This window comes from Callorhinchus milii, unplaced genomic scaffold, assembly GCF_018977255.1.
Source record: "Callorhinchus milii isolate IMCB2004 unplaced genomic scaffold, IMCB_Cmil_1.0 Scaffold17, whole genome shotgun sequence".
In the NCBI taxonomy this organism is placed as follows: domain Eukaryota; kingdom Metazoa; phylum Chordata; class Chondrichthyes; order Chimaeriformes; family Callorhinchidae; genus Callorhinchus; species Callorhinchus milii.
Genome location: NW_024704758.1, coordinates 5503887 through 5648065, shown reverse-complemented (window position 1 = coordinate 5648065; position 144179 = coordinate 5503887). Strand labels below are relative to the sequence as shown.

The window sequence follows — 144179 nt, the reverse complement described above, 5'->3', positions numbered from 1 at the left end:
AAAGTGAGGACAAACAAAATGGAAACATCCCTGATAAAACTGAAACAAAACCAGAAAGTGGAACTGGAGCAAATGAGGCTGATCCTGAACAAACAGCTTTAGTATTAATAGATCTGAAAGTGAAATAATATTTTGAATGAAGCCCCACTGTCAGCATGAGCAAAGATAAAACAATATATAGATCAATTAATCCTGTTCAACCTTACAATTTAATTACTGAACTAAATTGTTAGAAATGTATATCAAGAGGTGTAGTTCACTTAATATCATCTGTCATTTGGAAATGTTATAACCAGTTGTGTTAATAATGAATTGCTATAATTTCTGCTCTTTGCATCTTGTGTTTTCGCTGATGGACTTTGCCTTTTTTTGCTGCTGTATCTTCACTAAATCTTAATGTGACAAACAATAAAGAAGATAAGCACCCGAACACCAAAGGTAACTCAACACCAGATGTAGCAAATCTATATGTGACGGGCAATGCTGATCTAGGTAATGATCAGGTAGTGGTGACCTGTACTATAGTGGTTAGTGCACCTGCCTCGCAAGCGAGAGGATCTGGGTTTGATCCACGAGCGGAGCGAAACGTTAAGCGAGTTTCCTTACTCCACACGCCTCTGTTTACCTAGCACTATGTAGGAACCTGGTTGTTAGTCAATTAGGGTTTACTTTTCTGGGGGTAATGATCCCTTAAAAATAATATTGCATGAAGTTACAGTTACCTTGAAGTTCTATAGCTTTACTGAATCCATTAATGTTGTCCCTGTTTTCCATGTTCTTTCCATGTTCTATCTATGCAACAGAAGGGATGAGGGTCACTGAAGCAACACATGCAGCAGGAGACAGTGGAGTAGAAAGAAATCCCGTCCCTCGAACTGAAGGAGAGCAAAGTGAGCAAGCTGAAGAGAAAGAGAAAGATAAAAGCAAAGATAAGGTTGAAGTTGGAAAGAATAATCAAGGTGAGTTGAGTGGATGTATCTGATCCAATTTAATCTAAAATATCAAGTATTTAATGAGAGGCATTTTTATTCAGCACCATAATTCCTATATTTGAGGCCAATTCATGTATGTAAATGGTGAAGTGTATTTGGCCTAAAATAGATCCCTGCAGAACACCACTTCCTTTGCTTGTCAGTCTGAGAGGCTGCCCTTTACTCCTATTCTTTGACTGCTGTTCTGGCTGCCTGCCATGTTGAGTTTTACATTGTTTTCAATGACCTGCTTTCCATATTGTTTCAATGCAGCAGGAAAGATGGCGAGCACTGAAGCAACAGAGGCAACAGGAGACGGTGGACCAGAAATAAATCCTGCTCCTCAAACTGAAGGAGGCACAGGTGAACAAGCTGAAGAGAAAGGTGAAGATAAACGTGAAGGTAAAGGTGATGTTGGAAAGAATAAAGAAGGTGAGTTGTAGGGAAAGATCTGAGCCAATCTAAATTACCTCTTTGAATGTGCCTATGGTCACATCCCCTCTCTCTCTGGTTCGGTATAATTCTCCACCACGGTTAAGTGCTCCAAGATACTAACCCACATAAAGACGCTAAATAAATGCAAGTTGTTGTTGTTGTAATGTAGATTCCTGATACCTTGTATGAAGTTACAGTTCTGTTGTTTTATAGAATCCACTGATGTTGTTCTTGTCGCCTTTCACTTTGACTCTTGCGCTGTTTTCAATGACCTGTATCTTCCATGTTGTTTTAATGTAACAGCAACAGAGAAGACAAACTCTGAAGCAACAGGAGACAATGGAGCAGCAGGAAACCCTGACGCTCAAACTGTAGAAGACAAATCTACAGAAAAAAGCGAGAAAACTAAAGAGAAAGATAAACATGAAGAAAATGGTAAAGTTGCACAGAAAAATGAAGGTGAATTGAATGAAAGTACCTGATCCAAAATAATCTAAAGTATCAAGGATTTATGGAGAGTCATCTTTGTTCAATGCTATAGCTCATATATTTGAGGCTAATTCATTTATATAAATGGTGAAAAGTATTTGGCTTAAAACAGAACCCTCCCGAACACCACTTGCTTCTCTTGTCAGTCTAAAAGTCTGCCCTTTACTCCTATTGATCTTCTGTTCTTGCTGCCTGTTACATTAGCTTTTCACATTTCGCCCATAAAATTTACAGTCAATTCACGATACTGTATATTCTGTGAAGCACTTTGAGGTGTCTCGAAGATCTGATAAGGCGCTATATCAAATGCAAGGATTATTATTATTCATTGTTTTCAATGACCTGTGTTTTGCATTTTCTTTCATTGCAGCAGTAGCGACACCAGACAGTCAAGGAACAGGTAGAAAAGGAGGCAATGGAGGAGGAGGAAAATCTGACACTCAAACTGATGGAAACCCTCCTTCACAAGAAAGTAAGCAAGGTGAAGAGAAAGATAATGATGAATGTGGTAGTAAAATTGAAGGTGGAAAGAATAATGATATCATTCTCCACCATTGTCAAGAGTTCCAAGACGCTATCCCACGTGAAGGCGTGAAATAAATGCAAGTTGTTGTTGTTGTAATGTAGATTTCTGAGATCTTGTATGAAGCTACAGTTCTGTACTTTTATAGAATCCACTGATGTTGTTCTTGTCGCCTTTCACAGTGTCACTTGCGCTGTATTTAATGACGTGTGCTTTCCATGTGCTTTCAATGTAACAGCAATGGACACGACAAACAGAGCAACAGGAGACAATGAAAAAGCAGGCAACGCTGACACTCAAACAGTAGGAGTCAATCATTTGGGAAATAACGGGAATCCTAATGGTAACAGGATAGATAAACAAAGAGAAAATGGTGAACAAATTGCACAGAATAATAACGGTGAGTTGAGTGGAAGTATCTATTCCAAATAATCCAAAGTATCAAGGATTTAAGCAGTGTCGTATTTGTTCAACAATAAACCTGATATATTTGTGGCCAATTCATTTATGTAAATAGGGAAGAGTATTCGGCTTAAAACAGATCCCTGCAGAACACCATTTCCTTCTCCTGTTAATCTGAAAGGCTGCCCTTTACTCATATTGATCTTCTGTACTTGCTGCCTGTTACATTAGCTTTTCACATTTCGCCCACAAACTATACAATCAATTCACGATACTGTATATTCTGTGAAGCGTTTTGAGGTGTCTCGAAGATCTGATAAGGCGCTATATCAAATGCAAGGATTATTATTTTTCATTGTTTTCAATGACCTGTGTTTTGCATTTTCTTTCATTGCAGCAGTAGCGACACCAGACAGTCAAGGAACAGGTAGAAAAGGAGGCAATGGAGGAGGAGGAAAATCTGACACTCAAACTGATGGAAAGCCTCCTTCACAAGAAAGTAAGCAAGGTGAAGAGAAAGATAATGATGAATGTGGTAGTAAAAGTGAAGGTGGAAAGAATAATGATATCATTCTCCATCATTGTCAAGCGTTCCAAGACGCTATGCCACACGAAGGCGCTAAATACATGCAAGTTTTTGTTGTTGTTGTTGTTGTTGTAATGTAGATTCCTGAGACCTTGTATGAAGCTACAGTTCTGTCGTTTTATAGAATCCACTGATGTTGTTCTTGTCGCCTTTCACTTTGGCTCTTGCGCTGTTTTCAATGACCTGTATCTTCCATGTTGTTTTAATGTAACAGCAACAGAGATGACAAACTCTGAAGCAACAGGAGCCAATGGAGAAGCAGGAAACCCTGACGCTCAAACTGTAGAAGACAAATCTTCAGAAAAAAGCGAGAAAACTAAAGAGAAAGATGAACGTGAAGAAAATGGTAAAGTTGCACAGAAAAATGAAGGTGAATTGAATGAAAGTACCTGATCCAAAATAATCTAAAGTATCAAGGATTTATGGAGAGTCATCTTTGTTCAATGCTATATCTCATATATTTGAGGCCAATTCATTTATATAAATGGTGAAAAGTATTTGGCTTAAAACAGAACCCTCCTGAACATCACTTGCTTCTCTTGTCAGTCTAAAAGGCTGCCCTTTATTCCTATTCTTTGATTTCTTGTTCTTGCTGCCTGTCACATGAGCTTTTCACATTTCGCCCACAAAGTATACAGTCAATTCACTATATAGTATATTCTATGAAGTGCTTTGAGGTGCCTCTAAGATCTGATAAGGCGCTATATTAAATGCAAGGATTATTATTCATTTTAAACAATGACCTGTGTTTTCCATTTTCTTTCATTGCAGCAGGAGAGACGGCAAACAGTGAAGGAACAGATACAACAGGAGACAATGCAGGAGGAGCTCAAACTGATGAACAGCAACGTTCACAAGAAAGTAAGCAAGCTGAAGAGAAAAATAAATTATATTAAATTAAATTATTTAAATTAAATATAATAATTAAATTATGCTATATTAAATGCAAGGATTATTATTCATTTTAAACAATGACCTGTGTTTTGCATTTTCTTTCATTGCAGCAGTAGCGACACCAGACAGTCAAGGAACAGGAACAAAAAGAGGCAATGAAGGAGGAGGAAAACCTGACACTCAAACTGATGGAAACCAATCTTCACAAGAAAGTAAGCAAGGGGAAATGAAAGACCATCATGAACATGGAGTTAAAGGTGAAATTGGAAAGAATAATGAAGATTGAGTTGGATGGAAATATCTGATCCAATATCGTCTAAAATGACCATGATTTAATGAGTCATTTCTGTTAAGCCCCAAACTGCCCATATTTGAGGGTAATTCATTGATGTAAAATATAATGCTCAAGCTGAAGAAGACTAAAGTTCAGAACAAAGTGAGCAAGCTGAAGTGCTACATTATATTGAAAAGAATAATGATAGTCAGTTGGGTGGGAAAAATCTGATCAATGTAATCCAAAATACCAAGGACTGGATTAGAGTTGTCTTTTTTTGTATAATTTTTTCTTCATGTTATAGATTACTGAGATATTCTACAGTCTTATCAGACATCTTGACACCCTCTCTTGTCCATGTTGCTTTTAGCCCATGCTCCCCTTTTTGGATCTTGACCCACATGCTAATTTACACATGCCACATTTTCGTCAATGATCAATATTAGTCTGCAACAAAGTTCTGCATTTATGAGCCAATCTGGACGACGGAGAAATTCAACATTTCTAAGATTTACATTTGGTAAATTACAAGATTCTGTCTGAGGCTGTCTGAATGGGAGTCAAATTATCTCCTGATTGGTATATCCAATCGGCCTTGGAAATTGTCTGAAGTGTTGAACCCAAAGTTACTTTTATTCTCCTAACACTATAAACACTATAAAAAGTTGTTGTTTTGATTCTATATCTGTATAGTGTCACATAGTCGAGGCTAACATTCCATTACAATGCTGGCAGCATATTGCATTGTCAGATAACACATTCAATTGAGGTCCTGTTTGTCTGTTCAGGCAGATAACAAAGATCCCATGACAGTATTTGAAAAGAGAAGGAAGTTTTGCCTGATTTCCTGGCCAACATTGCTCCAGATAAAATTAGTCATTCTCTTCAATGCTGTTTGTGGGACATAGCTGTGTACTAATTGGCGGTCATGATTGTCCACAAAATAAACCATCAATACACTTTACAGTAAATCCTGTTTTGAGACATCATCCCGACTTGAAAGGCTGTTTGTCAAAGACCACGATTACTTAATGATATTGTACAGGGCGGTGGTATTGCTCCTGTTTCTGTTTCCTTGTTATAGTTTGATTTCAGTAAAGTTTCTTTTGCACAAATTCAGAGTCAAGGAGGAATTCCACTGAAGGAAGTGATGCAGTTGACGTGCAAGTTGATGTCAGCACTGACCAAGTCAACTAGACAGAAGAAGGGAACAAATTTCTGTGAAAAACTTTCTTCTTTCTCCACAAAATAAGACCAGAAATCGATCAATGCTCTCACCCTTTCCAATTAAAAAAAACCCTTTTAATCAGGAATACTAAAAGAATACTACAAATTTAGATGTATTATATATATATAAATGCCATATAAATGCAAGCTGTTGTTGTTGTTGAGGTCCCGTTTGCCTGTTTAGGTGGACGTTAAAGATCCCATCGCACTATTGAAAAAGAGAAGGGAGCTTCTCTCTCCTGATTTTTTTAGCCAACAATCCCCCTAATAAATTTGGTCACTCACTCCATGGCTATTTGTAGGACATTGTGGGACATTGCTGTGCCAATTGTGCTGCTATGTTTGTCCATAAATACGCAGTCACAGTGCACAGCAAATACAAGGGTTTTTATTATATATATCAATTGCATATCATGCTGCTGTGTATGAAGAATGTGATCATGTATGTACAGTTTGAATTGCAGGGAATAAAAGTTAGATAACTTTTCAAATGTTATCATGTGATAATGTAATGATCTTTGTATTGGGCTGTTTAATCATTGACCAACGGTTGGAAACTTAATTTGAACTAATTTTTTTTTGGAACAATATTTGCAGAGCCTCGTTTTCCAGCAAAGCTCACTGTATAATTTCTGTCAGATGTCTTTGTGTTGCTGTCACTGTAAAAAAAACATTAAAGTCACCACGAAACTCTTTAACTCAGTTATCTCTGCTTATCATTACTGATCATGTGCTGGCTGCTAATATCAGCTCTTAATTTTGCTGCAGCAGAATGAGCCTTGTCTGGCCTAAACCTGAATAACATTTACTTTAGAAACTCACCCACCATCTCGGCATTAAATCTATATGTGATGCATCTTTAAAAATCGTGAATTTGGTAATATTGTACTCGGAGTTTTAAAGTGTAGCTGTGTAAAAGGGTGGTGAATAATTATAATCCCCTTCCCCTCGCTTGTACATCCCACGCACACAGCACACCCCTCCCACCCACAAGCACACTGATCGGGATTTTGAGCAGTGTTAGAAGCTTCAATGACAAGATATCTGAGTCAATTTCTCTCTAAAGGAGGTTGTTGCACTTTGTAAACTTCAAATTAAGGAGGCAGTTGATCCCAAATATAAAAATAATAATTAGAAAGTATTTCTTATCATGTTGTTGAGGGCTTCACAGAATATACTATAATATGATTTGATTATATTTTGTGGGCAACATGTGGTAGCCAATTGTGCACAGCAGTGTCCCAGAAACAGTTGTGGATTGAGTGAAAACATTTTATTTATTTTTCCTGGGATTCTTATCTGTGGATGTGATGCGCCAATAGACGAACAACCGGGCTCCTATTTACTACTTGGTAAACAGAGGTGTGTGGAGTAAGGAAACTTGCCTTACTTTCACCCTGGCCTGGAATTGAACTTGCGAGGCGAATACTCTAAACCAATGCACCACAAGACTGCACTATGAGGTCAAACAAGAAGAATCAACCCAGTGAAGTGTGATAAAGAACCGGATTAAAGCCAATTTTCCACTCTGCTTCATGTGGCTCTTCACTTTAGAGATTGGTTACCCATATAGTAATAGTTTTTTGCTTGGGGAGATAATATCAACCTGGTATATTTATCCCATTTATGGGATCAGCTGTACGAGTGTTTGAATTCTGTCTCGAGTAAGGATTTTATTGTGATGTTAAACTCACTTTCCATTCAAATCCCAGCTCTTGTTCTGCACAAAGTTATTCACCTCGTGATGTAAAAAAAAGGTGTGGAGCAGTGAAAGTGAAAGGGTGAATTCCAGGTACAGACGCTGATCGTCAGCACTCTGGGATAATTGTGGCAAATTGTTTTATTAAGAAAATCCTGCTTTTGTGGAGGGAAGCATGGCGATTCTAGTGTTGTGTGCTGTTGCTGTCTCGTTTATCTCAATATCAGGTAAATATCACTGACCCCCATGTCTTTCCCGTCCGCAATCCTTAGTAGGTTGAAGGAATGAGCGGAGGATCAGCACAGCTTCACTCCAGCCTCTCTTGCGTTTTCCATTCGCTATTTATAATATTTTTTAAATAGAAATCTTTTATTTTCATTAATCAATCGCTAACTTTTGCAGATGTCTAAAGTTACTGTTGCAGCTACGGAAGTCGCTATGAATTGTAAACGACTTACCCACAAAATAGTAAGAAGCCTTTAGAGCAAACTACAATATTACATTTACCAGTGTTAGCATTTATGGTTTTGTTTTCCATTCGCTAACTTATTGTTTCAAACTGTAACCTTGGTATTCACCTTTGTTTGTTCGCTAACTCTTTGCAAATATCTCTCAAGTTACCATTATAACTGGTAACTACAGACATTTGCAATGGCAAATCCGTGGTGGAATAGAAAGCACAGAGTTCATTTGTCAAGAAATTATTCCTGTTTCTTATATGTACCTTTTTGTTAGTTTATATTATAAAGTTATTCATGTACTTGTCCTTTCTGGAGCGGAAGGAGACTGTGCCTGTCCAGTAATCAAACCTGGGTGTTCTCACTTGCGAGGTGAATGCACTAACTCTAACCCTAACTACAGGATTCTATTCTCTCCCGGTTCCACTGGCTCCCCATTCCCCAGAGGATTGAGTTCAAGATCCTCGTCCTCACTTTGAAATCGCTCTAGTGTCTTGCCCCTCCTTACCTTTGTGATATTCTTAAACCCGACCAACCCACACGCCTTGTTAGTCGGTTGGCGGATCGCTTTTCCGGGGGTTATGGTTCTGGCACTCTGCCCAGCGTTAAACGTGCTATACAAATGCAAATGGTTTTGTAATCCTTTTTTAAAAAACTGGATCACTCAATTCATAACTGTTTGTGGGACACTTGGGTGCATTTCACCTACAAATTACAGTCAATTCATATTAGTAATGAATTCTCTTTATTTTGCCTTTCACTTTACAGTATATTCTGTGAAGCGCTTTGAGACATCTCAAAGACTTGATAAGGCACTATGTCAAATCCAAATGCAAGGATTATTATTATTGTTGTAGGCTCACAAGCCTGGTGCAGGAGAGAACATGAGCTGCAGAATTCTGGATGGTCTGCAGCTTGTGGAGGGAAGAGTTGGGAAGTCGAGTGAGCAGAGAGTTGCCATAGTCTAGCCTGGACGTGATACACGTATAGATGAGGCTTTCGGTCGCCCAAGGGTGGCGGTGGAGGTGAGCAATGTTGCGGAGTTAGGGAAAAGCTGAATGGGTCAGAACATGGATTTGAGGTTTAGTGAAAAAGACTCCAAAGCCTGGATAATGCAATGAATATTGGATTTACTAAGTTAGAGATGAAGATCTTAACTTTGTGTGCAGTCATCATGTCTTTCAGTTGTTCATCAGGTAAATAATGTAAAAAGAGCATTTTTTTGTTTACATTTTCCCCCTTTCTAATGCATGGCGATAAATGGATACAGGCAGGAGTTGAAGTGTTATTGCTAAATTGTTTGATTCTTAGAATTGAGGAGTATTTTGTGATGTGTAGTTTTTTTTAAGAAAAGAAAGTTGAGGTAGGATTCATAGGGGTTATTGTCAGGAACCTGAATGTAGTGTCATCCTGGTTGTTGAGTTCTATCGTGTAAGGTTATTCATGTTCTAATTGGATCTCAGCTTTCACTTCAGTTACACCCTACAGTTTCAGGGAGTGAGAGGGAGGGACATTGGGAGTGCCAGAGGTCATGGGCAGAATGGCTGAAAGGGCAGATAGGGCAGGATACATGAAGCAGGCCAGTGTTTGCTGAGCAAAGGAAGTAAATAATAATAACAATCCTTGCATTTGATATGGTGCATTATCGCGTCATTGAGAGGTCTCAAAGCACTTCACAGAATATACTGTAAAGTGAATTGACTGTGTAATTTGAGGGCGAAATCTTATCTTTTTAAATGTCTATGGCACCTTTGAAAGATGTTTAATGCCCACTAATGTTCTCTTTGAAATATTTGATTTGTATAAAGGTGCCTTGGATTTGGAGATATTTCACTCCCCAAAGAAAGTTTTGGCAAATACAGATGTTCTCCTGAAATGTAAAGCAACTAATTATGATAAATCAGACCTTGACATCAAATTTGTAGCTGTTAAGTGGAAAGTGATTTATTCAAGTGGAGTACAAAAAGACCTATACACATTCAACGGAGGGACTCATGCAATTTCAAGACCTGGAGCGAAAATCTTTGATGATGAAATATTGGAAGGAAATGCCTCGCTTTATCTACCAAACATACAGCTGGAGGAGAGAGGTGTATACTTCTGCACTGTTTATATTACCCCAGAAAAAGAAGAAGTGACCGGAGAGCTGCTTGTGATAGGTAAGTCTGTCAAAACATATCTCATGGCCTGAAATTCTACATAGAATGGTCAAACTCATTGTTTTAGGGCTGTTGACAGTGAAAAAGAAAATAATCTCATTAGTCTGGCATATGTCCGACATGGACTACTTGTTTTCGTACCATATAATTCTGTGTAACTCCAGTATCTGATGGTTTTATTGGGACTTAGAACCATAGAAATTTATGGCACAGAGCAATTGGCCCATCATGTTGTGCCTGCTCCTTCAAAAGCAATCCTTTCAGCCCCATTTACCTCTCGTTTTCCATCCCCCTGTAGTGGACTCTTTGTAGGCTATCTCTCTGGTTCCCTCTTGAAGGACAGTGTGGATTTTGCCTCAGCCACTGCACCCATCAGGGCATTCCATATCTTAACTACTCTGTGCATGAAATTATTTCTCCTAGCCTCCCCATTTGCTCATTTACAAACTAACTTAAAATTGATGCTCTCTAGTTACTGACTCACTGACCAGCGCATATAATTTCTCCCGATTGTTTACTCTATCAAACCCCTCATTATTTTAAAGATCTCTATCAGGTCACCTCTCAACCTTTTGCGTTCCAACAAAGAAAGTCACAGTTCCTTCAGTCTCATAGGTCAAACCATTCATTACAAGTATAATCCCAGTAAATCTCCTCTGCAACCCCCCCACCCAATCCCTTCTACTACCTTGACATATTTCCTAAAGTGGGGTGGCTTGTGTTTATTCATTGCCCCTTTGAGCAAAAATCAGTAAAATTCAGTTTGATGTAGTTTTGCCAACTCATTTTCATCTTGCATAACCTGTTTTTCTTCTCCACAGATCAGCCAGAGATCATCTTATCCACTGCTGGTCACAAGAATTCATCGAGGTCAATCAGATGCGATGTTATCAGATCTTATCCTGAGAAACTTGAGATCAGTTGGTTCAAGACATCACAAGGAAAAACAGAACATGTTTTAAATGATTCTTCAACTGAAACCCCTGTTAGGAACAAAGATGGGGCCTTCAGTGTTTCCAGTACATTGAATGTTGTATCGTCAGGGGATGAAGAAATCGATGACAATGTAAAATATAAATGTGTTGTGAAGTATGAAACATTTCCTGATAACTTTGCAGCAGAAATATCATTTGTAACATCAAATCACGGTAAGCTGTATTTTGAGAGCAATGCAATGTTACTCTTGTAAGTTTTGATTTACGTTACCACTGCTTGTGCTCACTTAAACCAGGGATAAATGAGAGAGTGTAAAGAAATTAAACCTGTTTATAGATTTTACATCCCTCACTAATATAAAGTACTAATATAAAGTAGTCTTCTATCCCACTCATAGCACCAAAACAGCCCACGTTTAAGATACAAATGATGTACATTTAGTCTGTGACCAAGGGCCACTCATCCAACTTAAACATTCTTTGCTGTTTTTGACATTGTTGACCACTCTATCCTCCTCATCTCAGCCACTTTGTCTGGCTCTATCCCTATCCCACATTCAATGTGGCTAAAACCTTCATAGGTGCCTTCATTACGAAATTGGATTTCTCTAATGCTCTCCTCACCAGCTTCACCCAGCTCTACAATTCACAAGCTCATCCAAAATTTGTCTATTTGCTTCTTTACCCACACGTGCTTTTCATTCCCATCCTCACCAGGATTTACTGACTTTCTGTCTCTCTATGGATCATCTTCAAGGTCCTCACTCTCAGCAACAAACCCCTCCATATCTGTGTGATGTTCTACAGCTTCACTTTCCTACCCACTCATCCATTCAGCTGCTCTTCCAGTCACCATCCACAGATCAGCCTTCAGCCACCCATCCCTCTGGAATTCCCTCCCTAAATCCCTCCACCTCTTTGTCTTTTCAAACACTCCTGTAAACCTATTCTTTGACCATGCCTACAATCACCTCTCACAGCCACTCTCCCTCAATCCCTGCTTGGTGCCAGAGACAGGGAAAGAATGTGGAAAAATAAAGGAAATACAGGACAAATAAAAGTGTTCTACATTTTGTATGTGTTTATTAATTTTGGGTTAATATTATTGTAATAAAATGATACTGACCTCAGTAGGGAAAGGATTCAGTCAGCCAGGGTTCTTGTTGCCCAGAGTGAGAGAAAAGGTGATACAGAAACAGGTTTTTGAAGGTAACTAATGACGATGAATAGTTAAAACCTCTGACTTTTTTTTATTGCCGTGGCACAAATCATCTATGTTTCATCATTTCTTGTTGCAGACCCAATTCCAGCAATAGTTGGAGGTGTAATCGGTGGTCTGCTATGTGCCATATGTGCAGCCATTGGGATTTATTGGTGGAAAAATTATAGAGTTAAAGGTAAGATATTTTTCATGAAGAAACAATGCAGATGTTATATAATCATTTAAAAATTATATATTCCTCCTAAATGGTTTTCTTTGAAATGTTTCTTTCGAGACTGAAATTGGTGAGCAAACACTTGGATCTCATATGAAATTTGAAGTGACTGTTTCGGGAAGGAGTCAGGAATGATTTCATCACTACATTTATACTTCATGTGGAGCTGAAACCATTTCATTGGTGGCTTAACTCCTATTCACCCTGCATTTGGTTATTGGGTAAAAGTTGTGGCATAATGTGTTCCTTATGTAAGAGTAAAGAGGAAGGTGAAGCTCTTGTTCGACTCCCAACTGTTCTTTAAACCCCACATCTATGTGTTGACTCGCTCAGCTTTCTCTCAGTAATATTGCCCATCTCCATCACTGCTTCTCCCTTCGGGCCTCTGAGACCGAAATCCATAAATTTATCACATCCAGGGTTGACTACTTCAACACTCTACTTGCCAGACTATCCAACTCTTCCCTACACAAGTTGAAGATTATCCAGAACTCTGAAAGGCTATCCTCATCTTCAAATGCCTTCACAGCCTTGCCCCACCCTATCGCTGAGACTTCCTCAACCATCCTGATCCATCTGTCCACTTTCCTCAGCAAGCACCCGCCTGCTTCATGTCCCCTACCCACCTTCGGCAGTCGAGCTTTCAGTCTAGCTGCCCCCACTCTCTGGAACTCCATCCCAGAGTTCCTTCAACTCGTTCCTTCCCTCCATCTTTGAACGCCTGTCTCAAGACCTTGCTCTGAATGCCCCTTTGATCATTTTCCTCCTCCTCATCCCCCTCTGCTACCACCGCCAGCTTGGGTGGCAAGACAGGACTGTCAAGCAACTTGGGATATCTCCAAAGTCCTGTGGAGTCCTGTAGCTCAGTGGATAGAGCATTCACCTTGCAAGCGAGAGACCTGGGTTCGATTCCTGGCAAGGTGAAACCTTAGGCCAGTTTCCTTACTCCAAATGCCTGATAATAATCCCTTAAGGAAAAAAAAAACAATAAAAATTTGGTCACTCATCCACGGCTGTTTGTGAGATACTGCTGTGCGCAATTGACTGCCGCTTTTCGCCCACAAAATATACAGTCAATTCACTTTACAATATATTCTGTGATGCGCTTTGAGACATCTAGAAGACATGAAAAGCACTATATCAAATGCAAGGATTATTATTAATGTGAATGGTGTCGAAAAAGGTGAAATTTACATTTACGTGCTCCTGAAATCTGGTATTTATTTTAAGTGATATTGCAATGCCAGGCAATGGAACATAGTTGACATGAACACTACTCTTTGCAATTGAAAAAAATCTAGATCCTGTAAAATTAATGCACTAATGTTCAAATATTTCTAATTAGTATTAAATGCGAAGATTACCTTGCCATTCATCCAGCACAAAGTTACTAGACATCTTTTCATGCATGATTGTTCTGTAAAAATCTTCCATCCATTGTTGTTGCCTTACTTCCATTGTTGTTCTTTCTAATGGATCAGGTGCTCAAACTGAAGAACAAACCATATTTTTGAGAAAAGGAAAGAAATCTAAGGAGATGGGTGAAGAAGAAGGTAATTACTATATTTGGATAAGTGTTAGATCAGTGGATCTACTGTTGAGACTAGGCTTTCTGTACAATATCACATCTAATAGGTTCTCAGAGACTTGAGTTTTAACCATTGCAATGGTCTTTTATTGGTGCACCTGGATGATTACAAGACCCACTGGAATAAAATATTCCCATCGTTGAGTGAACGAAAAGGCCTTTGTTTAACAAATCAGACAATAAGGAGGCAGACAAGTTGAGACTTCAGGAAAGACATTTTTTGAAAAAGTAAAAATTGCTCTCAGAATGGATTTGGTAACTGTAATTATTGCAAACTATTTAATGCAGCATGAAAAATATTATAGTGCACTCCCGATAATAAGACCCTGGCTTATATCATCACATGTCTATATCATCATGCTGTCAATATACCGGCAGTTTCCCATACAAAATGTGAATAAAGGATCCCCCCGCCACCTTTATTTCATCACTCGCTTATATAAAGTCGCATTCTCTATGTCAGTTATATCATTGGAATGAACTTACCTGCACCACCTAGCTAACCACCCTGCATACCGGGAGTGTGATGAGCGGCACAGTGCTGAGGGAAAAGGTTGCCTTCCCAAGAAACAAGCAAGACCACTGTGATTAGAAACGTTAGCCTTCTGTGAGGCTCTGCCTGATAGAAATTAAAAGCCTCCATTACCAGTGTTATAGAATTTATTCTGAAATCACTAGAAAATTTAAACATAATTCTCAGTTGGACAGTAAAACCTGTGAATTGGTAATGCATAGTAAAATGATTATTACTTTTGTTATTTTTAAAACAAATTAATTTTTTTTGCTTCACTTGTTGTTTCTTTTAATTAGAACCAACTGAACCAACTTCAACTGAATACAAACGACCTCCCACGTACCCTAAACCACCTCCCACTTACCCTATACCACCTCCCACTTATCTTAAACCATCTCATACTTACCCTAACACTAAACCAACTCCCACATACCCTATACCACCTCCCACTTACCTTAAACCATCTCATACTTACCCTAACACTAAACCAACTCCCACATACCCTATACCACCTCCCACTTACCTTAAACCATCTCATACTTACCCTAACACTAAACCAACTCCCACATACCCTATACCACCTCCCACTTACCTTAAACCATCTCATACTTACCCTAACACTGAACCACCTCCCACTTACCCTAAACCACCTCCCCCCTCCCCTAAACCACCTCCCACTGACACTAAACCACCTCCCACTGACCCTAAACCACCTCCCACTGACGCTAAACCACCTCCCACTGACCCTAAACCACCTCCCACTGATACTAAACCACCTCCCACTGACCCTAAACCATCTCTCACTGACCCTAAACCACCTCCCACTGACGCTAAACCACCTCCCACTGATGCTAAACCACCTCCCACTGACCCTAAACAACCTCCCACAGACACAGAACCATCTCCCACTGACTCTAAACCAACTCCCACTGACCCTAAACCAACTCCCGCTGACCCTGAATCACCTCCCACTGACACTAAACCACCTCCCACTTACCCTAAACCACCTCCCCCGTCCCCTAAACCACCTCCCGCTGACCCTGAATCACCTCCCACTGACCCTAAACCACCTCCCACTGACACTAAACCACCTCCCACTGACCCTAAACCACCTTCCACTGACCCTAAACCAACTCCCATTGACCCTAAATCAACTCCCACTGACCCTAAACCACCTCCCACTGACCCTAAACCACCTCCTACTTACCCTAAACCACCTCCCACTGATGCTAAACCACCTCCCACTGACCTTAAACAAACTTCCACTGAACCAACTCCCACTGACCTTAAACCATCTCCCACTGACCCTAAACCACCTCCCACAGACACTAAACCATCTGCCACTGACCCTAAACCACCTCCCACTGACCCTAAACCATCTCTCACTGACCCTAAGCCACCTCCCACTGATGCTAAACCACCTCCCACTGATGCTAAACCACCTCCCACTGACCCTAAACAACCTCCCACAGACACTGAACCATCTCCCACTGACTCTAAACCAACTCTCACTGACACAAAACCAACTCCCACTAAACGCAAACTGCCTCCCACTGATCTTAAACAAACTTCCATTGAACCATCTCGCACTGACCTTAAACCATCTCCCACTGACCCTAAACCAACTTCCACTGAATGCAAACCACCTCCAACTGACCCTAAGCCAACACCCACTGAACCATCTCCCACTGATACTAAACCAACTCCCACTGAACCCAGTTCTGTTTTCATTGAACCTGAATGTGGTTCCATTGATTCAAACTCTGTTTCCACTGCACCTAGCGCTGTTTTTATTGAATCTCTCCCTTAATCTACCAAGTCATCTACTGAATCCCTCCTTGATTGTACACCACCCCTGATTCCATGGCATCCTTTTACATTACTGCCCACCATGGCTTCATTGAATCCCACCTAATTTTATTAAACCCAATGTTGCCTTTGCACTGATGTCAACAAAAAGTTAAGATTTTCTTAAATGTGAACAAAATGATCAACGAAAGAACTGAGGAAGGAACTAAACTTTGAAGGTGAAAACAAACCTGAGCAGATTAGGTACGAAGAGGAATGATGCAGGCTGGAGACAAGTTGTTGTGTGAAGTCATTTCATAGCCTATGTAAAAAGCTGTTTTTTTTATTTTTCTGGTTACTGTTACTACCTCATTAAATCCAACAAACCACAAATCTTTTTGGTGAACTTTATTAATCTAAACCTGTGCCTAAATTAATGAATACAGTTATATTATGAGCACTATTTCCTGCGCTATTCAACTCTCACCACACACCCCCACCCATCCCAATCTGTCTCCCCTCGTCCTCTCCAACAGCAGTGAGCCTGAGCATGCCCCACTGATCCCTTGCTTCTAGTTTTGGTGTGCATGTATTGGCTGCAGCCCCTGACCCAAGCTGCACTCCTTACCAAATACCCCTCCTCTCTTTCTCACTATGATCACTCAACTCTTCTCACTTATTGCCCATCCTGCCCTCTGCAGCTCAAGTCCTCTCCACGAGTCTATCACTTCCATCCTTGCTTGGTTTCATTAGTACCCCAATTCCCAGAACTTTGACAGCCCAACCATTACCAATTGTACCCGAATGATCACAAATTTCCTGCTGCTGAATGTTGACAAAACGGAAGCCATACTCCTTGGCTCCCATCAATATCTTTTCTCCTGTGGCTCTGACTTCCTCAACCTCACCAGCCTATCAGGTTCCATCCCCAACTGTCCTTCCTATCCCACATGCGATCCCTAACTAGTACCGCTTTCCTCCACCGCAATCACATTGCCCGCTCCAAACATACCTCACAACCAATACAGCTGAGATCATTGTCCATGTTTTCATCACCTCCCATCTGAATTATTCCAATGCACTCCTCGCCTACCACTACTTTCCACTACCACTATCCATACAATCCAACTGTAATTCAGAATTCCACTGCTTGTATACTCACCTGCACTAAGCTCCGTACACCCATCACACCAGTCCTCTCCAGCCTCAACTGACTCCCTATCACAGAATGTATCGACTTCAAGATCCTCACAGTTATCTACAAATACCCTCATATCCTGGCACCTCCCAACCTCTGCCTGTTTGACTGAAAATAATTTCTGTTCCTTAACATTAAAATAATAATAATCCCCGCATTTGCTATTTTTGCATCTCAAAGCGCACAGATTTTTACTTGTGAGTGAATATTCTGTAGGCGAACAATGTGGTCAATTTTCACACAGCAATGCCCCACAAAGATTCCATGAAATTAATGACCAATTTTATCCAGAGGATTATTGCCCAAGACACTAGCAACAACTCCCTTCTCTCTTTGCATAGTAGCATGGAATCTTTAAATTGCCTGCAAAATACACAGTTGCTACACTCAACAGTAAATCATGTGAAGCAGTTTGAGACTTCTCAAGGCACTGTATTAAATACAAGGATTATTATTTAACATACAGTTAAACAGGCAGATGAAACCCAGTTTAACATCTCATCCAAAGAACACAATCATGGTCTATGCAACACTGGTCCCACACTATGCTGGCATGTCCGCTGACACCATGAACTCAAAGTCCCAATATGGAACTTGACCCTACAACCTTCTGATTCAGACACATGAATGCTACCAAATAAACCAGGTTGAGACAATTCATGGGAAGTTAAGAAACAAGGAAATATGCTGCCCATAATATTTGCATATACAAAATCAATTTTGGATGTAAAATGTAATACTGCATATATGAATTATAGTGATTAAAATCTTACTTATTGGAAGTCAATTAACTTTTCAAACATGATTGCTGCCATCATGTAACACTCTTTGTAGTGGCCTTTTTGACCATTTGATCACTGATTGGAAATCAGGCAAATTTGACTTGAAATTGATTTTGTTTAGGAAGGCAGTTTGGAGAAAGCTGCTTTCCAGCAAAGCTCGTTGTATAATTTCTGTTTGATGAGTTTATATTGCCGTGAATGTAAAATCCCTTGTAACTTTGCCTTGTCATTCCAAAACTACAATAAATATTTATTTACTTTACAACCTTAATCTGTCTGTGATGTTTTCAGGCATATTTGTATATCCTGCATATTATTGTTCCCAGAGTTTAAACTGTATCTGACTGTCCCACTGTTTTCTAACTCACTCCTCACTGGTCTCCCTAGCTCCACCATTCACAAACTGCAACTCATCCAAAACTGTGCTGTTTGCATCATCACCTGCACCAAACTCCGCACACCCACCTTCCCAGCCCTTGCCAGTCTCCACTGGCTCCCTATTTCACAGTGGATCAATTTCAAGGTTCTCATCCTCACCTACAAATCCATCCACTCTGTGAAACTCCCTTATTGCTCTGATCTCCTACCCTACTCTTCTGCCCACCTCCTCTGCTCAGCAAACTTAGGCTGGATCCACATCAGTAATCGAGCTTCCAGTTCCAATACCCGTAAACTGTGGATCTCCTTCCCCTTACCACTCCATCTCACCTCTCTTTCTCTCTTTAAATCCTGCCTAAAATCGTGCCTCTTTAAACACCTATGACTCCCATGAAAGATGTTGAAAGATGTTTAATGTCCACTTATGTTCTGTTTGAAATATCTTATTTGTATAAATATGTTTTAGATTTTGAGAAATTTCCCTCCCCAAAGAAAGTTTTGGCAAATACAGATGTTCTCCTGAAATGCAAAGTGACCAGTTACAATAAATCAGAACTTGACATCACTTTTATAGCTGTTAAGTGGAACTTTCGGCAAACAGGAGTAAAGAAATTCTTGTACACATTTCAATGAAGGGAATCATACAGTTACAAGACCTGGAGTGAAAATTTTTGATCATTAATTATTGGAAGGAAATGCCTCCCTTTATCAGTCAAATATATAGCTGGAAGAGAGAGGACTATACACCTGGACTGTTTATATTACCCTAGAAAAAGAAGAGAAGAGCACAGAGCTACATGTTACATAGGTAAGGCTGTCAAATACGATCCCATGTCCTGAAAATAAGACCTAAATTTAGCCTGTAATTCTGTAAATAATAATAATAATCCTTGCATTTGATATAGCGCTTTTCACGTCTTCTAGACGTCCCAAAGCGCTTAACAGAATATACTGTAAAGTGAATTGACTGTATATTTGTGGGAGAACGCGGCAGCCAATTGCGCACAACAGTGTCCCACAAACAGTCGTAGATTGAAAATGACCAATTTATTATTGTTTTTGGTTTTGGAGGGATTATTATTAGGCTCTGTGTGGAGTAAGGAAACTTGCCCAAGGTTTCGCCCTGACCTGCCTGGAATTGAACTCAGGTCTCTCACTTGCAAAGCGAGTGCTCTAACCACTGAGCTACAGGACTCCACAGTTTGTGGGTTCAAGCCCCACATAGCTGATGCTTTAGTGCAGTGCTGGGGTGTGATGTATTGTCTGAGATACTGTCTTTTTCACAAGATCACAAAATTAATTCGAATGAAAAAAGCCCTTTCAGCTCATCTGATCTCATATTTCCAGAATACCCACTCTCGTGTCTTCCCATTACAGGGTAAAATCCCAAACTTTTTTTCAAAATGAGTCCAATGGTCTCACCCACTCTTCCTGGAAACTTGTTGCAGTTATTAACTAATCTCTGGATAAAGAAATTCTTCCTGGTGTCTGTTCTGGACATGGGTTTAGAGTTGTAAAGGGCAATTTCAGGACAGGCACGAGGAAGATTTTCTTCAGCAGCAAGAACAATGCAATATAGACACTATATCAAATGCACAAAACTATTATTGCAATTGTGGCACAGGCCTGTCTACAAAATATACAGTCACTACACTCTACAGCAAAACCTGTGTGACATTTGAAAGATTGGGATTGTGTGACAACACGCTGTGTCAAATACAAGGATTATTTATTATGATTATTATTATTTTAAGCATTAAACTCCCTCTAGTTATTGTTCTTAAAGTGGAATCAGATACAAATGTAGGAAGCAGTTTGGTCAATATAATTTGCTTTACTGATTGCTTTGTTTCTAAAAAAAAGGAAGAAGATGCTAAATATAACACCAATGGAATGTTAATGCCTGAATTAAAGTAATGATGTTAAATATGCCTAAACATACAGAAAGACTGTAGCTCAGTGGTTAGAGCACTTGCCTCGCAAGCGAGAGATCTGGTTCAATTCCTGGCAGGGCGAAATGTTGGGCAGGTTTCCTTACTTCCACACACCTCGGTTTACCTAGCAGTAATAATAATCCTTGCATTTGATATCGCGTTTTCACGTCGGGAGGACGTCCCAAAGCGCTTCACAGAACAAACTGTGAAGTGAATTGACTGTATATTTGTGAGGGAACGCGGCAGCCAATTGCGCACAGCAATGTCCCACAAACAGTCGTAGATTGAAAATGACCAATTTATTATTGTTTTTGGTTTTGGAGGGATTATTATTAGGCATGTGGAGTAAGGAAACTTGCCCAAGGTAGCAACCCGCATGTTAGTTGATTGGCGGAACGTTTTCCGGGGTTAATAATTCTTTCAAAAAAATAATAAATTGGTCACTTCAATCCACGACTGCTTGTGGGACAGTGCTGTGGGCAATTGGCTGCTGCATTTCGCCCACAATATATACAGTCGATTCACTTTACAGTATATTCCGTGAATTCTTTGAGACGTCTCGAAGATGTGACAAAGCGTTGTATCAAATGGAAGGATTATTATGATTATTTAAATTCTGTAACTACTGTATATGTTGGATGAATTCTGTGTGCTGTACTATCGGAAACCACCGAGTGGTGCTACGTAACTCGAATCATTTGAGTCTGCTTTTGGGTGTTTGCGTAAGCTCTCATGAGAGAAAGCGAAACTTAATTCTTAAACAGAAATTTTGGTGGATTTATAAAATGGCTTCGAACAGAGATGGCTGGCGAAAATATCCCAGGGTGAAGCTTCGAGACATGGGACACGATCTGCATGCAGCGACCTTAATGTGGGCTCTGATCTCCTGCAGTCTCTTCTGCCTAGCAGGTAGTGAAGTAACTCGCCTTGTTTTAAGGCACTATGTTTTTTGTTGTTTGGGTGGTGGTGGGTGGAAGGTGGTGGTGGTGGAGAAGGTGTAGAGGCTGGAGAGAGAAATCAATATTTTCCTGTTACCATGATAAAATAATTCTCAGCAAACTGTAGATTTTTAGTGCAAAAGAAAAAATCTGGATGCTTTAGTACTGCCTCTATGCTTGTGTGAATATGTCAGGTTCTTTTAACACTAACTTGAGGCGGGATCCAACCCTTTTTTGACTTTGTCCAGTGAGTGAATTGCTCTGAGCAAAGGCTATTTTCACTAGTAGATCACACTGGGTATGGATAAAGACTCATTTGATCTATTCACCCCTGAATACGTTAAACTGAGGTGCCATTTGCGTGTTCAGGTGTATGTTAAAGTTCCACTTCCTGATAATGTGCTTCAGTCATTAGGAGTCCTGTAGCTCAGTTGTTAGAGCACTTGCTTTGCAAGTGAGAGACCTGGCTGCCGCGTTCCCCCACAAATATACAGTCAATTCACTTTACAGTGTGTTCTGCGAAGCGCTTTGGGACGTCCTCCCGACGTGAAAAGCGCTATATCAAATGCAAGGATTATTATTATTATTATTAATTACCCTCAGGGTAAGGAAATACTCTGAGGAGTCTGCCTTTTCTGACCATTAAATGTGTGTCCCCTTGTTCTGCTGTCTCCGTGCATCTGAAAAGATTGTTTTGGGCTTACTTTCTCAATTCCACTTAAAAACAATCATAACTTGCATTTATATAATGCCCTTCGTGTGTTTCGGAGCGCTTAACAATGGCACAGTTTGATGCAGATCTGGGAAGAATTGAATGTAGACAAGGTTAAAGGAAAAGGTCTTTCGGTAAGATTTGAAGATGGGCCAAGAGGGGGCAAGGTGGAGGGATCGAAGCAAGGAGTTCCAGAGCTTTAGGGCCTATGAACTAAAAGCAGAAGGTGGAGGGGACAACTGATGTGCACAAGGCTGGAAAGATAGGCAGGTGCTGGGCATGAAGTGATTTGTAGGTGAGAGCAGAGATCCTGAAATCGATTCATTCAGCAACAGGATGTCAGTGGAGTCTGGCCAGTACTGGGCTCATGGGAGTGCGGAGTTTGGTATGGGAGAGGCGGTGGAGTTTTGAATCAGTTGGATTTTGTGAATGGTGGAGCTGGGGAGACCGGCATTGTAGTCAGGAGGAGAAATCTTGTAGCAAAGTCAATCTGTTTGAACTTAGCTCAGCAATGGTCTGTACTTTTAAAATGCAACATTAGGTTACAAGTTCTTTACAATGTACAGGAGGAAACCTTGGGCAAGTTTTCTTACTCCACACGCCTAATAATAATCCCTCCAAAACAAAACAACAATAAATTGGTCATTTTCAATCCATGACTGTTTGTGGGAAACTGCTGTGCGCAATTGGCTGCTGCGTTCGGTCACAAATGTACAGTCAATTCACTTTACAGTCTATTCTGTGAAGCACTTCGAAACATTGAGACGACGTGAAAAACCCTATATCAAATGCAAGGATTATTATTATTTTATTATTAGTTGTGTTTGATGTCACATTTGTTAACAATGTTACAAATTGAGTAACAATTGTGTATGTGTCACATCAAATGTTGCAATTCCCTCCTCAAGTTTACTGTGCTTTCCTGTTGATGTAAAAAAGTGTGTTTTTAAATAATAAACCACTCAGAGCAACATTGGTAGACCAACATAAAAGGATGGAAGTTTCAATGTAACACTAAAAATTCCAACACAAACACAATTCAGATGTGCCTTAATATTGTTTGCGGTAAGAGCTACAAGCTTGAAAGGTTCAGTATCTTGAAAACGAGGGAGTGAGTCTCACCTTATAACTCTTAGAAATCAGTCAATTGCCTCATGCTGTTGAATTTGTCAATGAGTGGAGAAGGGTAGGGATGGGTGAAACTTTGTGGGCATAATTTCACAGCACATTATGTCGAAGTTATCACTAATCTGTTGGAGAACCTCAACTTTTATTTTTGCTTTGATATTTGGATTAGATATTAATGTTTCAGCCTTACTCTCTCCCCCCCCACCCCCCCTCCCACCCATCCCCATCTGGCTTGGTTGTCCACCCTGCCATTGTAAAGCGCTCTGAGATGTTATTCTAAGTGAAGGGCGCTGTATAAAGTTGTTGGAATATTCATTTTGTTTTCTGTCGTCTGCAGGTTCTTTTGACGTGACCATATTTAAAAATCCAATGGAAGTGCTATTAGACACAGCAGTTAGGCTGGAGTGCAAAATAACTAACTATGGCTCAGATACACTTAACCTTGACAATCTGGCTGTGCAGTGGTTGTTCTCTTACAAGAACATGACTAAGAAAGAAATCTACGTGTTCAATGGAGGAAAACATATTTCAAAGAAAGCAGGAGTAAGGATGTCAGACGACCTCTTAAAACTAGGAGATGCAACCCTTGAACTTTTGAGAGTACAATTTGAAGACGAGGGACAGTACACGTGTGCTATATTTATTACCCCTTCTAAAGTAGAAAAATCTGCATCAATCCTGGTGTCAGGTAAAGAGATTCAACAAACTGTACATTGGGATGTGTGTTAAGTTGTTAAGAGCATTAGAAGATAGGAACAGGATTAAATCATTCAGTCCGACCAGATTATTTCATTATTTATTAGGTCATGGCTGATCTGCAACTTTCATTTCCCTACCCTTTTATCATATCCCTTGAGTACCCTATCCATCCAATCATGGCCTTGTTCCACCCTCCCTCTGTGATCACCTTCTATAACCCTAAAGCCCCAACCATTACCTTTGCTCAGCAAACACCAGTCTGCTTCATGTCCCCCATCCTCTCCACCCCAATATCAGTGAACAAGCTTGTAAAGAGAATTTTCATTTTCCAGTAACCGCTCCAAAAGAGATGCCAACAATTTAGAGAGGCCTGGAATTCCACCCAGTCTTCGCCTGATAAACCATTGCGGGATAGAAATTCCATCTGAGACTAGATTTGCTGTTTTTTTTAGCACTTTAGAAGGTCCAGAGTTTGGCAAATTGTTGAATTCAATCTTAACATTGAAGCTGATTATTCTGCAGTTCCTGAAAGAACTGAGAGAAAATTTGAAATTTCTGCACCAATTTTTTGTCTTAAAATTTAAGATCAGGCAGAATTTAAAAAAATCTTTAATTCCAGTAATATGGAAGCTGGTTTTCCAAAGCATATACAATAACGGAGACAGGAAAATAGACAACATTTGCAGTAAGATGCGACTTTGCTTGTTTTTCAGTGTGACTGTTCTAAACCTAATGTTTTTCTTTTATGCAGTTAAACCAAGAGTCAGCTTGTCCACAAAACACTTTACTGTGGTGAGCGGTTCAGAGGGCTCTGTGAGGTGCAACATTATCAGGTTTTATCCCCAGGAATACACTATCAAGTGGGTCAAGATCTTATCGGGAAGCACTGAGACAGTTGTCAATGATATCTGCACAGGTGTTCCAGTGCCTGACAAAGATGGAACGTTCAATGTGTCCAGTGTGATACGGATTGAACCAACAATGGTTGACAATGGGGCCATCTACAAGTGTGAGGTTCGGCACAAAACATTTAGTAGCCCATGGATAACAGAGGCCAAACTCACCGTGAAAGGTAAATAGATATCAGATAGCTGCAAGAAGAGTGAAAGGCGATCTTAGGAGAAATATTTTCACACACAGAGAGCTGTTGGGATGTGGAACGGCTCTGTTAGAGGCAAGAGTTCATTGTGGGTTTCCAGAGGAAAGTAGACGGGTATATAAAAAAAAAGCCTTGAAAGGGGTGGGGGAAAAACGGGGCAGTGGGATCAAACAAAAAGCTTGCTCTGAGAGCTGGTGCAGACTCAAAGGGCTGGCCTCTCCTGATCTGTAAATTTCCATGATTCTATTTCATGAGTAAAGTAACGAAATGAACGTCTCTTGTGAATCGTGTACGAAGCTATAAAAATCAGTTTGCACTTTTAGATGCAAGGTCTTAGGTGCAAAGTCAGACTTGTGGCATTCATTTTGGCTTTTGGATTGTGATTCTCGATTTGAGTTTCGAAGAAAGAAATAATATTGGCTCTCGAATCCTGAAAGTTGTGATTGGTTTTCCAGCTCATTTGTTGGAACTTTAGATCCTTTCTGGCGGAGAAATTTGCCATGCGTTAGACACCATGTTGCTTGTGATGCTGCCTTTGCCTCGAAGACTGTACCTTGTTATTTGTTATGTTTCAGAACCAGAGAAAACATCGGGAGGAGCGATTGCTGGGGCTATAATTGGAACCTTGATCCTGAGCACGTTGGCATTTGCTGGACTGTTCTTCGTTTATACAACACGTTTTAAAAAAGGTAAAGTGTTGCTTGGTTGGAGGCTTTCAGTTTACAACGTGCTAGGAATCTGTTCAATGTGATCTTGTGTCTAATCTGCTGTTCATTCCTCCCTTTTTTTCTCATGTATGGATCGAGTTTCCTCTTAAATCCATTGTGAAATGCATAAGTACAGGAACATCAGTTTATATTTATATATCAAATTTCATGTTAGGTTGACGTGCAAAATTGTTTTAACATTTTGAGGTGCTTGAACCTAAGAGGAAGCTATGTAACGCTTGAGGGAGAAGGGGATAGAAGGGTATGGGAGGGAACATGGAGTGTGTGGAGACTTGTGTGGAGAATAAACACCAGCAAGGACTAGTTGGGCCAGAGATTCTAAGTAAAAGCACAGTTGAAAAGATAGGTATTGAGGGAAGTGGGTGAGCCGGAGTCCCAGAGCATGAGGGCAGAAGGGTTAAAGTTGTTCTAATGTGCACGTATGAAACAGTGTCTCCCATTCTATTTTCTTACTGGAATCAGCGCTTAGGTGGCAGTGCGCACACAGAGCAAACACATGCAAACACTCGAATATCTGGTTTTAACTCCTGTTTTCTTTCCTCAGTTTCTCCAAAATTCACTAAAATCAGCAAACCTGCCACTATTAGACACCAAGAAGAAGCCTTAATAAGTTGCCAAGTTATTGGTTTTAGACCGGTTAAGATTTCCATCACTTTATGGGTCAAAAGAAGCGAACAGGAAAAGAAGAAAATTTATTGTTGGAGCAATACTATGTTGAAAAATCCTGATGAGGAAGCGAATCTTCTCTCAAATGGAAAGGGCTGTTGTGATGAATCCTTTACTCCCAATTTCTCACTTACTAGTTTGAAAGATGGGAATTCCACTGTGAATTGTGTCATTAAAATGTGGCCCGACATGTACAGCGATAACGGGATGGAATTAACCTTTGAAGTGCAGCATGAAACTCTTTGGATTGCGATGGAGGAGAAGATAACTCTGGAGGTCGTTGGAGGTAACTAAATGATTTAACACTTTTCACGTGATTCCGCATGATATAATAATAATAATCCTTACATTTGTTGTTGAGATGTCTGAAAGTGCTTCACAGGATTTTACTGTGAACATCTTAATGTGAAAATGCCTTGCTGGTAATCTGGAAATTTAGCAAAAGTTACAATGATCATTCCTATCTCCGTTGGTAGCACTCTCATCAGAAGGTTGTGGGTTCAAGCCCCGTGCCGAGACTTGGAACTCATATAATCCAAGATGACTTTCCAATAAGTTGCTGGGATGTGCTGAGTTGTTCGAGGTGCCTTCCTTTGCATGAGATTAAAAATCAAGGCCATGTCTGCCTGTTCAGGTGGATATCAAAGAGTCCATAGCATTATTTGAAAAGAGAAAGGAGTTTCTCCCAGTGTCCTGGCCAACAATCACCCAAATAAAATTTGTCTATGAACAAATTGGCCGTAGCATTCACCCATAAAATACACAGTCACTGCACTTTACAGTATATTCTGTGAAGTACTTTGGGAAGTCCTACCGACATGGAAGGTGTTATACCAAATATAAGCATTATTATTGTTATTATTATACTGCTGAGCATAATTGGTTGCCTCGCTTCGCCCACAAATTCTACAGTCAATCCACTTTATAGCATATTCTGTGAAGCACTGTGAAGCATCTCAAAGACATAATGCTATATCAATTGCAAGATTCTTAGTATTATTTACATAGCACTTTGATTACATAAAAGTAAGAAATCTCAAATCGTTTTGCATTTCTTCAGGAAAAGCATTGCTACCTTTTAACTGTGGCTTATTCAGAGAAAATTCCAATCAGCAAATGGGACCTTTTCCTTTTCTGATGCATTGTTCTGCTATTTTTCTTTCCCAAAGTTCCACCGAAGATTTCGGACATTTTGCTGCCACCTCGCATCATTCACAATGAGCTGGTGTCCTTGGCCTGTTCCATCAATGGATTTAAACCAAAACCATTGAAAATCATTTGGTACCAACTCTGGGGTGCTGGCAACAAGAAAGAAATTGCTTACCTCGACAAAGACACAAAGAGGTTGCTCGAAACCAACCCCAGTCAGACGAATAAGTTTAACCATTACATCAGTGAGATGCAGTATGAGGATAAAACATATAGCGTCATCAGTGTATTGAATATTATACCAGATATTCAGGAAGACATGGGAATAAAGTATGTTTGTGAGGTGCATCATGAGGCCACTGACAAGGTTGAAAAAAGAGAAACTAAGCTGGATATTAAAGGTAGGTTTATTTTAAAAAATGCTTTATGTTTAAAGTTTACTGAAACAACTCTGAACTGCAGGAGTGAAATACTTTAATTTTGCTCTAGTTAAGAGGTTCTGGAGGCAGTGATTCTGTTAACCTTGCAAGTCAAAGGCTGAATGGGCAGGTTGATCAGAACTGTACAAGCAAGGAAGCCTAGCAGTGTTCGCAATGTCGTGCTCGGAGTTTTAGCTGGTTCTAGTAATGCGGTAGCCCCCAAGCCATGCCTCTTATAAACCTACACTTGCTAATTATACTGGAGGGTGCTGTGGATGTGTGTGTGTGTGTGGGGGGGGGGGTTGGGATGGGGTGGGGTGGTAATTGGGGGAATATTACCTAACATATCAAAGAAAAATTATGTGGCTTAAAATGAACAGACAAAAAGAAAAATTCCTATTTTAATTCCAAAATGTCTGCAATGTCCTTGTATTTAATTGCTGTGTTCATATTGTTCCGCTTTCAGGCACACCCAAACTGGAGCAGATTCAGTCAGTCCCCAAAACACCAGTGGCAGGAGAGTCTTTGAAATTAAGCTGCCGGGTCAATTTCTTTTACCCCAAAACAATCAGAGCTGAATGGTTTAAGGACAATGAGCAGAACCCATTAGAATCGGAAGATAGTGAGCCTATGTTGGGAAACAATGCGTTGTTCTATTTTACATCTAACATGACGACTGTAGCCACGAGAAAGGATGTTGACAGCAAGTATGTTTGTAAAATGTACCACGAGAGCCTAACAGAACCGGCGGAGATCCATTGGGTTCTTGACCGTTTGGGTGAGTATTAATTCTGTGCAGTCAGGATCGCTGTTGATCATCATTTTGTATATTCTATGAAATGTGCTAAATAGCAGAGTGAGGTATTCAATTTGCTATGAAATGTTATGATTTTTTTGTAACATTTCATTGGTTATTTTTCATAGACAGATATAAAATCGCAAATGTATAAATGAATCTTGCATAAAATTCCAAAGTGTTTTGCTACTTATATAAATATGAATGGGTTTCTTAGAGGATAAAGCACAAAGCCTACTTCTAACAATTCTGTCATTCAACCTTTTATACAATTATGGATCAGTTGAACCAGACGAAGGGAGGGACCATTATGTTTTGGTTACGAATTCAGAAGATAATAATTCTTACTTCTGATATAGCGCCTTATCACATCATCAGGACATGTCAAGGAGCTTCACGTGATTTACTAGGAAGTGTAGTGACTGTATTTGTAGGCAAAAGACGGCAGCCAATTTGTATACAGTAATCTCCGACAAAAATCATAAAGTGAATGACCAACTTTATATGGGGGATTATTGGTCAGGACACTGGGAAACTCTCCCTTCTCCTGGGAGCAGAGCAGGTTAAGAGGAGACTTAATGGAAGTTTTCAAAATTATGAGGGGATTCGATAGGGTGAACAAGGAGAAACTAATTCCACTGGTGGGTGGGTCGGTAACCTGAGGGCACCAATTTAAAGTAGTTGTTAAAAGAAACGGGAGGTGAGGAGAAAACTTTTCGCACAGCGAGTTGTTCAGATCTGGAATGTATTGCATGAAAGGGTTGTGGAAGCCAATTCGATAACAACTTTTAAGAGAGAAGTAGATAATTATTTGGGGAGGACAAGTTTGCAGAGCTATGGGGTGAGAGCGGGGGAGTGGGATTGAATAGCTCTTTTCAAAGAGCTGGCACAGACACAAGAGCCGAATGGTCTCCTTCTGTCCTGTATAATTCTATGATTCTATGCAGGATAATTTGTGAAGCACTTTGAGATAACTCAACGACGTGATGAGGCACTAGGATAATTATGCATTATTATTATTATTAAAATATTGAAGGTTTGGGGTGTTATTTTGTTTGAATACTACCCAGTAATGTGAACCAGTTGATTATTTTGTTTGTCAATGTGCAATTGACTAATTTTTTCTTGTTCCAAATAAAGTATCTGCGCCCAAACTGATGGAGATTGAAATTGATCCACCCTCGCCGGAGGCAGGGAAATCCGTTACTCTGTCCTGCAAGGCATATGACTTCTATCCAAAGGAAAATAAAATTTCCTGGATTCGGGGTTTCGATATAACAGGACAAAAATTCGAAAGTGAAGATACTGAACAAGATTTGAGTACCGGACTGTATTATCGCAAGTCCAAGTGGACGTTCATTCCAACAGAACTGGATCATGGCACTGAATACACAATGGAAATTCTTCATGTGGAAACCTCCAGTAAGCCACAGAGGATCAGCCGGATGTTGAACTTAAAGGGTAAATATTATTTTAGCTACAAATGTAAATTTATAGTTATAGAATTTTAACTGTGACAAATAATATTTTATCAGTGGACAGACGTGTGGTGTTTCACATGAGTTTTATCATCGATTTAGATGTGCAAACCTGCTAGCTAAGCTGCCCTACAGGAATGTATTCCTGGTATCCATGTCCAGATGTGATTATTGAGCCCGCATTCATTTTACACAGTGGTGTTTCTAAACAAAAATGATCCAATTATTTTCAGCAATTCAGCAATGTAATTTATAGCAACTTGGGTTTAATGACTATTTTCTTTCTAAGTGTGTATCATTCCGATCAGCCTGGCTCAGTTCGTAGCATCCTTGCTCAGTCAAAAGCTTGTTTGTTCAAGGCCCCATTTTGTGCACATATTTTAAAGTGATACTCCAGTGCGGTGCTGGGGGAAGCACTACATTGTCAGAGGTCCTTCAGATGCGATGTTAAACCAAGGTCCAGTCTGCCTGTCGGATAGACATTAAAGATACCGTGGCACTATGATATTTCATGGGAATTTTTCCATTGTCCTGATCAACAATCCTAAAGATAAAATGTAGTTGTTCACTTTCTGGGCTATTTGTGGGACATTGCTGTGCTCAAATGTATTGCTACATTTGTTGACAAATACACACTCACTACACAACAGTAGATCCTATGAAGTGCTTGAGCCATTTCAACAATGTGATAAGGCGCTATACCAAGTGCACAGGTTATTTTTTTATACATTTAATCTTGGCCTTGAACAAAATAGCTGAAGGCTCTCTTCATTCTGCCGTTTGATCTTTTAAAAGGAAGAAAGGTGCCTTGAAATTCCTAGTCGTAGCCTTTGAGACCAGGTTGTCTTGAAATTTAACATTACCCCGAGATGTGTAATGTTTTAAACCCAGTCTTAATTTGGAACCTTTTTTTATATAAGTGGATCTTTAAAATGACAACTAAATCAAACAATTTTCCACAATTCTGTGCCATCTTGATTTTCAAGGCAAAATGATCCCAAAGGCTAAGATGATGTGAAATTGCAGACCTAAAATTTATCAACAATATCCCATCTGTTCGATTTTTAAACAGGAATCCCATCAATTTCCGACATCATACTTGAGCCGCCAGAGCCTGTGTATGGCAAGGAACTTGTTCTCACCTGCAATGTGAGCAACTTCACAACTCAGAGCATCACAACATCATGGCTTAAGCAGAACAATAAGATCTACGAAGGGATCACTAATCAGGGTCCTGATCCAGATGAAGGTGGATGCTATCGGTTTTCTTCTAGCCTGAAACTGGTGCCAAATGCCCAGGATTACGAAAAGGAATTTTCTTTCCGTGTCGAACATATGAAATTTACCAAGCCAATCGTGAAAAATGCCTTTGTCAGTTTTCCAGGTATGGTTCTGCAGCCCAGAACATTTTTGTCTCTTATTATAGATGCATGGAATTATTTTCCTCAGATTTGTGGCACTTCAACAAATTGGAGTATACTTATATTCACAGCCATAAAAAATCACAATAAATACTGTGTTTACCTGCTTTCTTGACTAACATTTGTGCACGTTTTTCTGTTTCCTCAGCCTTTTCTCCGCAAGTGTCCAAAATTAAAGTTGATCCCGTGTCACCGCAAGTCAATCAAGCAGTATCACTGAGCATTTCGCTGAGCAACTACGTACCCAGTGGTATCACTGTGAAATGGTTCAAAAAATGGAAGCCTTACACAGGGACTGTGATCAATAGCCTTCCGCAAGTGGCTGAAAATGGTCTCTTTTCTTCCATTTCGAAGATAGACTTTCAGGCCACTTTAGATGATCAGAAATGCGAGTTCAGGTGTGAGGTCACTCACGAAGAAACAAAGGAGATTCAGGAGAAGGATTTCATTTTGTGTATCAGAGGTAAATGTCACTCTATCCCATCCCGATTCACTGCAAAACCCTCCAGATGCTTTATTGCTACCAAATTCTACCTTTGATCCCTATTCTCCCACTGTGGGGTAGGGATTCTTGCTACTCAGCTCCTGTTTAATGTGCAAGCCAAAGCCCTCATGCTTAGGGTGGTTCTAACTGAACAGCAGCAGAAAGCTTGCCAGGTAGTGTTTTCAATGGCAAGCTATCAAAAGCTGGTTTAACTACTGAAGTAACCCAAGCACACTGTGGGGTCCACAAGCCTTGGCTCTTGCCAATCTGGACCTAATGCATTCTGTCCAGATTGGGTACGCAAGATGTGTGTCTCCAAGGAAAGAATGCAAATTCCCTGCTAGACAAGGGGAGGTTTTCATTATAGGTGGCAAACATAGGTGAAACTCTGTCTGATTTGGATACACTGAAACATGAGGTAATGTGTTTCTAGATGTGTCAGTCACCTGGCTAAACTCTCGAAAATCATGGAACCATAAAAATTTGCAGCATAGAAGGTGGTCATGTGGCTCATTGTACCTGGCTGGATCTCTGACCATGCTATCTGCTTAATTCCATTCTCTTACCTTTTCTCCCACACTCTTTTACATATCCCTAAAAGCGTATGGAGATTGTGGCTAAACCGTGGCTTCCAGTAGGGAATTCCATATCTTAACACCCCTCTGGGTAACCCATTTGCTTTGCTCCTTTGGTAATTGCCTTAAACCTGCGCTATCTAGTTACCACCTCACCAACTAGTGGAAATAGCTTCTTCCTGTTCACTTCTTCAAAACCATTCATATTTTTAAAAACAACCATCGGGTCTCCTTTCAACCTTCTTTGTTCCAGGAGAAACAGCCTAAATATTTCTCAATTTTTTCCTTAGAAGTAAAAGTTCACAAAGGCATGTTTTGGAACATGCTCCACAGGCTATGGCTTCATCATGCCTCAGTTCTTCATTCATGAATGTTAGCAGGAATTACCAGATGACTCTTGTGTAAGGTATAGCACAACTGAGCAAGATCTTGAACTAATTCCATGGATCAGGAGTGAGAACTCTGCCAGATTTATTTCCCCCTCTTCCCCCTCCATCGCCCAGATGCATTGCCCCTAGTTATGCATGCCCTACTGTCCTCACAGAGAAGTTTACAATGGAAAAGATTGTGGAGGGGTTTGATAGTTCATTAAATGGGTTCATGACATGGACTTTCCATAACACAGTGAAGTGTCTGAACGCTGCCACTGTCCGTAATTTTGCGTGCTTCATAACTCATGTGCTGATATGTTGGAAATGCTGGGGTCAATTTTGCGACATTACTTAATGGGATTTCATAAGAAATCTAAAAGGGATCGTCTTCTGGTAACCCTACATTTGGTTTGCTGACTCGAGAGAGCCGCATCCGAAAATGGATTGAGTTGATTCAGCATTTCCAAGTCCGAATCTTGTGATTCCTAATTTGTTAGCTACAAAATCATGTAGAATCCACCCCACAGTTTACATTGGATGATTTAAGTTACTTTAATGTTGAAAGCTACTGCTGTTTAACTTATTGAAACTACTTGCGTGATCCCGCTGATAATATGCCCAGTCTAATATTCTTGTTTCCCATTTAAGATGGTGATGATGATGAGGTGGATGAACCTGTATCTGATGAAATGAAATCCGATGATGAAGGTAAAATACTCTTAAATTTTACCAAGTTTCTGTTTTTTGATATTTCTGTCAACTTGCACCTATTACTTTCACAAGTGAGTTCAAATGAGGAGGGCCATTTGACTCATTTGATCTCATCTTTCCAGAATACCCAATATACACAAGATTTAGCATGCTCTGAATTATCTAAATGGCCCTCATGGTAAGTAGGGTCTCCCTGGAGGTTAACTGGATCTGAGGAGACACACCGAGACATCAATGCAGGTCTGCAGTTAATCCAAGGCATTGAACATTGCTGAGCAGCTTTTATGGCTCATTAATGAGAATTGGAGGTCTAGGCAAGGACTCGACCCTGAAAGCCAAAGCTGAAAAGAGAAAGGTCATCCTAGCTGGAGACTCATGGTAGCTTCATAGATGTTCAATTAAGATGCTGAGTTACAATCATGTCTTCTCTCTCACTTTCATGGCTTCCTCTCTTCATCCAGAAGACTTTCTGGCTATTCGATTTCTGTAACATCCTGTAAACAACCATGCCACTATTGGGCACCAGGAGAAGTGTATTTGTCGGAGAGATTCCTAAGGAATTGTCTCTTCCACAAGAGCAATACTACCATTGACATAATGCACATAACCCGGGGAAACCCCAGGGAAATGTTCACTCGTGATAGACGAGAGCAATGGTAACTAGGATTTGTAAGGGACAAGGACTCCACGGCACAATGTATCAATAGAACAATGTGTTCATCTTCAAGAACGAGTTACCTAAAACATAGATATGACTGACTGCATTTAATTCTTTACCAAAGGCTTGTTTTTACTTTTTTCCCAGCAGAGGACATGGATTTTGTCTCGGACATCAGGTGTGAAACAGAAAATCCGAAAGCTGGTCAGCCTGTTACTGTGGCCTGCACTATTAAAGGGCACCCCATGGACAGCACGCACATCACTTGGTTTAAGGGTGTATACCCTTATGAAAAGGAAGATGTTGTTAAAAAGATAGCCCTTCCAGATGGAAGTTTCAAGTGTGCACTAACTTTTACAGCAGAGAAGGAGGATGATGGAATCCTATTGCAATGTGATGTGATGACTGAGATGGACCCGATTAGCAAATTCTTTCATCTGAAACTCAGTTGAAGCCTTGGAGCAAGCATGCACCTTATTTTATGAATCCGAAAGTGAAATGTCATTGTGCCTGTGTATCATGCTTGGACTCCTAATCCTTATTGTGACTTCGGAAAGAAAGCCTAATGCATTGATATAATCTAGCTTTTATATTTTCTGTCTGGCAGTTGATTTGCCTTGGTTTGGCTTGGATGTCCCTGAGGAACTGAGTTTGTTTAGCAACTTTGAAAATTGAAGTAATTCTCTCTTCGCATAAATTGGGGGTAAGACTGGTGTGGAATGATGTATAAACACCGGGACAGACTGGTTGGACCAAAGGGCCTGTTTCCGTGCTGTACATTCTTTGCAGATTTTTGCAATTTAGATTCATTCAATCTGCTTGAAATGTATGATCATTTGAAATTAGAAATTAAAGAAATTTCAAATGAAAACCTTCATTTACTGCACCAATAGCTACAGAGGGATTTGGAAAGTGCTGGGGAAATAATTATAGCAAGGAAGAAAAGTTAAGAACGAGGGCAGACTTCTTCACACAAATGAATTCAATTTGCTTTGAACACTACTGTGCAGGTTCCACGCAACAGAGGGTTTGGAAGTTGATTTTAGTGAGAAAATCAAAATCATCTCTAGTAGTAGATTAGAGGAAAAATGTTCAACACTAATTTTCCACTTGGATTTGAAGAAAGAATAAAAATATAAGAATAGTTCTGAATTAGAGTTCAGATGGAGATGCGATTAACAACAACAACAGCAAATTATATTTGAATAGAGCCTTCCATGTCAAGAGGATTAAGGGTAATGATCGACTGGAACAGGAAAGATGGTAGAGACCAGGTTGCAGTACTTATTTAATGTGATGGGGAGACAGTGTGGTGGGTGTTCTGGAAAGATGAAATTGGATGGGCCGAAGAGACTTCTTCATCCAAACCAATCTTGTGATTTTGTGATTAAAAAATTAGAAGTTGAAAGGGGCACTGGTATCAACCAGGCTTTTTGTGTGAGTCTGGCTCAGTGTATCGAATGCTTATGTTTGTTAGCTACAGCGTGGAATAACAATTCCAGGGAAAGAGTGTGCATTCCATTCCAATAATCTATCTCTGGGATTTCCATATGTAGGTGGGATGCATGGTAAACTCAGAATGATTTGGATACTCTTAAGCATCGTGATGGGTTTCCGCATTGTCTGTCTGACCCGGCTGACGAAAAAAAAAAGTAACAACAACAACAACCTGCGTTTATATAGCGCACTTTACTCAGGGTAGTGTCTCAGAGTGCTTAACAGTGGTATTGCAGTAATTAATTATAAGTCTAATTAAATTGAGCTGAATTATAGATTTTTTACCCAAGGGTGATTGTTAGAATTTACACTTTTTGCATAATTGAGCACTCGCTTTGCAAGCGAGAGACCTGAGTTCAATTCCAGGCAGGGCGAAACCTTGGGCAAGTTTCCTTACTCCACACGCCTAATAATAATCCCTCCAAAACCACAAAACAATAATAAATTGGTTATTTTCAATCCATTACTGTTTGTGGGACATTGCTGTGCGCAATTGGCTGCCGCGTTCGCCCACAAATATACAGTCAATTCACTTTACAGTGTGTTCTGTGAAGCGCTTTGGGACGTCCTCCCGACGTGAAAAGCGCTATATCAAATGCAAGGATTATTATTATTATTATTATATAATGTTAGAATCATAATAGATGTTGCGAACGGGTTAACTTTTAAGTTAAGTGTGTTGTGGGCAGCTGGACTGAAACTCATGAGTTTCCCAGGATCACGTGAGTGTCTCAAGGACAAGATGTGTACTACTGTCCTGCACGTACACGAGATAACGGACTGTCTCAAGGAAGGTGTGTTTGTGTGTGTGAGGCACGTACACCCCATGAGATGTTCACGTGAACCCAGCATGATTTTGGCCAGGTGACCTAATGTCAGCACCATGATTGGATGGACACAAGCTTAAGACACCGTGCCAGACCAAGATCGTGTGCCCAGGACAGTACCTACCGTGGATGGAAGACTGAGAGCTAGAAGGCAGATGTAGACGACCACGAGGAGGGATTACGTGGTACTATTGTTCTGTTAGTGAATCTATTGATTATGCTTACTTGCCCACGCCCATCGGGAACTTGGACGGATCCTGGAGTTTAACTACTCTGGTTGCAAAAAGTGGTTGTGTTTGATTGGAACTCGAAAAGAAGATTTTATTTTCTAACATGATGTATATTATTACTCTATAGTTGGTATAACTCTTTAAGACAAAATGTTTAGAGAAAATGTCATTATGCTGTGCCTTGAAGTCTTAAATCGGATCATCCTGATGTTAAAAAAAGGACAATGATGAAAGAAGTATTGCTACACTTTGCTCAGTCAGAATTGGTGTTCGGTCTGAGCTGGTGGGAAAAAAGACATCTTTCTTTTCCTTCGTTCTGCGACTGTTCCAGGTTCCAGCAATTCCAGCAACATCGGAAAAAAAGCCAAAGAGATGAACAGATTGTAAAGATATGAGAATACAGCTGCAACACAACTTTGTGTTTTTTTTATTCAACACCTGCTATTGTCAGCATTCAGCTTCAGAGAAAAGAGGAGTAGACGCAGAAAGTGTTGATTCTTTCAAGAATAAGTGACATCGATTTCTGTTAGGAAATAATATCTCTGAAAACAACACACAGTTTGCAACATGACATGCGACTGCCAGGATGGGTCATGGTCTTCTTTCGCCTAACAAATTCTAGCCATATCTTTTGTCTCAGGCTTCCACTGAGTGGTAATCTCTACTACTGGCCATATCTTTGAAACCAGCAGCCTGAACATTGAGAGAAACGCCCTTCTCTTTTGAATTGTGCCACAGGATCATTAACATCCATCTGAGCAGGGGGCGGTCTTTTTATCTTGAGTCTTTTCAAATACTAAATTTGCAAACTTCCAATAATTCATTTGTTGAAATTTGTTTCATTTGTATTTCCTCGGTGTATATACAGTTTTTTAAGGAAGTATTAATTCAGTCAATATTTGGCTGCGGTTTTATTAATAATTGATCACATATGTTAATGTACAAGCAACACGGTCCACCCATGGGATCTGTATGCATCTGTATTTCTCGAAGCTTCAAAAATGTTGATACATTGTGGAGTCCTGTAGCTCAGTGGTTAGAGCACTTGCTTTGCAAGCAAGACACCTGGGTTCATTTCCAGGCAGGGCGAAACCTTGGGCAAGTTTCCTTACTCCACACGCCTAATAATAATCCCTCCAAAAAACCCAAAACAATAATAAATTGGTCATTTTCAATCTACGACTGTTTGTGGGACATTGCTGTGCGCAATTGGCTGCCGCGTTCGCCCACAAATATACAGTCAATTCACTTTACAGTATATTCTGTGAAGCGCTTTGGGACGTCCTCCCGACGTGAAAAGCGCTATATCAAATGCAAGGATTATTATTATTATTATTACATCTGTTTGCTGTTTTCAGAGGAGAATAAAACAGCCATAATTCCCACTTTTCAGCCTTGCATTTGATACAACATCTTAAAGTGCTTCACCAGATTTTCCTGTAGACTGTAGTGACTGTGTATTTTATGGGCAAATACAGCAGCTAACTTGCGTATAGCAATGTCCCACAAACAGCCATGAAGTGAATGGTCTGGAGGAGTGTTGCTCAGATCACTGGAGGAAACTCCCTTTTCTTTTCACATAGTGTCAGGGATTTGAAAAGTTCAGCTGAACAGCAACAAGATTCCATTTATAGAGCACCTTTCACGTCGGGAGGGCGTCCCAAGGCGCTGTACAGTTGGGTCAGGACCTGAGCAGGGGAGAAATGGTCAGGGTGAGGGGAGGGAAGGGAGGGAGCGAGGAGGGGGTAGAGAGTCGAGAGGGGAGCCGAAGGCTCGGTCAAAGAGAAAGGTCTTGAGACCGGCCTTGAAGGAGGAAAGGGTGGAGGCGGCGAAGGCACTGGGGGTAGAGTTCCAAAGCTACAGACGTGATCTCGGTTTAACATAACATCCAAAGGACGATGCAGAACTCCCCCAGCACTTCAACGAGTGTCAACTTAGTCTGCGAGTTCAAATTCCTGGCAGAAATATCTCTATGAACTTGATCTCTGTCTGAAAGAGTATAATAATAACCATAATAATACTTGCGTTTGATATATCACCTCTCACGAGCAGAGAATGTTCCTAAGCACTTCACAGGGATGTATTGTGTGTCAGCCTAGCTCAGTGGTAGCATTGTTGCGTATGAGTTGGAAGGCTGTGGGTTCAAGCCCCATGTTGGACATGGAATCACAGTCAAAGATGACACTCCAATGCAGTGCTGGGTGAGTGGGGATGGGGTGGGGGTTACTTGTCGAAGGTGTTGTCTTTTGATAATACATTAAACCTAGGTCCCTTCTGCCTGTTCAGATGGATGTTAAAGATCCTATGGCACTATTCAAAAAGAGAAAAACGTCTCTCAGTGTCCTGGCCAACAATCCCCCAAATAAAATTGGTCACTCGCTCCATGGCAGTTTGTGGGATACTGCTGTGTGCAAACTGACTGCTGAATGTTGCCTACAAAATAAACAGGTTATACCAAATGTAAGGATTATTAAGTATTATTGGGATGTGCTCCAGACTTGCAAGGTGCTATATCAAAGCAAATGCATGGATTATTTTATTTCTCCTCACCCCACCACCCACCTCATCTGCAGACTTAGTTACTCTGTTTTCTGGCCACATTATGACATGGAATATTGGGAGAGCTATTGTCATTGACATCGGATGTTGGCTTCAGCTCATCAGTAACTTCAAATCAGTTATGACAGTGGCTGAAAGGATGCTTGCATTCTGCCTCATATGCAATGTGGGATGGAACGCAGACAACATGCTGAGGTAGGATGGAAGCCGGTGTGATTCTCTTCTTTTACAGATCGGAACTTCTCCAGTCTCCGAGGGAAACTCCGGAGGATTGTTAGCCAGGACACCAGTTCACAGGATCTTTAACAGATGGGAAACAGGCAGATGGGAACTGGGTTTAAAGTCTCACCCTTAGAAAGAATTTCCTTTTACAATGTTGAACCTGTAATTTCTTGTCCTGTTGCCTTGTTAAACATTGACTGCGCCTTTGCCTATGTACAACCACCAACAAATTGCATTTGTATAGCGCCTTTCCACATCAGATGTTTCCGAGGCCCTGGACAGTCAGGGATTTGGAACCGGGCTGGGGGTTGGAATCAGGAGGGGTGGAGGGCAGGGAGGGCAGGGAGGAGAGTGACTGAAGACGCGGTTGAAAAGGAGGTAACTTTCACACGAAGGTAACTTTGCTTATCGAGTCGGTGTGCAGCTCACTTTTCATCCAGTCCTTTAATAATAATAATAATCCTTGCATTTGATATAGCGTTTTTCACGTCTTCTAGACGTCCCAAAGCGCTTCACAGAATATACCGTCAAGTGAATTGACTGTATACTTGTGGGCGAACCCGGCAGCCAATTGCGCACAGCAGCGTCCCCACAAACAGTCGTGGTTTGAAAATGACCAATTTATTATTGTTTTTTTTTTGGAGGGATTATTATCAGGCGCGCGGAGCAAGGAAACCCGCCCAAGGTTTCGCCCTGACCTGCCCGGAATTGAGCCCAGGCGTCTCACTTGCAAAGCGAGTGCTCTAACCGCTGAGCTACAGGACTCCCAACTCCCCTTTTTCTATTCCCCAACAAAAGTGTCTGCATTCACCACTGAGTGAGTCCCTCTGAACTGAAGCGCTTCGCAGTACAGGGAGTCCTGTGTAGTGTAGTGCAGTGGGGGGTGGGGTTGGGTTCAAGGGCAAAGGCGCAGTCAATGTGAAAGTGAAAGGAACTGAGAGAGAGAGAGAGAGAGAGGAGGAGGAGGAGAGGGGGAGAAGCACATCTCCACAACCACAGCCCAGATCCCCAGACAGTCAATGGGGGGAATGAGCCCTAATCTGCTGCTGGTGCTGCTGGTGGTGACTTGGCCGCCGCTGTCAGGTACAGTGCGAGTGGAGAGGCGCTCTCGGTGCGGCGGTGAAGTCCTCTCTGCGCGTAAAACCATCGCTACGGAACTTGAACCCCTTTCTGCGGGTTCCCCCCCCACCACCCCCACCCTCACCCCCCCACCCCCACCCTCACCCCCCCACCCCCGAGCAGCGGGGCTTCTGCTCAGTCCAATTGCTCCTAAAAGTGTTGCCGTTTTCCTTATTTGCCCCTCCGCCGCTGCCCCTGAACCCGGTTGTTATCTCCACGTTTATTTAGGGGTTGGGGTTTGGACCCCAGTTGGCAGTTGGGATCAGGAGGGGTGGTGGGGGGTGGGTTTGGACCCCAGTTGGCAGTTGGGATCAGGAGGGGTGGTGGTGGTGGGGTTGGGGTTTGGACCCCAGTTGGCAGTTGGGATCAGGAGGGGTGGTGGTGGTGGGGGGTTGGGGTTTGGACCCCAGCTGGCAGTTGGGATCAGGAGGGGTGGTGGTGGTGGGGTTGGGGTTTGGACCCCAGTTGGCAGTTGGGATCAGGAGGGGTGGTGGTGGAGGGGTGGGGTTTGGACCCCAGTTGGCAGTTGGGATCAGGAGGGGTGGTGGTGGGGGGATGGGGTTTGGACCCCAGTTGGCAGTTGGGATCAGGAGTGGTGGTGGTGGTGGGGGGATGGGGTTTGGACCCCAGCTGGCAGTTGGGATCAGGAGGGGTGGTGGGGGTGGCCGAGGCGTGGTGGAAGAGGAAGGTCTTTAGACGGGACTTGAAGGAGGCACGAGAGGGGAGAGCCGGAGTGGCTATAATGGCTGTCACGTTCGCTTACAAAATATATTATTCACAATAAAATCCTATGAAACTCTTTGAGACGTCTTGACGGCGTGATAAGGCGATGTATTAACATGCAAAGATTACTAAGAAATGGATGTGTTTTTGCAGTTTATCCATTCTATGCAATCCTAAATTTTCAGACAAATTCGTACATTAAATTCGCACTACATCCAGGCTCTAGCACCCTTCTGACCACTGTGATTTACCACGCCCCCATCCCCATGACACTGGCTGCTCCCTCTGCTCAGCAAACACTGACCAGCTTCATGGTTCCCAGGCACTCCATCCTACCATTGGTGAGTGAGCTTTTAGCCACTCTGCTCTCTGGAATTCCAAGCCAGAATCCCTCCACCGAGCCCTCTCCCTCCCTCCCTCCCACACCTCCTTCAAAACTTGCCTTTTATATTTATCTCATCGACTGTGCTTTCAGATACCTTCCCTGCCGCTCCTCAGCTCCCCCCCCGCATCAGCTCAGGCTCCCAGTCATTTGTATGAAACACTTTGAGACTTGCTCCCACTCTGTAATATAAACCGCTGATGTTACAGGCAAAGACTGAGTGGCATTTCAAGCACTTTATGTTTAGACTCAGGTGAAATTTCCTCCCCTTCACTAACTCATTTGGGCACGTTTTGTGACGTGTAAAATTCATTGAAAGTCTGATTATTTTATCCTGGTTGCCCCATATAGAACAGGTTAATAAGTGGGTAATAAAACAAGACATTTTAATATCTGAAGAGTGGATTTTTCTTTCTTTATGATGTATCTAGCATTGTGTTTTTTATGATGAAATGATTTGTGGACTAACCTTAGCTGTTTTGTTAAATTACCACAGTGGAAGATGTCCTCAATGTGCTGATGGATTCAGGACCTGTGAGGGTCGCTGTAAACAAGGATACTTTACTGAAATGTCAGGTACCTGGCTATGAATCGAGAACCATTGACCTTGCAAGTGTTAGTGTTGAATGGTACTTCTCAAAGCCTCCTGATGTCACCAGGAAACTGGTATACAAATTTGTAAACAGTGCACACACACCTCATCGAAAGGGAGCAAAGATATCCGATGATAAATTGAAGAAAGGCATTGCTTCCCTGTTTCTGTTGAGTGTGGGATTCCAGGATGAAGGACAGTATGAATGTGTTGTGTTTATCACACCTGATTCTGGAAGGGGAAACGCGGAAATGTTTGTTTCAGGTAAGTGGCTTGATCAATGGGATTTTTCAAAAGGGAGAATAAATTCTGACTAGGTTTTAAAAGGAAATAATGTTTTCATGCTGTGTTATTCTAATTTTTGCGATCTTGTTATGTTATTGGTATTCTATGTTCAAACAAGACCTTGTACTTGCACAGCGCCTGTCATTTAGGAGAATGTCATGAAGCATTTAATAGGGGCAAATGGAGGTGGGGTGTGTGTGTGGGGGGGCGGGGGGGGTGGTGGGGGAGGTTCTTGACAGAAAGTAGAGTCAAAATACTCTGATTTTGAGGAGGGATCTGAAAGTAGAGAGTGAAGGTGTAATGTGAAGGAATTTTAGGAGGATGAGGGCAAGCAACAAGCTTTTTGATAGAATGTATTTTACTTGGAATTTATGTAGTTTGATCATGGTCCAATATAGGTAGATCAGGTTGGTTATAGGTTCTTACCCCTGTAGATCTGTTGCATACAGAGGATTTCTTGTGATGCCCAGAAGTTTTTTGATTTGGCCTCTTGTAAAGAAGCCACTCCAGTCCTGTATCTCATATGAGGTGTATGGGTTGTGGAGGTCCAGGCTCCATCAATGATTAGTGCCATGGTTGCATAATTCAAAAGACTCAGTAGGTACGGAGAGAAAGTTGCAGAAAAAATACACAAATTTAAGTTTTAAAAATGACGGTTTTAAATATTTAAATGTTTGACGCAGATTTCTGTTCATCTTCACAGCTGAACCAAAGGTGAGTGTAGATCAATCTAGTATCATAATCGAGAACGGCACAGAGAAGTCAATCATGTGCAACATCAACCGCTACTATCCTTTAAAAATTGATGTGAAGTGGATTCACAACAGCGGGGATGGAAAACAAGAGGTTTTAAAGTCGGTCTGCAGAAAATCCCCAGTGAAAAACGAAGATGGAACTTTCAACCTGTCCAGCCGCCTGACCCTCCGACCAGATCTTACAGACAGCGGCAAAACCTACACATGCCTTGTAAACCATAGGACACTCGTTGGTGGTTTGAGCAAGGACGTTCTCCTGACTGTCAAAGGTACCATTTTAATTTCAGAAACGTACACCAATCTCCAAAAAGTAGTTTGTGTTAGAATGCGAAGGTGGAAGTGAAAATATGTGAGTTTAGTATGGGTATTTTTGGGTCCAATGTAGTTAGTCTCAGTGTCCTTAGTCTGGGAAGGGGATAAGTCTTTCATCCATGTTTAATAACCTTCCACCTCCCAGCCGGAAATTGTGCTTCTGTTGGACGCCAAGTGAGGATAGGATTGGGCTCAACTAAGACGTGCCTCCATGCTCGATACTGACTACCAGTCATTCCTGCTCAGGAACAGTCCCCTGAGTGAGCTATCAGAGATTTTCAGGCATACAGAAAGGTTCATGCAATGGTTGCAATTCGCAGAGAGAAGGATGAAATTGGGAAGTAGATTGGGAGAGATGCAGAAAGTGATCACAGACTTTCACACTGTTCAGGAGGCATGCAACTCTGCAATTTGTAAGACCATTCTGTCTTACGATTTGAAATGGCACAGGATTGTGCAAATTTCTTCTATTCAATTTCAATCTGAAGCTGTGTTCTTTTAAGAACCATCAAAAAAACAGCTTCCAAAGGAGTTTTCTATAATTCTGCGCAACCTTAAATTTTAAGACAAGATGATCTGACAGGTGGAATTTCAGGTGTTGAATTGGAATTGGTTTCCATTTTCCAGACAAGTTATATTCGTAACCCACTGTAGAGCTAAATATGTCCTTTTGTCTTCCCCTCAGAGAAAGATATTGTTATACCAGTAGGACGAATAGTGACGAGCGTGTTCATTACTGTCTTGCTATGTGCACTAATCCTGGGAGGAGCATTTTATGCTTACCTTAGAATCAAAAAAGGTAAAACAATTCTTTACATGTCTTATAGTAGTATGTGCACTTCAATTATTTCTTTTTCAATAAAACAATTCGCATATTGACTATTTAATCTATATATCATATGTATTTTTATTCTATTATTAATAATAAGACTTGCATTTGATATAACACTTTAACATATGATTGAAACATCTCAAAGAATTTTGCAGAACTTTACTGTAATGTGTATGGTGTTTTTGATGTGGCATCCTCAGAACAAATAAATTCAAGTGTGCTTTTCAATGTTATTTTAGTTCCTCCAAAAGTTACAAATATCACCAAGCCAGCTCACTTTCTACATCATCAAGAAGCTTTCTTGGACTGTGAGATTTCTGGATACAGACCGGACGGTATTAATATTGAATGGCTACTACAAAGAAGGGAATCGAATACAGTCACAATATACAAGTGGTCTGACAAAGAGTCCACAGAGGATGTCAAGAGTTTACTTCTTTCTGACAGTGAGACCTTAGATCAGACTTTCAATATTGTATCATCTATTGAACAACATAGTGATGGGACTTCCAGTGTCACGTGTCATGTTAAATTGCTGCTTGATATTTTTAAGGATGACAAGGCTATTCTCACGCTTCACGTACGTCATGACAGCACAGAAAGCTTTTTTTCTGAAAGTGTCACTCTGAATGTGGAAGGAGGTAAGTAAAAATTACTATTATTACCAGTTATTGGTGAAACCAGTGTCTTATTTGTTGTACTCTGTTTGAGAAGTTAAAATTGATGGCTTTAATAAGACTTTTACAAAAAGGTTTTCAGTGATTTTAGGCCTCGTCATTATTTCAGCATTGTCAATCAAAGCTCTGATAACTCTGATAAGCGAGCTTAATCAACAGAATATCTGGGAAAATATTGGGAAATATGGGAAAAATCTCAGAGCCGAAAATTCCACTGAGCTTTAGCCTATAAGATTGCCCTCAGTTCATGGGTTAAGGAGGGAGAGGTCAACTAGGACCAGCAACCTCTGATTTTCTGTACCTGCAGATTGAAGTGAAGATTTTAAACCAGTGTTTAAAAAGAATTGAGTTCCAAATGTGTTTCAAAGTGTAAGTTTTTTTTTGCCACAACACGTGCAACTTTAATTTTTCTTTCTTACTCGAAGTCCCACCGATGTTGACTGACATTGTGATGCCGCCTCGTGTCATCCACCAAGAAGTCCTGGCTCTGACTTGCCCAATTAATGGATTCAAGCCAAGGCCACTGGCTATCTCCTGGTACAAAAGACATAACAACGAGGAAGTGGAAATTGTGAAGGTTGAACCAGGGAAACTGAGTGAGACGGTTGGAAATGAAATAGAGAGGCCCAAATATGTCCACAATTTGAATGAGTTGAGATATGAAGACGGTACTTACAGTATCACTAGTATTTTAAAGTTTATTCCAACCATAATTGAAGACAACAATTCACAGTACATTTGCAAAATAACACATCCAGCAACAAGTATAACAAGAACCAAAGAAGTCAGCCTAACTGTTAAAGGTACGGTGTGCATTTTCTGACCATTGTGTTTAAAATGAGATGATGATGATAATATTTGTTACATTTGATAATAAATATTTCTTATATTTGATATCGCGTCTTTAACAGCAGGAAGAGTCTCAAAATGCTTCCCAGGATTTACTGGAAGGTGACACTCCAATACAGTACTGCAGGCTGCTGCATTGTCAGAGATGCAATCCTTCAGATAAATATTCAAATGTGGTGCCACCTGCCTGTTCGGGTAGACATTTAAAGATCCTGCGGCACTAATCGAATAGAGAAGGGAGTTTCTCCTGGTGTCCAGGCCAACAATCCCCCAAAATAAAATTGATCATTCACTCCATGGCTGTTTGTGGGGCTTTGCTGTGACGAGATGAGGCACTTTATCAGATGCAAGTATTATTAATATTATTATTATTTTATTTGTCAGCTTTGCCGAACTTTGATGACATTATACTGCATCCAAAGTCCCCCATTGCGGACGAAATCTTGATCGCCACCTGCAGAGTACATTCCTTTTTTCCAAGAAATATTATAATTGTTTGGAGAAAGGATGACGAAATCTTGGCTGAAATGATCCCTGACGCAGAGGTAACCAGCGGGAAAGATAACTTGTTTTACTTTAAGAGCCGTCTGGAATTCGTTGTGGTCAGAGAAGATTTCGGAAAGCACCTGTATTGTGAAATGCGTTCTGATAGTCCTGGAGAGTGTAGAAGAGCTGAGTGTTCGCTCATTCCAATGGGTGAGTACAATGATAGCCACTTATTTACAGCTTAAATGTGAAGAGTGTCAGCCTGGGACTGCTTAAGGATTGCTCTTCAAAAGAGCCAGCATGGACATAATGGGCTGAAATGGCCATCTTCAGTGCTGTAAATTTCTACGTTCCTATTCTTCAGTCAAATAAGATAGTCAGTGGATGGTAAATCATTGTGCAATAACTTCTAAACAAATTACTTATGAGGTTTAGCACAGTTCAATGCATGCCCAATGATTCCTCGTTGCTATTTTGAATTTCTCAGCAACTTTTTTGACAGCTTATTGATGTGAGTACTAACTTTGTTGTCCTTTCTCTGTTGAAACAGTGGCATCTCCAATAATAGAATACCTAAAATCAGAGCCACCTTTCCAGAGCCAGGCAAAGAAGCAACCATCCAAATCCGAGTGCATAAGTATTTTCCAAAGGATGTTGTCTTCTTGTGGTTCAAAAATAATGAGCGAGTGGAGGAGGCTAACATCCAATCCATTGAGCCTCAGGGAAATATAGAGACTGGTCTTTACTACCGCGAGTCCACGTGGAAATTGTTTATAAATCCAGAAGACCATGGAGCTGAGATTAAGATTGAAGTTCTACATTTTCCAACATCGCACACTCCTATAAAAGCCTTCCTCACCCTGCACCTTGGAGGTACCCAATGACTACATATCATTTTGCTTCTATAATGTACTGCTCGTCAGCCATACTGCGCTTCCACCTCTTATATTTATAGCTCCCACCCCACTCTAAGTTATGGATAAGCACCAAATGGGATTGCTGTTGGTTGAGAATGTAAATGAATAGGTTTTGCAAAGAAAACACAGAGTGATACTTTAGATCATCGTAGGGACCAGGCCAAGGGGGCACAGGTTATGGGTTGTGAAGGGCAATTGTAGGGCGGACACACAAAGTGTTTCTTTATACTGAGAGAAATCAACAACTGGGTCACACTCGTTTCTAGTTTTAAGAAGGGTGGTTGAAGCGAACTAATGCATTAAGCACGGTAAGATTGAACTCAAAAGATGGATTGGAATTTTATACATGTGTATTTATATGCCCTAATTTACTCTAACAAAACTTTATGTGATGTACTAAACCTCACATTTGGCAATGTAGGTTTTTGTTGATTACTGCCCGATAACTTTAAGTGCTGTTTCCATTGATTGAATAACAGTAGGAAGACTAGGGAAAGAAGATGGAGAAATGGAGGAGCAGTGGGTCATTTGACTATCTGAGTTACTCTAGATAAACATCTGCAGCCAGAGTTTAAACTGTGGCAAGAACAGTGGAATGACACCTCTTTCCATGGAAATGAGTTCATGAAAGTCGTATTTCAACTTCGTATTGAGTGCAAGGGCATTGCATAAAACCATCCACGGATTAGGAATAATTGACGTTAAAATGGCAATTATTAACAAATTGTGTTCAAAGTGGCCCGAGATGAATGACTTTGGCTGGAACTCTGCACCACAGGGCGGGCCAACAATGAGTGTTATAAGTAGAGAATTAGAGGCTGACTGATTCTGAGTGCAGTTAGGAACAAAAAAGATTTAGAAACATATCCTGGGGATTTGCTATAATCTTTCTTGCTGCATGGTGACAAAAGGTTTGCGAGAACGGTGAGCAAGGAATTACAGTAGCATCTGGTTCTGACTGACTGCAAGCGTGAGTGGTGGGAAGTGATAACCTGGAAGATACAAGACGTTCAGTGCAGATTGATCAAGCTTGTCTGGCGAGATGGGTAATGGGAAAAGGGATTGCATATATCCTGTTGCATCTCTTTTTTCTGTTATGGGTTTGATACTGTGTGAGATAAGCATAAATATATATCTACAAATAGTTATATATTTTGTTTAAAAAAAATAGCATGGCACAGTTTAGCCAAGAATTTGGAACCAGACACAGTAGCATGAGTCTGAAATTTAAGGTTAGATTCATAAATCCACACATACATTTATTACCAAAATCATTTAACCTCTTCTTTTAAGATTTGATGGAAGTGATGTGAAAAACAATTGTCCTTTGAAAATTGCTTTTCACAGTTGGGTCAACTTAAATTGTTCAGTCAGTTCATTTTATGTTCTTTTTCCTTTTCGATTTGATACTTTTTATTTGGTTTCCACTCTCGTCTGGCTCCACTGATTCCCATCCCCCAGAGGATAGAGTTCAAAATCCTCATCCTCACCTTCAAAACCCTCCACGACTTTGCTCCTTCCTACCTCTGCGACCTGCTAACTCCATATCAACTTGTCCATTCCCTCCGCTTAGCAGGCCCCGACTCCATGTTCCCCGCCTGGCCCATCCCATCATTGGCGGTCAGGTCTTCAGCCTCTCTGCCTCCACCCTTTGGAACTCCATCCCACAGTCCACCCCTCCTGATCCCAACCCCCTACTCGGGTCCAAATACCTGACTGTCCAATGCCTTGGGACATCCTCCCCACGTGAAAGGCGCTATACAAATGTAATTTGTGGTTGTTGTACTGTCTTGCAAAATGTTACTGTGGGACAATATTTCTTCATTCATGAGTAGGTGCAATGATTACTTCTAAGGGAAAACAATTATTTCCTTGTGCTTTCTTGAAACAGGAATTCCGAAAATTTCAGACATCGAGTTTGATTCAAACGAGCCGTCCTATGGACAACCTCTGGTCATTAGGTGTTGTGTGACTAATTTTTCTCCAAAAGAAATCGTAACCACTTGGTTACAAGGTAAAACGACCATCTCCGAAGGAGTAAGAAATATAGGGCCTGAGAAGGATGAAAATGGATATTTCCAGCTGACTTCCTTCTTAACGATGACACCAACCGCTTTGGATCACAATACAACAGTTTCCTTTTTAGTCAAACATAAAGCTTTGCAAGAACCTATTCAAAGAGACATTCTCCTTCTCCTTCCAGGTAGGTTCAAACAGGGGTGACAAACAGAGGCCAGTGAACAGTTTTCCCTTGCACCTTCCCTTATTGGTGTACTTGCACCGATGGCGGAGTCTTCATCTACTATGCTCCTAACCTTTGGAGCTTCCTCCTTTTCGTTCGTCTCACCAATTCTCTATAAGTCTTTAAATTCTGCCTAAAAGCCTTCATCATTGACAGTGCATATTCACCCCTCCTTCTCCTTTGCTTGGCATTCAACCCCACCAATATGAAGTGCTACGAGACGTTATCCTATGCCGAGGCTGCTATATAAACTCATGTTGTTGTTGCATTACATATCCATATGCAGAATGCTGCTTGAACCCATGCTCTATCACAAGAAATAAGGGAGGCACGTTCGTGCTTTTTCCACAAATCGTATTGAGATCTTTATTTACTGATGTGTAAATAACGTACACAAACCACTATTTCACTTCATTTTCTTCTGAATGAAGCTGCCCAGCATCTTCACAAGGGTTAACAATATTTTTTTGTTTTTTTACAAAATTCAATTTTGTACCTTTTTTGCTTGCCTGATTTCTATTTCTATTCAAGTTTCTATTTTTCCTGTATCGAAAAATGTTGATAATTGTGTTGGGGTAAATGCACACACTTATTTCTGTTTGTCAGCCTAACTCATTTGGTAGCACTCTCTTGCCTCTGAGTCAGAAGGTTTTGGGTTCAAGTCCCACTTCATGACTTGAAGCTCATAATCTAATCTGAAATCCCAGTGCAGTACTTGGGTTGCACTATATTGTTGGTGCCGTCCTTCGGATGAAACTTTAAACCTCGATCGATTGACCTATCTAAACCTGTCTACCACCCATCAAGGTCCTTGACATTAAAGATCCTGTGGCACTATGTCACATTAAAAAAGAGAAGGGAGCTCCTTTCTGTGTCCTGGCCAACAATCCCTCAGATAAGAATGGGTAATTCATTTCATGGCTGTTTGTGAGACATTACTGTGTGCAAACTGGCTGTCACATTCACCTACAAAAATATAAAGTCAGTCACTACACTGTATAGTGCATTCTGTGAATGCTTTGCGACATCCTCATGACTTGAAATGTGCTATATTAAACACAAGGGTTATTTATTATATTTTATTGCACTCTTTCAGCTTCTGCTCCCACCGTGTCCGAAATGCAATGCAATCCAACAATTCCAGAGGTAAACAAGCAAACGACTTTCAGTGTTTCACTGAGTGACTACGCTCCTGAAGAAATTGAAGTGAAGTGGTTCAAAGGGAAAGTGCCCTACACAGGCCCAGTGACAAACACCAAGGCGCAGATTGCAGAGAATGGACTCTTTGCTTCAGTTACAAAAATCGAATTTGCCCCCGATCCTTCTGATCAGAACACTGATCTCAGATGCGAGGTTACTCATCCTGAATCCACAGCAGTGAAGGAGATAAAGTACCAAATTTCCAGTTGAGGTGAGTTTTGTTTAAGGAGTTCTGTACCTCATTGGTTAGAGCACTCACCTCGCAAGCCAGAGACTTGGGTTCGATTCCCAGCAGGGCGAAACCTTGGGCAAGTTTCCTTACTCCACATGCCTGATAATAATCCCCCAAGAAAAAAAATGATTTGGTCACTCAATCCACGACTGTTTGCGGGACACTGCTGTGCGCAATCGGCTGCTGCGTTTCGCCCACAAAATATACAGTCAATTAACTTAACAGAATATTCTGTGAAGCACTTTGAGACATCTAAGAGACGTGAAAAGTGCTATATCAAATGCAAGGATTATTATCTGTTTGAACCTGACGCTAAAGATCCTGTGACACTGTTTGGATACCAAGCAGAGGAATGATGGGGGAACTGGAAGATGACCAATGGGCTTGGTCAAAGCAATAGATTTTTCATCGACGTTTGAAGCCAGATGGAGGTGGTATGGTGGAGTGGTATATGGAGGGAGTTTGAGATAATGTGGCAATAGTGGTTGAAAGCTTGGCCGCTGATGGTGAGGTGGAGGGTGGCGGGGTAAGTGCAGCAAGCATGTAAGAAACTGGTTTAGATTTAGGTATTGCCTGCGGTTTCCAGTGGGTTTAACAGTGCATTTTGTTCTCTATAAAGGAATGATTGGAGATATAATCCAATCTGCATTTTCCATCCTGTCGCTGAAGCAAACGGAACTTAGTCCGTCGGAACAAAAGAAGACGTTTCTAAAGAGAAGAGCGAAACGTTTTTAAATACAATATACAACACTGTGAGCTGTATAGTGGTCAACTAAGATGATATTTCAATCAGAACAATGCTATTAGTCACTACAAGATTGTGCCTGAACTTTCTCAAATACCTACACAGAATGAAATTTGCTTTCGATAAAGCGGTTGTGTATTTTGCAATAGAATCATGTACATAGAGGCAAAAGGATATTATACTAGAATTTGTAATTAATATAGATAGTTGTCTACTGTTTTTATACTGTACATGCTGTTTGATATATCATGTTTGTTGCTACACAGGATAATGAGAAGAAGACTCTTGAGCCCATTTGATCTCATCCTACCACCCTACTGTCTTTCCATCACGGCATCAGGCTGTGTTTTTAAATGTCCTGGCCTCAACCACCCTTCCTAGTAACCTGTTTCACTCATTAATTACCCTCATTTAACGGTGACCAGAAAAATATACAGTGCTCTAGGTGATGTTAAAAATCTGATGGTGCTATTTGCAAAGAATAGAGAGATTCTCTCAGTATCCTGGCTGACAATCTTCCTGAATAAAATTGGTCACTCACTTCATTTCTGTTTGTGGACATAAGTGTGCACAAATAGATTGCCATATTCACCTACAAACGCTACACTTTTCAGTAAGTCATGTGAAGTGCTTTGGGATGTCCTTCTGACATGAAAGGAGCTACATCACATGCAAGAATTATTATTATAATTCCCTCCATTGATTAAAATGAACTAGACTGCAAGATACAGTGAATGCCCAACAGTTGGGATTTTTTTTTACAACTCTTATGCAGGATAGCATCTCGGAGTGCTTAACAGTGGTGGCTTGACGCTGAGCCAGGGAGAGCGGGGGGTGACAATAGGCATGGCCGAAGAGGAAGGTCTTCAGTTATGATCTGAAGACTGGGATGGAGGAGACAAAGGCGGAGGGATTAAGGCAGAGTTTCATAGTTTTCGTCGGTAGTCGGTGTGTGTCTTGGTTCTGTGAATGTATGTGTGTGTCTCTGTGGGTCTGTGTACGTTGCTGGGACTTGAGAGGCGGGAGGTGGTGAGCTCTGTAGCCCCGTGGTGTAGTTTTTTTTTGGCGGAGCTTTGGGTCTGCATTGGTGACCCTCCCTCACCCCACCCCTCCAAATGGGCCACTCAGTATTTTGGTAAAGAAATTAATAAAAATGTTTTGCAATAATCTAATGTGTTATTTACTCATGTTTATTATCAATAAAGTTAAAAAATGTAGGTTGGCAGTAAAATGTACTTCAATAGCACCAATCAATTCTCTGGAAATTTTCAAATTTCTACACAATTTCTGGCAAATATTTCCACTTTTCTATTAGCCCAGGCTATCAACCATCTTGTTCCTGCACACCCTGTGAGTCGCTCCCTTATTTTCCCCTCGTTCAAGGCATGTCTGAAAACCTTTCCCCTTTGACCGCACAGCATTGCTAAGCGTTTTGACGTTTTGCCCAAGGTGAAGGGAAATGTAAATTGTATTGTATATTCACAGCACTTCTTTGTTGTGCCTTGAACATAACGATTTTTAATACTTTGTTCAGAAACATGCCATTAGTGAAGAAATATTTGTAAATAAATAAGGTGCCAGCCAAGCTCAGTTTCTAACATTCTCGCTTCTGAATGAGAACGTTGTGGTTTCAAGCTTACGTTGGGTTTATTGGGAGATGCCATCCCTCAGATGAGACATTAAAATAAAGGTCCTGTTTATTTGTTCAGATGGATATTAAGATCCCATGGCACAATTTGAAAAAGGAGTTTCTCCTGGTGCTTTGGTCAACAATCCCCCAGTAAAATTGGGATCAGGGAGGGTGGAGAGCAGGGGGTAAGAAGGATGACTGAAGGCACAGTCAAAGAGGAGGGTCTTCAGACGGGTCTTTGAAGGAGGTAAAGGAGGGGGTGAAGCAGAGGGACTGTGGGATGGAGTTCCAGAGGGTGGGGGCAGAGTGGTTGAAGGCTCACCCACTAATGGTGGCGGGGGCAAGGGACATGAAACAAACGAGCCCACTGAGTGGAGGGAGAAGGTAGGTTGGTAGGGGGTTAGAAAGTCACAGATAGGGAAGAGCAAGGCCATGGAGGGCTTTGAAGGTGAGGACCAGGTTACTGAACTGTATCCTCTGTGTGATGGGAAGTCAGTGGAATCTGGGTGAGGATGGGGGCAATAGGGTCACGGAGCCTGGTACAGGAGAGGACATGGGCTAGAGTTCTGAATGATGTGCAGCCTATGGAAGGAGGAGTTGAGGAGGCCGACAACAGGGAGTTTACGTAATTGAGCCTGGAATATTATGAATGTGTGCACGAGGGTCTCGTGAGATGAAAAAGCAATTGAGAAAGACTTTGAAACAGGATCCCCAAATTAGAGATGAAAAGAGCAATTAAGAAAGGGCAGTGCAAAAGTAAAGTTGTCTGATCTCTCAAAACAAAGGTTTTTCTGTAAACTGAATGTAATCTCAAAGGGCAGGAGAGTCACATCTACAATTTGTTTGAAAAACAAGGCGAGGCAGACGGTAAACTAATTTCAATCAGAATTTTGAAATCAGCACAGCTAAGTCATTTACAACCTGATTATAATCAATAGTTTCACAGTACAGTACTTATTACAGGACAAAGTCCAATGTTCAGGTGTGGAGCAAAAGCAGCGAAAAGCCAAGGTGGGGCCGATCTCCTGTCCCACTTACAGAAGAAAATTTAACATGGTGGCCCAGTTGCTCACTTGCTTAAATTGTCGTTCACTCTATATTTCCAAGATATTATGCATCACAAACTGGTCACATTTTCAAACTAAAACTAGGCTGCTGATTGCCCCTCCTAACAAACTAGCACTTGGCAGTGAAGAGGATTTCGGCTTAGCCATTCTTGACAAGCTGCCAAAACCAGCAGCCACGGGGCAGGAGATGGAGCCTCGCAAGTGAACTGTGCAGAATGTCTCTCCGCTGTCCCCAGTAGGCAGAATTTTGGTATCCACCCATGGCCTCTAACTTTCTTCTCATAGAATCATAATAATAATAATAATAATAATCCTTGCATTTGATATAGCGCCTTTTCACGTCTTCGAGACGTCTCAAAGCGCTTCACAGAATATACTGTAAAGTGAATTGACTGTATATTTCTGGGCGAAATGCGGCAGCCGATTGCGCACAGCGGTGTCCCGCAAACAGTCGTGGATTGAAGCGACCAATTTTATATATCCTTTTTCTTGTGGGATTATTATCAGGCGTGTGGAGTAAGGAAACTTGCCCAAGGTTTCGCCCTCTGCCGGGAATCCAACCCTGGTCTCTCGCTTGCGAGGCGAGCGCTCCGACCACTGAGCTACAGGACTCCATAAAGCACAGAAGGAGGCCATTCGGCCCGTTCTGTCTGCCGGCTCTTTTGAAAGAGCTGTCCAAGTCAATCCCACTCCCCCGCGCTCTCCCCAGAGCCCTGCAAAATTATTCTCCCCAACACGCTCTGTGGGCGACGGCCTGAGACGTCCCGAAGACGTAATAAAGACCAATACCAAATGCCCCCTCACCCCCTCCCGCATGGTCCTCTCCCTCCCCTTTGTTGATCTCTCCCCCCTTCCCCCCCACCTGTGCCCCTCTCCTGCGCCCCTCTAACCCCCTCCTGTGCCCCCCTCCCCCTTCCTGTGCCCCCCTCCCCCTTCCTGTGCCCCCCTCCTGTGCCCCCCTCCCCCTTCCTGTGCCCCCCTCTCCCCCTTCCTGTGCCCCCCTCTCCCCCTCCTGTGCCCCCCTCTCCCTCCCTCCTGTGCCCCCCTCTCCCTCCCATGCCCCCTTCTTCCCCCCTTTCCCCCCCCTCCCGGTTTCTCTCTCTCCCTCTGTACCCCTCACCTCGCTATGCCCCTCTCCCCCCTTTGCTCCCCTCCCTCCCATGCCACCCCCCCCACCCCCCTTTGCCCCACTCCCCCCTCTTTCCCCCTTCCTGTGCCACCCTCTCCCCCCCACCATTCCCACCCTTGTTCCTGTCTCTCCCCTGTACCCCTCTCCCCCCCTCCCATGGCCCCCTCTCCACACTTCGCCCCCAAACCCCCTTTGCCCCTCTCCCCCCCCCGGCACGTGGTGATAGTGAAAGTGAAACTCAGGTCGGGGCGCGGCTGCAGCTCAGGCCGCGGAGAGAGGGAGAGGGAGAGCGCCAGAGGCCTCTCCGACCCCACACCCCCCACACCGGATCAGACCCTCACCCCAACCTCGAGGACCATGTCGGGGCAGCGCCTGGGCCTGGGCCTGGGTCTGGCCGCGCTGCTGCTGCTCCTGTCACCGCCGCCGCGAGGTACAGTCCCGGGGCCCCGGGGGGGGGGGGGGGAGGCCTCGGCTCTTCACTGTCTCATGAGGCCGTCACCCGGAGCATCGCTGGGGTCCGGGATGGGGGGCGCGGGGGGTATGTCACGTGAGAGCGGGAAGAGGTGGAGGTCTTGAACCCAAATATTCAGTAAATGTTGACCCACCACTGTCTTCCCCCCCCCCCCCACCCCCCAGGGTACAGGGTGTCTAAACCCCCCCCCACCCCCCAGGGTACAGGGTGTCTAAACCCCCCCCCACCCCCCAGGGTACAGGGTGTCTAAACCCCCCCCCACCCCCCAGGGTACAGGGTGTCTAAACCCCCCCCCACCCCCCAGGGTACAGGGTGTCTAAACCCCCCCCACCCCCCAGGGTACAGGGTGTCTAAACCCCCCCCACCCCCCAGGGTACAGGGTGTCTAAACCCCCCCCCACCCCCCAGGGTACAGGGTGTCTAAACCCCCCCCCACCCCCCAGGGTACAGGGTGTCTAAACCCCCCCCCACCCCCCAGGGTACAGGGTGTCTAAACCCCCCCCCACCCCCCAGGGTACAGGGTGTCTAAACCCCCCCCCACCCCCCAGGGTACAGGGTGTCTAAACCCCCCCCACCCCCCAGGGTACAGGGTGTCTAAACCCCCCCCACCCCCCAGGGTACAGGGTGTCTAAACCCCCCCCACCCCCCAGGGTACAGGGTGTCTATTCCCCCCTTAGGATACAGGGTGTCTATTCCCCCTTTAGGGTACAGGGTGTCTATTCCCCCCCCCCCCCAGGGTACAGGGTGTCTATTCCCCCCCCAGGGTACAGGGTGTCTAACCCCCCCCCCCCCCAGGGTACAGGGTGTCTAAGCCCCCCCCACCTCTTAGAGTACAGGGTGTCTATTCCCCCCCCCCCCCCCGCCCTACCAGGGTACAGGGTGTCTATTCCCCCCCCCCCAGGGTACAGGGTGTCTAACCCCCCCCCCTTAGGTACAGGGTGTCTATCCCCCTTCCCCCCCCCCCCTAGGGTTCAGGGTGTCTATTCCCCCCTTAGGGTACAGGGTGTCCATTTCCCCCTTAGGGTACAGGGTGTCTATTCCCCCCTTAGGGTACAGGGTGTCCATTTCCCCCCCCCACCCCAGTACAAGTGACACCTATTATAACAATAATAATCCTTGGATTTGATACAGCGCCTCGTCACGTCTTCGAGGCGCCTGAAAGCGCTTCACAGGACACACTGTAAAGGATTTTGAGGGCGAAATTTGGAGTTTCTATTTTGCTTCCAATTGTGCTCGTCTTCAAGTGACGGAATAGATCACGTTGTGACACGCGTAGTCTTTTTGGTCTGTGTTTCCGAGAGGGGCAATGGAGGAATTATTCGCTTGTTAACAGTTTAGGTGGGTCAAATGTATTTACGTTTCTTTTCCTGAATAATACTGAATTGCCTTTATTTATATCGACAGCCGCAAGGATGACATTGAGAACGAGTCCTGCTGAATGTTTGGTAAATGAAGACGTATCCCTACAGTGTGAAATTGCTGACCTGACGGGCATTACGTTGGACAAAAACCACCTTGGAGTTCTGTGGTCCTTCACTGATGATATTTTTAAGTATATTAACGGAGCCTTATTCAAATTGGGGAAAGGCGTTGAGCTGCTGGAATCTTCCATCCTAAAAGGGAACATGTCGCTGTTGTTGAAAAACGTGACGATGAAACAAATGGGAGAATATAAGTGCACAGTATTTGTGCCCCCAAATGAGCAAGCTACTGGCACTGTACGTCTTGAAGTTTTAGGTAAGCTGCTGGTGATTGATGCAAACATTACTTAAGAATCCTATAACCTTGGTTTTGATATACCACCTTTCCCATTGGGAGGATTTCTCAAAGCGCTTGTAGCTTGTAAAAAGGAATGCTAAATGTTTGTTTTGTATACAATAATAATAATCCTTGCATTTGGTGTAGCGCCTTGTCACTTTGATTCATAATTTTAACTGTAAAGTGATAGTGTATTTGTAGGTATTTATGTTACACTACAACACCTGTGTTTGTTCTGGCAGCACGGCCCTCAGTGATTGTGGTTTCAGAAGAAACGGTGGAATTCGGCCTTGGAGGAGAGATGACCTTGGATTGTCAGCTAAATGGATTTTATCCTTGCGAAGCCAGTGCTGAGTGGTTTCAGAAGATGCGACAAGGAGAAAAGAAGCAGTTAACAGATATATGCATTAGCCAAAGAGTCATTGACACTGATGGACTGTGCAATATGTCCATTCAGGTTCGACTGTTACCTGTCAAAGAAGATATTGGCAGCACTTTCGAATGTGAAGCAAAACACAAGACGTTTAAAAAGCCATTCTCCGTGGAAGCTCATGTTACTTTGAAAGGTCAGTTGCAGTGGTCTTTGTTGTTTATTAAAATGGCAAACATAACCTCTGATTCAAAACGTAGGTGGAAAGGTGACGAGGTACAAATCGGAGAGATTTTTTTAAAAAGGGTTTTGAAGATAGGGCTAAGGCGTGGACTTCTAGATGAAATTCTAAGATTGAGATTGAGATGAGGGATTTTGGGAGGGAGTTTCAGAGAACGGAAGCATAGTTTGTTCAAGCTTGGCCACTGATGGTGGGGAAGCCAGACATGCCAGAGGACTCAGTTTGTGGAGTGGGCAGGAGAGTGAGGCTGGAGGAAATTGGAGAAGTTTGAATGTGACAAAGGTGTGGAGGGATTTACCAATGTCAGGATCTTGAAGTTGATCTGATGAGGGTACAGGGAACAGTGGAGCTAGGCAAGGATGAGGGTGTTGGTTAACACACAGATCCTTGTGTGGGAGAGGATGTGCGATAAACTGTGCTACCTACTGTTCAGCAGAAACAGCCACATTAAGTTGCAAGGCCATAGACCTGCGAGGCACTTGTTTTAACACAGGTGAAAATTCTCAACCAAGATGAAGTATTGAGAAAGTATGCTTGAAATATCCTTACTGGGTAATGACACAGCCCATTTTCTCCAGAAAATTCCATGTTGTTCTGCAAAATGTACGATACTGATAGGTCTGATCTTTGTTGGTCTCCCTGATTAAGTATTAGGCACTTGTTATTCTCTGCTGTAGCATTCTGAGCAATTGAAAACCAAAGTTAATTTGAAAAGTATTTTAACAAAATGTTATTTATTTTTGTTCACAGAGGCAGAAATTCGTATTTCTCAAGGATCGGTCGTTGCAAGTATCGTCATGAGCATTATATTCACTGTTGCAGCAATAATATTTGGGATCTATGCTTACATGAAGTACTTTTATAAAGGTAATCATTTGGAAATTTTGTGTGCTACTAATAGGGAATATATCTGTGGTAAGGTGACCCTGCGCAAACTAGCAGTTTAAGGGGGTGAAAGCTCCTCTGTCCAGTAGTTATGTAGATTTTCTTATGTATCTTGTATGGAACAGACATGTTGTAGTTGCTTGATTATCTCTTTTTCCCTCCACTCTAACTTATTCATAGACACTTTTGTTTGGCCAGTTAAGTGTCGACTCCCCTTGTCATCCCATCATGTGTGTCCTGTCTGTACTAAAGAGCAATCCTTTCAGTCCCATTTATCTGCCCTTTCTCCATACCTCTCCTTTTTAGGTATGAATCTAGTTCCCTCTCTCAAGCTAATATTAAGAGGGTATCAGATGCGAATGGAGCTGCTCATAAAAATATAATAATCCTTGCATTTGATATAGCGCTTTTCACGACTTCTAGATAATAATAATAATAATCCTTGCATTTGATATAGCGCTTTTCACGTCGGGAGGACGTCCCAAAGCGCTTCACAGAACACACTGTAAAGTAAATTGACTGTATATTTGTGGGCGAACGCGGCAGCCAATTGCGCACAGCAATGTCCCACAAACAGTCGTAGCTTGAAAATGACCAATTTATTATTGTTTTTGGTTTTGGAGGGATTATTATTAGGCTCTGTGTGGAGTAAGGAAACTTGCCCAAGGTTTCGCCCTGACCTGCCTGGAATTGAACTCAGGTCTCTCGCTTGCAAAGCGAGTGCTCTAACCACTGAGCTACAGGACTCCACATGTCTCAAAGCGCTTCACAGAATATACTGTAAAGTGAATTGGTTGTATATTTGTGGGAGAAACACGGAAGCCAATTGCGCACAGCAGCGTCCCACAAACAGTCGTGGATTGAAGATGTTAGAGAAACGCAATTTGAAATGTTCTCGGCTTTGACTTATTTCGTTTTATTCTCAGTTCCACCAAAAATTTCAGGTATCAAAATACCCGCTCGTATTGTACACCGAGAATTGGCTGAATTAATGTGCCACGTCTCTGGATTCCAACCCGAAGCTATTTCTATTTTCTGGTACCTGAAGAACATGAAGGAAGGGCAGAATAAATTGATTGGGCAATATGTTAAAAGTCAAATGCAAAGTTTACCTTTTGGTGGTAAAAAGAACAAAAACCCAGACTCTGAGATCGCAATCTACGAGAATCTTCATCAGTGGGAAGTCAAAACAGCCAATGTTTATAAAAATAAAGATGGAACATTCAGTCTCTCCAGCATTCTTTGTATCTTTCCTGACATAAATGAGCACAACCAAGCCAAAATCATGTGCGAAGTGATCCATCCATCTGGCAAAGGAGTCATCAAAACCCTCTCTTTAGATGTTACTGGAAGTAAGTGAACAAATGTCAATTAATAGTAACTTCTATTACGCGTAGCTGCTGTGAAATTTTTTGCTTGGAGCACACATGTCTCCAATTTGTGCCCATTGTAATTATAGTCGCAAGTTGCTATGGCAATGCCTTCTCAAACCTCATCGTTTATGGGCGATCTAAATCTGTACCGAAGATCCATGATTTTGAATTCTTGGGTTAATGTCTTGTTGAATTCTCTCCACCATCTTTTCCCCAATTACTTTCTGGTGAATAAAACAGCACATCCATACAGTTCACTCAGATGCTGCACTCCAGCATCTGATTACACTGGTTTCTGGATCTAATCTGTTAGTCAGATACCAAATCTGTATCCTTAAATCCAGTCCAGGAGTGTTTGAGATGTGCCTGAAAATCTTTCATTTGGAAATTGCACAGCATTGTGACAAATCTTTAAATTTGGTCTTAATTTGGAAACTGCAGTTTATATATTTTAAAAAAACTTCCAAATTAAAAGTAAATTTTCTACAATTCCATGCAGCCTTAAGCCCAAATTCACACTGTAATAAACAGTAGTATCAACTATCTCTGGTTCCTTGGTTTGATTGTTTTACCAAATCCCAAGTTAGTAATTCATGATACATTGTAGAAAAATAATGTGTTCTCTATCAACAAATGATATTACTATCAAGTGACTATTTACCTTCACAGCTAATGTGGGATTCCAACCAAAGTAATGTTTTTTTTTTCTTTCCCTTTAGTTCCTCCGAAATTGGATGAAATAATTCAACCTCCTATTGTGCTTCATAACAATTCAGTCATGTTGACGTGTCCCATTAATTTTTTCAAACCAAGTCACTTGGTTATCAAGTGGTACAAAATAAAGGATGATGGGGAGAAGCGTCCCATAGTAAAATGTATTAATGGAGTTGATGAAAGCTGGTGTGCAGCAGAGTTTTCCCATAGTCTGAGTGAATTCAGTTATCCTGACCACACTCAGAGTGTTCGCAGTATGCTGCTATTCAATGCAACAATTGAAGAAACTGAAAACAGTCAGTACTTTTGTGAAGTTCAGCATATTGCCTTGCAGAACCCAGTTGAGAAATTTGTCAAACTGCAAGTTAAAGGTAATTCTTTTACATTCACCTACAAATAAGCAGTCACTACACTTTACGTAAAAGCACATTGATACGTTTCAACGGCTGATAAGATGCTTTATCAAATGCAAGGATTACTGTATGAAATATGTTGGAAGCAGTTATAAGCTGTTCATTTTCTTTTCCAGCTTTTCCAATCCTGAATACCATTGTGAGTGACCCACCAAACTCTGTAGTTGGAGAGAAACTGACTTTGTCCTGCAAAGTGCATTCATTTTATCCGAAAGAAATAGTGGTTCGTTGGTTTAAAGACAAGGATCTTATTGAAACCGATGAGGTGCTGAAGATAACTCAAGGTTCTCTTGAGAAAAACGTGTTTGAACTGACCAGTCAATATGCATTTACTGTGTCGCTCTTAGACCTGAAATGTGTGTACAAATGTGAGGTTAATCATGAGAGTCTTATGTATCCAAGAGTCGAAGAATACATTCCTGAAAACCTGGGTATGTTTGAAGTTTTTTTCTGCCAAGTAATTTTGTGAAGCACATATTCCAGAAGAATACATTTGTTTTTTGTTTCAATTATTGATACTTATTGAATTAATTTGGATGAACATATATGTTGGGATGAAGATTGAGAGTTTTCACCTATTTTGTGCTTTTCAGTTGATTTGAAACCGTAATCGTACCTTACATTTTTTCTTCCACTTTCTCTGTATTTCAGTGGCTTTCCCAAAGGTATCAGAAGTGTTGAGCGACCCTTCCATCCCTGAAATCGGAAAGGAATTGACTTTAACCTGCACGATAAAAGAGTTTTATCCAAAAGACATTCAGGTCGAGTGGTTCAGAGACAATGTGGCAATGGAAATGAATGGGAAGTACGGAACAATTACGAAAGAATCATCCAGTGAATATGGTCTGAACTGTATAGTTACCACAGTCACCCTTACTCCAACCACTGATGACCATCAAGCCAAATACACAGTAGAAATTTGCCATTCAAAATCATCAACCAAACCTTACAGGCATACTTATCAACTGTTGATTAAAGGTAACTTGAACAATATTTAATTGCAGGACATTACAAATGTCCATCAATACGTAAGGAAATGAGGTGGGAACTATGAGCAATGTAGGGGATGAGAGTAATCCCAAAAATTATGCTAGACCAATAGGTATGCTGTTACTATACCATGTTGCTTTTGAAGTGGTAACTTTAATAAACCATTTGAAGTAAAACTGGACAATCCAGGACAAATGATGGTATACAGTATATATATTAGTCTGTGCTCAGGGAAAATCGAAGTCCAATTGTCCCCAGAAAATATAACTTTTACCATTAGACTGATGCTAAGTCTTTATTAATCTTCATCGCTCTGCTTCCCTTTTTCCAAAGTTCTAAAGGCGAACAACAAAGAAGAAATTCAAAGGACAGTCTTTACCGATTTTTTTGCTATTCTGTTTGTGTTTAAAGGTAGCAAAAGAAACACAAGACTGTACTGGCACCTTTCTTTCCTCCTCGCGCCCCCCCCACCCTCAAAATAAATTGTACCTGAAGCTAGTGTTTTATGTAAGATAATGTGCCCGTGAAAAAGATGCTTAATTCTTTGTGTTCCCAGCTCTCTTTGCCATGATTTGCTGGTTTAACACAAGCTTTATTCAAATAGAAATTGTGTCTCTTGCACTGGTTAGTGCTTGTTCATGTTATCAGAAACCATGGAGAGTTAACAATTTGTGTAGACATGACATATCTAGACAGTTTAATAAAATAGATTCATCAGGACTTATTCATATTTGTACCTATTAAGAATTTTTCTAATCTTGTTACAGGTTCTCCCAGATTTTCAGAATTCGTACTGGAACCAAAGATTCTTAAGTTTGGTAAACACTTAACTGTGTCCCAAACAATGAATGGCCTTTGTCATAAAGATTTTAGTATTGAGTGGTACAAAGGGGACAATCGTGTTACTGAAGGAGTTGTGAATTCCAGTCTAACTCAGGAACTTCAAAACACTTACAGCATGATAAGTTGTTTGAAATTCCTCCTGACTGCAGACGACTTTGAAAAAGATTTAATTTTTCATTACAAAGAAAATAACAAAACAGACGTGTTCAAAAGACGTTGTCATTTGCCTCTAAAACGTGAGTATATTCTGAGCATTTAATATATTTCTGAAATCTTGCAACAAATTTTCACATTACTGACCTTTTTTGGACTTAATAGTGTTCATTGCATGGGTAGAAGGTCTTATTTAGCATGAGACTGATGCACTTTTGCATTTTATTGTTGGATTGTCAGTCTTTTCCGTTGAAGCATATTATTAATGATAAGACATTACCTCCATTTATGCAGTGCAATCTCCAGCATTGTTTTGGAATGTCAGCCTGGACTGGCTTGAACTCACTACTTCTGGCTCGGAGGCAAGTGAGTAGCACTGAGCCAGCCTGACACATAACATCTTGTTAAAGTTCAGAACAGTTTTATTCCTTCTCGTTAATTGTGTCATCATGTGGTTGCTATCGTGGATCTTACATTAAGCATTGCTTCTGTGTTTTCAGGTGTACCTCCTAAGGTGTCAGAAATCATACACAAACCTGATCGACCCAAAATTGGTGAAACATTAACATTGTCTTGCACGGTTGATGACTTTTGCCCAGGGGACATTGCCATTCTGTGGAGTAAGGGATGGACGGATTTTGCCGAAGAACAATTTGTACAGGTGCCCCGCATTGGTGAAAATGGACTTTACTCTACATTTACACAGCTAGAAGTTGAGCTGAAACCAGATGATGAACCAGAGGAATTTAGTTGTGAAATTCGACATGCAAAAACAAATGATGTTGTGGAGAAGTTTACCAGCCTGTTGGTTTAGGTATGTCCTCTTCTTACTTAGAAAATTTCCACGATACACTTGTTATATTTCTAGTGATTGGGAGACATCTGGAAACAGATGGGTGAGTGCTCCAACGGATATAAAATCTCTATAACTGGACTATTTCTTTGGTGTGTGGAGCAGAGCAAGGGCTCAAAATGTGGGAATCCATGAATGGATAAGGTGTGTTTTGAGATGATTTTTAATGAAAAATGTAAATAAATATAAAGTTCAGAAGACGTAAATGGATTTATTTTAATTTTATTACACAGACTGTTTCCATCGGTGAGTGCCACATAAGCAACACTGAGATAAAATGGAATGGCTGAAAAAAATTGGACAATCTGTGCGTGAACCTTGATAGTGATGACTTTGGCTTTTGATATGGTGTCTGATCTCGTATTGATTGCATTAAATGTATTGCACCAATGGGTATGAGGGTTAGGATTTTTAGTATATCATAGAATCATGGAATTATACAGCACAGAAGGAGGCCCTTCGGCCCATCACGTCTGTGCCGGCTTTTAAAAGACCTATCCAAATCAATCCCACTGCCCTTTCCCCATAGCCCTGCAAACTTGTCCTCCCCAAATAATTATCTGAAGTCAATATATACTTTGTGAAACAGTACTGCTTATATTATGAAAAATGTTCCAGTCATTTACCACAACTGGACGATGTACAATGAGGTTTATATAAAAGTGGAGAGGCTTTTTTCAAATAACAAAAAGACATTTCTTTCAAGAAAAATGCCTTGCAGAATAATAATAATAATAATAATCCTTGCATTTGATATAGCGCTTTTCACGTCGGGAGGACGTCCCAAAGCGCTTCACAGAACACACTGTAAAGTGAACTGACTGTATATTTGTGGGCGAACACGGCAGCCAATTGCGCACAGCAATGTCCCACAAACAGTCGTAGATTAAAAATAACCAATTTTATTATTGTTTTTGGTTTTGGAGGGATTATTATTAGACGTGTGGAGTAAGGAAACTTGCCCAAGGTTTCGCCCTCTGCCTGGAATTGAACTCAGGTCTCTCGCTTGCAAAGCGAGTGCTCTGACCACTGAGCTACAGGACTCCACAATTGAGATTATTTAGAAATGAAGTGAATGTAATGCAGCCAAACAGGGCAGCTAATTTGTACAACAATGAGATGAGTAACCAATTAATTTGAATGGGGTAGGGGATTTTGATAATCAGGAAAGAGTCTCCATGTTTCTTTAAAGTTGTTTTATTGGATTGGGGAGAGATATTCACAAGATCGGTTTGGATAACGATGGCCCTTGGCCTCTGGTTCTTCCACAACACCCACCCAACTGTTCCCCCTCTGGACAGCACCAAACTGCTTTTTAAATGAGTTTAATGTCTCAATCACCCTTCTTGCCAACCATTTCCAGTCATAAATAACAGTGGTCTGGGCAGTTTATTTAAATCTGTAGTTAAATGAAGGGTAGTGTAAAGAATTGAAGAAGGGAGAAAAGAGAATGTGGAAAACAGAGAGATGAGGAGTTTTGGTCCAAAGTGACGGCCAATTTGTGAACTCAGAGAGAATTAGAAACTTCAGATCAAGTACCCTCTCTCTATAAAATTTTAACACTCTGAGTCATGCACACATAGTTCCTTTAACACCAAATGTTTCTTACCCCACCCACACCTACAAGCGAAACTTTGACAGAAAAAATATTGTATTCTCAGCTCACAGTGTTGGCATTGAATGTTTACTCTTGCTCTTTGCCAAATCACCTATGACTCGCACTTTGAAACTACACAACTGGTCAAAAGAAAGCGACTCAGACAATACTGAGATATGTTTGGTATTTTAAGAAATCATTTTAGAATAGAAGCCTACTTTAGAGATTCAAACTGCAAGCCAAAAAATATCTTGAAGCTGTACAAAAAAAGGATGGTGTGTCTACACACGGTGCTAATGAGATGGACATATGTTTGCACTACATTTTTAATAATGTGCCTTATTTTCTTTTCAATATTCATTGTTTTGTAAAGGTAATGTACATTTGTAAATATTTTAAATACTTTTGTAAAACTGTGACTACATTGTACTAGGTCAAATGAACTAACATTTGATGAAAAAGAATGAAAATGTTATCACATAATCAATGTGTGCACTAATGAACTTGTGTAAATTTCCTTTCGAATGGAGTTTAATTAAATGCATGGCTCAAAACATTTTTATATTTTTATAATATGTTTAATTGTACCATGCTAAATAAATATACAGAGCATTGTGTTCCATGTGTTGCTTGAATTATAACAAAAACACTAAATTCATGGAGAAGAACTTCATTTAAAACCATAAATATTTCCAAAAGGCTGAATGTCCTGTGCAGAACAGAGTACTTTTTATTGCACCTTATTCGGTCAATGTCTCAAAGGGCTTTATAGTAACTGGTGCTGTGCATTTTCATTGACAAATGCAGCAACTGTTTACACAACTGAGGTCCCACAATCAGCCTTGAGCAGAATGAACAATTAATCTGGACAAAGGGGGAAACACATTTTATTTAGCTTGTGTCAGCCTGGCTCAGTGGTAGCACTCCTGCCTCTGAATCAGACGTTTGTGGGTTCAAAACCTACATTGCTGCGCTGAATTGTACTACCGCACTAGCCCACAGATACACAGTCCCTCCCTCCATTTCACAGTAACTCCTGTGAAGCGTTTTGAGACACCTGAGCCAGGCAGGTCTGCAAGTACTCCAGGGCACCGCTAATGACAGCACAGTCTTGCTCATTAGTAGGACTTCGAAGGGCAGACAAGTGGTATAAACTTTTCCTGCTCAGCCCTCATTAACCCTGCTAGCCAAAGCCCTAATGGTTAGGGTGGTCGTAGCTGGACAAGCAGCCTGAAAGCTTGCCAGACGATAATAATAATAATTATTGCATTTGATATAGCGCTTTTCACGTCGGGAGGACGTCCCAAAGCGCTTCACAGAACACACTGTAAAGTGAATTGACTGTATATTTGTGGGCGAACGCGGCAGCCAATTGCCCACAGCAATGTCCCACAAACAGTCGTAGATTGAAAATGACCAATTTATTATTGTTTTCGGTTTTGGAGGGATTATTATTAGGCGTGTGGAATAAGGAAACTTGCCCAATGCTCTCAATGGCTAGCTATAAATGCAGCTTTAGCTGGTTAGACTCCAGCAGTACCCTAATGGATACTCTGGAATCCCCAAGCTTTGGCTCTTTCCTTTCTGCACCTGATGCTCTCTGGAATTAGGTAAACAAAATGAATCACTCCAGAGATATATCACACATTCCATTCCAATAAATATCTCTGGAATTTCCATGTGTAGATGGATGAAACTATGTTCAGTTTGGAAACTCTTAAGCACAGTGATGGGTTTGTGCATGGATCAGACACCCTGCTGACCAAAAACAGTGCATCTGACGTTGCTGTGCTTCCTCCATCCTCTCCAAAAATTGCTGCTATGATCTCAAATTCTCTGTCTAAAGCTTAGCAGTACAAGTAAACAAAAGACTCACATTTGGTTTACTTGTTTACACTGATACATTTCTCCCTGCCGGGACTCTAATCCACCTACAGCAGTATTAAAGCAAAGACGATTTATATCTGGTTGACACCTGAGATCTGACCCCACATCAGTTGTGTTCAAGAAGTAAACAGCGTAGTAATGGCAACACTACACTGGATGCTATGATCTCAAATTCCAGCAGGAGGATTGAACCCATAACTCCATTGATCCAGAGATCAATTATACTAGCCAACATGTGCTAGTTGCTAAATTTAGGTCTTGGGACATCGCTATTCAAATGTAGTTCGTTAATATTATTATTATTGGCTGTTGTTCTTTTGGCATAAATAACTAATCTTATAGAAGCTCCCTCGCACATGGCCTGGGGGGAATGGAGGATGGGAGAAGGGGGGGAGATGATCATAGGCGCAGTGGAAGAGGTAGGTTTTCAGGTGAATAATGAGGGGTAAAGCAGAGTTGATGAGTTTGCAGAGGTTCGGACCCATGAAAGTGCTGATAACTGGACTATCGTAAATTAACTCTCATTTGCAACTGATTTGGGAAATGCTTTTTACAGCAGGTTTGAATCCATATATTGTGAACCCATCAATTGCTAAAGTATTAATATTGCGTGGAAATGGTGCGGGACGCAATTTGCACATGGTGTGATTTCTGTTTGCATCTAATTTCGAACGAGTTGCAGGTGTTCCGTCCACAAACACTTAACAAGCTGGAGCTGTGAGCAATCTGTGAAAGATCTGCAGTTTGTTTTCGACGTGGGGAAGGAACGAAGAGGGTCTTGATATGTGCCCCATGGGGGAGTTTAAAGCTGTGTTACCTCCTGCAAAACAAGGATCTTCGCCACTTCGTGAACCCGATGTAAGTGTTTTAACATCACCTCACGGTTTTACACACCAAACACAACTGACGCGGTCCCAGGTCTCAGGTGTCAACCACATGTAAATCATGTTTGCTTTTGCACTGGGGTTGGTTTGGAGCGTTGATCTGGTGAAATGTATCACCAGTGTTAGCCCAAGGTGATTGTTTTATCTACCTGTCCTGCCGTGCTTTGGAGAGACAGACGTGCAGGAAAATTGCCCTTTTTAATGACATGCAATGGAAGATTAAGCTGCAGGAGTTGAAATTTGACCTTGGCAGGTGTGTTTAGCCCTTTGTACTTTGGTAGACTTTTGCAGTACGGTACCAACGTTAGTTCAACAAGAAGCATATTAATTGCCTTCATGCAGTGCGTGCAATTGCAATAAAATACTCCCCCCATACCCTTCTAACCGGCATTTGATTGCCAAACAGCTCGTTGAGACATGCTTTGCCTTAGCTTTCTCTCCTCCCACCAGCACCATTTTGTATGTAAGGAAATTCAGAGCGTTTTAATCATTTACAGTGGAGTCTGTAACAAAATGCTTCCTTTGGATCTTGAGAAACCAATGGTTGGCTTAATCCCAACTGAAGAGCCACTCTGGAACAGTGTACCTAAGGCTACTTGACCAACGTTGTAATGTAATGGGTCTTGATGTAAAGATCTGACTACAGTACACATTCCTTGACTTGCATTAAGAGGAATAAGTGTTGTGTTTCCTGTGATATTTCGCTAAATGAACGAGTGGTGTTATCGTACAAGTCAGCAGGGACTTATCATGACCAGGAACTTGTCAATCAAGTGCTTGTTATTCTGCTCCCCAGAGAGCGAGAATCAGGGAATAGGCTCTGTGGTTATGTTGGTTTCAACAAATTAAAAAGTCTGGTCTGTGCATTTCCCAGAAATTTCTTTCTCTGTGACTGTGTCGTGTTTCCCGTACACCTCACCCTTAACATTGCGGTTAGACTTCCAACTGTGCACTCAGTGAATCGTGTGTATTGGACTGTATGTTTGCGCCATCCAGTGGGCAATTGGGCGCTGCAGGAACACCTCGTTTGATAATAATAATAATCATCTTTGTATGTAATGTAGAACCTGGTCACGCCGTCGAGATGTCTCCAAGTGCTTTTCAGGATATACTTTCGCCCGCAAAATATACAGTCAATTCACTTTATTGTGTATTCTGTGGAGCGCTTTAAGGGCTCCTGGATGCTACCCTGCATGTAGGATGCTTTATAAATGCAAGTTGTTGTTGTCTCCAAGAGGTGATAAGGCGCTATGTCAAAACACCAGGATTATTATTACTGTAAAGTAGATTGACTGTGTATTTTATGGGCAAAATGTGCTGTTGGATGTTATCTAAGCTGGAGTTAGAGTTGCCGTGTGGCCAAAATTGTGTTTTAACGGATTTGATATGAAATGAATTTTGCACTTTTCACCCCTATATCGGATATGAAGGTGGTATAGCCATGATCTATACTGCACCACTTGTGTCCTGAGCCCATTTATCAAATGCTAACAACCAAAGCAGAGGATTGATGGACGTGTATGAACTTGAAAGATATTTGAATGGCTTGGAGCCAGCCAGAGGGGTTTTCAAGGATGCAAAAAAAGTTTCACTCACAAAACATAGTCAATTCACTTTACAGTATACTCTGTGAAGTGCTTTGTGACATCTCAAAGTGAGAAAGTGCTATATCAAATGAAACGATTATTACTATTATCAAGGTTAGAAAGTGGAAAGATGAATTGTCTACAACTAGCCAACAACAACAATCTTGCATTTTTATAGGACCCCTCATACAGGGTAGCGTCCCAGAACTCACTACGCTTCACAGAAAACTCTGAAGCACACTGAGACACATTTGACATAAGACACGATGTCCAATGCAAGGATTATTTTTCACTGTGGCCAGACTAATTTGAAATGCAGTAAAGTATGACAAATGGAAACAATTGAAACTATTTCTTAATAACGAAGTAGACTATATGGATTGCATTGTGTGATTTATTCCGTAAATGAATCCTGCAATGGGGTCTTAACTTGTGGTTGTGTTTTAAGGGGATTTGAATCCTTGCGGGGCAAATCCTTTAAATAGACTGAGAAATGCTGTGCCAGTTTTTGTCAGTGAAGGTCACAGCCATTTTATGAACAGCAATGGGTAATATGAGGAAGCACTACTCTTTCAAAAGGGAAGTGCAGACTCGATGAGCTGAAGAATTGTGTCGTATTCTGTGTATTTCTATTTTCCTGAATTGTATAGTAGTCTTTTGTAGGTCAATTGTCTGCACATTTTATAGTCATTTTAAATGCTCTGGAACTGTGGTGGAAGCTAGTTTATTTAAGAATGTCTTGCAGTAAATCCAGCTGAATAAAGTAGAATAAAATACCTTGGCCAAACCAGTGCAATGTGATTTAACAAAATATCATGGCCTTTTTGTTTGTTTGGTCAACTGGGAGTCTTCACACCTGTAATCGGCACATTTAAGTACCCAAAGGCCAGTATTCTACAGGGAAAAAACATAGAAATTACATAGAAATAGAAAGCATCTGAATGAATCAGGCACAGGTTAGCAAGAACCAAGGCGTATTGGCCAACCAGTGTCAAAAAGTGCTCACCCCCCCCCAACATTCGCACGTGTCTAGGTAAGTCCGTGTTCGATCGGTAGTGTGTTCAGTTTTTTCTTGATTGAATATTTCTTGATTAATAGCATAAATTTATAGCCTAAATCAAGAAATATTCAATCACAGAAATTTATTTTGTTGGCTGACCATAATGGTTGGCCACCCCTGTTAAGGTGTGTATCTACTAGAGTTTTACTAGCCAAAACTGCACAGGTCACCACTGCAAATGTTGTCTGGTAAACTTCCTACCGATTGTCCTGCTGCTTGGCCACTTTACTCATTGGGTCTTAGACTTCCAGCATTAATGAGAGATGACTATGTAAAACACCCGCCCACCCCAAATGGCTGATCTATCTCTTCCAAGTCCATCTGAGTAATCAGCTGTTAACCATAACTTAAGAGTCCTGAGCTCCTATCTTGCTCAGGAATGGGACTACTGTGTAAAAATGTAGTCCTGAAGCTCAGTGGTTAGAGCACTTGCCTGGCAAGCGAGAGACTTGGGTTTGATTCCCGGTACGGTGAAACCTTGGGCAAGTTTCCTTACTCCACACACCCGATAATAATCCCTCAAGAAAAAAAACAATAATAAATTGGTCACTTCAATACGCGACTGTTTGTGGGACACTGCTGTTTGTAATTGGCTGCTCCGTTTTGTCCAGAAATATACAGTCAATTCACTTTACAGTACATTCTGTGAAGCGCTTTGTGACACCTCGAAGATGTGAAAAGTGCTATATCAAAATCAAGGATTATTATTATAATTTTCCCCACAAAATATAATCTATTTGTTTTATAGCATGTCCTGTGAACTATTTTGAAATGTCTCAACTATGTAATATGCTACTATATCAAATGCAAGTATTTATTATTAATTATTATTGCCAACATCAACACAGTGGATCTATTGCCTTAAAGGTCTCCCCTCTTCCTCCTTCCCTCTCTGAACTGTATCTACAAGTGAAGTCCTGAAGCATATTGGTTAGAGCTCTCGCCTCGCAAGTGAGAGAGCTTGGGTTCAATTCCTGGGCAGGGCGAAGCGTGAGGTAAATGTCCTTACTCCACATGTCTCTGTTTACCTAGCAGTAACTAGGATCCCGGTAGCTATAATCGATTGGCGGATCGCTTTTCCGGGAGTAATAATCCTTTCAAAATAAATAATAATTTGGTCACTCAATCCACAACTATTTGTGGGACACTGCTGTGCGCAATTGGCTGCCATGTTTCGCACACAAAATATACAGTCAATCCACTTTACAGTAGTCTGTGGTGTTTTAAGACATCTTGAAGACATGATGATAATAATAATAATCCTTGCATTTGGCACAGTAACTTATGTCTTATCAAATGCAAGTATTATTGTTGTTGCGAATGTTGTAGTACAGAACAGGTGGAGTTCCTTAAGAGTTGGTTGATGTTGGGGCAGTGCAGGCTAAGCTTTGACATTAAGTGAAGTTGTTGAATTGGAATGGCAGCAGCAGGTGCCAGTGTTAAATTAGCTCAGCTGCACAGTGTGAGAGCCAATAACTATGGCAGCCCTTTAATGCTCACAACAAAAATATATACTGTAATACATTTGTGGCTGTGTTAAGTCTTTTATGCAAAACTGGCTGGCTGTGTATATGACTGGTTCCACAAACCCAAGTTGCAAAATTGAAGTGGTTAATATTGAGGACGAAAATTGAGGATATGTGTAAGATCATTAAGTATAGCACTTGATAAAGGGCTAAAATCAACAGAAGGTTCAAAATCATAGAATTCATCAGTACAGAAGAAGGTCCATCTCTTTATAAGAGCTATATTCAGTCCTACTCCCCTACCTTTACCCATGAATGTGTTTTTCCAAATATTTATCTAATAATAATAATAATCCTTGCATTTGATGTAGCACTTTGAGACATCTCAAAGCGCTTCACAGAATATACTGTCAAGTGAATTGACTATGTTTTGGGGGTGAAATGTGGCAGTCAATTGTGCGCAGCTGTATCCCACAAATAGTTGGATTGAGTGACCACATTATTATTATTAGCCAATCGATTAAATGGGTTCCCATTTACTGCTAGGTAAACAGAGGTTTATGGAGCAAGGAAACTTGTCTAAGGTTTCAACCTGCCCGGGACTCGAACCCGGGTCCTCTCACTTGCGAAGCAAGTGCTCCATCCAATATTCTACAGGACCCCTCTTTATTCCCTAATCCTATTCACAACCTCCCTTTATATAAAACAGCTCAACGTCTTTTTTAGATGATCCAAATTAACCAATGGTAACAGCAATTGTTAATAAATGGCCTGCAGTTTTATTTGCTGATACAAACAGTTAAATTACGCGAGCTTTTTCCGAATAGCGATCTGACATGCAGCAGATGTTTTTGAATTACACAAGAGAAAGCAACGGTGAGTTTGTGAACCATTTGGGCACAAACTCATGCGCTGGGTGTACCTCCTCCTTGGGTAGGTGTAAGACTTCCGTGTGGTTTTCACGTGTCCTGGAAGCCATTTGTCATTCGAAGGTCGCCTTGGGAGAGACGGGTCGCCTTCTCATCGAGCCCCGGTTTGACAGCAACTCAAAGACGGGTGCCCTGAGTGTGAGACCCTCAGATTCCAGGCTCTGTGCGCTAAAGTTCGGGGTGGGCACCTTGACCGTGTTTCCAAACTTGGAGTAATCCACCGAGTACCTGCCCTCTTCCTCCGTCACCACTGGCACGAAACGATGGCCCCAGAGAATCTCGTCGGACAGGTAGGAGGTCCTGGCTTGGGTGGTGATGCCTGTGGTCTCCACCACCCCCTCCAGGACCACGATGACTTCTAGCTCCTGGCGCTGGAGATCGCTGGGCGTCACTTCGTACAGGGGACTGTCCTTGTCGATGATGTGCGAGATGACCAGCGGCGACACCAGGAAGATGCCATTGGTGTCCACCGAGTTGTCCATGCGGATGTCAATCTGGTGGAGGGGCTGGACCTCACCCTCGGTGGTCTCGGTCTTGCAGACCACCTGCATGCGGATGCTGGCGCTGATAATCATGCTCTTCCTGAGGTCACCCACCCTGAACATGAAGCACAGATGGTTGTCCCTGGGAGCGATGACGGCGTACTTGCTGAAGATGAGGGTCTCGGCTCGCCGGTGGGCTTGCGAGGTCTTCATGAAGATGCAGCCCAGCATGATGGCATTGATGACCAGCCCCACGATGTTCTGGACGATGAGCACGGTGATGGCGCTGGGACACTCCTCGGTGATCATGCGGCCCCCGAAGCCTATGGTCACCTGGACCTCGATGGAGAAGAGGAAGGCGGAGGCGAAGGAGTGGATGCTGGTGATGCAGGGCACGGGGGCGGACTGGTCGCTCGGCTTGCTGTGCAGGTCGCCGTGGGCGAAGGCGATGAGCCACCAGATCATGGCGAAGAGGAGCCAACTGCACAGGAAGCTCATGGTGAACACCACCAAGGTATAGGGCCACTTGAAGTCCACCAGGGTGGTGAAGACGTCCTGCAGGAAGCGCCCCTGCTCGCGGATGTTGGTGTGCGCCACATTGCAGGTGCCGTTCTTGGCTACGAAGCGAGCCTTGCGTCGCCTCTCCTTGTAGACGGGCCGCGACACGTCCTCTGCCAAACGCAGCACATACTCCTCCGGTCGGAGCCCTTTGCTGGCCAACATGCCTGGCCCATGCTACGGGCAGGAGGTTGAGGTGATGGGTTGGGGTGCGCCCTGGATGGATGTGGGGGGGGAGTTGAGGAGGAGAAGGGACAGGGGAAGGGGATGGAGGCTGCCTTCAGTGAGAGCTGGAGCAGGAGCCTGGAGCAGGAGTCTGGTGCAGGAGTCTGGAGTCTGGTGCAGGAGTCTGGTGCAGGAGTCTGGAGTCTGGTGCAGGAGTCTGGTGCAGGAGTCTGGAGTCTGGTGCAGGAGTCTGGAGTCTGGTGCAGGAGTCTGGTGCAGGAGTCTGGAGTCTGGTGCAGGAGTCTGGTGCAGGAGTGTGGAGTCTGGTGCAGAACTGACCTGTGTCGCTGCTTTTAGGGGACACCCGAAAGGAAGGAAGGAAGGAAGGCAGGGAGGGAGGACGTGCCTTTCGTGCCGAGTTCCTCTCGGCTTTCAGCTGCCCACACCAGTCAGTCAGTCCGTCAGTCAGCACAGCAATCGGATACGTGAGCTCAGTGAAGCGGCACAGAGCAGATAAAAAAGGCTGCAATAAACAAGGAAGGGGGTGGGGGAGTGGGGGGGGGGGGGTGTGGGGAGGGGGTGGAGGGGTTGCAGCAAGGGATGAGATGGTGTTTTTTTGTGTGTGGGGGGGAGGGGGAGGCAGAGAGACCCAGAGATGCTGATGCTCCTGTTGTGTTCAGGGATGGGGAGTGGGCAGGTGGGTTCATGCATGAGATCCTCCTTGAGTGACAGACGGCCGTTTTAAAGGGTCCCGTTGATCTGCCGCACTGTCGACTCGACTCCTTTTTCCAGGAAATATCTCCAAACCCCTTTGGGAATGGAGGTTTGACGCGGCTTGCGGAGGACGCAGCTGGAATGCGAGCGGGACGCCCTCTGAGAGACTCGCCGTCCTTTCGGAGGCGAGCTGCTGCGCTGTCGGTGGGTGGCCTGGAGTTTGGTGCGTTGTGTGCGGGGGCATTTTTTTTTAAAAGGGATTGGCCTCCTTAGGGAGGAGGGTGGGTGGGGCGTGGTAAACGGGATAGCCGTTTGAGCTAAACTGGCTCCCCAAGGTGACACGCCTGGCAACGGAATGTCAGAATCGAGCCGGGCCTCCGTGACTGGCACTAGTCCAGTTCCTCAGTCAGGCGGGTCCGCAGTATTCCCGGACACGACTGATGACAGCACCAGCCCAGCTTGGCTCATCGGCAGGACTCGGAAGGGCAGACCAGACCAGTGCACTGGGGGAGGGATTTATCCCACTCAGCTCCTGTTAACCCTGAAAGCCAAAGCCCTAATGCATAGGCTGGACAAGCCATGGGAAAGCTTGCCAGACAACGGTCTAAGGAATTGTCACTGGCGAGGACTGAACTCAAAGGGGCACTTTTACCTCACATTCAAAACAGATTTCTACAGACGAAGCACTGCGTCAAGTATTTGTTTCAAACCTTAGGATGATTAAAATAATATGAAAGCAGAATATACGTGATACACATACCATGTTTAATTATCAAATAATATTCTGTAAAATTTGCCTAAGATTTTGTAAAAATTGCATAAACGGTGACCCTCAGGCAACTGCTGACAAAATTGCCATTAATTTTATTATAGAAGGGCAATGTAATGGTGGGGAATTTTGAAATGACTGCTGGAAAATTCTTTTGGACTGGTGGGAGTTTCCCCCAGCACTTTATACATAATTTAAGAATTGCCCTGGTTGTAATGGGTTGTGATGCGCAGCTAGCTGGGGAGGTGCTGGTAGGATTTATGCTGAATTGAAGGTTATTGTCCGTATTACAGTGGGCAGGAAGCTTCCCACGTTGAAATCTTGCTATCAATAGTACTTAGAATTGTGGTAATCTAAAAGTGAACTAGGATTTTTTTAAAAAGTTTTGATTTGTCCTCACTTGTTTTTAAAGGTCTCAATGTATGCATGAGGCTTAGAGCTGAAACTGGATCAATTGTATGTGTGCAGTTGTGTTGGGACACCACTATTTTTGCCCCCTCTTTAGCCACAACTTTTTTTTGGTCAACTGGGTGATTGACAGGTGGAGATCCATCCATCCATCAACAGTATCCAAACCAGAGTTTTACGTGTATCACCTGCACAGAGACATGTTTCTGTCTTTGGAATGGAATGCTCACTTTCTGCCTGGAGGGATACACCCAGTTTACCTAATTCTAGACAGTATTATGCGTGGGTTGGAAAGAACCAAGACTTGGGGACCCCGGATTGAGATACTGCTGGAGTTTAACCAGCTAAAACCCTGGAGCTTGCCATTGAGTACTGTCTGGTAAGCCTCACACTACATGGCCAGCCAGGATCACCTTACCCATTAGGAATTTAGCTTGCAGGATTAACAGGATCTGATTGGGAAGAATACCTGCTCCCAATGCCTCTCCAAATGCTGCTGATAAGCCAGAATTCCCTGCAGTAATGTGAACCTGCCTGGCTCAGGCACTGACTGATACTGTCAGTTTGTCTCCATTCTGATATTTTCCTCAAACGTAACCTTGAAGCCAGACTAAACCCTGCTTACCTTCCTCTGCCCTACCTCAGGATAGTCTTAGCTGCATGAAAATCCACAAATCCTGAGGCACATGGTTCTGGTCCATTTTGTGACTCCACTTTGAGATCTGTCACTTCCTCCTATCTTAATAGCACATCCTCATGATTGCTTCACTTCATGTACCACATAAGAAGTGGGGCAAAATGTAAGTGATCATTTGTGTCCATTTTTATCTCGTCTTGTATTCTCTATTAATGGTCATGAAGCATTAGCAAAGTTGGCCTGGCTTGTGCGATCTTGTAAACTAGTGACATGTTATGCCCTTGGTTAAGGAAGTAATGTATTTGTGTGTATCAGGTTTTCTCTGGAGATTTGATATGGAAAGTTATAGAAAGACAATTAGGCTGGTTGTTTCACTCCTTATTATGCAAACGTCTTGACCTTCCCTTTAATTTGTGTCCTTTTACAGACAACACTTTGGAGTAGAAATTGATTTATGTGCCAAAGCTACAAGGTTTCTGATTTTTTTTCACTTGGTGACTTTAAGGTAGTGAATAAACACCATATCAAATGCAAAAATCATAGTTAAAACAAAGCTAATTTGACTTCCTCCCACCTTACAGCCTCTCAATATTAACACTTTATGAATAATAATCCTTGGATTTAATATAGCACCTCATCATCATGGCAGCTCAAAGTGCTTCACCAGATATACTAGAAAAGTGGTTTTGACTATTTTTGTGGGTAGAATCAAGTGTTTTTAAAGTTTATATTGTGCACGAATGGGAGAGGAATGTCTCCTGGACAATCGGAACAGCACAGAATCCTTGCAAATCTACCTTTATTTACAAATAAGACATTAAGAGAAATTATAGCCAAAATCCAGATGTTATTTGTCCGCACGTACAAAAGATGCAAACATTCCATCCACGTATTCCAACAACGTGTTCGGGGTGTCGTACTCCTGAATCTGTCCTCTTCTCATCACGATCACTAAATCTGCTTTCAAAATTGTGTGCACTCGATGCTAGGAGACAAAAGGGACAGGGAGCATATTAGTAGCTACAGAACACACAGGAGCTTTCTGCATATGCTTTTAGTCACTGACACCATCCATGCACCTCCATTTCAGCCAAAATGTCAATCTCTGCTTAATCCTGCCCTCTGCTGGTGTTAGTTTACCAGTGCCTGAAAAGCAAACGTTGTAAATGTATCAGGTTAAGAAGCAACTCATGACCCAAACTGCTTTTGTTAGTGCCACTCAGTGCTTTACTTGCAAGAATGAAACATGCTGTTTGTCACCCATCTTGCAAATGAGATACACATCACCTCTTGAAACAGCTCTACTGATGGGCCTTCACCAGAGCAGCAAAGGTGCTATCCCTTGCCAGCAAATTGGCCACAGAATCATTTTCTTCAACCGTGCCCTCCTTTAGAACTAAGATCTGGTCTGCATCCAGAAGTAGGCAAACCCGAGGCTATGAAGGTAAAGGATCAAAGATCTTTCAGTGTTGCATAAGTCTGTTCTGGAGCCATGAAACAATGGCTGCGATGGCAGCAGATCTTATCTCAAATGTTCACCACTCACTATTTCTCATTTTCATTGACTTATAGCCTGGGCCCATAGAAAAGTGTGGAAATATTTGCCAAAAATGACAGGGAAATTTGAATTGTGGCTGTGGGATCACATCTTCTCTAGTAGAGAGGAGCTGGGTTTTGTGTGCAAGCATTGATGGAATAAATTCATACATTACCTTTCAGGATCTGTGACAATCATTAATCTCTCCAAGTGTGTGGGCTTTGCAGCTGGAAGCCAGTTTATCTACTCTCTCTTACCTTCACTCTCTTTTGGAATCACTCTGCAGGCAGTTGTAACACCACTGTACTTTTCTGATAAATATCCGTAATAACTTTACATTCACTTGCATAAAATTTCAACTCTATTACAGCATCTACCACTCACCTTATGCAATGTGCAGTGTGGTAACAAGCCATTACCTTATCATTCAATGAGAATTGACCATTTGGCAAGTTGGTTAAGTTGAGGGAGTCTATTAAGATTAGTATTTGGAAAAGAAGAACAAAGTGGAGTCCTGTAGCTCAGTGGTTAGAGCACTTGCCTCGCAAGCTAGAGACCTGGGTTTGATTCCCGGCAGTGCAAAACTTTGGTCAAGTTTCCTTACAACAACAAGATTCCATTTATTGAGCGCCTTTCACGTTGGGAGGACGTCCCAAGGCGCTGTACAGTTGGGTCAGGACCCGAGCAGGGGGGAAATGGTGAGGGGAGGGAAGGGAGGGAGCGAGGAGGGGGTAGAGAGTCGAGAGGGGAGCTGAAGGCACGGCCTCGAGGCACTCCAAACGCCTCGATTAACTAGGATCCCAGTTCTTATTTAATTGGCAGATTGCTTTTCCAGGGATATTAGTCTCTCAAAAAAATGTGGTCATTCAATCCATGACCGTTTGTGGGACACATTGTGCCCACAAATATACAGTCAATTCACTTTACTATATTCTGTGAAGCACTTTGAGACATCTAGATGATGTGATAAGGCGCTATACCAAATGCAATTATTATTATTACTCAGAGGGTTATTAGGACATGGGACCCTCTATCAAACAATGGTCGATGAAGAATCTACAATAGCTTTTAAAAGGAATTAGATAAATATTAAAAGCATAAGAATGGAAAAAGGAAAGAATAGGCCTAAATGGAAAGTATTTTCAGATAGTTGGCAAAGGTATAATGGACCAGGTGGTCTCCTGCTGTAATCCAATTATTAATAGCATTTTCATAATAACTGCAGTGACAGCAGTTAAGTATCATTTTTCACTGGAATTTTCAAAGAAACGTCACTTTAGCCATTACATCAGCAACAATATGGTGCACATTAGCCTGCAGTTCTCTCTTGTTTTTAGATGCATGCGTACATTCATTCTTAATTTCTGATCGACTGGCAGAACAAGCCCACTCTACATTCCAGCTTACAATTCTTCATGAACTTTGTGCATTCTGTAACTGAACAAATTAAACCAGATGGTTTAATTTCAAAATAACCATTTACTTCTCAGATTTGTATTGCTAGACGAAAGAAAAACAAGGCCCATCCAGTTCACCATCCTGGCAGGTGCATGCACATGTCATGTCCCAAATGATATATTATTTCCTAAAATAAATCTATCTAATTTACTTTTGAAAAAATTGATAATACATATTTCAATGCAACAGGACAAAAATTGGCACTTACTGCAATCGTCACCACCGTGCGATCAGCAAATGCTGTCATCACTACCTTCTGCAAAATATTTTCCTGCAAGAAAAACATGGCTCAAGATCACACCTACAAAATCCAATCACACTAGTAGTGAATTATTCAGTGCTCTTGTCTGCTTACTGTGTTATAATAGGAGGGTACAGATGAAAGCAATGAACGTGATACTCAGTTTTAGAGGGATTAGCAATGTGCAAAGACTGTCTAAACCGTCTCTTCAGCCTCAATAGGAGATTTCTCAGGAACCTTGAAAGAGGTGTATAAGCTGCTAAACAAAATAGAGGATGTAAACTCACAATAATATTTCCAGGTACAAGATAAGGAATACCGGTTCAGGACCAAAACCCTGACTCATGTTACAAACTTAGGCCCCTCCAGACCCAACAAGTCTACGGCAAGGAAACAACTCATATCATATTCAAAGATCATGTATATCATATAATCATTACATCTCATCAACTCAACACAATTCAAAGCTCTTTACACCTTGTGAATTATTGACAGGTGTGGGTTGAATGACCAATATAGGGAAATTGACCAAGGAACAATAGTGGTCTGTCAGATCGCCAGCAGAACATCCTCCATTTAGGTGGAACCTTGTTTTTTTTTTTTTTGTCCAGCGTTTCTTATTATCTTATACAGGTAGTTTGGGACATCTGTGCATGTGCTCACGTGGAAGGCAAACTAGATGTACCTTGGTCTTTTCTCGTCTAGCATTTCTTAACTTATTTCTTCAAACTATTATCAATAACATCCACTCGCACACCCATACAAAGGCGTTCCTGACTGTCAATTTGGTTCATTGGCTCAAATCTTATTCATCTCCATCTTGTGACTTTCTGACTCAATGAACAGAGTCAAACAGATCCTCTGGCACTGGGACCTATTTATACTCAGGTCACACATAATTAGTTCAATTTCATCAAAGGAAACATTTTCTCAGCAACTTGATTTCAGAAGACAAGTGACAAATCAGGCCAGTGTTCTCTCCGTCATTGAGTTGTGAAAGAGTTGCGCTGAGTTCTAGTTACACACTTCAATATTAAGATAGCTGTACTTACTGTTGCCATGTCTATAGAGGCTGTGGCTTCATCCATGATCAGTACACTGCTCTTTCGCACGAATGCTCTGGCCAAACAGAAGAGCTGTCGCTGACCGAGACTGAAGTTTTCTCCTCCCTCTGTAACTGTTGCATCTGTCGTTTAAAGGATAAAGTGAAATTCTTCAGTAGCACCACAACTGGATGGCAGAGGCATCTTATGTAAATCACTATTTATTCCTGATAGAACAACACTAACCTCCCTTTTCTTTGCTAAATCCTTTTTAATGAAAATGTTTACAACTGCACAGAGGTATGCAAGAATGCCAGAGCCTGTAAGGCATAGTTATAACCTGGGCCAACAGAAAAGTACGAAAATGTTTGTCAACAATTGTAAGGAAATTTGCCAATTTTTTGTAGAAATGTGCTGGAGGTTGATTGGTGCTATTGAGGTACATTTTACTACCAACCTATATTTTTCACTTTATTGATAAAAACATTTTGATTTAAATTGGTCCTTTGGATATTTGCTCCATGTGCAAGTTAAGTGAGTTGTTTTAAATGCTAATAAAGCTAACACTCGTCAGTTTGCATCTGTACCCTTATCAGCAATTTCTCCTACATCAACAAGGAAGTCGTCTTCAGCTGAATGTCGCACCCAAAGGACAGCACCTCCAACATGTAGTGCTCCCCGAGCACTTCACTTGAATGTCAGCTAGTCTGAGCTAAAAAGGCACGTGGGGCTTGAACCTGTAACCTGATTCAGAGGCAAGAGTACTACCAATTGAGTCAGGCAGACAAAGATCAGCTGATACAATGCTAATTAAGCATCAATTATAGAACCTTCCTTCCATTTAGCATCACATTTAGCTGTGTAATTACTTAAATAAGCCATTACAAACTTGGCTAAATTGCTGCTTTTATGCACCAACCCACTTCTCCTTAAAAATCAGCATCCCATTGAGGTTTGACCACAATGTAACAGTGGGGTTTATCAAATGACCATAAATTTAATTCAGGAGGACCTAGTTAAACCATAGCATAGAGTTATTACACTTTATTTCAGGTTACCATTAATAATTATAACCATTACCTAAACCTCCCGGTAATGCTTTCACCACGTGCTTTAGCTGTGCGATCTCCAGAGCCTCCCACAGCATGCTGTCTGTACACTTTTTCTCTGGATCCAAATTGAATCTGTCACAGGAAAAACCTTTACAAAGTATTCTTCCTAAATCCACTCTTATCTCAGTTTACCATATTCAGTAATGTGGAAATTGTGCCTTCCAAACTACTGTACATCTTTCACTGACGCACAGGGCTGCTGACAGGCACAAGACACAGAACAATACATTCACATCCGTAGGGAAATAGTGACAAAAGGGCAGAGGCACAAGAACATTTTGAATGAAAAAGGCTCTTCAGCCCATTTGACTTCATCCTTCTTTATTCCGTTCTCCCATCATAGCATCAAACTGTTTTTAAATGAGCATCAACCACCCTTCCTTGAAACCTTTTCCAGTCTTTCATTACCCTCTAGGTGTCCAGTGCCTTAGGATATCCTCCTGACATGAAAGGCGCTATACAAACAATTTTGTTGTAGGTAAAACCTTTTTTTTCCCTGGTGTCTACCTCAAATTTGCTATATAAGTGCAAGTTGTTGTTAATTGGCTACAAAAGAATTCTGTGATTAAAAAATAACCTACCTAAACAAAGTGCACTTAAAATATTCAACAGTTTCAGCTGACCTCATCCCAACCTGCTCCTCTCCCCCCACCCACCCAATAGACTCACCGTATCGAGCCGCTGAATAACACGGGATCCTGAAGAATGATGGACAGCCTGGATCGTAAGGTGTTTAGTGGGAGCTTGGAAATGTCAATTCCGTCAATAAATATTCTCCCTAGAATATAACAAACACACCACCTTGTTCAGCACCCGGTTCTTTGCACCAGCCTCCAATAACAACAAATTGCATTTATATAGCACCCATTACATAGGGAGGACATTCCAAGGTGCTAAAACACTCATCATGTACAGAACAATTCACTTTACAGTGTGTTCTGTGAAGCGCTTTGGGACGTCCTCCCGACGTGAAAAGCGCTATATCAAAGGCCAGGATTATTATTATTATTATTATGTAAATCTATGTGTATTATCTGCTTCAATGGCCACTGATGGGAGTGAGTTCCACACAGTGCTGCCCTCTGTCTGAAGAAGTTCCTTCTGAATTCCCATTTCAATCCTCAGTCACTATCTTACACTCGTGTTTCTCTGTGAAGTCTTGGTCACAAATAGGAACCACCTGTTTGAGCTGTGATACCATGTTGTATTGGTGTCACTTGTGGGATTGCAATCAGTGCTGCAGCTCAGGGGGAGTCCTGTAACTCAGGGGTTAGAGCACTCGCTTTGCAAGTGAGAGACCTGAGTTCAATCCCCGGGGGGTCAGTCAGGGCGAAACCTTGGGCACGTTTCCTCACTCCACACAGAGCCCTAATAATAATCCCTCCAAAACCAAAAACAATAATAAATTGGTCATTTTCAATCCACGACTGTTTGTGGGACATTGCTGTGCGCAATTGGCTGCCGCGTTCGCCCACAAATATACAGTTACTTCACTTTACAGTGTGTTCTGTGAAGCGCTTTGGGACGTCCTCCCGACGTGAAAAGTGCTATATCAAATGCAAGGATTATTATTATTATAACAATGACTTGCTCAATTCTCCAGTTATTACCCTCTGCAGCAAATCCTGAAGCACTTTGAGATGTTTTGATGGCATGATAAGGTGTTATATCAAATATGATTTACAAAAAAACTCAACTGAAGTAATGTATAAACAGCACAACAGATTTCAACCCTGAAATCAGCATTTATTTTGATTTCTTCAAAAGAAAAAAATTCCTTTCCCCATCCAACGACCTATTTACCATCCTCTAGTCTTCACATACAGCTTCAGTGTTTACAGAAAACTTAAGAAATATTAAGCAAAGCCCCATCTTGTTTCCTCTTGAATTTATTTTATGTTTCCCTTTTGCATAGATTACATCTCCTCCAAACCTAAAAGCTAGATAATAATAATCCTTGCATTTGATAAAGTGCCTCATCACGTCTGTGAGACGTTTCAAAGCGCTTCACAGAATATACTGGAAAATGAATTGACTGTATATTTTGTGAGCGAAACACGGCAGCCAGTTGCACTCAGCAGTGCCCCACAAACAGCCGTGGATTGAGTGACCAAATTATTATTATTTAAAAAAAAATGTTTTTGAAGATGGTAGAATTAAACGCTGGTTGCTTATAATTTTAGTGAACTGGCTGCAGTGATGCACCGATAAACTGGTGGCTTCTCTAACGAGCCCGGTTCCTCACTCAAAGCCCACTCGTTGCAGTAGTCCAGATCCAAGTGAATGATGTAGAGTGAGGAGGATGTGATCGGTCACTCTTGTGCATCACAAACTAAGCACAGTCTGTAACCAAAGCAGCAAAGCTACAAAGCCATACCTTCAAACATATCCACCATTCTGAAAAAGGCTAAAGAGAAGGAGGACTTCCCACTGCCAGTCCGTCCACAGATCCCAACCTGGGAAAGAAAACCATTTTAATGTGTAAAACCATGAACAACAATGACTCCTGTTTGCAATAAGAGGGGACCCGGAGGGAGATTAAAAAATAAAGTCTTATCTAATGTCCCAAATCCTTTTGAGGCTAGCCTCCATTTTCTCACAGATTGAGAGTGAACAAATTGAACAGAGTGAGATAGGCTTAACTTTCCTATAAAATAATAATAATGCTTGCATTTTATATTGCGCCTGTCACATCAGAAGGAAGTCTCAAAGCACTTGATCATTCACTGTAAAGCTTTCCATTAGTGAAAGCTTCCAAGCTGCTTATGAGGGGCCACCATTGTCCATGAAAATGTATATGATATTCCTATTGGGTTCAGTATCACGCTGTCTGGTACTTTTCACAGACATTTGCAAGACATTTGGCTACAGATATTGTTCTGCCAAGTGGATAAATGAAGTTGGGGTTGGGTGTCAGTTTCAATAAGCGAGCAAGAAAGACGATGGGGAGTGCAGGAGAAATTTCAGTGCAAGGCTGATGTGGAATGAAATATGACACAATGGAAATTTGCATTTATGCAGCGTCTTCCATGTCATGAGGACATGGCCAAAGCGCTTGACATGGCTGACTGCGCACTGGGCTACAAGTGGGAGTGGAAAGATGACCGAAAGCATGGTCAAAGAGGTAAGTCTTGAGACACAGTATTAACAATGAGAAAAGCTTGCATTTGTAGCACTCTTCATGCAGGGTAGCATCTCAGAGACTTAACCTAGTGTTGGGGGTAACTCAGTAATATAAAATATGCAGGGGGACCTCTGAATGATAAAGGGGTTTGAAAGAGGCTAAACAAGTTCCTAGAAATGTAAAAGATTCAGGCTTATTAGAGTTAATCAATGAGTCAAAGGAATCTTCTGGGAAGTTGAATAGGATAAATTCTTTACCTCTTCCTGAAATGGTTTCTATTTTTCTAAGAGCCCAACATGACGTGTTACCTTCTGCCCTGGACTGAAGTGGGCATTGACGTTCTTTAAGACCGGCTTGAGGGTGCTGTCGTACCGTACACTCAGGTTCTGGATTTTGATCTCCCCTTCATTGGGCCAGTTTGGGGGAATCTGGGCAGAAGCTGCAACCGAATAATAACAACAATAATTCTTGCATTTGATATAGCGCCTTATCATGTCTTCTAGAAGTCTCAAAGCACTTCACAGAATATACTGCAAAGCGGAGTGACTATTTTATGGGCGAAACATAGTAGTCAATTGCGCACAACAGTGTCCCACAAACAATCGTGGATTGAGTGGCCAAATTTTGTTTTGAGGGATTATTATCCCTGGAAAGTGAAAAGCCATTTGACTATCAACTGGGTTCCTACTTACTGAATTACCGATTCAATGGCCTGGCACACCGCACCACAGCACACAGGGTCCTGCGAGAAAACCTGTGATGCTGCAGAGCTCCCGAGGAGAGGAGTGCACAAACATGAGGACCAGTGCCCTTTCTGGTGGTGTTAACTCATTGATAAATTATGCTGCTAAGAGTGGAACATGTTTGGGGAATGCTCACAGAGGAGTCCGTCGTAATTCTCAGTTTCGATCTGTAGAAGGGCGTTTATTCTTTTCACCGCACCCAGTTGCACTTCCATGTCTGCCAGGTTGCGGACCAGCCAGTTCAAGTAGTTGGAAATCTGTGGGAAAGGAAATGCCAGAAAGCTGATCAAAACCATGGCTGTCTCCTTGCCAGATTTACACTAAACCAAGCCTACTGAGAGCAGCCTTCCCACTTGTAACAACAAAGGTAATCACTGATTGAGTGAGTAAATGCTTCTACACATCACATCCAAGGAGCATTTTCTGATGCATTTAATGCCAATTGTAATCTATCCAATGCACAATGATCAATGCCCAATGTTTACTGATAAAGTGCTGCCCTCCATGAACATGTCAAAGCCCAGAACTCGATAACTGTATAACAACAATAATAACTGTGTCTACTTTAACTCCTCTTATCACACAGGGCATTTCACTTGAATGGATTCCAAAGTTTCAAATCCAGGAAAATTCAAACCTAGGATCCTGGTAAATTAAACATACATTAGCGTAACAGAAATCAGGAGTAGTCGATTTCAGAACTGAGAAATCTAATTTTGTTTTATGTAGTCACTGATAATAAAATATCTTACCATGAGCGCGTAAGTGAGCCCCAGACCCACGAGACCCGAGGCCAGGCCGTAGTACAGGGAATTGGTGATGGAAGCCACAGCCGCAATAAGAACCACACAGGCCCCTATATATTCCTACAGAAATCACAGCAATCAACAGTCACAACCAGACAGCTTTGGATGAAGCCAACAGCAGTGAGCACAGCTGGTGTAAACCCAGACAAGCTCAGGAATTTATAAACCATCAGTAAAGCTTTGTGCCAAAAAGCCATCTGCCATTTGGCTGTCACCTCAGCACAGTCGTTTATTTTCCTTTTAATCATTACATTCCTTAATAATAATAATAATAATCCTTGCATTTGATATAGTGCTTTTCACGTCGGGAGGATGTCCCAAAGCGCTTCACAGAATAGACTGTAAAGTGAATTGACTGTATATTTGTGGGCGAACGTGGCAGCCAATTGCGCACAGCAATGTCCCACAAACAGTCGTAGATTGAAAATGACCAATTTATTATTGTTTTGTTTTGGAGGGATTATTATTAGACATGTGGAGTAAGAAAACTTGCCCAAGGTTTCGCCCTGTCTGGAATTGAACTCAGGTCTCTCACTTGCAAAGCGAGTGCTCTAACCACTGAGCTACAGGACTCCACTTCCTTCCTCAATCATTGCAATCCGTTGTTCGGTTGCTGTCACATTAAGACATCTCACCGTGATTGACCAGCAGAGAGTCAAGAGGTCTAGTTGGCCAATGTCTGTAAATTTAGTCAACTCTCCCCAGTTCCCCCCAGCCACCAATCTCTTCAACTGTTCCAGCTGCTAGGATATGTTCTTTAATCTATGAATTTCTGTGTAAATAGCTCCCATAATGAAAAGGTATAAGTGGTTAGAGCACTCGCCTCGCAAGCGAGAGACCTGGGTTGAATTCCGGGCAGAGCGAAACCTTGGGCAAGTTTCCTTACTCCACACACCTGATAATAATCCCTCAAGAAAAAAACAATAATAAACTGGTCACTTCAATCCATGACTGTTTGTGAGACACTGCTGTGTGCAATTGGCTGCCGCATTTTGCCCACAAATATACAGTCAATTCATTCTGTCATTCATTCATTCTGTCAGTACATTCTGTGAAGCACTTTGAGACGTCTAGAAGACATGAAAAGCGCTACATCAAATGCAACGATTTTTATTATTATTATTAAAGGTTACTTGTTCCCATTCTAATACTATTTTCAATAGGGTACCACGGCAAAGACAATGACCGGACTAATGCAAAGCATGAGCTGATCTGTTGCCATAACATTGTTGCCGGGGTTCTCTGATCAGTGCTGCAGGATATATGTGAAAGTTAACTTGTCTTTCCTAGGCAAAAACACCAAGTCGTTACTATGTGTGTCAACAATGGTCAGCCAACACCATTCACCAGAGCACAGACACTGCCCCCCGTCATCTTTTAAAGATGGTGTCACAAAAGTGTCACATTCTGTTGTGGTGTTAAATATCTCATTGGTGGATTTTGGCTGACTTGCTCATTGCTCCATTGAAGTGGCAAAACAACAACAATTTACATTTATGTAGCTCCATTCATGATGGGAGGTCACACAGCGGGTGGGGGGTGGGGAGTATGAATAATGTAATCGTCAGAGCTCAATACCATGCGAACTTCTAGCCACCGGTTGGCAGCGGTCAGGAACAAAGAGGCAATGTTGTTGGCGTCAGTGTGTTCCAGTAGCTGCTGTCTGAAGCGACTCTCCTGCCTGTAAGATACAGTGACGCACATTTCACCCACAGCCAGAGCACTGGATGGACATCCACACACAGAATCAAGGAGCAGGAAATTAACTCACAATTTTAAAACCCAGAGCTGGAACTAAAACAAGAAATCATCAGACATGCATAGCATCAGGAGAATGACAGATCAGTGGTGTCATTGGTTACTTAAGGTATGGATCCTAGTGCCAATGCTCGGCAAGGGTTAGTATGTCAAATTGGCTCTGTGATAGCGCTCTCGCATCTGAGTCAGCGGGTTGTGGGTTCAAATCCCACGTCGGGACTTGAACTCACATAGTCTAAGATGACACTCCAATGCAGTGCTAGGGGTGTGTTGCATTGTCAAAAGTGCCGTTTTTTCAGATGAAACATTAAACCAAAGTTCCATCTGCCCATTCAGGTAGATATTGAAGATCCCATGGCATTATTGAAAAAGGGAAGGAAGTTTCTCCTGGTATCCTGGCCAACTATCCTCCCAATAAAAAATAGTCACTCACTCCATGGCTGTTTGTGGGTCTTTGCTGTGTGTAATTGGCTGCCACGTTTGCCTATAAATACAGGATCGATCCATTTCACAGTAAATCCTGTGAAATGTTTTGAGATGTCCTTCTGATGTGATAAGTCTCTATACCAATTATTATTAGTAGTAAACAGCACATAATAATTCCCTACTGTGGCACAGAAAGAGGTTATAAACCAGATTCTGTTTAAAGGCCATTGAGAAGCAAAGCACCAAGTTAGAGTACACGTCTGTACCTGATATAAACACCGGCCACTTCAGCACCGTGTGCACTTTTCTTTGTCGATAACTATGATTTTAAGTTAAAGGAGACTTATTAATTTTTAATAATCCTACTGCCTTGTGTGGTTTCACATGAAGCAGAGAACACAAAAGGTAATTTGGCCTAACAATCCCTGCACCCTGCATATGCCAAGCTAAACTATCCCACCAGCCATTCTCACTATAAGGATGTATTGCACATGTACTCCTTGGAATAAACAGTCATTGTGAAAACCCATCGTTCAATGAAAGAGAGAACATTCCTGCCAGTCACTGAGGTTGGTGCTGTGAAGTTGTCGAACATTTTCCTCCACTTCCCTGACCCGAGCTGCTTTCCCTTACTTGCCTCCATTATAAACTCTCCAGGAAGGTTGGTAACATTTAACAAGAAGCAGAATTTCTCCTACGCCTGTCTAATGGACAGGTCAGATAACTCAACCCCGTCAGCTCATTACTGCAGTTAGGGTGAGTAAGTGCATCCTTATTAAAGTTTAAATACCAATTGAGAATTCAATTTCACCACTCGTCTGTGCTACTCTCAACTCCACAGCAACATCTCTCATGCAGAACATCCAGACAGTCAATAAAACCAGATTTATTTTTTGGCCATTTTACAATCAGACCTCTTTGTTGCCCTCAGTGAAATATTTGCTCTTCTCTTTGCTGCTCAACTCTGGTAGAAAGCAACAGATAGGTGCATTTACTTCTCTAGTTTATTATTATTATTTTATAGTCTCTCCTGTGCTAACGTCTCCCAGCGAGTAATCAGCCCAACTTTTTCCTGCTCTCCTTGTGTTTCACCACATGTAGAAAAATACGTTTCATGCCCAAAAGGAGGCCATCTCGCACATTGTGTGTGTACAACTTTTATCTCTTTGGCCCTTTTTTTAATAAATCCCACGTTCCATCTTTCTCCCCGCATTACGTAGCAATTTTACGCATCAGGTGCTTGTTACATCTCCCTTTTTTATTACTCTGTTGTGCTAGTTACAAACAGTATTGCTCAGGTCTTTTGCACTGAGTGTTTCCTGCTGCCCACACTGACTCCATGCAACAGAAGAGAACAAATGAACAATCTTTCAAAAACATCACTCTCGCCAATGAATTCAGTCTCACTGCATGTCCATGTAAAAAGACAGTAGCTCTGGAGTCCTGTAGCTCAGTGGTTAGAGCACTCGCCTTGCAAGCGAGACACCTGGGCTCAATTCCAGGCAGGGTGAAACCTTGGGCATGTTCCTTACTCCACACGCCTAATAATAATCCCTCCAAACAACAAAAATAATAATAAATTGGTCATTTTCAATCCACGACTGTTTGTGGGACACTGCTGTGTGCAATTGGCTGCCATGCTTCGCCCACAAATATACGGTCAATTCACTTTACAGCATATTCTGTGAAACACTTTGAAACGTCTAGAAGATGTGAAAAGCGCTATATCAAATGCAAGAATTATTATTATAAACACTGGACACAGTAAATATCCCTCTGAAACAAAATCACTCATGCACAGATCTCACCTGATCAATAAACTACGGGAGAGTTATGGCTAACATGACACTACCCACCATTTGTATCAATTATAGTAGTTTATAGACAAGAAGAATCTTTGCAGTAATCCTTTCATTTGAAAGCGTTTTGAAAGCGTTTCACAGGATTTCACATATGTGTATCAATTCATATATATTATATATAATAAATACATGTATATATGTATAAAGCTGATTCACCACATAGTCGGTTATAATAAAATAAATATTGTAAACAAATAACATATCAAACGTGCAGGAAAAAAAGCAGAAGAAACATTCCTTTTCCTCCTTTAGAGTTTACATCCATTGCTTTACCTCAAAGCCCTTATGGTGGTTAGACCCTCCACGGTCTCTGAGAAGTGTGACAGGAGGGGAAGCTGGGTGCTGTCATCCAGTTGCTGAAGATCCCTGTAACAGCACAGTCAACAGGAGCAAGTCATAAGTCTATCCACATGTGCTGCACATCTTATAACATGTCAGCACAGGTGCTTACAACACACAGGTTGGGAGGTTGGGAGAGGGAAAGGGGTTATGGTTAATGCGAGACAAAAATACATTTACCACTTTGGGGGAAGCAGGTGAGAGAAATAAACTTATCCTCAGCTGTAAATTAAAAGTCCCTGTTATATGACTGATACATAATGGGGAACAACATAGTATTTGTATTTTCTAATAAGTACGAGAGAATGTGGCCTTACACATTGGGAGATATCTTAAAGCGCTTCACAGGATTTTACTGTAAAGTACAGTTACTGTGTATTTTGTAGGCAAATGCAGGAGCTAATATGCACACAGTGATGTCCCACAAACAGTCATGAAGTGAATGACCAATTCTATGTGAGGTGATAGATGGCCAGATCACAGTAATGCCATGGGATCTTTGATGTCCACTTGAACAGGCATACAAGGGCCTTAATTTTAAAGTCTCATCCAAAGGATGGCAAGTCTCACCTCCCAGAGAATTCAGTAGTTTACAAGCTGTGAAGTTGCTCTGGAGTTGGGAAGCTCTTCTGAAACTATATAGTAATGATTGGGTTAAAGACAAGTTTGATTCATTCGGTTTCAATCAGGTTTATTATAAACGCAGAGGATACTCCAATGTGCCCCATGATGTCACTTAAGCTGCACTTTAAACCTTTCCAGATAGGATCTACTGGCATATTTCAAAGCCCTCCAGGATGCTACCCCATGTGAAAGGCGCTATATAAATTAAACTGATTTCAACTCAGCAAGCTCCCTTCAACACCAAGGCAACGTTTCCTTGTGCAATTACAGATAAACCTCACATGCAGACTTAACTCTGAAGCCAGTTTCCTGTGGGTTCTTTTAAAGACCACAGAAAAGCAGCTTCAAAATAGAGGCAGAACTTAAGAATTTCTCAAATTCTTCATGCTTTGAAACACTAAGAAAACAGTCAATCTAGACCCAGGCAAAATTTCGCCACGCATTTGTTCCATGGAGAAAACAACATACAATTACTCCCCCAACCTCCCATAGGCAATATATCTTGTGATAAATTGTTTTGAATCAGCGTACATATTATAAATCTCCTTTCTTCCGACCGACATAAAGCACTTACCTGGAGGCTACTCTGAAGTATTTCTGGATGAAGTAGCAAGCCACAGCGAGGGGGACGAGGGCAATCAGGAACACTGGCGTCACATAAGAGATCACAGCCAAGGCAGAGACACACAGAAGGGTTGAGCGACTGAGACACTCCAGCGTGGCAGGGATGTGCTGAAAGAGAGAAGCAACTTTAATTCCCCAGAGTCCGTTCAAAGGCCAGGCCACTGGACTCCAGGTTTACAGCACGCACACAACGGCAGCAAAGAATAATGCTAAAGATTCTTGCAACTGATGAAGCATCTTATTGTGTCGTTGAAAAGACTCAAAGTGCTTTAGGGATTTTGCTGTAGTGACTGTTGTTCGTCCGTGAACAGCCTCCTTCTTGTGCTGTGAGCATCCAGGAATCAATGCCACAGCCTTAGAACATTGTGCACATTAAACAGCAATCTCTGTGAATAAAGCTCAGATTTGCTGGAAGTTGTATGCTGTGAATGTCAAGTGAGATTAGGATTGGGTTGGCTATGATCGTTCCCTCCACCCAACATGGTTGTATGACTTGCTAACTCGTCAAAGCTCACACGTGATAATTCCCACTTGCAAGCGGTAACTAAAAATAATCCTAACAATTGATATACTGCCTTTCACATCAGGTGGACATCTTAAAGCGCTTCACAAGATATACTGTACAGTTTAATAGGTGTAATTGTAGGTGAATGCAACTGCTAATTTACACACGGCAATGTTCCACAAACAGACTTGAAATGAATGAGTAATTTTATCGGGGGAATTGTTGACCAGAAACTGCTGTCTTGTTTTGAATAGTGCAATGGGACCTTTAACATTCATCTGAGCAAGTGGGTCATTCATTGGTTTAACATCTCACCCAAAGGACAGCACGTTTGAAAATGCAGTGCCCCCCAGCACTGCATTGCAACGTCAGCCTAGACAAAGCAATTTCTTCAGAATAGAAAAGGGAGAGTGAAATGCGAACAGAAAAACACTGTGTTATGCTTTATATAAGCTGCTCGAGACCATTCCTCAAAAGTTTTGCATTTTCTTTCCACCTATTCAACATCTGAACATTGTACTGTATCTACACTGAAGTTGTCTAATTGACTTTGCTATTAGACACAAGTATTAATACTTCCAAACTTGATACGCATTCTGCATGCTCCATGCATTATTTATTCATATTAAAGGGCCTGATTTCTCAATTAAATGGCAATTAAAGGGGAAGCATATCACAGTTAGATACCCCTTAATCCAAACATACACTGAGGCAAGTATCTGTTTATCATTGGAGTGTTTCCATTCACACTTTATTAGCATTTTGTTCTTCCAGACATTCTATTTGTAGACACTCTTAACGACATTCAGAAATAGATCTCGATCTGAAACTAGAAAGCCCCATTCACCTTGTAGCATAGGGTGTGCTTTATTCAATATGTCTGCTGCCAACCAGTCTCTCAGCAAGAGCTCAACAATGCCTTGTGCTGAAGGGATGTAGTCTCATCCCCTTTGTCAATAATTTAACACTTAGCAGATTGAGTCACTGAGTTCACTGAGCACCAGACTCGACAATCACAAGTTTCTGGGTAGCTTTGAGTCACATTGAGGGAACCCACTGGAGGTTGATTTAGCAATATTGTGTCTGAACAAGTATCCTCCTTTAATTGAGGAGGTGGATGGGGGAATATATGTGAGGATTAATTGGCTCAGGGGCAATCCAAAGCATTTTTGATGGCGACCCAACATGTCCGGCGTATCAATGAGACGAGCCATGGTCTTAGCCTTGCAAGACAAAGACTGAATGACTAGATTTGTGGCTACATTTTCTCAGCACAAAATGACTTGGTTACAATGCCAGTTTAGAAAACTATATGAACCAAGGGACAAGCATGAGGAAATTCACACAGATCTACCTTTAGGGCATTCAGGCATTGTGGGAAGGGGTGGGGGGGGAGTGGGGAGGGAAGGAAATCAACAGAACGGAGCATACCTGTGAAGGATAAATTGAAACCACCACCTTACCTGATCGATGGTGTTGGCATCGGCAGAGAATCGGTTCAGGATGCTCCCAAGTGGGGTGGTTTCGAAAAACCTGAAACAAGTAAGTTAGATCGCTCTTGAGCAACAGTCCTTGTATTTGATTGCAGTAGTTATAATGTCTCAAAGAGGATCAGAGGGAATTGCTAACATTTGTGAATGTGGTTATCGTTCTCTTTGTTGCCCTCCATTGTGTTCCCTTCTTCCCGTGACTTGTCCCAGTGGTATCTGCAGTGCCCTCTTGTGGCTACCTAGCAATCCAGCATAAATTCCACGATAAACCACGTTGGCTCTCGATGGGACAGAAGTTAGCGACACAATGACAACAGCCCCATTTTCTTCACCGCAAACCTTTTGATGTCTGGTATATTCTTGGTCCATTGGGTTGGGCTCCAAGACACTACCCTGGGTGAAGGGCGCAATATAAATGTAAGCTGTTGTTGGTGAAAGATCTTAATTCTCTGTGTCAATGCACATAATATTTCATATTAAAGAGAACTCAACCTTCAAGTCAGGGGAAGTCTCGAAGAGCTTCACAGGATTTTATTGTAAAATGTAATGACGATATTTGCAGGTGGATGCAGCAGACAGTTTGCACACAGCAATGCCCAACAAACAGCCATGAAGTGAATGACCAATTTTATTTGGAGGATTGTTGGGCAGGACATGGGGCAAACCCCCCCCCCCCCTCCTCTTTTTGAATAGTGCTACGAAATCTTTAACTTCCACTTGAACAGGCACACAGGACCTCAGTTTAACGTCTCATTGAAAGGAAAGCACCTCACGTAATGCGGGACTCCCCCAGCACAGAATTATATGAGTGTCAGCGTCGATTATGTGAACTCAAAGTCCTGATGTGAGACTTCAACCCACAACTTCTGTGCAATTTGGAGAGAAATTCCCCCTCTTAAAAGCTAATATGGACTCTCCCTCTACTGTCTTTCTTGCTAGGGCATTCCATGTCCTTACAACCCTCCATGTAATACAAATCTATCCTAACCTCTCCCTCGACTCTTGATAATTATCTTAAATCGATGTCCTCTAGTTAACAACTCACCGACTGGTGGAAATAAATTTCTTCCTGTTCAGCTAATACTGGATCTTTACTGCAACTCCAAAGCCGACCCCTTAAATCAATAAGGTCACTTCACTTGAAGATAATGGCAGCGTGTAAATCTTTCGCCTTGTGAATTTACAGTAATTAATGCAACACCTTCACCGTCGGAAACTACCATGGAATGATGGGACACCAGCTCAAACACTTGGGAGTTGACCTCAGCACAAGCATCTAAGTGTCAGGTTAAGCCCATTGTAACTGCATGTGAACAGCTGTCTCTCCCGTTAGCATTGCATGCGATTTAAACAATCTCTGAATGGTAAAATGCCAAAGGTGACTATGTCATCTCCTGTGCCCTCAATTCATTGGGAATAATGTCCCCTTTCTTGAGTACACTTGCTTTATTTTTATGAAACAGTACATCCCAGAAATACATTGGACACTTTTACTGTCATTAATTCACAATGATATGAAGAGACAGTTGAACTAATGCATCTAAAAGACATTTCATGGCTGCCTGGTGGCATTTCCCTTTGTCAGAATAAAAACCTGAATCAGAATTACAGTGCATTCCAGGACATGATATTAACCCTCGTTGTGACAGCAACACTTAACCATATAAAAAGCTATCTCATTAACTGTGTCTTCAGACCCCTGCCCCTCTTGTCTCCCTCCAAACTCGGGGCCCCCACTTGGTCTTTATAAAGCACCTTGAGATGCTCTCCCTACTGAAATTAACCATTGTCGACTACTGGTGGGATTATGAAGACAGCAGAAGGGAGACGATAAATACTCAGGTTTCCTTCAATCGTTCACAATGATTATGTGAGAGAAACAAAGCATGTTTCATTTCAAACACCTTGCAAATAGCATGTCACGTGCTTGACTGACCCTCTTGGATCTTCTTAAAAGGGCAATGCCTCGCTTTGAATCTTTTTTCCTGCATAAGAGCTCTATTAACGGAGTGAAACCCAATAACTGGTGGTGGATGAAGAGAAGATATAACAAGCCTTGCATTTGATACAACAACAACAAAAAAATTACATTTGTAGAGTTCCTTTCACGTCCCAAAGCGCTCATACAGACGCAAATACAGACCCTTTTGTGTGGTGAGGTTATCTCAAAGCGCATTACAGGATTTATTGTAAAGTGTGTGTTTAAGGTGAACTTCTTTCTCAACGCGCTGCCCTCCAACCAACCCCAAGATCGACACATGCCCTTTTTCTCAGACACATCGTTAAAATCGCACTATGTCCAATCGTTGCGTGGGATTGAATCATGCCCATTGACAATATGAGATTGAGACAGGCAGTACCTCATAGGTGCCAGGATGATCTTGTTGAGCAAGTTCTTGTGTAGCTCCTTTGTCACTTTAAGGCCTGTCCACTCCACAGCGATGGAGGTGACCAGACACAGCACAATGCCCAGGCAGCAGAGAATGCTGAACACGATGCTATACGAGGAGTGGCTGAATCGGCAGTCCTGGGTGAGAAATATCGAAACGTTCAAGCTGGCAGCAGTGGCTTACTACTACTAATAATCTTTGCATTTGATATAGTGCTTTATCACGTCTTCGAGATGTCTCAAAGAGCCTCACAGAATATACTGTAAAGTGAATTGATTGTATATTTTTGTGGGCAAAACGTGGCAGCCAATTGCACACAGTAGTGTTCCACAAACAGTTGTGGATTGAGTGACCAATTTATTATTATTATTTTTATTTTGAAGGAATTAATAAGATGGAAAAGCGATCTGCTAATTGACTAACAACCAGGTTCCTACTTACTGCCAGGTAAACAGAGGCGTGTGGAGTAAGGAAACTTGCCCAACGTTTCGCCCTGCCGGGAATTGAACCCAGGTTGCTAGGCGAATGCTCTAACCACTGAGCTACACAATATTAAGTTACAAGACTGAAACTCGACCTGCTCTTAAATTCTAGAATTTAAGATTGTGCTGAACAATGGAAAAATCTTAAAATCCATGGGAAAGTGAAAGCCCGTTTCCCATAATTAGAGCCTGCTTGGGAATTAAGACCGCGTTTATGAAATTTCTCCAGTTCTGCGCAATACTTTAAATTTGAAGTCAAAAAGGTCTTACAGGCTAAGATTAGGTAGAATATTAGGCCTGTAGTTTTTAAACCAACGGGATTGAGAATCGTATGAATGAGAGCTATTTATTGATCGGGCATTTTCAGTTGTGCTTCTGTGCATGTTATTACAATCTGGTTGCTAAGGCAGAGTGCTGAGCACTGTGCTGTTCAACCAGTTTAATTTAGCTTTAATATGTCAGTGAATCCACTTCTCGTGATCTGGGAAAGCAGAGCTCCAACAGCATCAGCAATAACCAGCGTGTAAAGCAATTGCTGGATGCTTTGGACTCAACTCAGTGTTAAGAAATTGCAAAGCACCAGTCTGCCCACACTTCAAATCTGTTCCATTTTAGTCACAACTTCATGAACGATGCAAGAACCAATGTCACTGGCTCTTTAATAACCTTAAAAGATAAGGAGCTCTGTGGAAGTTTTCCCCGCGCTCCCCCACTCCCTGCCATTGATAGAGTTACAGCTTAAACCGAGCCTTCACCTCGACGTTTGAACAGTTTGTTCTCTCGGCCTCGATCTTCAGCTGAATGGCGTCAGACGTCCACTTTGCCAGCCAGTAGTCAATGGCCACCATGACTGTGTGTTTAAACAGCTGGGAGAGGATGAGCAGAGGCAGCAGGAGGCAGCCTGCTGCACTCAGGTACTTGCCACAGGCTCGCCAGGGCAACTTGGCTCGCTGCCGCAAAACCGAAGAAAGGTTGTCTTCATCGTCACTCTCCAAAGTGTCCTCTGCAGAAAACAAAGATACCCACAAACTCGTACGGGCACACAGACGCACACAGAGGCACAAAACAATCCTTTAGAACTGCAGCCTTCTCTTACACTGTCTTTGTGTTATTCTCGTAACCTCCTACCCAAGACTGCACCATCTATATCGTGCCTTTCCTTGGTAAGTCACTGATATTCATTTTCTGATTTAGCACAGAATAAATCAGGATTTAGAGACCAACAGGGAGAGAATCAGGCTGGAACCCAGCTGCTGAAACCGCCTAACTGGAGGGAGCAGATATGGACCGCCAATCAACTAATAACCCGGTTCCTAGGCAAACAGAGGCGTGTGAAGTAAGGAAACTTGCCTAAGGTTTTGCCCTGTCCAAGAATCGAACCCAGATCCTCTAGCATGCAAGGCGACCGCTCTAACCAATTTGCTACAGGATTTGTTATGAACACTGTTTAAATATAAAATGTTCTTACCTTCATCCTCATCCTCCTGCTGCACTTTGAGGAGCGCCTCCCGGGAGTACATTGCCCTCCGCAGGTTCTTCCGCTCCAATGCAGTCTTGCTTTCAGCCACAGTCTCCTGCAGAACATGAGGAGAACTTTACCTTTCTTGCACTCTCAATTTAGATTCAACAAGAGACAGAGAGAGATAGTGGGCGGGGGTGGTGCGGAGGGGGGGTGTGAGAAGAACGCCACATTCCCTTTAACACTCAGAAATGGGAAAATGCAGACTGGTTGGGCAAAGAATTTACTCTTGCCGTCTGAAACATTGGGTGAATATATATTTGAAGCAAAAACCTGCACAGTTCAGCACAAAAGGGATGGTTGAGATTCATTTAAAAAAAAAACACACAGCTTTATGCTATGATGGGAGGACAATTGGGTGGGTATCCTGGAGAGATGAGATTGGATGGGCTGAAAGGTCTTCTTAGTCCAAACCAATCTTGTCTCTCAACTATTATTCATACTATGAGTGTTGGACCCATTACACCAAGGTGATCTCAGGAGGCAGATCCCAGCACCAATCCTCTGGCCTCATGCCCTCACATTGACGCGGTTATCTATGGAAAAGGACTGTATAAACCTGGCATATGTCTTGCATGGTTCTTCAATGCTTAATTTTAGTCTTTGCGTTCAGGCGCACTGAAGGAACATTTGCTTTGCTTGAGTTGCTGTACTGGGGCTAAATTCAGAAGATGGTATTGACAGTCATGAGAGCCCATTGGAAATCCCAGCCCCTATCACTGTTAAATTGTGGTTTCAATGGTCAGATCCCTAGGAGCACTACCACCACAGTCAATGTTGATCAAGGTGGAATTTCTCTCCAATATATAATAGCAACAGTGAACAGCAAGATGTGGAAATATCACACTTTTTAGCTTCACAAGTTATTTGGACACTTGTCATCTTATATAAACATATCACATCCAAGTTTGTCTCATGTGCTGAGCTCCCAGTCACTAATCACACCTGTACCCATTCGATATTGAGTTAATTTCTGAACGATTTAATAAACCATGTGCGATATCAGGCAAATCTCTGTGCTCCCGAAGATTTAAGAACCTTTTCCAGTTGCTGATCCTGGCGGTTCATCAGGGTTTTCCAGTGCTCGAAGAGTTCCGGATCGGAATTCTGGATGTCCTTGAGGGTTCCCTCTCTCTGAATGGTCCCGTCCTTCATTGCAATGATCTGTGAGGAATAGATCATCACAGCGTTAGCATCAATTGGGCTACTACAATGTAGTGGGGTGGGGATGGGAGGTAACACACACCGGTGAATTAATACACACAATGTGTATTAATAAGTATCAACCTTACCAATTTACATTATTGAACATTATTCAGATTTCATATTAATATTACACATTTGCTTAAATATTGGATACAGTGCCAAATAAGCTTGGGCTTTTCAGGAAACAAAAGATATTTCAGAATGGACTTTTAAGAGGTAGCTTCAATTAGACTGAAAATTCTATTCAGCCTTAGGCTTAATGTCTTTGGCGATTCAGCCACTAATGGGATCTCCATTTCCCCATTCCCCACAGTCGCCTGTTCTGCCAGTTTTCGCCCTGCCTGACCCGAGTTCAATTCCAGGCAGGGCGAAACCTTGGTCAAGTTTCCTTACTCCACACGCCTAATAATAATCCCTCCAAAACCAAAAACAATAATAAATTGGTCATTTTCAATCTACGACTGTTTGTGGGACATTGCTGTGCACAATTGGCTGCCACGTTCGCCCACAAATATACAGTCAATTCACTTTACAGTGTGTTCTGTGAAGCGCTTTGGGACGTCCTCCCGACGTGAAAAGCGCTATATCAAATGCAAGGATTATTATTATTATCATCATCATGTTAGAGGTGAGGGATAGGACTTCATTGCCTGGATTTTCTGTAAACAACTCCTCATTGCAAAACCAGAAGCATACAACAATGGCTGGAGATGTCTCACCCAGTCAGCATGGGGCAGGTACTGCAACTTGTGGGTGACCAGCACCACAGTCCGCTTCTCCTCCTGCAGCAATTTGAGGATTCCATCCTGCATCAGGTGGTCGCTCAGATGGACATCCAGGGCTGAGAATGGATCATCCTAAGATCAACGACATCATTTCACATTTATCATCCAACCAGCAAGTGGAAACTTTTTTGGTCAGACACACAGAACCCCATCACAAATATCCAGGCCAGCCTGAAAGTTCCTCATATGTATTCCCTCTACACATGAAAATTTCCCAGTGTCTGTGAATGGAACGCTCACTCTTTCCTTTGAGAGATGTACCCAGCTTACCTGATCACCTTTTAATGCATCGATTTTGTAAAATATTTGATGTGAGTAAATTAAAACTTAAATTTGCTCCATTGAGAACAAATAGTCTGTACCTACCAGAAATACCACATTTGTCTGCTGGTACAAAGATCTTGCCACACTGATGCGTTGGCGCTGCCCACCGCTCAGATTGATGCCCTGGGGAGGGTCAGATGAACAAAGTCAGCGAAACAAGGCAACCTCAACACAACCGCTTAACTGGAGAAAAGAGCTGTAAAGCGCAAAGATTATTGCTTGTTCCCATTATGTTTTTACTCAGTATCCACTGTTGTCAACAAAGGTAATCCAATACCAAGTTACAGCTCAGAGTTTCTGAGTGCAAGTCACACAAGCTTTTGAAGTTCAATCTTGTCTGAATCACTGGTGAGCTCACGGTTACGGTAGTGTGTGCAATTTTGGACGTTCGATTTTTAGAATGATTGTTGATGCATTAAACAGGGTAAAGAATGCTAAAGGGGGAGGATTCCTCTTAGTCAAGTTCCCGGCTCGCGGTTCGGGTGGACGTTAAATGACGGCCATGGCATTAATTCTAAAAAAGAGAAGGGAGTTTCTCCCAGTGTCCTGGCCAACAATCTCCCAAACAAAATTTGGGCAATTGGTCACTTCATAGCTGTTTGTGGGACATTGCTGTGTGTAAATTGGCTGTCCCTTCATCTACAAACACACAGCACATATAACATAAATTAACCCATTTTTGTTGTGATGTCTCTGCAAGAGCTATCTGCTTAGCATAAAAGGGGAAAGGCAATGGGTGCAATACACCACTCCTTTGCAATCCTACATTAGGAAAAATAACCTTTTCTCAGTGTACAGTCAGAAGGCCACACAAGTTGAAATTCTACTGACCCTCTCCCCGATCAGGGTCTGATCTCCCTGAGGAAGGATGTCGATGTCTGGCTCCAGTGAACAAGCATCAATAACAGTCTTATACCTGCGAAAAGAAGGGCAGAGTTAATGAGGGTCACTGTCATTGCTACACACCATTACATTTACTGGCAATTGATTCAGAGCTAGTCAAACAGAAACTGGAAAGTAAGGCAAAAATCCTTCTTAGCTTTAACTGAGACACAGATGGGATCCTAGCGACGAGCAGTCAGTTGTCTCTTCTGTTGCTTTGTTAATGGGGGTAATGAGCCAAACTTGATTTCCACAGATTTGCACATTTTAACAAACTGGCACTTAACCCAGTTGAAGTGGCCAAACAGTACCACAAGACATGGTTTTATTCTGTGTGTTCTGAAGATAAGAACTGACTGATAATGCTGATTGATCACACTGCTTGTGCCCGACAATATTGGAGTGCTTTTGGAATCATAAGGTGAATGGAACAAAGAGCTCGCTTACAGTGCCTGCAATGGGGCTCAATCCCACTCTCTAGCCCTGCTCAGTCAATGGAACAAGTCAATTATACAGACTCGTCTTTGAGGACTAATAGCAGAATCAGCAATGGCTCGGATGCATTCTGAGTTCATGCAATTCCTTGAGAAAGACCTTTATCAGGAGCAATCCTGAACCCCATCCATCTAGAGTTCGCAAGTAGCATTAGTTTTATTTTTATTCAAAGAATAATAATAATAATTATTGGTTACTCAATCCACAACTAATTGTGGGGGTACTTCTGTGTGTGATTGGCTGCTGCGTTTCGCCCACAAAATATTCAGTCAATTCACTTTACAATATATTCTGTAAAGTGCTTTGAGGCATTGCAACAATGTGATAAGGCGCTATATCAAATGCAAGGATTATTATTATAGTGACATCCAGAATTGCTCAGTCCACGTGTACTGTATGGGTCCACAATCAGCTTCAACACTCTGCAGCAGTGGGGCATCAGACCTGACCTCAGTGCACCTGAATGTGAGGCACCAGATTGTGCAATAGCCCACTCCTTCTCCTGCTCCCTGTACCTTCTCTGGAAAAACAAATCAGTGAACTGTATGAAGCACAGCAGGCAAAACCCAAAACACCATCTGCTCTGCTCCGAGCCTCCTGAATAAAGCACTGGCATTTTATCATAAGACGATTGCTTTGCAAATGATTAAACTTCTGCAAATATTGACAGAGAGCCTCACAACACTGTGGTTCTACCGTGACATCTGTATTCCGGGCTATTTATGCAATGCACACAACGCTCAGTGCATCTATATGGTGCAAATGAGATTTTTGTGCTTGGATTCACCCTGTAAATGACATAATAAAGTGAATGGGATCATCAATCAGAAAAAGCCAAAGAATTGTAGGTGATGCAAAGGGAAATATTTAAACTCTGTCCTCAGTATCAGATCTAAAAGTCCCTTTGCTGCTTTACTTCAAAGATCCCATGGCATTTTTCATAGAATTGCATAAAATAATATAGCCCAGAAACAGGCCATTTGGCCTAACTAGTCCACTCCTTTCGCCACTCCTATTCCCTTTCCTATTCAAAAAGAAAAGTGAGTTTCTCCTAGTTCTTTGGCCAACAATCCCACAGATAAATCATCATTAAATAGGGCTGAAGGGTAGTCAAACCTTGTCAGCGGTTACTCTTACCCATTTTGCTTAGATCAGGGTGGTCCAACAGATGGCCTGGGAGTTGAATTAATCTTCCTCCTCCATTTCACCTGGCCCACAGACTCCCTCCATAATCCATAAAAGTTAAGTTAGGTTTCTGGAAGGGACACCCACGGATGTTTCTCAAACAGGGCATCCTACCCTCAGCATCCAAAAGGTTAGACCACCCTATGTTAGACGAAAGTTCCCAGAACCCAAGGTCTGTTCCAGTTGCCAGCCGCATCATTTAGTGCTTTGTGAAGCTGAAGAGACCAGTTGAATAGTGGCAGTGTAGGACACCTTCCTCCCTTAAAAGCAATGAGATTGAACTTGCTCTGACATACAGCCTATATTCTGGTGGTTTTACGATCAGAAGACTTGCATTTCACTTCCTACTTTTCTACTGCTCAACTCCAATGTTGGTCAGGTCACCAGCGCTGACATTTCGCACCCTGGTGCCAAATACATTCCCTGCTACCAGTTACCTAGTGGAATGGGGATATTGTCAGTTGAGCTGGGCTGATGCTGGATGTGCAGAATATGACCTTCCAATGGCCCTCTTTCAACACCGAGTAGATTAATCCAGCCATCAAATACACTATCAACTACTTAGAGGATATTATAACCAACTGATGGATGTTGCAATTAGGAAATCACCACCATCAATTCCATTCAAAACAATATTCTGGGCCTCCCAACCCAGAATTAGTTAGAATGCCTTATGTGGTACTGAGCCAAGTTGAATCCCTGCTCTGTGCTAAGTTTGTTTATCTCAGCAGAGCTAATGGAGAAGAGGCTTTACAGTTGATCCAATTTAGTCCAAGGACGTCACCTCCATCAATAAGGCAACACTACATTTGGAGTGTCAGAGAAGACTAGAAGTCCAAAATCCCAATGTGGTGTGGGGCGTGAACCCACAAGCTTCTGATTCAGGTGAGAGTGGAACCTAGTGAGCCTGGCTGAAACCTGATATACATCAGACACACATACACCTATTCACCCACACCCCCCCACACACATTTTGTTTGGCTCACATTTACCTTTGTTTGTTAAAAGGGTTTCCAAAGATAATGTTCTCTTCTACTGTTGTATTCATTAGCCAGGGCTTCTGTGCAGCATATGCCACTGAGCTCTTCCTCCTGCGAGATAACAGAAAGAGCTTTTTTTTAAACAAAAGTCTTGCTTTCAGCTGTTTGAGCTAAAGTGCTGTGATTGTTACGGTGAACCAGTTATCTCAGCATATCAAAACTCTGGCTCTCACTCATTCCATCCCAGGGTCTGAAGGTATTGGAGTTCTTTTAATCCCATTTTCCTGCATTTTCCTCATCTCTCTTCAATAGCCTTACTTTTCAAGTACTCAAGTCCTTTTTTAAGCAATAAGGTAGAAATGACTGAATGTTTAAAAAGGACTTGAGCGCTTGAAACAAAGTCTTGTGAGTATTCCACATGCTCACAAGCCTCTGCGTGAAGAAGTATTTTCAAATTGGTCATCACACTTGATATCAGTGGTCATTTTCACATCCCTCTATTGCCCCAGACTTCCACAGTGAAAATGATTAAATCAGTTCAGACCATTTTGATTCACAATCATTCGGTGCACAAAGAACGAGCACGGGAGGTGGCAATTGCACCGAAGCACATAACAAGGCGCTGAACGAAGCTCAACAACAAAACCCCCAAAAATCACCATCTTTGTATGCAACATACACAAGGAACAGTAAGGGTCCAATACAGAAGCATCAGCGATAAGTCACAAAGACGGGAGAGAGAGGGAGGGAGGGTGTGGAATGACACCGAAAGCTAGCAAAGCCCGGGGAACACGCTGAGATAAAATGTCGTCTACTATCTGCCATCACCAAACACCACTGGGGAGGAACTAGGGCAAAAATAATGCTTGCCCATTGAGTGGGAAAAAGTATACCTCACATCAACAGCTGTGTCCTGCTCGGTATTGCTGCAATATGTTAAACAGAGAGAGGATAAGGTATTAAACAGCCCTAGCCAAGCAACGATCACTGTAGTGAAACCCCCTTAAAAGCAATAAGCGTCAAAGACCAACGTACTTCAAGGTATCAGTTTCAGATGCAGCAGTGTGTACCATTGAAGTGTTGTATCCAAACAAATACCCTTTTCTCTTTCAGATACAAACTGACCAACGGTACATTTTAAGTCCGCTAGACTTTATATCCCCAGCATCCAGACCTTTCCCTTTACTTCTCCTATAGAACCATAGCAATTTGCAGCCCAGAAGAAGTCCATTCAGCCTGCTGTGTTCACTCTGATTGTTTGAAAGCGCAATCTATTCAGTCGCATTGACCTTTTCCCACCTATACCATTATAAATTATTCCTTTTAATCTATTTACCTATTTCCCTCTTTCGCCCTCAACATAGTCAATCCACTTCACAGTATATCCTGTGAAGCGCTTTGAGACATCCTTTTGAAGTGAAAGACGCTAAATCAAATCCAAGGTTTATCATCATTATTAAAGCAAATTCCAGCCTGTTGTCACAATAGCTTGAATCAAACTTCCTTGCAAACCCTTCCCTGCCTGAGCACGTTTATTTTACAAGTAGGCAGACACAACGTTCAGCTCACTCTAACTCATGCTGACATTGTAACACACACCCCTGCATTCAGGGAAGTCAAAGGATGATTTTCATTCACATTGGAGATTTTACTGCCTTCTTTATTTGTTCCCATTCACCCACCAGTGTAGGTGCTGAAATTAATGCTGTGGAGCAGAGGAGATATGTAGGAGGTAAAAATCAAGCAGATCCGACAGATACACCCAGGCGATACATTCCCCTTCCTCGCTCTTGCCTACACAAGCGTTTCTTCATATTCACTTAACCTTTCAACTGACCTTGGTGCAAAAGTTATCTGGGAAGATTATTTCAATGTTAACCTGTTTTTCTAAATTAATTTTATTTAAAAAAAATACTCATTTTACAGGTGACTACTTATTTATTTTACCGCTTTGCATAAAAAACAAAGTGCTTAAATGGTTCAAAAAAATATTCACCGCTCCTTCCTGGTAACTTCAATGTACAATCCATTTAGCTTGAACAAACTGCACCAAACACTGAGGTTTTATTAGAGACATTGGAAAAACATTTTTTTAAATGCAGAGCCTTTAATACAATTAGTGCACACATAAAACTGAAGGAAACCAAATAGACGTGGCACAATAAACCAGACTAGGCCCTATACCTGCCATCACTGTCCGCAATCTCTCTGTCAGGAATGCTGCAGAAACACAAATGAGTCTGAGTTAGAAAAAGCAACAATCAGGTTTCAGATGTGGAATTGGGGTGATTACACATACAATGTGATAGCGAGACGATAGCTAGACAATAGCGAGCGATCCAAGGTAGATAATATGCTGGATTGTTAAATTTTTTGTTCAGCCAGGACTCTGATACATGCAGAAACCCAGCACTGAGCTAGTCTCTCACCCAGACAGAGTTCCACATGTGTATGTCACTACATTTGCAAATTTCTGTGTGTCTGGAATGGATTGTACACTCTCTCCTTGAGAACCGCAGATGTGCCAGGCTCAGGAACCGAATGGACTGGCTCCAACTCAGCTCCAAGGAGAACCTGTTCACTTGCCCCCACCCCACCACATCCAAGGAGGATAGTCACTCTGTATGGTTACCACAGTGAATGTAATTGATATATCAAAGCAAAGAGTGAATGGTGACCACTTTGTGATCTATGAGGCAATGATACTGTATGAACCTACAGCTAAGATAGACTGAATGGCATATCTATACATTATTCTGTACGGTAGATACCTGTTCCAGCAGATACTTCCGGATTTTTTTTGCATTTCACCAAGAGTTGCCAAGAGGAGGGAGGATTTGCCACATCCAACTTGGCCAACTATCATGGTCAACTGTCCTAGAGAAAGAACATACATTTCAGATTCACATTAGCTGTGCGAGCACCATTTCACCATTCAGTTCTGATCCACAGGCTTCTGTGAAGAGAAATTCTACCTGGGTCTAGTTCATTTACAAATACACAGTACCGAAATTATACAGTAATTCCTGTGAAGCACTTTGATGTTTCAATTATATGATAAGGCGTTATATCAAATGCAAGGTTTATTGTATTATTAACTATTTATTTAGCATTTCAGAGAATTTAGGATTTGGCAAATTATGGAAAGAAGTCACAGAAAACAGGCATCAAAATTAAGACTATTTAAAAATTGCCAAATTGTGGACGCTCTGAAATACGACACAAATGAATCAAATGGAATTTCTACCCTCCAATAAGTTTAACTCCATTTACCTTACAATGGAGTTGTTATATTTTCAGTATTTTTTTTAGCAAATAAAAGCCTACAAACTTACAATTTAATTTTTAAGAGGGTACCAATTCAAATGGCAAAGAAGCACGGTGCCTGCATTCATCAGGAACAAGACTCTTTGAACTGCACTGTCACCATTGGTGACCAGCCTTCAATGGGACAAATCAATGGGACAATCGGCTCATTGTCTGATGCATTTTGCTTTCACTGTCAACTAAACTCAGCGTTGTTAGCCGACCTACCTTGAGGGATCTTGATGTCAATGTTGGACAGAGTCGGTGCCCCATCGGTTGTCCAGGTAAAATACCCACTGGTCACCTGTATTTGTATGGTAAGTTAATAGGTACATCAGGGAGAAGTTAAACATCACAGTAGAAATGTTTCCACGAACTTCTGTATTGAGGCTGTGCTCTCGAAATTCAAATTCACAGTTGAATACAGTGACATTTCTGAATTGGTACATGCTCACTGTATGTGTGTACTTGGTCTTCACTTTACTCAGGGCCAATTTAACTGTCTTCAGTCAACAGGCAATCAAAGCAGCACTGGTGAACCCCGGGGAAACTCCTTGATGCACCACAAGTCAAACTATGTACACAGTAAACACATAGGAAGTGCGCCATGAATCATTACAACTCAATCTGGCCGGGCAAACACACAAGTGCATTTCAGGATTCAGGAAGTCTCTGGCTTGTCAGGACCACATGAGGGTGACCAGAAGCAGGGTCCAGGGTAGGATTCTGATTTCTGACAAAGATGTGCTGATTTCATAGTGAAGTCAACGCGTCCCATGCATTCAAATGGCACCACACCCAGTGGGAGAAAATTCTATTCCATTGTGTGAGCCCAGCAGCTATCCTTTTGTAACACTTGAGAGGTCTGTAACTGAAGGAATAAATACCCCATTTCCCCAGTTGTTGTATCATCTATATACATAAGGTTGGTCATTTACCAGCCAGCCAAATTGGCCACAAAGTGAAATATGGGGCTGCTCACCTGTCTCCAGTCATTCATCATCACATAAATAGACTGTTGCGTGGAATTGACGTCATTGTAATCCTTGCATTTGCTGCAGCGCCAATAACATTTGCAGCGCAATGTTGTACGGCACTTCAATGTCAAGCACAGTGACTGCTTTTGTACGCAAGAGCTGTGCAGGCACCGCAGCCAATCTTCCAGAGATTCACTTTTTAGTGGTTCATTAAAACTGTCTGAATGTTCACAGTGGCTGTATGGATTGCCAGGAAAACAAGGAGACAGGATAGGCAATTTACACACAGATCCAGGTGGGAGAATCCTTGAGTAGGAAATCAACTAGTTGGTTACCTCTGAGGAGACGAGAGGGGCACCCAATGGGAAGAATGAAAGTAACCCTGTAGTAACCCTACGGCAATTGAAACAAACAAGCAGCAAACATCATTCACTTACAAGACCACAGGAGTGTTACAAATAACAACTTCGGAGGACAGTAATATACTAGACGTTCCACAGCTTATAGCTCACAAGCAGAATGAGATTTCCAGTGACCTCCGCCCTACATCCTGTATTTACTAAGTCGTGCAAATGCACGGATCCTGGCTGTTCCACTAACCATAACTCAACATCTTAAACTCTGGTGCTCTAAAGTGTTAGTCCGACAGAGTGGGTCTTTCAATTCTCCATCAGTGCCAAGTTACTCTATAATCACTTACCACTGCCTGCTGCTAAACAACTTTCCTTGAGATAAACTTTTGTTCATATTAATAATGCTTGCATTTGATATAGCTGCCAGAAGGTCAAACATCTCAAAGTGCTTTACAGTAGTGTTAAATGCAATGAATGTAGTTGCTGGTCAACGTGACAGCCAATTTATTTATAGCATTGTCCCACAAATAGCCAGGAGGTAAATGACCAATTTAACTGGAGGATTGTTGGCCAGGACACTGGAAGACTCTTCTGTCTATTTAATGCAGTTTCCAGAGTTCTTGTTCCTCGGGTTTGAAGCGCTTTGAGGTGTTTTGACATGATAAGGCACTATATCAAATGCAAGGATTATTATTATTATTTCTACACAGTCAATACACTGTAGAAAACTCTTGGAAGCACTTTGAGAGCTTTCAACATTGTAGGAACTATAGCGAACGTAGGATTATTGCAATATTTAACAACATTTGACTTGCTTTCCTTCAAACTTTCCACTGAGCCAAATAGCTGGTTATGTGCCCGCACACGAAAGCAATTTCTCATCATACGCCATTTCCTCCTCCTCTCTGGTGGCCACAGTTTAAACTGCAACTCACCAGGCCTGAACTCCGGGGGCAAAATGTGCATTGCCAGCAGGGACTAAGCGAGGAAAAGGACCCTTGAACCAACTTCCTGGCAGTTCAAAGCCACACATCCCCTATGTGGCAAAATACACATAAAAGTGTCAGCCAGATCATTAGTATGACTTCATTTGCACAGACTATTTCAAACTTTACTTAAAACAAAATCAACATCAGATTAATCTCTCTTGTTAGCGACTATCTTGTATTTTGGTTTCCAAGGCTAACCTATTTTGATGGCTGTCAGTTTAGAAACCAAACAGGTAGCTCTGCAACCCTTTCCTTCCTTGTGCTCTTACATCTCAAACGTGCTCTGACTATAGAGAGCTCTGAGATAGTGTGAGCACTAATGGTGCTTTGTTAGAAATAGGCAACCTTCAAATATTCATCAACCACAAAGGAAAATACTGTAGACACTGCAAAATAGGTAAAATTGTCTATGATTTTCACCTTGATACAAACATCATCTCCTTCTGTGCTGAGTATTTGTTGCCTGGGCTGAGGATCGTAATTATGCCATTCCTCTCTGGTGGGCCGTTTGCGGTTAATAACTTTAAGGGGCTGTGCGAGAGTGAGTGGAAAACGGAAGGGTAAGAGGTCATTGCAAGAGAAGTGCAAATTAAACACACACGCACACAATCAAAGCTTCAGTTCTACAAAACACATTCCTTACAGCTTGTGCATTACAGTAGGGATGTTATTAATAATAAAAATTACCGTGTTTGAATTTCAGCAACAGGGAGACTATTCTACAACAGTCTGGGAAGATTCTGGGAATGACAAAGACAGCTGGGCATGCAGCATGCCTGATTCGCTGCTCTGTACTCACTACGGCTTGGTACATGCTGTTGCTTTCGACATTGAGTTGCACCGTGGCTCGGTCGTGGTCCTCTCCAATCTCTTCACTGGAGAAGAATTCGCTGAGCTTCTGCACACTGATGGGAAGACAGACAAGAGGGGATTAATGCATTCCAGCACATCGGGAGGAAAAGAACTCGCATTTTTAAAGCGTCCTACTCTTTGAAATGTGTCGCAAGCATTAACTGACAAGTGTAATGAATGTTTTTGTAGGCAAACATGACAGACATTTGTACCAACCAAGTCCCATAAATAGCCAAATGATTATAGAGGCGATTGATCAACTAATCGGGGGAACCAAGAGAAACCCTCCCCTTTTCAAATGGTACATTAATTCCCAGGCAGGAGGGGAGTTGGTTTAAAGCCTTCTCTGAAAAATGGCACCTCAAACAATTCATTCACTCCCCTAGCACTGCACCGGAATGTAACTTTAACGTCCCAACATGGAATAACTCACGTTATAATCACCCAATTCAATGTTAATTATTTTTCTGTAAATCAACAGCTCTGTTGTATACTGAGTTTCAATCAATCTCACTTAATTTTAAGGACATGAGCAGTACACTCCTGTGTGAAATCCCATTGTGCACAGTATTGTATTAAGCAGACTTGCTGTGGTGCAATTACAGTGGTGAGGGTAGCATGGGAGGAAGGATAATATTAATAATAATAATCCTTGCATTTGATATAGCACTTTTCACGCCTTCGAGATGTCTCAAAGTCCTTCACAGAATATGTTGTAAAGTGAATTGACTGTATAGTTGTGGGCGAAATGTGGCAGCCAATTGCACACAGCAGTGTCCCACAAACAGTTGTGGATTGAAGTGGCCAATTTATTATTGTTTTTTTTCTTGAAGGATTATTATCAGGCGTGTGGATATCCGTTTTATATAATATCCTTGTATTTGATAGTGTTTTTCATGTTGGGAGGACGTCGCAAAGAGCTTTACAGCATTACTGTAAATTGTAGTGACTGTGTATTTTGTACGCAAAATGTCAACCAGAAGGGTAGAGAAGAAAATGGTTCATTACATATGATCTATTTCTGAAAGCAGTAATCTTTCAGAAATATATTTTGTCGCAATGTTCATACTATCTGTACCAGGAAGGTTGTTTAAGGCCAGGAGATTGGATTCTTTCAAAAAAAACAGCCTGATGCTGTGATGGAAGGATGGGTGTTCGAGAAGGATGAGCTCAGATGGACCTCTCTTGTGCATGTAACTGAAGGAGAGTAGTTTAAATGACTGCTACTATCAGATATGCACTTGCATGTAGCAAGGAGTCATTAAATGCACAGAAATAACCCACTGTTGACAGACGGAGGACACTGGCTGCACACATTTACTCTGGAAGCTTTATAACCACTGTTCCTCAGTGTACATCAACCAGGTGGAAAACTGAGTTCGTAACGAGCCTACAGTGGCTCATTTACTTGTCAAAAAATGGATTAAAACTAAGCTGCATCATGAAAAAGGGACAAATACAGTGAAATTGATAGGCCAGTCAGGGATAAAATAGGAATCAAAGCCATCGGTAATATCAAATAATGTATAATTTCTCCAAATGTTCAATATTTTACAGTCAATTCACTATACAGTATATTCTGTGAAGCGCTTCGAGACATCTTAGACGTGATAAGGCGCTATATCAAATGCAAGGATTATTATTATTGATAGTGGTGAACTCCCATAGAGACTGCTCAGCCTTGCCTCGATTTCCCAAGGTTGTGTAGAAAGATGTGTTATAGGACGTGATCAAGTTGATCAGGCGATGTGGTACCTGACGACGGCCTTGACAGTGGAACGCACCACGCTGGACAACAGGAAGAGAGGCGTGATGAGAATGTGGAAAAGGGAGAGGGAGGCGAAGGCCACAGCTGGCGAGAGGTCAGCGTCCTCAGACAGGTGGGTGTGAACCACGAACGTCTTTGGGAGAAATCAAAAACATCTGCAATCAGTTCTTTGTGTAAAGGGAACGCATCTGTATTCATTCTCAGAAACATCCAGCCATGGAAATTCACAGCGCAGGAGAGCCCACCACTGCTCTCCGAAACAGCTATGCATTTATGATAAAAATAATAATAATAATCCTTGCATTTGATAAGTGCCTTGTATGTTGGGAGGATGTCACAAACTCTTCACAGGAACATTACTGTAAAGTGTGGTACATTAACTGGTTTTGGATTCCTGCCTTCTCCCTCCCCACTGCAACTAATTTGCAGGTGGCAATGTCGTAAAAGCCATGAATTGGCAGTCTATACATTCTATTAAGAGTGAATTAGATAAAATAATAATCGCCTCATTTGATATAGCACCTTTCATGTCAAGAGGACGTCTCAAAGCACTTCACATGATTTACTGTAGTAGTGCAATGATTGTGTATTTGTGGTGCTCAATAAAGTAGATTATTAAAGAGTAAAGGGACCCAGTGGGAGTGGGAGATTGGACCATTAAAAACAATTAATTTCCTCAATAAAGATTTGCTTCAGGTGTTACTCTCAATGGATTATTTGTTGCAATGCATTTTGCCTCCAGGGGGACGGACCTAAGGCAGTTGCTGCCATTAGCGAAGAGACTACCAGCTGTGCTAAGGCAAAAGAAACACTGGCTACTTACTGTAAGGACTGCGGCGATGGGTATTGCTGCATTCATGAAAACTGCAAGTAAAATGAGAAATTCATGAACGAATGGAGCGGAACATGCTCAATCCTACCTAATCTAGAAAACATAAATAAGTTTATTCTGACCGTGTGGCCTCAATGTTACCCTCACACACGGTCTCAATGAACGTGTGAACGTTTACAACTCGACTGACCTCAAGCATTTCCCAAAGAACCAAGTTCCTGCCCACTTATCCCTCCTGGTTCATGCAGTTAGAATGTGTTTGGATGCAAAGATATGGGTGCAGATTGATCAACCCCATGAAACCCCTTTCTCTTTGACTGTGCCTTCAGCTCCCCTCTCGACTCTTTACCCCCTCCTCGCTCCTTCCCTTCCTTCCCCTTACCCTGACCATTTCTCCCCTGCTCGGGTCCTGACCCAACTGTACAGCGCCTTGGGACGTCCTCCCGACGTGAAAGGTGCTTGTTGTTGGAAGGGGTTTATTCAAGTTTTTCTATTCTGTTTTGAGTGTTATTGATGGATTTAAGCAATGTAGCATGTAATTTATAGAAGACATTAGTTTTTCTTATAAGTAACGTAAAGTCAATGTAATAAATAACATATAATAAAATGTACAAAATACATGTAAAAGCAGATAACTCCTGGTAATCTGCTGCTGTAAAACACACTGAAAAGCACACACTCCATAACATCACCCGACTCCGCCACTACCTCACCCCTCAGGCCGCTGAAACTCTTGTTCATGCCTTTGTTACCTCCAGGCTCGACTGTGCAAATGCCCTGCTTGTCAGCCTTCCCAATTCCTCCCTCCACAGGCTGCAGATAATCCAGAACTCTGCAGCCCGTGTCCTCTCCTGCACCAAACTCCATGACCCCATCTCCCCCACTCTCGCCCGACTCCATTGGCTCCTTATCCTTCAGAGGATCCAGTTCATAATCCTGGTCCTCACATACAAAACCCTCCATGGCCTCGCCCCACCCTACTTCTGCGACCTCCTAACCCCCTACCAATCCGCCCTTTCCTCCGCTCAGCCGGCTCTGGCCTGCTCCACGTCCCCCGACCCACCCACCCCACCATTGGCAGGAGAGCCTTCAGCCACTCTGCCCCCAACCTCTGGAATTCCATCACCAGTCACTCCGCCTCGCCCCCTCCTTAGCCTCCTTCAAGTCCCGCCTCAAGACCCTCCTCTTCGACCATGCCATCGGTCACCCCCCCCTTCCCCTACTTTCCCCACCCAATCCCAGCTCGGGTCTGAAATGCTGTACTCTGTCCAGCGCCTTGGGACGTCCTCCCGACGTGAAAGGCGCTATACACATGTAATCTTGTTGTTGTGTGACAGCGAAGTTAAAGAAAAGACATAAGATCCGTTGCTACATAACTATCAGATTTACTGTCCCCATTACCTTTATTACAGTACAACACAAGCCTGTTGCAAAACCATAAAACAAAGTTCAAATCAAACAATAAAATAAAACTACACATTAAATTTTACAATGCTTAATAAATAGCTGGCAGCACGTTGAGAAAAGCAATGCAGCTCTAGTATTCACGAACAGCAAAAGGGACCTCATTTCCGCTCCACTGAATGATGGAGGCACTGCAGCCTGTGAAGGGTGCTATATAAATGCAAGTAATTGTTGTTGTTGTTGGATCTTTTAACTCACTTTCAGCAATCTTCTCTCATCTATATCAGTGTTAGGATTACTCAAAGAGCTTTCAGACTGAAAAGTTGCTGGGAAGAAACAACTTGGAGTAAAATAATAATAATAATTCTTGCATTTGATATAGCACTTTTCACGTCTTCTAGACGTCTCAAAGCGCTTCACTGAATATACTGTAAAGTGAATTGACTGTATATTTGTGTGCGAAATGTGGCAGCCAATTGCAGACAGCAGTGTCCCACAAACAGTCGTGGATTGAAGTGACCAATTTATTATTTTTTTCTTTAGGGATTATTATTAGGTAAATGGAGTAAGGAAACTTGCCCAAGGTTTTGCCTTGCTGGGAATCGAACCTAGGTCTCCCGCTTGAGAGGCGAGTGCTCTAACCACTGAGCAACAGGACTCCACTAAAGATGATGGGACAAAACCCTAACCGAGACGTGACCTGGGCTGATAGTATGTTTAGTTCCTATTCTATTTACCAGTGTCATACAACCAGGTCACCTAACAGATGAGATTACATTGGTCATGACGTGTTGGGTCCCAGACTGGATCTCATCCAGTAACCCATGTGGATTGAGGACAGAGTATTTTTGGAGCATCGAACCATGGGCAATTGGGAAGTGGGTGCAAGAAATGGAAAATGGAGAGAATGTAGAGTGAGCACAGAAACAGTGAATTCAGGAATTAAGTTCTATAACTTGTGCTTTCCTCCTGGATCTTGTTTTCTTTCCTTTGTTTTCTGTTCTGTTGGGAGTAGTGGACGAGGCAACAAAAACAATTATACATTGTTATAGAACCTTTCACATCAGTAGGGCATCTCAAAGTGCTTCGCAAAGCTGATAGGGAGCATAGGTTCGGGGGCAAGGGGATGGGTGAGGAGAAAGAGATGGAGCTCAGGAAACACAACTTCTATTCTTAAATCAGAAACTTTGAAGAAAGGAAATGCATTAAGTGACTAACATCTTCAAGCTAATTGCCAGAAGATAATGTTGGAGAAGATAATGTTGACTGTTACTTGATATGGAGGTGTAGAGAGCGAAGGACTTGAGGCTCGTCAGCTCCTTGCGCCGTGTCTCCTCTACACTGTTGTGGAAGATGTGCTCCCAGGCATACAGCTTGAGGACCTTGATCCCTCGCAGCATCTCATTAGTTTTCCTCAGCCGCTCACTTGAATATTCCTGCCGGAGTGAGAACAAAGAGCCACCGATCTGACGACAGACTAAAGTATCTCAGGATCATCTCACCTCACGGTCAGCCTCTCTGCACTGGAACACATACACAAATACAGCACCTCCGGCATATTCCTTATGCTGGATAGATTTCCTGATCCTTGCAAAACCAAACTACAAAACACTTGGTTTCTTCTTTCCAGAATTGTAACAAAGTGTGAAGTGCATTATTTCAACCACAAAAATGTGAACGCTGGCGAGCAATACTTTATGACTTGGCCAAAGTACGGCTTGGACTAAATCTAGCACAAATCTCCTTCAGCTCTGCCTGAAGCTAGATACTACTGTGGACAGATGGAAGGAATGGCAGGCCAAACAGCTCAAGTTGCTCAGGAGCACCCCCTTGTGGTTACTCAAAGTTCAGCAAAGGGTGGTGATTGACTGTAGGTCTTATCTCATCGTGGAATATGGCTTGGGGTACAATAATAAAACACAACAAAAAATAACAAAATGTAATTCTAGTAGAGAAAGCAGGATTTTCCGAGAAAAATAATACACACATTTGATACATCAATTGAAGAGGTACTTACCAATGTGCTTCTTTGGGCCTGAGAAAGCTTGGTTGCTACAAAATATTGAACTGGGGCCAGCACTGCAATCACTGTTGCTCCAATTAAGGCACTGATTCCAAGGAGGTAGTACAGAAGGATCACACCCACAATGATCTGGTACAACAGAGAATGACAGTTCAGACAGGATCCACAGTGTCCCATTAACATAGCAGCAGTGAAACATCCTGTAAATGAGTCAAAGCTTTCATATCCAGTCAAGAAGCCAGGTCTGACACATGCGGAAACCCATCATCATGCTGAAGAGCACCCAAACCAAACTGAGATTTCCATGCATCCCACCTACACATGAAATTCTCAAAGATAGTTTGTTGGAATGGAATGCACACACTCTCTCCCTGGAGGGACACATCCTGCTTACTCAATTCCGGAAAGTATTAGATGCAGGTTGGCAAGAGCCAAGGCTTGGGGACCCAAGAGTGGGGTACTGCTGGAGTCTAACCAGTTAAAACCTGGCCATTGATCTTGCTGTCCAGCAAGCAACTAAGGCTTGTGTGACTTGATGTTTTTTTTAAAATCAAAGCTGCAAAGAGCTGACACCAAGTATTCTCCCTGTTGGATTTTCCCCAGGTTTGTGCTACACCAAATAAACAGTGAACATTATCCCCAAAAAGCCCAATTTAGCTGAAGACTTAAATATACTTTCCATTTTCTCGCTGTTCTAATATCTCTCTTATAAACCTAACAGAATACAAGACTTGTTAGCAATCCATTTTCTCCTAAGCTTCTAATTCACTGTCCCACAAGTTCTTAAGGGAAACCAATTTTTTCACACAATAAGAAACTGCTTCAAGTTATAATGGGAGGATGGTTAGGTTTGTATTCTGGAAGAATGAAAACAAATGGTCTGAATCGTTTTCATCTCCAAATTTTTTCTTGTGATCTATCATTCCTTCTTCCCCAGGTCCCCAAGTCTATACAATTTCCCAACTCCCTCAGTCTTCCATCCTTCACATAATCTGTAGGTTTTCAGTGTACTCGTGTGACCTTGTTCCTTTTCTGATTAATCGGTTTCTCAATTTTCTTTCTCAACCTTGGTGGAGTCCTTCACTGTGAGCCACAGTACATTAAATCTATACGATTTCTTACCCACCCCCAACAAAATCTAAGTAGACTTTAATCCTCAATACTAATCCAAAATATTTCAATGACTTTCTAAATTCTGACAAAAATTCATGCATCATTAATGAAGACCGTGGCTTCACAACAGTCCCTTTCCAAGGAATATGAATTAAATAGAATTTGCTGATGCAGATTGAGCAATCTCTTTACTGTCTGAAACTGATCTCCACCAGCTGCTCCAAGATTGCGGCGGATGCTTTTTAGCTGCCAGGGAAAACATTGCACAAGCCCCTGGAGATTTAGCAATGGGAGATCTTCCCGTGAGGTCCTCCACAAATAGTCTTTATTCACAGAAAGAATGTAGGAAGAGAGGGCCAATAGCCTGGCAAGGCTGTTCTGCCATTTTATTAAATCATTGCACATTTTTAATGTCACTGCCCTACGCCTTTTAATGCTCTTATTTCCAAAATATAATTTGGGATTATGTGAGTTCATAGAGTGAAATGCCAGAAATTCCCAGTTACTCCTTTGTGTGTTCCTGACCTCACATCCATCTCCTTCCATGTCGAGTTACTGCTGGCAGTGAGACACTTTCTCCCATTATCCAATCGCTCTCTCTTCAACTGCTTTGGTTACATGGTGTATCGCTAATCCTCAAAGATGAAAGTGATGCTTATTTTTAATCAATCGCTGGTTTACTAGTCCTTCAGAAATTAACGATTGATATGACTGGGATCAGGGTGTGAAAGGGAACAGTAGGCCCTGAATTGTTGGTATATTCGCAACTGAAACACTCATGACACAGAGTGCATGGTGTCAATTGAGATTGCCCTTCAAAAACCTAAAAGTTCAGGAAATTGTCCGTAGGATATTGCATGTTTCATTGCTCTGTACAGCAAGCAAGGGGAGGTAATCAAACAAGCAGAATTAAAGTCTTGGATGTCAGTGATTTGGCCCCAGAACCTGCCTGTGTTGAAGAGGCACAGAGCTGAAAAAGTGATTAACAAAACTTCAGAAACAGTGTGTCATGGAATCTAATGGGGGGTGGGGGGAGATAGGTGCGAGAGACTTTCCATTGCAAAGTCTGCACCATCTGTGATTGTAATATGTACCATGTGTAGTTGGGCTGTATGTTGGCCCCTGCTGTACTTTATCCTTGAATCTGATAATAATCCAATTTTAACCATTCAAAAACATAAGAAAGTGTCTGGTGGGTATGGTATCATCGCTCAGTTGATAAACAGATTGCTACAATTGTTCTTTGCCAGTCCCACTTCCCCTTCTCAGGCGTAACAAGGGAGATGGGAGAGGAACAGCTGGAAAGAGTGGTGTATGTGTACACGTCAAGCAAGGACAGGAGCCACCAAATATTCTGCCTAGTCTACCCTGTGAGACCAGAACTCAACTCGCAGTACTGTTGCCTCTGCATCAGAGGGTTGAGTTTTTCATGCTTTATGAGTATGGGAAACGGGCAGGTAAATGGAACTGAAACGATTGCTCTTCAAAAAGTACAGACCCAAAGGTTGAATGGCCTTCTTCAGTGATGTAAATTGCTATGGTTCTATGTTTCCAGGTCAGGCATTCCAAGTAAATACATTCCCTTAACCTCTCGGTTTCCTTTTGGGCAAATTACTTTAATACAGTTATGGGAGTATAAGTCACTAAGGTTTATAGAGTTTCTTCCCCACACACATTTATAATAGCACTGAACAACTTACACTTGTATTAGCACCAATCATGTAAAATTAACATCTTGAGACAGTTAAGTAAGATACAGAGCTCTGAGCCGGGAGAGTTAATTGACTAACAGCATGATTTAAAGGACATGTTTTGTGGAGAATCGCGAAAGCTTGGACAGGGAAATAATGGCAAAGAGAATTCCAGAGGACAGAGGTGTAGTGATTGACTGGTGGAGGCAATTGCAATTGGACCAAAAATCAGTTAAATGGGAGATGACTGCCCAATCTCTTCTTGTACATCAGCATCTGGTCATGAATCATTCTATTGTTCACCTACCAATATACAATCACTACACTTTACTGTGAAGACCTATAGGATTTAAGAGTACCAGAGTGCCGTGGGAACTTTGTCATCAATTCTCTGACCATGCAAAGCATTAATGCCAAATGAAAGGATTATTAGTATTATTTATCACAACACCCAGTGTCACATTCATCCAAATGGAGGACAGTGGGCTGAGAGGAATGGACTGAGGCTGCCAGAGTTAATTGCTATCCCAGAGTCTTAACTATTACCTGAAACAGATTATTTTGCCAGAGTCACGCTTGAATGATTTGCTGTCAAAACTGTGAAGAGATTTTACAATAGTGCAATGTATTCCCTTATTTCAGACCTGCGCAGAAAATGATCAGCATACAATGATCATCAAAATGTCCGTTCAATAATTACAACCCAGCTTGAAAGATTCCTCTTGTCAAACCTTCTTCCCCTGGTCTGATAGCTGTTTCCTCACTAACCTTTGAATCACTGCCTGACAAGTCTTTTTTCGTGACTTCTTTAATGTCATTGTAGTCATTGTTCCTTTAGGTTCTTCCTCCTCATCTCCACCTACTCTTGTTTTTTACAATGTATTTAAGAGAAAGCTTGATGCATACATGTGGGAGTAAGGAATAGAAGAGGTATAGTGAGGGCATTAGACTAAAGTGGAGTATAAACATGGACTAGTGGGCCCAATGGTCTGTTTCTGTGGCTCAATGCTCTATGTAGTTCTGTGTAAGATTGCTTCTCACTGTGCTGAAATTAACATTCATTGCAGTGGCTCCTGTTTCCCCAGGATCTTCAGGCCCTGGAGCTCATATCGCTCAGTTTTCCCTTCCTCCCACATTCTGCAAACATTTTTTGCTCATGCGTGAGCCTGGGCAGTGAAGGTTGACAAACCATTTGGGGTCTCAGACAAGCTCGATCCTGTCCTCACCAACAGCCCAAACACATGCATTTGAGTGAGTTATTAGGAGCAGGAACCCTGGTTCATTGTCCCACAAATAGCCATGAAGGGAAGACTTGGGTTAAGATTCACTGGGAGATAATAATAACATTGGTCCGGTGGGAAACGCACAGTATGAAACCTTATTACTGGCACTAATAGAGTTAAATGGCTTTGTCCCACCAACTCTAGTGCCAAAGCAAGCAGAGAACATCAGCAGGAAACAACCACCAACAAGATGCATTGAAACATAAAGGGAGACAAGACAATACCTCGCAAACCTATGATTCCATTACTGTCATTATTCTTCCACAACAAGAAGTTATTGTGCAATACTGCAGGTCTGTGCCAAGTTCCCATCTATGTGTGGGGCCATGGCAGATGCTAGCCTGTGTTGTCATAGTTACCAAAATGGAACATCTGCCACACTCCAGTGACAAATAGTAGGGGCTTCACACCCAGAGCACTGAAAGTCACTTAATACCATCACAATCTTCACTATCAAAACACTGCATAACAAGCAGTTACAAAGATTCTCGATTGGAGCCAAGAAAATAATGAGGGAGGAATGGACACAATAATAACAATCCTTGCATTTAATATAGTAATTGAGACGCCTCAAACCACTTTGCAGAATATATTGTAAAATGGATTGACTGTATCTTGTGGACGAAATGCAGCAACCATTTGTGCACAGCAGTGTTCCACAAACAGTTGTGGAATGAGTGACCAATTTTATTTATTTTGGAGGGATTATAACCCTTGGAACGCAATACGCCAATTGAGTAACAACCATGTTCCTACTTACTGATAGGTTACCAGAGACGTATGGTGTAAAGAGAACTTGCTTAAGGTAACAATCTTTTGTCAGCCTGGCTCAGTTGGTAACACATTCACTTCGGATTCTAAAGATGTTGGTTCAAGCCCAACATCCAGACTTGGAACTCAAACAGCTTCACCTTTATCAAATAAATGATGATTAATTCCTATTTCAGCTGGTGCATATCAACGCTGTAGCAGTGATGGTTTAAGAGTTAATATCTCCTCAGTGTTGTTCAGCTAACTCCCCTTTGACTGCTCTCAATCACTCTCAGGTAAATAAGATATACTGTTTCCCAGTGATAAGAGTGACCCAAATCTTTCACAAACAATTCTTTTCACCTATCTGAAATGAATTGCACAATATGTTTAATTCACAAAGGTGTCTGTTCTGTTTCTAAGCTTCACTTAATTACATAGAGTGATTTCATCTCTCTCTCACTCACATAAAACACACACTCACCAATAGACACTTGACTGCTCAGATGTTCAAAACAAGCTGTAGATGGGGATAATGAAATGGCATTAAAGAGCCCAAACAAGACATGTGGAATCCTGCAGAGCACTCATCTCATAATCGAGAGGACTTAGGTTCAATCCCTGGGCAGGGCAAAACGTTAGACAAGTTTCCTTACTCCATATGCCTCTATTTACCTACAGTAAGTAGGAACCCGTTTGTTAGTTGATTGGCTGATCGCTTTTCCAGAAGTAATAATCCCTCAAAAACAAATGTGGTTACTCAATCAATGACTCTTTGTGGGACACTGCTGTTTCACCCACAAAATATACTGTCAATTCACTTTGCAGTATATGCTGTGAAGTGTTTTGAGACATCTCAAAGATGCGATAAAAGGCCATATCAAATGCAAGCATGATTATTAATATCACTATTAGGGTTTCGCTGGTTTGAATGGACATACCAGGAAAACAAAAAAATGACAGTTAAACTCCAAATTGGAGCCATTTGTAGCCCATGAAGCATCAATAGCATTATGCTGTCTGGCAAGCTTCCCACTGCCTATCCAGCTGGAACCACTCTACCCATTAAGGTTTAAGGTGCAGGGTTAACAAGAGCCAGTTGGGAAGGATCCCTTTGCCCTGTGACTATTCTGCCAGTTCATTTCCAAGGAGATCCCATTTCAGTCACAAACAGACCATGTTCAAGATCTTTCTGAGTGACTTAATAATAAAGATTGTCTGGAAAATATCTTACTTGAAGTTTGTTCATTTTAAACTCATTAATCTATTAATCAATTTCCAAAGGAAGCTTTTCCTGGTTTCCTGGCCAACAATCCCCCAAATAAAATCAGTTGTTCATTTCATGGTTGTTTGTGGGACATTGCTTTGTACAAATTGGCTGTCATGTTTGCCTACAAACATGGTCACTTCACTTTGCAGTAAATCCTGTGAAGTGCTTTGAGACATTAACAACATGACAAGGCACTATATGAAATGCAAGGATTATTATTATTACTTCAGAACTTGCAGGCTAAGTTCAACAGCCTGATTTTTACTACTTCTGTCATCTGTGTCTCTTAGCATTTTAATTGCCTTGATCACATCCTCCTCATTTGTCTTTTTCTAAGAAAACAATTCAGTTCCTTACGTCTCTTGGAACAATACACGAGGGAGAGGTTACAAAGGACAAGGATATAATTAGTGGCTAAAGTTTATATGTGACACAATGAGTCAATAAAAAAAAGAAGGGAGGGAAAGTGGGAAAGAGACTGGGGCAAAAGATAATAATTTGCTTTGCCCACAGAAATTATTGTAGTTCAGTGAGATTTACCAATACAGTCAAAGACTAGAAATACTTAACATGTTACGATAATTCTGCCTATAAACGGTGGCATGAAGAATCAAATCATTCCCTTGTGTATGAGGGTTCTGTAATCTATCTTACGCTAAAAATAGTCATGTTGTAGTTATAATGGGAGACATTATCTGTTGCTTCCTAACCAATGAAAACCCCAGTGCCAGCCAAGTGTGCTCAATACAGCACTTTCAGAACTGAGGCCTAGACAGCTCCAGTTCAGCTCCCAAGCAGGTTCAAAGCTACCATTCCCGTTAATAATAATAAATATAATCCTTGCATCTGATACAACGCCTTATCAAGTCACTGAGATGTCTCAAAGCACCTCACAGGATATACTGTAAAGTGGAGTGACTGTATTTTGTGGGTGAAATGAGGTAACACAATTGCACACAGCAATGTCCCATAAACAGTAAGTGACCGATTTTATTTGGGGAATGTTAGCCAGGACACTGGAAGAGAGAAACTCGCTTCTCTTTTTGAATAGTGCCATGAGATCTTTATCATCCACGCGAACAGAACGGACCTTGGTTTATTGTCTCATCCAAAGTTTTCATTGAAAATACATGGCTCAGTCACGGCAAGATCCTAGCAGAGAGTAGAGATGGGTCCCAGGTATCCTCTGGATGCAGGGATTTCACATTAAAGTTTGGATATATGTTTAGCAATATACAATTATTTTGCTATAGTGAGGCACAGAAAGTTTTAAAAAAATACATTTATAAAGTTTCCATGAAAGATTACAAGAGAGGTACAGTTGAAGAAGATCCTTCGAACGATTTAATTTCAATCTTCCAGAATACATACTCAGCTGCCCTTAATTCAATCCAGTGCCTTGGCTTTCACTGCTCCACCCGGTCAATCTTTACATAAAGAAAAACCTCAAGGTGTCTGTGCTAAAATTGCCCTTCACTCTCCTGAACCTGTATCTCTTCACCTGCTGCTTTGCAACATCTGAAAGGATGATATGAAGAACTCTAACTTCATACAAGAATCAGCTCAATTGCTCATTGCTTAATGTGATATGGCGAGTTACACTGTAGACTGATTGCAGTGATAACAATGCAATAAATAATATCACAAACTCAGTGATATTATCTCAATTAAGGTCAATTGTTCCCCAGGGAAAGTAATAATACAATAATAAATCACTGCAGGAATATGCTGCCTTCCAAGCCAGGAGAATATCACATTGGGACTTTGAGTGTACAGTCTAGACTGACACTCCATTGCAGTGCTGGTCCTCATCTTCAAAAACCTCTATGGTTTTGCTCTACCTCTGCCACCTCCTAATATCCTGCCAACCTGCCCGCTCCCTCACGCAGCGGACTCCGGCCTGCTTCACATCCCCGCCTCACTCGCCCCACCATTGGCAGGCAGGCTGTCAGCCACTCTGGCCCCATCCTCTGGAACTCCATCCCACAGTCCCTCTGCATCACCCTTTCCCTTGCCACCTTCAAGACCTCTGAACCCCGTCTTCGACTGTGCCTTCGGTCACCCTCCTTCCCTCTCGGCTCTCCACCCTCTCCGATCCCGACCCCCAGCTCGGGCCCTTGTCCAGCGCCTTGGGACATTCTCCCGATGTGAAAGACTCTATTCAAACGTAATTTTGTTGTTTTTGGGGTGTGCATCAGCAATTGTTGGAGGTGCCATCCTTTGGATGAGACTTTAAACTGAAGCATCCCTGCACCCGTTGATGCGGATGTTAAAGATCCCATGACCCTAATAGAAAACGGAAGAGACTTTCTTTCCCGATTTCCTAGTCAACAATCCCGAGATAAAACTGATCATTCATTTCATGGCAGTGTGTGGGATATTGCTGTGTGCAAATTAGCTGCTGCATTTGCCTACTTAAAAAATCCAGTCACTACACTTTACAGTAAATGCTGTGAAGCGCTTGGAGACATCCTCCTGATGTGAAAGACGATGTATTAAATGGAACGATTATTCTGATATTCTTGGAGAGAGATTGGTTTTATCACACACTTACCTGCACTGGCATGGCCCACAGGTTGGGAGAGAGAAAGAAAAACCACATCAGCTGGTTTGTATCTATGGCCACCAGGTTGCAGATCTGCCCCATTGTCATCTCCCCCATGGACATGTTTGAGGTCGACAGACGGAGAATCTTGTTGTAGATTTTTGTCTGAAATTTAAATAAAATAAATGAGACTTGTAATCTTTCTCACAATTTCACCAAGGTAAGAAACATATATAAAGAACATCTGCAATTTCTGGGAAATGAGCAAGAACCCAGCTCCAACTGTGCCCATCTACTGCAATAATATTATATTTCTGATTCAGCATTCAGTGGTGACAAGAGGCTGTAGGTTAGTGGTGGAAATACAAAGAAACTGGAATAAAGCCAATCTCAAAACATAGTTAGGATGGTGCAATGATTTTCCAAATTCCCCTCACACACAATCATAGAAGGACTTTGCAGCCTCATGAACTGTGACAATGCAAGGCTACCAACATTCATTTATGAAGCTACAGAGGTGCATTATTCACACATTAGAGTTAATTCTACTTAACCTTGGAATAGAACAGCAAATCCATCTTCTTACTACTGTGTAGAGTTTGAGTGTCAAATGTTCTGGGTAATCAACTGATACCATTCAGCAGCCAGTCTGTCAGTCATAGACTAACTGAGGCATAACCCATGAATACAAAATACGGTCAAACCACTTCACAGTATATCCTGTGAAATGCTTTGAGATATTTCCATGACAAGATAAGGCACATATCAAATGCAAGGATTATTATTATTATCTTCCTAATCTATGAGTAAGTAACCTCCCCTACATGAGAAGCTAAAACCTCTCACTGGGGGTANTTTTTACAATGTCAGTTACTTCGATCCATACAAATCGCACCCTACATTTAATTTCCTCCTACATAAAAGGAGGAAATTAAAATGAATGGAATAATGTTAGTAGACTTCAAAAGCAAATTGTTCAGTTACTTCAATGCATACACATTTTACCCCTGCCATAAAAGAAATTAAAATGAATAGAATAATGTTAGTAGAGTTCAAAAGCAAATCGTACTTTCATTCAAGAAATCAAACGAAAATATTAAATCCTCTGCAAAGCACAATTCTCGTACAGACCATGGAGTAAACCAGCTTGAAGCATTTCTTAGTTATCCTGAGTGAAGGTAGAAATCAATCGCTGCAGCAAGCAGTTTCACTGTGGCTCAGTTGGTAGCACTCTCACCTCTACATCAGAAGGTTGTGGGTTCAAGACCCACATCAGGACTTAGCTTAGACACGATGAGTTCTGACACTACAAGGCAGTGGTAGAGATTTGCTGCATTACTGGAGATGCCATACTTTGGATGAGATGTTAAACTGACCCCTTCAGACTATGATAATCCTTGCATTTGATATAGTGCTTTTCACGTCTTCTAGACGTCCCAAAGCTCTTCACAGAATATACTGTAAAGTGAATTGACTGTATATTTGTGGACAAAACTCAACATCCAATTGCGCACAGCAACGTTCCGCAAACAATCATGGATTGAGTGACCAAATTGTTGTTTTATTTATTTCCTTGAGGGATTATTACCAGGCACGTGGAGTAAGGAAATTTACCAAAGGTTTTACCCTGCCAGGTCTCTCATTTGCGAGGTGAGTGCTCTAACCACTGAGCTTCAGGACTCCAGTGGGATAGCTACAAGTCTATCTGTTCAGAAGGAAACTGAAGATCCTACGCTGCTATTTGAAAAGAGAGGGGAGTTTCTCCCAGTGTTTTGGGCAACAATCCCAGTTATTCACTTCCTGGCTGTTTGGGGGACACTGCTGTGAGCTAAGTACATGCCGCATTTGCCCACAAAACAGTCACTGCACTTTATGTGAAGAGCTTTTGAAGCACATTGAGACAGCTTCCAGATGTAAAAGGCATTGTATCAAATGGATAAGGATTATTATTATTTCAAGTGTTTATGGCTTGTGTTCACTTTATCACAAGGAACCAAAAGAAGTGTCAAGTTCAGCAGTAGGTCATGGATTTTACTATTTCAGGAAAAAGCATGCTAGTTAACACCAGCCTCATATGCGAACTTTCAAACTCTTAAAATAAAATCTATTGAGGGTAGTCAGGTAGAGCTCTTTATTTTCCATCTGGTGGTCCTGAAATAAAAACATTTACATGCAGCTCAGTCTATCACGCTCAATTTGATCACTTCAACCAAAAAAATCTAATTGCCTCTCAAATTGGTTCACGTAATCTAATCTGCCTGAGCCCACCTGCCTGGACAATCAATTCTGCATGTGCCCCATTCTCTTTGCAAGGTTATTAAGTCTAAAGTGTCTACTCTCCTTCCCTGAGCTTTAGTCCCATTACAGAACCATTGCCTGGCAAGATATGTGCAGCTCTTTAAGAGAAGAGTGTACCTGGTGGTACCTTGTCTAAGACTCAAGCCTTGCTCAGTGGAAAGCTATTCAGATTCTGCTGGTTTGCAGGTTTAGCAGGAGAGTTAATAGGATGAAAAGATCAGATAATAATAATAATAATAATAATCCTTGCATTTGATATAGCGCTTTTCACGTCGGGAGGACGTCCCAAAGCGCTTCACAGAACACACTGTAAAGTGAATTGACTGTATATTTGTGGGCGAACGCGGCAGCCAATTGCGCACAGCAATGTCCCACAAACAGTCGTAGATTGAATATGACCAATTTATTATTGTTTTTGGTTTTGGAGGGATTATTATTAGGCTCTGTGTGGAGTAAGGAAACTTGCCCAAGGTTTCGCCCTGTCTGGAATTGAACTCAGATCTCTCACTTGCAAAGCGAGTGCTCTAACCACTGAGCTACAGGACTCCATATGAAGAGGGGGCTTTGACAAGCAGCATTGCAGGGTGCCTGGTCTGATAGAAGGAAAACAAGAGTCAAAATACTGCAACAAGAAAGGGAGAAAAGAGACCAATTGGCAGAAACCATCCCAAGAGGAAATATCTTAGCAACACGACAAATTCTAACCTGAATAATCAATCAGTACCTGGATGGCTCCTCGTAGGTTAATTCCAGTTTCTATGGCAACGTAGTATGATGCCTGGAGAAATGTCCTTTGGAGAAGCAGGGCCAGAAATAAAAGGACAGCGAGGACATAGGCATTGGCCAGGAATTCCTGGGACGAAATGAAGTAAACTCCCTGCAGTTTGACCTGCGAAGGAAGAGCAGGGGCTGTGAGTAATGCATCACATTCCACATTACAAAATATAGTATTTTAGACATTCTGTTTTTTAATAATGTGTTGGCACCAAAGGAAGTCCTTTTGCCACTGCAAATCCCAAGTCAACTCAAAGGGACAGTAGTTTATTACTGGGACCCCAACCTATCCGCTTTGCTGTATTGAAGACCACTTATAACAATGCAATCCTGAAAACCACATGCAATTCAGTGTTCCGAATTGAAAACTAATCCCTAAACTATTCTAGCATCAATCAAGGCTTTTGCTGTGAAATGTCAGGCTGACTAAGCCCACTACAAGTGCTTTTCATGACAGTAATTATTTTGTCCCCACATTACAATGGAAACTTACAACAGCGCTGACCTTTCTCTTCTATAGATTGAAACAAGACATGCACTTCTAAAATATTACTTTACAGTCATATGATGTAATCAGTACAGGTAAGAGAGCTACCAACTGAGCTAGTCTGGCACAAAAGGGATTAGGAATAGGGAAACAATAATCCTTGCATTTGATACAGCGCCTTTTACATCAGTAGGAAGTTCCAAAGCACTTCACGGGATTTAATATAAAGTATTCTATTTCAGTAGCCAATCCATGCACAGCAATGTCCCACAAAGTCATATGTGGAAACACTATTTTGATGAGCGACTGGTAAATCTATGGAACAGGCTCCCTAGGGAGTCTGTGGAAGTAGAAAGTGTCGATTCTTTCAAATGCAAATTAAGATAGATTTCTTTTAGGAAATAATATTCTTGGATACAGTATATGAGTAGTTCCAGACAAGACATGTGCATGCGACTCCCAGGATGGTGGGAGGTGAACTGGATGGACATTGGTCTTTGATCCTCTAGCATTTCCTAAGTTCCTATAATTCTCCTCTATCACTTCAATGTTTCTGAAATCAAACTGGCTCAGTAGGTAGCACCTCCAACAATAATAGCACTCTTCCAACATTGCACTGCCGTGTCAGCCTAGATTGTGAGTAACACCTTCACTTTGAATAATACCTCTAAATGCTTTACAGACATGGGGGTGGAGTAAGGGAAAGATGGTGGGGGTTGGTGGGAGGGTGTTGGCAGGTGACCACAGATGCAGCCAAAGAAATAGGGTTTCAGATGGGATTTCAAGACAAATAGAGGTGAGACAGAAAGGCAGAGAGAGAGAATTCCAGAGGTTGCCGGTGGTTCAGATGAAGGTTCAGCTATCAATGGTGTCAAGCTGAGGAGTGGGGTAAGAGAAGATCACAGTGGTAGGGAGGTGGTACTAGCATGAAGAGATTTACAGGTGAGGGGGAGGACCTTAAAGTTGAAAGGTAGCTTGAACCCCACTGTACCTGAGGTCGGAAGGTTTTGTTTTCATCGCTCAGGTGATGTACAATCCCAGAGATGCACAGAGGGCCTGCGAATCCCAGTAAGTCGGCCATGATGCGGAATGTACTGCTGAGGACGATGGGACGCCCGAACGCCTGCCGTAACACTCGCCAAATCAGCTTTGAGCCCTGGGGGCCAATGGAGGTCTTCTTCTACAATAGACAGAAGCACATTCAACGTTAAAGCAAGCGCATAGTACGATGCATTTTAATAGTCAATTCCTTAACGTAGCAAATCATATCAAGTAAAATACCGTGGGATTGTGTTATAAGGCGGTAGTTGGGGTTCGTAAAATTCTAATCCCCATTATAACACAGTACTTGGCAACACCAGAGACGACACTGCGCATGCCGACTCCATCCCCACGTGAAATCCCGCTGTCACATTTCATACCCGTCGTCGCCCACTTTGTGTTCAGGTAGGAAAATGTTTTGGAGCACAAACCGCGTTATAGGTAAATGTGCGTTTTAGCAAAGTGGTTTGGAACCAAGTTCAATGGTATTTGCATTCGATACCACAGCTTACGTCACAAGGTCTCAATGCACTTCATACATTGTTTTCAAGTCACTTATCTGAGCATATACAGTAATTTGCTTTTAAGCACAACGACTGATTCTGTGTAATTAATCATTGCAGCTAATATGCACCAACAAGGTCTAAAACCAGCTGTGAGGTGGAAATTTAATGCATTGACATTTTGGTGAGTTCGGATGAGGGGGGAATATTGGCCAAGAAACTGGGAACTCATCGTTGAAATGGTATCCTTCTAACATGGACCTGAATCACTAGTACAGGATTTCAGCACAGATCCCATATTTCAGTGGTGGCTTTACCTGAGCTATTGCAGAAGCAGCATTGCTTTTGAAAACTATGTACCTTTAAGAATGTACTTCCGTATTTTAATTTTAAGCATGTAATAAATATACTCATTTTCAATTATTTAAGTGAATATTTGGAGATTTACATTTCAAGTGTAAAACAAGTCCAGCTTCCAAATTATATTCAATTGAAGTGTGTGCAATAATATAGTATAAATGTAAAGAAAAACCTTGTATTTCAAAAAGCACCTGTAACATGTGCAAGATGTCTGAAATCATTTCGCAGGATTTAATATGCTTTGTCAGTGAATGTAGATCTTCGTGTACAGGTTTTTCTTGAAGTCAATGTACATCTGTGTGTGTGGCTATCAAAACCTGCAAAGAGCCTTTTCTGTTCTGAAGGCTGATATAATACAAAACGCAACTGAAAATGAAAGCCTTTTGGGTGTGAAATTAGTTCAGCTGCAAAATATTGGGCATAATCAGTGAAATTTAAGAGGGTGTTGTTTAAGTAATATTTTGATACATTTTTCTAGCAATTATGGACACAAGCACAGACACTGCATTATTGTTTTGAAAGAAGTTGGACTCATTATTTAGCACTGCAGTGAATGTCTGAGGAATTAAACCGAGCGAGACCCTGTCATAGGAGGATTTATGTTACATGTTAAGTTTCTTCTTAAGTGTATTGATGCTTTCGGATTCACCCACAGCTTCTGGCAGAGACACCCTCTGGATTGAGAAGTTCCTCCTAAACTCCCTTTTAGATCTGCTCCAGGGTGTTTCATATTTATGCCTCCTCAATTTTGACTCACCAACAAGTAGATACAGCCTGTTAATGTCATGAGCCTTGAATGTGAAAAAGGCTTCCCTCATTGACGCAGGGGTTGCTTGATTAATTCCTCGAATCTCATGCTCCCTCTGACATGACGTGACAATGTAATTAGATGCACGAGAGGCAAAGATAACACGTGTATTCAGTTTGTATTGCTACTTAAGTGAGTTAATGCATAAAATTTACACATGATAAAGAGGACCATATCGTTAACAGGGGTGGAGGGAGATGGGGGATTTGAAGCTTCTTCTAACCTGGCATTCCTCGTCCTGAGAAATTGGTCTTACATGCAGAGAATGAATGAGTATTATTGCATGTACAGGGTGTAGGGCAGTGAGAAACTGATGGCAACGTGTATTGCCTGCCTTAGTTTATTTGGAGGCAAAACGCAGATTCTCGCTCTCTAGGCCAACCACAATGGCTATGAAGAGGCCTTCAACAAAATTGATCTCTGCCTATTCATCCATTCGTCATGAGTAATGAAATCCTTTACCTTTTGTGCGTCATAAGCGTCCTTCAAGTCGATGTAATTGGTGGCGGCCCTCATTGCGAAAGGAAGCTTGCCGATGGCCTTCAGGTCAATCGGCCGCTTGTGTGCAGTTGTGATGAAGGTGTTCATCCACCAGTAAGTACCTTTGGACAGCAGGTTGACAAAGGGCTGTAGGAATCGCACCCCCAAATCCTGTAGGTCCTCTGGAGGTTTCACCTCCCGTGAATGCTTGTAGAAGATGTAACGCTAAGATAGTACAAACAACCCAGTCAGCAATATTAATCCTTGCATTTGATATAGCACCTTATCAAGTCTTCGAGCTGTCTCAAAGCACTTCACAGAAAATACTGTAAAGTGAACTGACTATATTTTGTGGGTGAAAAGTGGCAGCCAATTGAGCACAGCAGTGTCCCACTAACAGTTATGAATTGAATGGCCAAATTACTATTTTGAATTATTTATTTTTTGAAGGCATTATTACTCCCAGAATAGCAATCCACCAATCACAAACAACCGGATTTTATTTACTGCTAAGTAAACAGAGGCATGTGGAGTAAGGAAACTTGCTCAATGTTTCGCCCTGTTTGGGAAACAAACCCAAGTCCTCTCGCTTGCGAGACAAGTGCTCTAACCAATACACTAAGACTTCACTTCTCCTAAAAACAGCCAAGGGAAGCATGTTGGGAGCTTATCACATCAGCAGTCTGAGCAGAGCAAATTCACAGCCTCTGGCAATTGATCTCAGAATTGTTAACATCCTTTTGTAGCCATCAACTGATGTCTGACATCAAAAACTTCACTGAAAGCAGCCTGGAATAGAATTCTCTGAATATTATAGTAATCCTTGCATCTGATGCAACACCTTTCATGTTGGCTCCCAAGCCTTTGCTAGTGTCAGTCTTGTTATGTTTGCACTAAATCATCCCAAGGCAACTCCAACACTAGTTTCCCCTTTCTCCCTATGGAGAAGCCCCTTCTGCATTTCCCTCTGTCACTGAAGTGAAGACCAGACACATGCAAGGTAAAGAAGAACCCGAGACATTACAGCTAACCAATTCACACACTTTACACTACCTTCCTCTTTCCTTGGCAGCCTGCAGAGATATGCATAGTAGAAATGTCATAGGGTACTAAGCTTAGGGTAGAAGTAACTTGACAGAGGTTGCCTGAATTCACATCTCCAGGCACAAGAAGTATTGCTGAAGCCTGTAATGTTCCCTGCAGTCATGACCAGCAATTAAATGTAAACCGATCAAACTTGAAGAATACTTTATCAAAATGCTTTTCGCACTAAATTATTTGCAAAGTAATTTGAAAATATCTCTCTTGCAATGCTGAGTTTATTGGCTCTGCACTTTGGAAAGTCTGTGCTGTTGGCAATACCCATCCGAAGTGGACAAATAACAAGCCCTTGTAATACCATTTCTGCTCTAAGGTCAATTTGATTTCTTGTTTCTCTCTCGATACAAAGGCCATCAGATATACAAGAAAGACTGCTTCCATTTGATATGCTGCTGTATTTCAGGTGTATTATACAGTTCTATTTCCACATGGTGTGCAATGGATTACATTGTCCTGGATGTTTGAACTTCCTTTTACTTCCCCAATTTATAATTTGACCTCTTTAGTTTAGTACACAAGTGCATCTGACATTACTGAGTGGTCACTGTTGATCACAACAGAAATTGGAATGATGTTCAGATATCTAAGAGATTTCTTTGGATTCCTGTAGGCCAGGCAGAACACAAGGCTTCCTAATTGTTAGAATCCTTAAGAGAAAGTCACCAGCATTTCTTCTCAGTCTAACAAGTACGACCAATTTAGAAAGTATCTCAGGCTGAACTATAAAGGCATCTGGACCAAAATAGAAAGTCAGGGACAGAATTGGATCGGAAATCATTTCAATCCTTATATTTGGAGGCATAAGAGCAGGCCTCAGATCAAAGCCAGTGACTTCAGTAACAAGAAACATTGTTAAAAATATATGTATGCAAGAATCAATTGCAAGGATTTTATTTAGTTACTTATAACAGTGTTCTATGTTTATTTAATGAATCAACTGCCAGATGGGGATAAGTGTATATTTTAATGAAGCCACTGGTGTGTGAAATACAATCATATTAAAATGCAGCCTTTGAAAAGTGGTGAACAGTCGTGTGCAAGCTTGGGGGAAACATAGCAATAAAGCAGAATTGGAATTACAGCACGTAATTCAATACTTCTGCAGCTGTCGCTCTAGTAAATAAATACACTCAACAGCACATCTCCCACACCCAGTCTCCAGGCTGCTATAACTGGTTTGAAATGGACAAGATCTGTATCAGGAACCTCCTAGGGCTCAGATTTAGATTCACCTTAGACCGAAGACTTGCTACGCTTCTTCCCTCAGCACTATGCCAGCTTAATGTAAGAATCATCCTCAGGGCCCAGGACATATGAACACACAGTACAATGTGTGTTTCGCCCACAAAACATACAGTCAATTCATTACAGTATATTCTGTGAAGCGCTTTGAGATGTCTTGAAGACTTGATAAGGCGCAATATCAAATGCAAGGATTATAATATGTCCAACTGGCAGTGCCCTTACCAAGTGAATGTGGATGTCGCTGGATTTTATTTAAATTCCTGCACTAGGAATGTTACTGAAATGCAAAAAAAAACTATTCAGCCTGTTAACTCTATACATTTTCATGTGTCAACCTGGCTCAGCCGGTTGCACGCTCGCCTCGGAGGCCAATGTTGTGGGTTCAAGCCCCACATTGGGATTTTGAACTCACATAGTCTAAGATGACATTGCAGAGACAGACACTGCCCACACCCACTTACCCGCACTCTGATGACGTTGATTTCCACCACCAATAGCATCCCATATAACACGACCAGCAGTGCAGCAATGCAGAAGCGGAGCTGGCTCAACCCAATGCCCAGCTCACAAAACTTGGCAAATTTTATTGTTTTTGTGATGAAGGCAATAGTCCAGTAGCCCAGCAAGGCTGCAAGGTAAAGGAACACCATTCTTAGCATCCCAACTAAGCCAAAAATAGAGCAAATGCCAGAATTGACACAGTTAATGAAGTTTTCTGTTAAAGAAACCAGAAACATAAGGCCTTGAGGGGAAATATCTTGGTTTGTATCTTCAAGTTCTTGCTATTATAGCTTACAATAATAATCTTTGCATTTGATATAGTGCCTTATCATGTCTATGAGACATCTCAAAGGCTTCACAGAATATACTGTGAAGTAAATTGACTGTATATTTTGTGGGCGAAATTTAGCAACCAATTGTAGCCAATATACTAGATTATAAAGTCTAATTATTTGTACTAAGCTTCAGTGGTAAAGACTACTTTGTGCTAAGTTTAGGAAGAATTTCTTCATGCAGAGGATGGCAACAATGTGGAACTCACTGCTGGAAGGTTTGTGTGGAGTACAAACACTGACATGGACTAGTTAAGCCAAATGGCCTATTTCCATGCTGATTGACTGTGTATCTGTATACAAAAAAGGATATCAATACAGTCTTTCAAAGAATTTGAAACCCAGATTCCCTAGTTATTTGTCCCTGCAAACCCTTTTTTTTAATATCAAAGATGTTAAGTTTTGTGATAGACCTCAGGCTTTTAATTACCATCTATGAGGTTTCAGTTTTATTGGAGTAATACATACAGGTGAGAGGACACACACGTACACGCGGATGTGAAGGTCACTTAATATCAGGGATTTACAACTTCGCTGCTCACTGAATCTCTACTAGTGGTTTGTGAGGCTATGTGAATCCAAGGGAGGAGGAAATCACTGCCCGTTTTTTCCTATATTTCCTTTCGCCCACAAAATTTACAGCCAATTCACTTTACAGTATATTCTGCGGAGCTTTTTGAGATGTCTTGAAGATGTGATAAGGTGCTATATCAAATGCAAGGAGTATTATTAATATTTATTAATTCCCATAAAACAAACCAGCCTGCACATGCTTCCATCTAACTTTAATTTAAAGGGTTAAAATAATCACTGCATATTGTGTCCACGTCTTGCTGGATTAAAACTTTTGCTTCAGAGGATTCGGTTGGGATTTGACCAATTGTTGCGCCGAATACTTTTTTTGATGAATGTTTCTAGTTCAATTCTTCAATACTTAACGGATAAATTTAGGGTTGGTTCTTAACCCTGTATGAGCCAAAGCCCTGACAGATCCAAATACTCTGCGAAATGAGTTACTTTATGTTGTGGGCAGAAGGCAGGCATTTGTGGCTCTTTCTTAACACGAGAAGCCATTCAATTAAAAGTACATAGTCACTACACTGGGTGTGGGTATGGTGGGTGGGGGGGAGGCGAGAGGTTGGGAAGAGCACCACAAGTGATTGATGATTAACGAATATCGTTGCTAATTCAGGAATATGAATACAATTGCAGGGTTTTCTTAGCCCATTCCATCTGCTAATTAAAACTTTAAATAAAAACTTTCATTTGGTCCCCTGGCTGACAATGCCCCAAATAAAATTGGTGGCTGTTTATGGGACAGTCATATGTGCAAATTGGCTGCCACCTTTGCCTATGAATTATACAGTATCACGCATTACAGTAAAATCCTGTCAGGCACTTTAAGATGCCCTCTTGATGTGAAAAGTACAGTATTAAATGTAAAGATTTACAGTCTTTACATTTAATACTGTACTGTACTCCAAGACACTACCCAGTGTGAAGAGCACTATACAAGTTAGTGCTGATTATCTCAAGTCAGGTGGGTGTCACAAAGTGCTTCATGGGATTTACTGAAAAGCGTAGCGAATGGATTATTTTGGAGACGGATCGTGACAGCCAATTTGCACACAGCAATGTTCAGCAGTTGTCACAAGGAACAACTTTTTTTTAAAAAAGTTGAAAAATAAGCACTGCATATCTTAGTCACTATTCCTCACCTTCTGGCAACAGCAATGACTACAAAAACACTATTTACATTTATACAGCATCTCTCATTTTGAAAGGATGACTTAACGTGTTTAAAACAACCAGGTAGTATAGTACTCATTAGGCAAGCATTGCCTTACCTGTCAGGGCTTTGACTCACTGATGCAGCAGGGCAGTAATAACACAACCACAACAACTTGTATTTATATAATGCCTTTCCTCTTCGGGAGGATGACTCAAAACTTTCTCCGACCCACGGTGAGTCCCTTTACAGCCACATTCAGGTGGCCTGGATATAGATACTTTTAACTATTAGATTAAATCTACAATATATCATCTCATGATGTAGGTTAGTACAATGTTCAACCACTATGATCTGTTACACTATCAGTCACTCAGAGATATCGTTGTGTACCATAGTGATGGTTAAGGTTGATACCATCCTTCAGCAGTGGACAACACAAGTTATTTCAGGAGCATTGACGTGCTTCTGCCAGCCTGACCATGTGCAGAGAAAGAGAGAGACAGTCTCTTCTTAAAGGGACAGTTCAACAGAATTCATATTAATAGTCTACAGGTTCACGTGCCAAGAAGCAGCTTTGGCTACAAATTACGGCTATACAGGCAATGAGCCTTTAAAGAACATAATCAGTTGGTCATTATATGGTATCCAGTTGACCCTTTAGTTGTGATTGTGCCATTAACGGGTGCCCAAGGGAGTGCACTTATTGACTGCTTAATTAGTTCAACCCAACAAAAGTGCCTCGTTTAACAAAGATCTCAGCCATTTCTGTCTAAATATTGGCAGAAAGAAACTCATTCATGAAACTCACTCTGTGTAGATGTGAAGCATACCTCCAATACTTTGCAAGAACTGGCAGTGCAGGGCGACCCTGGTATAAGCTTTTGGTTTAAGGGTAGGTTTGCTTGTGGTACAGCGCAATGGTCCTGTGTACCTGCACTATCTACAAATACCAACCAGCTTTCCGCACAAAAACAAAGTTCAAACATCACTGGAATCACTTCCTATGTACCAGAAGCACTGCTGATGTCACTTCATACAGGAATAACGATAATCCTTGCATTTGGTATTGCAGCTTTCACACCAGGACCACATCTCAAAACGCTTCACGGGACATACTGTAAGGTCGTTATTGTTTTGTGAGCGAACGATAGCAGTGCCCGAAAAAAAAAGCAGTACAAGTCTATCAGCACTACAAAGAGACATACCTAGTAATAGTTTGGGAAAGTTTGATGTTTCGATGTTGTGATAATAAACAATCGAAGTGACGGCAGCCATGAAGCCCATGCCAGCTGGCATGTAGAGGTGCAGATGACTGGATTCCGAAAACCTGAGATCACACAAACAAAAGGTCAACTTACCAAAAATGTTACCACAATGCATTTGTTTCTAAAAGAATCAGTGTTCCACTATTCTTAAGATGATTCTTAAAATAACTTTCCTTATAACTGCATTGCCCAGTTATAGAGCAATGGAGTCCTGTTATAGTGGATTGCTATAGTCGAATCCTGTAGCATATTAGTTAGAGCACTCACTTCCCAAGTGGGAGGACATGGGTTCAATTCCCGGGCAGGGCAAAACATTAGGCAAGTTTTCTCATTTCACACACCTCTGTTTACCTAGCAGTAAGTATGAACCCAGTTGTTAATGGATTGGCAGATTGTTTTCCTGGAAGGATGAGAATGGACCGAAAGGTCCCCTTCACCTGAACCTTTTGTGTGATCATCTGATATAAATTCTCTTTTCTTTTACAAGAAAATTCAGTGATGGTTATCCCAGAAATGAGATGGCAAGTACAGATTTCAAGGAATATAGCAGGAAGGTAGAGCTAGGATAGATTATGGTACACGGGCCATAGAATGGTAAGGTGGAATGGGCTTGATGGGATGAATTCTGTTCCTAATTCCCTGTTCCTTTGGGATTCCTGATGATAGTTAGTGGATCCCCCAATAACAATATTTGCAGTTAATAAAGGGTCTCGTCACTTTGTTGAGACGTCTCAGAGCACTTTACAGGATTTCATGCGGGTAAACCTCTATATATTTGAAAAGATGTGCAGCCTAGTCAAGACTTCACATCAAGGTTGTATGCATCCTCCCATGGGAAAGTTATCCATTACACAATATTGAACCAGACTTCTGTCTGAGTCAAGAAATCTTTCTGCATTACTGGCAATGCTTGCCATGGGTCCAGTTTGCCCTCAAAGTGAACACACTACCCATTATTTTAGAGACTATTTCTCTTTCGCAGGTGAGGGGGTGGGGCTCAACACAGGAATAATAATCCTTGCATCTGATATAGCATCTTATCAATTGTTAGAGACGTCTCAAAGCGCATCACGGGATATACTGTGATGTGAATTAATTGTATATTTTAAGGGCGAACCGCAGCAGCCGATTGTACATAATCAGCACCAATCAATGCTTTTCTCTCCTTAGAAATGATGGGGCTTTTATGTTAGCACAGCTCAGAGTTAAGAGCAGGTTCATATTAAGAGAGAATGGCACCAGTGAGATGAAATACAATAGCACTATTAGTTTGAAACCTCAGAATCCGTCTTCAAAGGGAAGCCTTGCAAAATGTGCAAGTTACACTTTGTCAGGCTACATTTCACATGGTGTTGTAATAACCTTCTAGTACTGGCATAATATTCTGCTCAATTCTGTAATATTTTGATTGTTGTTCTGCACACGTTTAACTAAATATGTGGGTAGCTGGTGATTTCTTTTGGCAACAATCTTATTTGTGCGTGTGATTTGGAGGGGTGATATGAAGGAGTTTCTTCAGTAGGTTAATAACGTGAAGGTGAATCACATGCTCAGTCACACTGCAGGGAAGAGGGGGATAGAACCCGCTTGGTCTAGGTACACAGACACAGAGAAAAAGAGAAACACACACTCAGAGACACACAGACAGAGACTCAGAGACGCACACACACAGACAGAGACTCAGAGACGCACACACACAGACAGAGACTCAGAGACGCACACACACAGACAGAGACTCAGAGACGCACACACACAGACAGAGACTCAGAGACGCACACACACAGACAGAGACTCAGAGACGCACACACACAGACAGAGACTCAGAGACGCACACACACAGACAGAGACTCAGAGACGCACACACACACATAGACTCAGAGACACAGACTCACACACAGACAGACACAGAAAGAAACACAGACAGACAGAGACTCAGTGACACACACAGACAGAGACTCAGAAACGCACACACAGAGACACACACACACACACACACACAGACTCAGAGACACACACACAGACAGACTCCGAGAGACACACATACACAGACGGACACTCAGAGAGACACACACACACACACACACACAGACAGACAGACAGACAGACACACACAGACAGACTGACAGACTCTGAGAGACACACACAGACAGACTCAGAGAGACACACACACACACACACAGACTCCGAGAGACACACACACACAGACAGACAGACTCAGAGACACACAGACGGACAGAGAGACAAACGCAGACTCAGCAAGTGAGTGAGAGTGAGAGTGAGCGAGAGTGAGAGAGAGAGAGAGTAAAAATAGCACCAACAGACCGAGCCGTAAACCACACTCACCCGTCCGAAACGATGCCCTCCGCAATCTCGCACACCAGCACGAACAGGAGAATAAAAGTGAGGATCCATCGCAGGTTGTGGCCCGGGAAGTGCAGCCAAGTGCTGTGGTGGATGTGCACTTTGGAACTTTGACTGCCCCATCCTTTCAAAACACGGGGAGAGAGGGAGAGAGGGAGAGAGAGAGAGAGAGGAGAGAGGGAGAGAGAGAGAGATTGCAGTGGAAATGTCACATGCGGAATAAAAAAAAATGCATTTGTACAATTTTCTCTCTGGGATTTTTTTTTTTTTTTTGAGAGGTGGGTGGGGGAGGGAATGGGGAGGGGGGAGGGAGTTGGGGAGGGGGAATGCAAACAAAATAAATGACCGCAAACGCGTAAAATAAAACGCTCGTGATTTTGCAGGAGGAGGGAGGGGGAGTGGGGGGGTTTGGGGGGGAGGGGAGTGGGTGGTGGGAGTGGGGGGGGGAGTGGGGGGTTTGGGGGTGGTGGGGGGGGGGGGAGAGCTTACCTATAAATAGGATGGGGAAGGTGATGAAGAGCAGGAATACGTGTGGGACCACATTGAGCGCGTCCACGAAGCAGCCGTTGTTGAGGACCCCCTGGTCCACGTTGTAAGCCGCCGTGTCGTTGTCATTGCCACAGAAAGCCAAGGACATGGTGGCACTGGGGGTCTGAGCACAATCCACGGAGGAGGAGGAAGGAGGAGGAGGAGGGGGGGGGGGGGGGCAACAAGAAGAAAGGAGAGAAAAAAAGGTTTAGCGCATTCTCAGGAAGGAAAACACATGTCTATCGTTGAAGGGAGGGAAGAGGGGGTGTGGGGGTGTGGGGGGTTGGGGTTGGTGGTGGGGTGGGGGTGGGGGTGGGGGGGTAAAGGGATGAGGATCGCAGACGGGACGAGCTGTGAATGAACTGACAGCGATCTCCTGACTGACGAGTGCGGAGATCCATTCCTCTCATTTACATCAGTGACTGACAGTGACTGTGTGACTGTGACTGACTGACCCCCCGGTCCCAACTTGGGGGATCGAGTTGTGTGGGTCTGAGTAGGTTTGCAGAGCCGCCCCCGACACAGTCAGCCCTGCACACAGCCACCAACCCCCCAACCCCCCTCCATACACCCACCCACACCCCGGGAGACCCGACACCCCCCACACCCCCCCCCCCCACCCACACCCCGGGAGACCCGACACCCCCCACCCCCCCCCCCCCCACCCCGGGAATCCAACCATTCCTTTGGGTGCGCAAAGCCTCAGATGAACAACAAAAAAAATCTGCTGTGACCCGAGTGGACTTATTTTCAGTCTGAATGTGAGTGAGTGAGTGTTCCGCTCTCTGAACGCTGGGATTTACGGTTATACTGTTACTGTCTCAATATTCTTTCTCTTTAGTCACCCTCC

The 144179-nt window shown here is 42.0% G+C and overlaps 7 protein-coding genes across 25 annotated transcripts in view; 5 read left to right on the top strand and 2 right to left on the bottom strand.

Moving 5' to 3' along the window:
• LOC103174896 (uncharacterized protein DDB_G0290685-like) overlaps window positions 1–6496 on the top strand; it is a 14224-nt gene extending 7728 nt beyond the window's left edge. For 3 of the 13 annotated variants that reach the window (XM_042341602.1, XM_042341612.1, XM_042341611.1), the window contains exons 8-17: window positions 804–959; window positions 1245–1403; window positions 1710–1865; window positions 2266–2376; window positions 2657–2818; window positions 3218–3328; window positions 3621–3776; window positions 4178–4267; window positions 4411–4557; window positions 5695–6496. In XM_042341602.1, coding sequence (XP_042197536.1) covers window positions 804–959; window positions 1245–1403; window positions 1710–1865; window positions 2266–2376; window positions 2657–2818; window positions 3218–3328; window positions 3621–3776; window positions 4178–4267; window positions 4411–4557; window positions 5695–5771 — 1325 coding nt within the window. In that variant the 3' untranslated portion in view covers window positions 5772–6496. The remainder of the gene's footprint in view (window positions 1–803; window positions 960–1244; window positions 1404–1709; window positions 1866–2265; window positions 2377–2656; window positions 2819–3217; window positions 3329–3620; window positions 3777–4177; window positions 4268–4410; window positions 4558–5694) is intronic. The other 10 variants (XM_042341608.1, XM_042341603.1, XM_042341604.1 and 7 more) reach the window with 10 other exon arrangements.
• Window positions 6497–7602: 1106 nt separating this feature from the next.
• LOC103175083 (extensin-like) lies at window positions 7603–17580 on the top strand. Its single transcript, XM_007887845.2, has 6 exons — window positions 7603–7727; window positions 9767–10117; window positions 10939–11265; window positions 12351–12449; window positions 13970–14041; window positions 14887–17580. Exons 1-6 carry the CDS (start codon window positions 7676–7678, stop codon window positions 16398–16400), a joined length of 2415 nt encoding a protein of 804 aa, XP_007886036.2. The 5' UTR covers window positions 7603–7675; the 3' UTR covers window positions 16401–17580.
• A 3816-nt stretch (window positions 17581–21396) lies between these two features.
• LOC103174895 lies at window positions 21397–36113 on the top strand. 2 transcript variants are annotated; one of them, XM_007887497.2, is made up of 12 exons: window positions 21397–21579; window positions 23786–24136; window positions 24899–25219; window positions 25822–25935; window positions 26519–26926; window positions 27810–28190; window positions 28675–28986; window positions 30145–30465; window positions 31555–31866; window positions 32052–32366; window positions 33982–34041; window positions 34850–36113. In XM_007887497.2, exons 1-12 carry the CDS (start codon window positions 21456–21458, stop codon window positions 35152–35154), a joined length of 3324 nt encoding a protein of 1107 aa, XP_007885688.2. In that variant the 5' UTR covers window positions 21397–21455; the 3' UTR covers window positions 35155–36113. The 2 variants fall into 2 exon arrangements, with proteins under 2 accessions (XP_007885688.2, XP_007885690.2); XM_007887499.2 differs by having other exon boundaries at window positions 21398–21579; window positions 34853–36113.
• Window positions 36114–40908: 4795 nt separating this feature from the next.
• LOC103174894 lies at window positions 40909–52778 on the top strand. The gene is made up of 11 exons (XM_042341539.1): window positions 40909–41120; window positions 42758–43117; window positions 43842–44162; window positions 44891–45004; window positions 45277–45678; window positions 46140–46517; window positions 46948–47259; window positions 47600–47922; window positions 49858–50169; window positions 51305–51619; window positions 52260–52778. The coding sequence occupies exons 1-8, from the start codon at window positions 41057–41059 to the stop codon at window positions 47779–47781; spliced, it is 2133 nt and encodes a 710-aa protein (XP_042197473.1). The 5' UTR covers window positions 40909–41056; the 3' UTR covers window positions 47782–47922; window positions 49858–50169; window positions 51305–51619; window positions 52260–52778.
• A 5208-nt stretch (window positions 52779–57986) lies between these two features.
• On the top strand, window positions 57987–65742 carry LOC103174893. The gene is made up of 10 exons (XM_007887495.2): window positions 57987–58419; window positions 58683–59006; window positions 59802–59918; window positions 60863–61288; window positions 62029–62394; window positions 62553–62867; window positions 63088–63414; window positions 64194–64505; window positions 64923–65236; window positions 65509–65742. The coding sequence occupies exons 1-9, from the start codon at window positions 58095–58097 to the stop codon at window positions 65234–65236; spliced, it is 2826 nt and encodes a 941-aa protein (XP_007885686.2). The 5' UTR covers window positions 57987–58094; the 3' UTR covers window positions 65509–65742.
• Window positions 65743–74511: 8769 nt separating this feature from the next.
• Window positions 74512–76047, bottom strand: kcnj11 (potassium inwardly rectifying channel subfamily J member 11). The gene has a single exon (XM_007887493.2). It carries the CDS (start codon window positions 75887–75889, stop codon window positions 74738–74740), a length of 1152 nt encoding a protein of 383 aa, XP_007885684.1. The 5' UTR covers window positions 75890–76047; the 3' UTR covers window positions 74512–74737.
• A 3152-nt stretch (window positions 76048–79199) lies between these two features.
• On the bottom strand, window positions 79200–143483 carry abcc8 (ATP-binding cassette, sub-family C (CFTR/MRP), member 8). Of its 6 annotated transcripts, XM_042341326.1 has the most exons (39): window positions 143291–143483; window positions 142784–142925; window positions 140381–140502; window positions 137072–137238; window positions 134247–134489; window positions 132064–132252; window positions 130536–130700; window positions 127523–127678; window positions 118856–118990; window positions 118112–118274; window positions 115426–115466; window positions 114590–114735; window positions 112782–112887; window positions 112403–112513; window positions 109892–109967; window positions 109129–109234; window positions 108542–108577; window positions 106370–106468; window positions 103647–103731; window positions 102858–102938; window positions 102426–102563; window positions 101539–101664; window positions 100450–100555; window positions 99737–99984; window positions 98470–98636; window positions 96083–96152; window positions 94065–94222; window positions 92801–92893; window positions 90060–90162; window positions 88428–88541; window positions 87812–87932; window positions 87241–87371; window positions 86186–86264; window positions 84478–84586; window positions 83777–83880; window positions 82706–82839; window positions 81621–81683; window positions 79705–79853; window positions 79336–79402 (listed from the first exon to the last, which is right to left on the bottom strand). In XM_042341326.1, exons 1-38 carry the CDS (start codon window positions 143436–143438, stop codon window positions 79719–79721), a joined length of 4716 nt encoding a protein of 1571 aa, XP_042197260.1. In that variant the 5' UTR covers window positions 143439–143483; the 3' UTR covers window positions 79336–79402; window positions 79705–79718. The 6 variants fall into 6 exon arrangements, with proteins under 6 accessions (XP_042197259.1, XP_042197261.1, XP_042197263.1 ...); XM_042341325.1 differs by lacking the exon at window positions 79705–79853 and having other exon boundaries at window positions 79200–79402; XM_042341328.1 differs by lacking the exon at window positions 81621–81683.
• Between the last annotated feature and the right edge of the window lie 696 nt (window positions 143484–144179).

Excerpts from the sequence above, each read along its gene's own strand:
- LOC103175083 (XM_007887845.2), top strand. The coding sequence starts at position 7,676 with ATGGCGATTCTAGTGTTGTGTGCTGTTGCTGTCTCGTTTATCTCAATA. Across the intron at positions 7,728-9,766 it reads CTCGTTTATCTCAATATCAG|GTGCCTTGGATTTGGAGATA; the intron begins GTAAATATCACT and ends ATTTGTATAAAG. Across the intron at positions 12,450-13,969 it reads GAAAAATTATAGAGTTAAAG|GTGCTCAAACTGAAGAACAA; the intron begins GTAAGATATTTT and ends CTAATGGATCAG.
- LOC103174895 (XM_007887497.2), top strand. The coding sequence starts at position 21,456 with ATGGCTTCGAACAGAGATGGCTGGCGAAAATATCCCAGGGTGAAGCTT. Across the intron at positions 24,137-24,898 it reads TGCATCAATCCTGGTGTCAG|TTAAACCAAGAGTCAGCTTG; the intron begins GTAAAGAGATTC and ends TCTTTTATGCAG. Across the intron at positions 34,042-34,849 it reads AATGAAATCCGATGATGAAG|CAGAGGACATGGATTTTGTC; the intron begins GTAAAATACTCT and ends CTTTTTTCCCAG.
- LOC103174894 (XM_042341539.1), top strand. The coding sequence starts at position 41,057 with ATGGGGGGAATGAGCCCTAATCTGCTGCTGGTGCTGCTGGTGGTGACT. Across the intron at positions 41,121-42,757 it reads GACTTGGCCGCCGCTGTCAG|TGGAAGATGTCCTCAATGTG; the intron begins GTACAGTGCGAG and ends AAATTACCACAG. Across the intron at positions 45,005-45,276 it reads TTACCTTAGAATCAAAAAAG|TTCCTCCAAAAGTTACAAAT; the intron begins GTAAAACAATTC and ends ATGTTATTTTAG.
- LOC103174893 (XM_007887495.2), top strand. The coding sequence starts at position 58,095 with ATGACATTGAGAACGAGTCCTGCTGAATGTTTGGTAAATGAAGACGTA. Across the intron at positions 59,007-59,801 it reads AGCTCATGTTACTTTGAAAG|AGGCAGAAATTCGTATTTCT; the intron begins GTCAGTTGCAGT and ends TTTTGTTCACAG. Across the intron at positions 63,415-64,193 it reads TTATCAACTGTTGATTAAAG|GTTCTCCCAGATTTTCAGAA; the intron begins GTAACTTGAACA and ends ATCTTGTTACAG.
- kcnj11 (XM_007887493.2), bottom strand. The coding sequence starts at position 75,889 with ATGTTGGCCAGCAAAGGGCTCCGACCGGAGGAGTATGTGCTGCGTTTG.
- abcc8 (XM_042341325.1), bottom strand. The coding sequence starts at position 143,438 with ATGTCCTTGGCTTTCTGTGGCAATGACAACGACACGGCGGCTTACAAC. Across the intron at positions 142,926-143,290 it reads CTTCCCCATCCTATTTATAG|GATGGGGCAGTCAAAGTTCC; the intron begins GTAAGCTCTCCC and ends GTGTTTTGAAAG. Across the intron at positions 118,991-127,522 it reads TGTGGGCCATGCCAGTGCAG|ATCATTGTGGGTGTGATCCT; the intron begins GTAAGTGTGTGA and ends CTGTTGTACCAG.